This window comes from Tauraco erythrolophus, chromosome 4 (genome assembly GCF_009769465.1).
Source record: "Tauraco erythrolophus isolate bTauEry1 chromosome 4, bTauEry1.pri, whole genome shotgun sequence".
In the NCBI taxonomy this organism is placed as follows: domain Eukaryota; kingdom Metazoa; phylum Chordata; class Aves; order Musophagiformes; family Musophagidae; genus Tauraco; species Tauraco erythrolophus.
The window spans coordinates 74047374-74191552 of record NC_141468.1 but is presented as its reverse complement, the minus strand read 5'-3'; the positions used below and the strand labels follow the sequence as shown (position 1 = coordinate 74191552).

General features: G+C 41.1%; 2 protein-coding genes across 7 annotated transcripts; one reads left to right on the top strand and one right to left on the bottom strand.

Moving 5' to 3' along the window:
• Window positions 1-3074: 3074 nt before the first annotated feature.
• On the top strand, window positions 3075-9309 carry BCL2L14 (BCL2 like 14). Its single transcript, XM_086611079.1, has 5 exons — window positions 3075-3513; window positions 6075-6236; window positions 7181-7248; window positions 8259-8531; window positions 9268-9309. The coding sequence occupies exons 1-5, from the start codon at window positions 3075-3077 to the stop codon at window positions 9307-9309; spliced, it is 984 nt and encodes a 327-aa protein (XP_086467205.1).
• A 20115-nt stretch (window positions 9310-29424) lies between these two features.
• On the bottom strand, window positions 29425-141652 carry LRP6 (LDL receptor related protein 6). Of its 6 annotated transcripts, XM_086610483.1 has the most exons (23): window positions 141264-141652; window positions 100488-100685; window positions 87877-88073; window positions 87018-87149; window positions 76735-77131; window positions 76042-76213; window positions 61199-61415; window positions 59571-59860; window positions 57659-57885; window positions 53955-54139; window positions 51866-52192; window positions 48108-48310; window positions 46071-46282; window positions 45690-45880; window positions 41175-41384; window positions 39719-39844; window positions 38130-38366; window positions 36279-36393; window positions 34822-34837; window positions 34218-34437; window positions 32824-32960; window positions 31540-31637; window positions 29425-29710 (listed from the first exon to the last, which is right to left on the bottom strand). In XM_086610483.1, exons 2-23 carry the CDS (start codon window positions 100679-100681, stop codon window positions 29425-29427), a joined length of 4389 nt encoding a protein of 1462 aa, XP_086466609.1. In that variant the 5' UTR covers window positions 100682-100685; window positions 141264-141652. The 6 variants fall into 6 exon arrangements, with proteins under 6 accessions (XP_086466609.1, XP_086466608.1, XP_086466607.1 ...); XM_086610482.1 differs by lacking the exon at window positions 34822-34837 and having other exon boundaries at window positions 34218-34448; window positions 36277-36393; window positions 141264-141649; XM_086610481.1 differs by lacking the exon at window positions 34822-34837 and having other exon boundaries at window positions 29425-29716; window positions 34218-34448; window positions 36283-36393; window positions 141264-141649.
• Window positions 141653-144179: the final 2527 nt, after the last annotated feature.

Genomic DNA, 144179 nt, shown 5'->3' with positions numbered 1-144179 from the left:
GAGAAGGGAACTTGTGTCCTTTTCCCTGGCCTCCAAACTGCCTCAGACATGTCTGGAAAACAGGGACTCACCTTGGCATGACCTTGTGAGCAAGAGGTCTCGGTGCAGTGCTGGGCCCTTGATAGGACAGGGCTTCTGCTGTAGCCCAGGAGGCCATTGGAAGACAACAAAGTCGCTTGTACCTTGGATGCTATTGGGAAAAATTCTCATCCAAGCCTAGTGAGATGTTTTGCCGCATGAAGTATAGATTTCTAAACATTCAACTGCAGCACACTGCTAGCAGAAAACTGAGCAAGCTTCCCTGGCATGCACTGGGAAGAAAATGTCAGAGAGGCTGTTGCCATGTGTTTAAGACAGGCTGTTGGAGGCTTGGCATGGTGGTGTGTCAATAGCTTAACTTGAGCACTAGCGGGAAATGACATTTTGGCTCACTCATGGAGTGACTTAACGGAGCAGCTGCCTGAGAGAGAAACAAGTAATCTTTCCTTTCTCTACCAATGGATGTGCTGGGTTTTTTTCCCCCATTTTTCCCCCTTCTCCCTATCACACTATTCCCATTCTCATTTCTTTAGTAACTATCCTAAAGTGAAAATGGAAGCCAGTGATATCCCAGAGCCGCACAGATGCATTTAGCAGTGTGAGGTTAGAGGAACTGTTGTGTTGGACCTATGATAAGACACTCACAGGTTCCTTCCTCCTCATTCCTTTCCGTTCCTCCTCTCCTTCAGCTTCTCCTTTTCTTTCTTCACCCCCTTCCCAATACTGAACTAAGAGTACTTGTAAGGTATGGGTTTGGAGTCAGACTAATTTCTGATGCTCATACATTTGGTAAGGAGAATTTTGGGGTTTTAGAAGTTCCTTTTTTTCCTTCTGTTGTCTCAAGAACACCACCAAAAACCAATTTAGTGTGGTGGAAAATAGGTGGCTTATCTAAGTTCTGTTATATTGGTTGCTTTCTGCAGCTAATGGCAAAACAACACAGTGCCATACTCCCCCCCCTTTTTTTTTAATTTAAAAGGTTACAAATGTGAAACTTAACCAAAATGAAGTTAAAATCTTCCAATAAAATTAGTATTAAAAACAAGGTGACAAATCAACTGAGCTTTATTTCTTTCCATAACTTCCTGGGACAGGGAAATCTATTTTGACTAATTAGTCACTTCCAACTCTTTTATTAACCCCCTTTAAGTGTGTCAGTTTTAACACTGCCTATATCCAGAATAGAAGTGGTATCTTGTGTACCTGAGTAGTGAAATGAGATGCGTGTGAGGTCAGGTGTCTGTTCCAAATAGAGGTGTTCAGAAGTTTAAAGCCAGACTTTTGCTAAAGGCAAGCCAGTATCCTCCTCCCAGATGATGATGTGGTGCTACACACATACATACATACATAACCTATTTCACCGTCATACTGAGGTAAAATAAAAGTTTTAGGGTGGTGAAAGAAAGTAAAGTAAAAGAAAGTTTTAGGGTGGTGAGTAACAGATGGATCATAACACAACAACTTGTAGTTTTCTGAAGTTTGGAGGAAGCAGCTCATACCTCCAGTCCCCTGCGCAGTAAAGACAGATGATCTGCAATTAAGCTGCAGCCTGGCAATCTCCTTGCTCCTGAGCCTTGACTCCCAGCACCTGTGAAGAAACAGGATGCCCATGTCACTTCATACACCGTTGCTATGCCTGGAGACCCTTGTAGAATAAGGCTGCGCTAGAAAGCTGCCTCCTACAGAACATCTGCTCCATTGTGAATTAGGAGGGACGGCTTGCTCTGGTCTCAAGGGCAAAAGTTAAAAATATATGAGGGGAGCAACGCACTCTGTTCCCACTGACTTTTCTTTGGACTCAGGGGGTGTGTGGTGTGTGTTTAACTCCCAAATGTGAGTCTCCATGCTGTTGGATATGTATCAGCAATAAATAGCATTACATTCAAAGCAGCACATAGCTGAATGGTATTCCAGGCAGGAAGAAATCAGCTTAAATTTGCTTCTCTTGATCTGAGGGCATAGTGTGTGTGAATTTGGTACTTGTTTAAGAGTGGGCAGTGGGGACAGAAGCCTCCTATTTTAGCTTCTCAGCAACAGAGACCCCGGCAACATGTTCTGGGTATGTGCATAGTTTTGTTTGACTTTGCGTGGGTCATGGAACAGCGGCATTGCAGAGAGACCACTGCCAGTGGTCAGGGCTGCCTGCTCAGACATCTAAATACTCACCAGCTCTGCAGAAGAGACCTTTTTGGGTCACTGTGTCACAGCTGATCACTCCCGTTTCTTCCTCTTCTTGCTCTGGCTTCAGGGAGGCTGGGTGGCAAGCTTCCACGCTGTGGCTTGATGAGCTACAATGCATAGGGAAACAGGAAGATGGCAAAATGCATGTGCGTGTGGTAGGACTGGTATGTTTAGTGGTTGGACAAGAACAAGTTACACTAAGTAAGTGCCACCACACCATCCATGGCACGCAGTCAAACACGTGAGATCCTCTCAGGCACCCTAAAGTGAAAAGACAGCTGAGAACATTATGATAGGTAAATATTGTATTTTTTCCTAATGTTTGGGCTAGTTCTTGTTTGCTTTCCTACCTAGAGCACTCAGGGCCTGAATTTGTCAAAGCTTCCTCTAAAAGCACAATTCTCATGTATTTGGATGCTTGGTCATTTGAGCCACAGTATAGGCTTTTCCCTTGCAGTGCTTTGATGAATCATTTTTCTTTCCATCCCAAGAATCAGATATTATTGTTATCCTCTTTTCCTGCACTGCACCCCGACCATTGAATACTCTTTGAATTTCCTCATCTTTCTTGTCTATGCCACCCAATGCAGCTAAGAGCAATGTATCAGATCTGCTGTTCCTGTTCTCCAATGGCCTTAATTGCCACCTGAGGTATTTCTCAGGAACCGAATTCTCTTTCTAGAAAACAGTGCTTCTCTGGCTCCTGGGTACTGCAATGTTCTCCCCATTGCTCAGGTTTATAAGGTGTTTGGTGAAAGGTTCTAAAGAAATGTCAAGTACAAAGTTGGTATTCATGAAAAATAGGCTGCTCTCTAAGCCATTAAAACTAAGAATATGTTCTTGCAGGAACCAAGATGCCTTCACCAAATGATGTCAGAATGGAAGAAATACCACTGGAAGATGATGAACAAGACAGCATAGAATACAAGATCCTAATGGCCTACGCCCAGCGGCGGTTATCTGTCAGTAAATATGAGAAACTTCTGAAAAATGAGGGTAACGTGCAGAAATTACCCTTAATCGTGCTTCAAGGACCAAGGAAGACTGACCATCAAAGGAGTACAGATGGACCAAACCGAAGAATTGTTCCTCAGGGTGGCACGATGCAACAGCAAAGCAAAAAACAATTGAAAGTAAAATACTTGCCAGGATATTGTCTACCTTTAGTCTGCAGCACAGCAAAGGAGGAACAGCCCCCACCACTGTTAGCACCCGGAGATTGCATGGCTCAATTCTTAGTTGCTGAGAATCAATCTGATAGCCTTCGAGAAGAGAGTTCTCAGCATCAGACAAGTATGTCTTAGTTCTTTCCTTTTGCTGTTCGTGTTTAAATCTCTCTGTAAATAGCTTAAATGACTGGTGGCCTGTGAAAAGGCAGGAGGAGGAAGGTGGTTTCTTTAAATTTTTGATCATCTCTTACTCTAGCTCTATTGATTTCCAATTAGGAAGGCAGGTTGCCAGATCTTCAGTAGTTCTTGCACACACAAGATTCATGCTTGTGACTGGCTTTTCTGTTTTCCATTGTCTGATGGTAAGTATTGTATAACTGTACAGACTGTTTTTTCTGAGCATTGGCTTTTACTTTTTCATACCTAGTTAGAAAGAAAACATACAATGCTGGTCAGACTGAAGACCTCCACACTAAAATCAAGGAAGGGAAGTTCTTTGAAGGCCTGTTCGAGGAGCTTTATCATGTGATATCTATTCCACACTAGACCAAAGTGCTAGCCTCTGCTTGAAAGTGTAGTGCCAAGCAGTTGGCAGTGACCGGCCTCAGGGACAGAGCAGACCGTGTCTCTGGGCCATCTCTTATAGCCCCACTGCGTCTCTTAAATGCAAACAGTCTTCCAGCGTTATCCACGTCTCTTTTACACGTTGCTGTTATATTAAATCTGAACCTGTCCTTGCATGTGTTGGAAGAAGAGGCAGTAGGTGGCTGTAATCGGTCTGACATCCAAGAATCCCATCCACGTAAACATGTCGTACCGCAGCCCCCAAAGCCAGCCCCACATCAGGTGCTGCACTGCAGGCAGTCAGGTTTTACCTTTTCTACTCCCGAAAACAACTAATCCTTTAACTTCCCATACAAGACACAGAGGAGGATGAGGTATCGCCATTAAGTTGCCATACACAGTATATGATAGGATGCCATATTTTTTTCATATACATAACGTTAGGGTTGTTTGTTTACTTTGTCCCAGCTTGGATACTGTTGGTGTCGCAGCAGTTGCTCTCCCCTTTCACCGCACTTAAAGATATTTCTAAACATTATCCATCACTGACTTCTTCAGCCTAATGCCCCATCACTGATCAGTTTGACTGTCCTGGGCCAGCTTCTATCCACCAAGCCCGTAATTCTCCCTCCTGCCAAATCTAGCTGCATCTCTCAAGGAAAGGTCCCTACCTCAGCCCAGTGCCTTTTGCTAGGGGGAAATAACTAAAGCTTTCTGTTGTTTGATTTCCAGGGACATAACGTCTGCATCCACATATCCATTTTTATATCCATTTGCCAAGTAAAGTGCTCAAGATTTTGGGTGCAATCACTTGATGGCCCTGCCAATACATTGCCATGTTTCCCACGGTGTGGGTGGCAGCATGGCCTCAAGGTACAACCTCCTGGTGCTGAATGTTAACCTCCCTGGGATCCTTCTTGGCTTCAAATCTGGGCTTTACCTGCCCTTCAGCAGATTGCTGGACCAATTCCTAAAACATTATTATTATCGCTGATTGTCATTTATGCTGCTAGCAGCTGCACTGCAAGCTTGCCCCGTTTTTGCAGCAAATTGGAGTGCTTTTGGGGATTACTCATCTAAATTGAAGGCCTGTCCACTTGCCTAATCTCAGGTTTCCAAAGTCATGAACAGCTCAATCCCCTTCCTAGAAGTTTAGGAGCTCCCTGACAAGCTCTGCAGGCAGACAAGGGGATGGAAATGTCTTGTGGTTGATTCACCAGCCTTGAAACACAGTTTTTGTTGGCTGCATTAACTCCTGCTGCCCTCACTATAAACTCTGCTTGTGAATTTGGGACGTGTTATGGGTCAGGTGGCTGCTGAGCTTGTCTCAATGTCTGCTGGTCACACAGGGGCTGCCACTTGATGGAGTTTTGCATCCCAAAGTCTGTGAGGTGAATTGTCAGGAAGAACACCTTTTAGATGAAATACGTCTTGCAATAGTTGCTCCTGCTGTCTTTGCTATAGCAGCATCCCCATTGGAGTTCCCTCACCAAGGGACACCTTCAGCCAGTGAGGGTCCTGAACAGGCTCATTACACAAGGTGGATAAAGCCAGTCTGGTTGCTGAGTTCTCCCAATTTTCACGTCTGCTTAACACAATGTCAAGGACACAAGGAACTTTCGTGCCAGAGGTGCCTCTGAAGTGAAGTCTGCTTCTCCTTTGCTCGGGATTAGCCTGTGAGAACAAGGAAAGAGCATTCAAATACACCACCTTTTCCAAATCTGGACCTACAGATAAACTAATCGTAGGTGATACCACTCTCACAGTAAGGTCTAAGATTCACAGTCCTATAGAGCAGTACTCTCACGTTTCTTAATACACAGCGTGCTTCTGGCTTGCGAGGATGTACGCTGGTGAGCAACACCCACACTTGCTTCTGCGTGGCTTCTGCATAGTCAGCTGCTGCTCAGATACTAAGGAGGGGTTGTACTGCGTTACTTGTCTCTCTAAATTATCACCAGCTGATCTCAGGCAATAGCAAAGCCCCAGTATGGGAAAACGTATCTCTTGGTATCCTCTGGGCGCTTTCCACCTCAGGGGGCATGTAAACTAGTAAATCGTTGAATTATTTCTTGGAAAGATTAATTGCCTTCTTTATTTCCCATCATCCTTCCCAATCAGGTGACACAGCAGATGTCAGCCACATTGCAGACAAACTTGCCAAGCTTGTTACTTCCAAATCCAAATCTCCTTCAGATGTGTCGTTCAAGATATTGTCTGAGGCTTCATCTCGGGAACAAGATGACAGCGATTCTACTCATGGAAGTGAGGGTGAGGAACATGGTAAGGGTGAAGAATTTTATGGTCATGGGCAGTATAACAGGTTGGGATTGCTCACTGAGGCATTTTCTCTAGACGTGGTGAAGCACTCAGGACTTCTGCAGTAAGACACTGTGAAGGAGGAAGCTTGCTCTGCTGGTTCTTGCTCAGTTGCTCATGTTTCAGGAGCTTCTCTTGCAGTCCTCTAACAAGTCCTGCCCACTTCTGCAATAAAAGGGAGCATCCTTAAAAATCCGAGGAGGTGTGACATGAGAAAAGGAGGATAAAGGTAAAGGGATGTAAGGTGATAGAGCAGTGGTAGGAGTGGCAGGGCTGGGAACAGAATAATGCACTGGGGCTCTAAGGCCAAACACCAGTCCTTGGGGCAACAATGTCTTGGTCAATCCCTCTTCGGTGATGGTACAACACTGATCTCTGTTAGAAGACTGAACTGCTTGTTTTCCATGATATCTGCAGAGTTTCAATGCAAACTTTCTAGGGATTTCTAGTTACAAGAGGGATCCTGCCATACTTGCATTTTCTTTAATCCAGCAAACCCAGAGTTTGTCCTAATGAGTTGCAGAAGGTGTAATCGGTAACTATGAGGGGATTTTTTTTCTTTTCCTAATTTTAAGTCCACTTTCTTGGGCTTCCACTAGCTGCTTTTGTTCTGGCTTGTTACCAGACACACCTCAAAGCCCAAAGTGCTGGCAGTGGGGTGTTAAAGCCCTTGCACTTCCCCAGATTCTTAACTGGAGCAAAACATTGACCAGATGGAGAAATAGCCTTGCTTACTCCATGCAGACTAGAACAATGAGCTTCTGCTTAAAGCCTGGATACACAACTCTGAATTTGCCACAAAATAGCAGCTCTTTTCGTGATTAAGTGACACAAAAGCTTTTGCCATAGTTTGCTATCTGGATCCTACTAGAAGGCTGCGATATTTATGTTACTCTTTTCTTTAACAGATGAAGAAAAGATAATACAAACAATAGTTTCACTGTTACGACAAGAAGGGGACCAACTAGAAGAAAAGGTAACTCCCTCTGTTTTCAGTAGCTACACAGGCTAGAGTGAGAGAGAAATTACACTTTTCTTGGGAGTGAAGGCTTTGTAACCTGTCTCTATCCTGAATTTCTCTTTCCACATCTAAGGCTTTCTGAAACCTTCTCCATTCATCCTGAAATCTTTCTTAAGACCAGAGGACTAGCAGAGATCTCTGCTGAGGTGGGGGAGGAAGGCAACAAAAATGTGCATTTCAAAGAGGAGTCACTTGCCTCATTGCCGTTGAGTTTCATGGTACCTTGAGCGCTTGACTGACTCTGAGAAACTCTTGTGTTCACGTTGAGTTTGGCACACAAGTTGTTACCAGTGGAGGGAGAGAAACCGCACAGCTTTGAGAGTTGCTGTAGGGAAATAAACCTTCTGAGTGCATTTTGAAAGCCCTGCCCAAAAGCTATCGAAGAACCCCCACGAGTCCATTAGTTGGAGTGAATGTTTTTCTCTATTAAAAATATAGGTACTTGTTCCCTTTACTCCCTTCTTTAGCTGCCCCCTGCTTATAAAGGTGTACTCCCACATGGAGGACATGCTCAGCTCCAGCAGCACAGAGGTACCTAGATACAGTAAGAAGCATCACAAAGACCGTGACTGAGCAAATGGAACTTAGCCTGGCAGCTGTTGCCAGCAATTCTCATAACTTTGCTTTTGCTGTCATCTTCCCACTGCTCCTGTATTCCCATGTTTCCTCACTTGCAGGTCTCAATATCAGCGTCACACTTGTTTTGCTTTCTCTTTCTCTGCTTCTCATTCAAATGCAAAAAACCTGAAGATATTTCAGGAAAAAACATAAAGCCGCCTCCAGAGCCTGAAGAAGAAGCAGCTTTGCAGTGAAGTGTGGGGTTTGTGTGTCATCTCTTGCATTCACTACCACGATTAGACTATATTGCATGTACTATCTAGAGATGTTCTCCTTTCCCAATGAGATGGGGAAAGCAATTCCAACAAAAGTGGCTCAATTTAACCAATCCTTACTTTTATTTTCAGATCAAAGAGGACAGGGTTTTCTATCAGCATTTTCGAGACATGCTGTCCTACCCCTTCTTCAAGAGGATCACTGATTTGTTCCTGGAGGATGTCTCAGCGGATTCAACAAGTGAGCCGGGAGGCCAAGTACAATGCACAAAAGTCGCCTTTTCAATGGAAGTTGCCACCAGACTTACTGCTGTGGACAACCATCCTATGAACCTAGTCTTGGGCTTTGGATTAAAGTACCTCAGAGATCACTTCAAGCCATGGATTCAGGAGCAGGGTGGCTGGGTATGTGCTTTGCCTCCCTTGACTCGTGCATAGCCTAAAGCACCTCGAAGCAGCACACTTTCACAGAACTAACATGGGCCAGATGCAAATCAAACCAAACTGTGTATTCTTTAACACAGCGTGTACTTCAGCTGTGGAATTAGTTGCTACAAGACATCTTCTATGCTGCAAGTTTTTTATTTACGTAGGTCCAAAATCAATAGGAGACATTCATGAAAGGTTGAAAACACAGTTCCTGGCACAGGCAGTCTCTTCACCGCAAATAGCTGAAGGCTGGGAGAAACACCAGGAAACGCTTGCCATAATCCTATGCTTGTCCCTAGAAGCCTGCTGTTGGCAGGTTCTGGGAACAGCATAGTAGTTCTGAAGTTCATGCAGTCTGCCCTTATGGTGTGGGATGTTCCCACTTCCCCTGTACAGAAAGGCATCTGTTCATGGTCATACCTCTCTTTCAAAGTCAGTTGTGCAAGGTGCCCTTTTGCCAGCGATGGTGCTGAGCTGCTTCACTTCGTAGCTCGTTGACCTGGATTTGCTGGGAGGCACTTGCAATGGAGATCCTAGTCCTTTTGTGCTTCACAAAATGAATGGAAACATTCAGCAGCTGTACAGCCTGTGTCCATCGGAACAGATAGCATGTGAAGTCAGGAAACCCTGTTGGCAAACCTACTGGCAGAGTTGAAATTAGGATGAGGGTCCACATTGCTTTTGTAATTGTAATTTCCTTTCTATGTTACAGGAGAAGGCTTTGGCTTCACTGTATCAGGAGGAAGTAGAATAATCATGACTGAATTAATTCTTCAGAGTGCAGGAGCCTTCAATTAAGGAATACGCAGAATCTTACCACAATCCAATGCCAGAATGATTAGTGGCTCTGTATTTTTATTTTTCCCATGGAAGGTTGGAGTGTTGCATGACTGACTCCAATGGGTCCAATTGTACTTTCTTAAAGTTGGCATCAATGTAGAAGCATTCTTCAGTGGATATGAAGGCACTTCCAACTGCCCTGGAGCATTCATACGCACAGATATGATTTCAAGTACCTTTCTGACTACAGATGCTTGCCACTCCTTTTATGGATGGATGCTAAAGTGTGAACAGGAGGAAGATATCAAACTATGCAATCACGACCCACTGGACTGTGATCAACCGTGTGAGACAAGTGCTGCCAGCTTTGTGTGGTTCATAGTGGTACCATCCATTATCGATTCCACAATCCTTTGTTAGAAGGTATACCTACGCACTGCTACCAGTTTCCTCTCTCTCCCCCTCTTTCTCTGATTGCATACTCCAAAGTACTGATGCCATTTTGTACCTCTGAAAAGGACTGAGTAAGGTTAATGAGGGCTTTTTACTCCAGTGCCTTCCCCATACCTCCAAGAAAATAGACTTGATCTGCCTACAGATGCTTTTAATTTGAACTCTTTTGTTTTAAACCCCTTCAAAGCATAGCGCAATAGATGTTGACTTTTACAGCACTATTTTGTCCATTAATGTGGAAGATACAAACATTGTGAGGGCTTTGTAGTCCAAGAAACTTAAAACTTATCCTACTGCGTCAGTTTTCCTCTTTATTCAAAAGGAGTTTGATGCTATGTGTAATCTCAAGGATTTCTCCGTAAACCGAACTGGCCCTTCAGCCATGGAAAACAAGGGATCTGATTAGAGTTCTTGACTCGGTATGTATGGCAGTGGAAGGAATAACAGTGCATCATTTAGAGTAGAGCCAGATGCCAGTGGAACTATTCATGATTTTGAGGCTTGGTTTGTGGCCCATTTACATGATTTGAGATTTCTGTCCCCTGCAAATCTGCAGCGGAGAAAGAGAAAACTCAGGACATGTGCTGAAGCTGTAAACCCATGGCATCACTCCTGTCATTTTCCAATACAAGCAGGTAATGTTTCTTGAACAGACTTCTCTGCCTCTCAGTAAGATGCCCTTTCGTTATGGGTGCTCGTTCTGTGTGTACAAGTATGTTAACTACAAAGATTGCATGAAGAAGACATTAACAAATGGTGAATTTGAATGAAAGTGATAAAAAGCATTTTAACTAGATGTGTAAAATATGCAATGCTATCAAAGATCAAGTATTTCTCTAATAAACCTTGAACTTTCAACTCACGCGTAGCAAACTCTGCCTCTGTTTGGACACGTATGTGTGAAACAAAAGACAGCGAAGTTCGAAGCAATTTACCTTTGCTTTCCTTCTTCAAAGGAGCTGGGAAATACTTGATATATCTCTAGACTGTAAATCTAAGATTCCCTTAGTTTTTGAGAACATCCAATCTTTCTGATCACTTCAGGTGTCCCCAAAGGGGGGACAATTTGTGGGGGAGAGGCAAGCACTTACCCAAAAGTTCAAAATGTTGTTCATCTCCTTCCGACTCTTTCTCCAACATCTTTTTTCCTGTGGAAAAAAGAAATTGTGAGGCGTTGTACCCTCCCACACATTGAAGACTGCTGCTTTATTATAAATCTGATTAGTTTCTAAAGCAGGCTTGTTAGCTAGATCTTGGCTCTGAAGAACTAGGCCTGATTCCATTTTAATTACACTAAGACTAGGCTCGGTCTGCGAGCATACAGCGGTTTGCCATTAGTTAGATTATTATTAGATAGCTTATGGCAGTCACTTTTTAATTTTTTCTGCTTGAATAACAGTCTGCTATTTAGAAAGGTGCAAATTCTGTGTTTGCCAGTGAGGTTTTCCAGCTGAAGGTTCTGCAGCCCTAAACCCACACTTGTCCCTCATCCCCAGTTCGGTACCTCAGGGCCAGTTTCATGCCAAGAGCGGAGCCAAGAGCAAAATAGACCGTCTTGAATGCGAATGTGAAAACTGGCCATCTATGAAAAAGTATTCAGCTGGTTTTTATTTTTCTCTGGGTTGTTAAGGGGGATTTTCTCCAGTAGCAGTAGGGGCCAGCACGGGAAATCAGCCAAGTGAGCTGTTTCTTATTTAGCCATTCTTACATTTGTCATCCACATCAGTTAGGTTTTAGAGCAATCTACTCCTTTTATGGCAGGGATCTGTGGCAACCTCCTTGCTGGAACGGTGGCTTTGGTTTATTCTAAGAGCAGTCAGCAAGGCTGAGCACCAAGCTGTTGCCACTGCTGCTGCCTGGCATGAATTAACAAAGCTCAACTACTGGCTCAACCAGTCTTTATCTGGCTGTCTTTTTTTAACCTGTGATGACTAAACTCATGGCAGACATATGCATGCGTTTTGGGGTATGTATGGAAGTGGAAGGGATGTTGTGAGGGGGGGCGACTGGCCATGCCTTCGTTTTATGCTACTCTCTCACAAGACATCTTTGTCTGTGTTTAGCTGTAGGACCCTCTGGTGCCTATTTGGGGTGTTACTGTGAAAGATACAGAAGTTTACTCTTCAAACAAGAAGTATCACTTGGGATTTTTTTATTGTATAGCTACTCAGGTCAGCATCGCGCTCTTTGTTACATCAGCAAGTTTAATTTTAAAATGAGCTGATTTCACTGTGTGTTAAGGTTGCAACAACAGCGTCTAGCCCTGTGCAAGCAGTGCTGGGATTGGTTGGAACTGGATGATCTTTGAGGTCCCTTCCAACTCTAACCACTCTATGATTCTACGATTCTATGTCCTGCAGCTGCCTTCTACCCTGCGTTAAAGGGATTCAGTCCACTGGGGCAACCTGTGTTAACACCCGGGAGCTGCCGTCCCGGCCTAACATCACCCTCCGAGAGCCGGGGCTCCAGCAGCGGGTGGGATGTGCCCCGGCTGCTGTTCCCTGGAGCAGCTAAAGAGTCAGATAAGAAGATCCCGCTGTCCATGTGCACACATGCTGCACAGGGGAGCTTTGCCCTGGCTCGTGGCTGCAGTGCCCTGTGCTCTGGTGAGTAAGCAGGAGGCAGAAATAGTAGAAAACAGTCCGGAGCCTTCACCCAAACGCAGACATTTCTCTTGCCCGTTACTTACCTTTGCTTGTTGTCAGAGGGTTGCGTTTCTTTCAGCTTTCAGGAAACACTGGCAAATCCAGTATTTCTCCAAAATAGGCATATGGAGGCATCCTTGGGTCTTCTCACCGTGCCACGTGGTCTCCCTCTTTTCAAGCTGCTTCTCCTTTCTCTCCTTCCCACAGGTGAGCAGCGTGCTACTACTACCGACACACACATTTGAGCAGACGGAAAAGCAGCAGGTGGACAGAAAGTGAATTGCAGCAAAGCACCGAGGGGAATAGCTCAACAGACACCATTGTCTGAAAAGTGGATTTACTGCCTATGACTTGTCTGCGGCGGAGGCTCGCAATCTGGAACAAGTTCAGGGTTAAAAGTTCAGAGCCGGGGCGTTGTAGTGTGAGCGGAGGGTGAGGACGAAGCAGAAAGCATGAAAGGCGATTGCCTTGCTTGTTCGTCTTCTGCACCTGCGATGCTCTTCCAGGGATGGTGTAAACCCCAGAAGGGAGACAGAGACTCTACCTCTGTTGCATGATACATATAGCACAGCAGGTCGTGGGGCGGGGTTAGGAGATGTTCTTGGATTGAAGCTACTGCAATCCATTCTAGTCAGCACGCAGAGACAGTTTCTCCTGTGTTCCATGACTTGCTCCACTCCGTATCTGCTGCAGCTGAAGCAGAAATCTTTTCGCTGTGCAGATGCAGAGATGGTGCATTTTCCTGCCTGGGGTGGTAGGAATGATGGGTTGCAAAAATATTTCTTCCTGGAGTCAGCATCTTTGCTGACTGATATGATCTCTGTGGTGACTTTCACAATAGTTATCCCCCTGTCTTCCTACCCCAGGGTCACTTTCGGCCGATCCGTGCCAAACGTAGCTCTTACCTCTTCTCTGAGGGGAAGCTCAGATGCTTTCTGGTCAAGACCAGTATGCTAAATGGCAAACTAACCGAGTTCATCACTGGGTGCTGGAGAGAGATGGGACTTAAGTTTTTGGAAGTTAAACACCTAAAGTGGAACTTTCTGTCTGCCGCTGCAGTGGTTCTGCTTTAAATATTCATTACACGTAGCACTGCAATGGAAAATTTGGGTTATGCTTATGTTATCTTCCCTAGAGATCTGAACCTGGATTTTCTTGCATGCCAGCTAGCTGTTCTAACCCCTGTCGATGTGGATAATACTACCACTTGGATAATACCACCAGTATTATCCTCTCTGCTCCCTCCAACCCGAAATTATATATCCAGGGGAGCATCTCCTAGATTGGCCCTGTTTGCTAAACAGGCAAGAGAACAGCCTGCATCAAGGAGCTCACCACTGCTCAGACTGAGGGCTCTGCTTGTTGTCTGCTGGCAGAAACGCAGGCAAGCATGGGACATTTTTGTGTTAAGCAAAGCCTGAAGGAAGTTTTTGGTGATGCCAGAAGTACCTAAATATTCAGCGTAGATGCCTGTAGTGAAGTTAAAAATCTTTTGGTAGGTCAAGGCTCTAGGACCAGCCAGAGGCAGGGGTATGAACTATACTAGGATACAGGAAAACTACACACGTGTAGTTTTATGTATTTAAAGTATATAGTTTATGTATTTAAAGTAGCTGAGCGTGCCTGGCTTCAGCTGGCTTGTTTTTTTTCCTTTCCTCGAACTCGTGTCTTTGCGTCTGGGGAAAGGTGCCTTCCTGTGAGCACCTGGGTTACAAAGATTTTCTGTGGGGCGGGGGATACAGGAATTGCTTCAGGCATTGTCGTCATGTGAAGCATCAGAGAAAAGGTGAGGGTGACCCTGTGACTGACCTTCTCTGGCAAAGCTGTGGAAAGCTGTTAATAGCAGCCAAGTCTTGTGCTCTGCCTTGCCAGCTCCAACATCAAAAAGGCCTGAGTGAGCTCCTCAGCCTTTCCCAGAAAAACCCTGAAAAATTAATCCCCTCCGGTGGTGTTCTGGGGTTTTCAGAATTGTTGTGGAGGCTGGGTGTTATATTTGCCTCCTGTATTTTATCCTTTCAGGTAAATGCAGATCACTTGGTTACTTTCTCTCCAGAATCAAGAGAGCAAAGGCTTTTAACAGAAAGCTAAGCTCTCCTATCCCACCCTCTCCAGGGGATGGAGATTAAGCAAGATGCTGAATATTATGTAAAAGCCACAGCACTTTGACTTGAAAAATACCGACATAATTTAGAGACGAGATGCCCATAGCAAAGATGTGTTCCATCACAATGATCTGTAACTTCTCTGTAGAAATAATTACAACAAAAACACACTGCACAAACAGGCTGTATGGACAGATGATCCCAAGCACAAGTACAGGCTGGGTGAAGAATGAATTGAGAGCCGCCCTGAGGAGGAGGACTTCAGGGGGTTGGTAGATAAAAAGCTTGATATGAGCCAGAAATGTGCGCTTGCAGCCCAGAAAGCAAATCGTATCCTGGGCTGCATCAAAAGAAGCCCCTCTGCTCTCGTGAGAGCCCACCTGCAGTACTGTGTTCAGCTCTGGGGCCCTCAGTATAAGAAGGACATGGAGCTGTTGGAGCAAGTCCAGAGGAGGGCCTCAAAGATGATCAGAGGGCTGAAGCATCTCTCCTATGAAGATAGGCTGAGAGAGTTGGGGTTGTACAGCCTGGAGAAGGCTCTGGGGAGACCTTCTGGCAGTCTTCCAGTACCTAAGGATGGCCTACAAGAAAGCTGGAGAGGGACTTTTTACAAGCGCAGGTAGTGATAGGACAAGGGGCAATGGCTTTAAACTGAAGAAGGGGATATTTAGATTAGAACTAAGGAAGAGATTCTTTACTCTGAGGGTGATGAGGCACTGGAACAGGTTGCCCAGAGGAGTTGTGGATGCCCCATCCCTGGAGGTGCTCAAGGCCAGGTTGGATGAGGTGTTGAGCAACGTGATCTAGTGGAAGGCGTCCCTGCTCATGGCAGGGGGTTGGAACTAGAAGATCTTTAAGGTCCCTTTCAGCCTAAACTATTTGATGATTCTACGATTTCTGTGTGTTTTTTCCCAGGCCAGTGCTCACAAAAGGAAAGCTCAGCAATTTCTGGAAGAGCAGGGAGCATTCACTACCACCCCTACGCAGCCTGTCCCACTTTTATCTGTTTTCCAAAGAGCGTCCCTTCAGCCAATTGCTGTCCTCTGGTTTGCATCCATCCCTATAAAGGCATCCATCTGTATCCCAGTTTGGGGTACTTGGGTGATTATTATCAAAGTATGGGATATAATTTTCTCCACTCTCAGTGTAGCCAGTCCAGGTAGCTACTGCTGTACCCTCCCCAGCTCACAAAGAAACCTTCGAAGGTTGCTCACTAAGAGAGGTCCTGTGCAGGTTCAAGTGATGAGGACCTACACACTCACATCCAAGTCCCAGATTTAGCCATAAAAGGACATAGGTTAAAAAACCCCAACAAAACCTTAAAAGTTTAAACACCTGACTCCGAACCTGAAGCCAGGCTGGATATCTAATAGACCTCACAATATCTATTAGATCCTGAGTCCTCCCTGAAAATAGATTTCTGCCCATCTGGAGGGCAGAGAACACGAGCCGGAGGAGGTGATGCAGGAGGTGGTGCGGCTACGAAATGCATGTGTCTGTGGAAACGTTCACTCAGCCCAAATCTGCTCCTGTTCCCAGCAGCTGTGCCCAGCGGTGTCTCCCCATGCACCTGCTTCATCCTCCCTCACCACATCCCCACAGATGAGAGCAGGGGGCAGTGGGCCAGCCCCACCCAGGCAAGGAGGAACCTCCCGCCCACGAAGTGAAACTCGCCCTGAAAACAAATAACGAGCAAACCAACGAGCGATGCTGGCGAGCCAGGAACTTGCGTGTGCTCCGCCGAGCCTTAGCGTGAAGCGATGTGTAAAAGAATTAGCAAGGAATAGGGCAGAGTTCAGTGCTGAGGTCAGCTCTCTGGTTTTAATTATGGCAAGCAGGAGTCGGGAAAGACAATATCCCATTATTGAGTGGGCAGTGCCTGTCACGTTAGATGGAGTGTCTGCATTTGATTAAAAGAGGCAAATGAGCCTTTAGTGCCAGCAGAAAAACCAAAACGAGAGCCAGTTTGATGGACCAAAATTAAATGTGAGACAGGAAGAATTTATCGTCCCCACAAAAACGTTTGGAATACGCACTGGAAAGAAACTTCAAGAAATCCATGGAAATGCTTTGAAGGGGAGTGACTCACAATCACTTTGAAGACTAACTTTCTGCTTTTGAGAAAGGTTTTAAGATTCACAAACTGTATTTTGCTGTAAGTAGGAGGGAGTCTGGGATAACTTTCTTCTCCCCACTCCCTCAAATGATACTGAGCAAAGTGCTCATCCTCTTCCCTTACCTCTGGGCCCTTGAAGGGGGATGCTCAGCATCCCATCCCGGGCAGTGTTTCGTCACCCCAGCAGTGTGAAAAGCAAGTGAGCAGTTTCGGGTTGAGACTGCGACCTCTTCTCCTGCTTGGCTGGACCACAGGACAAAGCACAGGCAAACAGGCAGCTCTATCTGTGAGGATCTGTACACCAGGGTGTCTCACACGGCGAAGAGGAGCAGGGAATCCTGCAAAACGTTGTGATTACCAGCATTAAATAGCCTGCTCGCTATGTGATAAAGTGTGATATTATTTTACCTACAGACAGTGAGTCAAACAAAGCAAGTTGAAAACCACCAAGGCAACAAATCTGCTGTTAATACTCTGTGTGTGAGTTTGCAGTTTGTTCATGAGGGCTCCATATAGACATTATCAAGCATCTTGGCTCAGAGTCAGCTAATTACCTTCTGGCCTCGAGGTCCCTCTTTCCAGCAGCTCAAGGACAGGTGAAGATTGGCTCTCTCACAGCTATTATAGCATTGAGTATTTTGCTGTAGTTGTTCCCAAGAAGGATGAGCTGTCGACTTCTTTGCGCACATACTGAAATAAAAATATTCATAAAACCAAAAATCCAGTATCTGTAGGTTTTGCTGAAAAAAAAATTGCAATGGAAACAGCGGAGGCAGGTGTAATTACAAATAAGGTATTGAGCTCTTCTATGTACATAAAAATACATATATAATATATATTATATAAAATACATTTTAAAAACCTACAAAGATGGAAAAGATACCTCAGATCACTGAACGTAATCTATCTGGAAGGAACCAATGTAGAAATCATTACATATAAAACTAACATCACAGCTGCAACACAACAGTAGCAGAGGGAGAGGAGCAGATTCTTCATCTCATGCTGCATGTGAAATGCAAATCCTTCCATTACAAATAGCAAAGCACCTTTGGGCAGAAGGGAGGGACCATCATATTTAATGCGATCCTTGCTTGTACTGCTTTTTAGTTTTGCCCCCCAACTCTTCCATGTCACAAAATAACACAGAAGTAGAACTGGCCAGGGATCATTTCAAATATGAAGCGGTCTCACGCAGCTATGCAGTAAAGACACGCATCTTGCCAAAAACAAAACAAAAAAACAACTCAAAGCCTTTTCCAAAACAATCTTTTCCATGACTTGGAGTTGGCTCCAAGCAGCATGCCGGAGTCAGGAGACCAAATCCCCCAAGTACCTGCTTACAGCAACAGCAGCTAATCATGCACAACGGCAAGACAAATGCCATGTAATTGGAAACAGATGATGAAGAAATCCTGCAGTAAACGATGAATCTGGATCACCAAGCCCTCTTAGCTCTACAGGTGCTTTCCCCCCTGTCTTTTACAGTCATAGAAAGAGCCAGGTTTTATTACTAAGGAAAAAGTAACTCAAGGAAGGCAACGATGGGAGCCTAAGCATTACGTCTCTTATGTGTCTTTGTTGTCCTTTCTTTCTGGAGCCATCTAAAACTGAAGGATGATTTGAACATCAGATGACAAGAGAGAAAAACACTCACATGGTAGAAGAAGCCAAGTATCCTAAAGCAGCAGTAAATCCAGCTCTTCCTTCTCCATCCATTCCCATGCCTCCTGCACTGACAGACCGACTGATGCTTTCTACAAAGACCTGGAAAAAACAAGAGCAACTCTTCCTTACCTGGTGACATTCATCAAGTAACCCTCCCTCAGTTTACAAGCAGCCCATACTTCCGTCTAACTTTAACTTCTGAGCATCTTTTGTCTCTTTTAAGGAGAAAGAGGGATGCCGGTGGAGAAGACAATTGGTGTCCCTTCCCCTCCTTCTTCAAAATGTGAAGGAATACATCTTTTCTACTCAATTACTCAAGTTTAACTGATGTCATCAATTTTCCCCAGCTGATCAGGAAACCCCAGGATGTGAGGATGTGGGAGTGTCAGCAGAGAAGCGGTCCTGAGCTTACTGCTCCATCAGGAAACTGCCGAACAGCCCATCACATGTGTGCTCCTCTTCCCACGTGCCTTGCCACCACCCCAGCTCCTCTCCCTGGGAGGGAGCATTTGCTGCCCTTGCCCATCACCACTGTGTCAACCTCTGTGCTCGTCTCCCCACTGACCACCTCCTTCCTGCCCTGCTCCTTGCATGTGCAAAATGCCAGAGCCCACCCACCCCGAGCCGAGGCAGGACAGGTGGACTTTGGTCCTCATCCACCATGTGAGGTTGACCGGGCTGCTGAGAAGCAGCACCAGCTGCCATCAGCCATCATGTGCAGCCCAGCACTGGATGTGCTGCCTTTTGGGTGGCCAAAACCAGAAGGCACAAGGCAGGAGGACGGCAGTTTTGGAGAGGTGGACGCAACGCAGAAACAGTGTGGAGACAACATACGGGCATTGCACTAGAAGGACAGCAGAGAGAAGTACATTTGAAAAATCAGCCGCCTTTATTAGCACTGCTGGTGGAACAACTTTTTATTAGAAGCATCTGAAAGTGGTTTTCTTCCATCAAGTCCGTCATCCCTAACAGCTGTGTTTCAGAACTACAGCCCACGTTAAGCCATCCGCACAGCAATGCTGCAGCCACAGGGCTTCTCAAAACATTTCCAGGACAGAAAGAAGAAAGCGGTGTTGAGGGAGGAATCACTCTGTCTCCAGCAAACAGAGCACGCCTGAAAAACATAAAGTTAAGAAAAATACACCAATGGATGTTTATTATTTTTTTTAAAAGCATCTATTGCCTCACGAGCCGCTTTAATCAAAAATTCATTTACGAACTCTCCTGCTGTCCACAGCAGGCGTCATTTTCTGCTCTGTTCTTCCTTGGCTTTTCGGCGCAGAGCATGTTCGTCTAAAATCAGGATCTTTATCTGCAGGATTCACCCGCTGCTTGCTTCCCACCTGCAGCCAAACGGACACGTCGGCAACACCACGCTCGTTTCCACAGCAGCCACGTGCGATCTCCCAGCGAGGACAGTGGCAGCCCCCGTGAAGGAACAAGCCCCAAAAGCACATTCTGTGCCCTTGGTGGCCGAGGTCTGCTTTTCATTAGGCACTCCCCGTAACGAGAGCCAGGGGAGGTGCAGGACAGGAAAGAGGCCGTAGACAGGCGCAGCTCGTAGGAGATTTTTATAATGCTTTCCGTGAACATCAGCGTCCACCTGCAGCTCACCTGCTGCCCTCTGGCCAGCCCCAAACCCTGGCAAATGGTGACTCTTTCCAGCACGATAGCACCTTGCTGCCAAAAAACACAGTCAGGGCAGTGCACGAGAGGGATTACCCCCACCAGGAAGCCCTCGTGGTCTCATCAAGCAGCCCAGAGCTGCCACGTTTTTCTGTCCCATCAAGCCACGATGCTGATTTCTGTACTGCGGCTCCACTCTTTGGAACGAGTGGCACGGCTGGCGTCTTGCCAGCCAAATTAAGGAAGGCATGAGCAGAAAACAGCTTATCTTACCACGTTATCGTCACCAGCTCCCCCGGGGGTGCGAAGCACGGCCCTTCCCTGCGCTCTGCCACCGGTACCTTTGCCAAGCGAGGCAGGGGAACCGGCAGCACCGGGGGTTTCTCTGGCTTTGCTTCAGAAGAGTGTCGTCGTTTAAGGAGTGTTTTCTCCTCCCACTTTAAAGACCAAACAGAGGCAGGGAGAAACTGAGCACATCTCCAAGGTCACAAACTCAGCAAACTGCTCACGTTGGCCACAGGTTCTGCAAGGCCTTATCCAGTGCTGGACCTGGTCAGCTCCGGCATCTTCCTCTCCCACCCTCTGCCACACAGCCGGTAACTCTCCTTTCCCCCCTTTATTCCTGTCTTCTATTTTCCCCTGTGCCCAGGGTATGAGCACATCATTCTGCCATCTCAGGCTCTATGCTCAGACTGAAGCCCAGCCTTGGCTCTTGCTGTACATCCCCTCATCAGATTATACAGTTTTAATGTGTATTTCCTGATCTGATCCCAAGTTGTGTGGTGTAAATACTCTTCCCCTGTTTTCCTCGTCCCAGTCTCACAGCTGCCATATCACCCAGAACGAAACAATTGCATACAATGAAAAGACATTCCCAACTGGAGCAATTTATTGATATGCCCTCTCTGCCATCTCTGGTGGGCAACATTTTCCTGTTACTCTTTCCCTATTCAGGGAACTGGCCCAGGAAACTGGGAGCAGCTCTTATAGTAGATGAGCTGCAAGTGAAGGCCTCCGGGCTTTCCTCCCAGGACAGCTGGGATGCTTCACCACAGGCTTCCGGCACCCGAGCGGCCATCAGAGCCACTTGTAGCCCTTTATTCAGCAAACCACCAGCAGGGATCATCGGTGGTTTGAGACATGTTGCTCTGTGCCACACAGGGAGACCTTGGTAGTGGAGCTTAGTCATTCCTCTCCAGCCAAGTGTTCTGTGGCTTAAGGTGGTTATTGGTTTCTTGGCAAGGAGACAGGGCTAAGAATTTTGGCAACACGGACAAACAGAAAACACTTACCATATGGAATTCTCCCCTCTCCTCAGACCCAAACGATATTCTTTACATGTCCTCAGAGAAGTAAACTTCGTAGTTTCTGCAGAGCATTCTCCTTAAACTCGTGAAAAAGGTATCTTGCTGTGAAAGCCAAGCTGTTGTAAGGTCACTGCTGTGCCACACCGAGCTAGGAAACCCAAGCAAGACACCTCCTACTGAGCAGTTTCTTTATGCAACACAGGATGCAAGCAGGAGATGGCTGGTGACTCCCAACCTTTCCTGTAAACAGGGAGTTTGCATTTAGCTGCCATCATAGATCTTGTGGTGAACAAGAGTATAGGCTGGGCAAGGTAAAGCTTATTTACCAAGACATGTAGTTTCTAGAGAAATTAGGGTTGCTTTGTTGTTTGTTTTTGGTGGTTTTTTTTGTTTGTTTGTTTGTTTGTTTTTTTACTTTTTTAAATACCACTAAGCCCAGCAACATGTATCTTATGTTCTCAACCTGATGCACCTCGTGCAGAAAAAGGGATGCAGGAATAACTGCTGCTCAGAGCAGGTTTGATACAAGGCAAAACTTCCCCATGCCAAGTGCCTGCTTTTCAGCAGGCGGTTCAACCCAACCTGCTGCGATTCCCACATGGAGCTTTCTCAGCTAGCTACAAAACCTCCTCCGTGAAAACAAGTTAAACACGTTCAGCATTTCCCCTCCAGGAACAAGCACATGACTTTGCATTCTCACCTTCTTAGGGAAGTGCTGCCAATACTGACAGATCCGAAAAAAATAATCCTGTCTTTATGCTCTTAAGGAAGGGTTCTTCCCCCTACCCAAACAAAGATGCAGTGCGTTACCCCTCCTCTAGCATAAAGCGAATGGCGGGATTCGAGCGCCTGCAGTCACCTCTTGTGCACACGTGCAAGGAAAGACGCAGAATCAGGCAACGGAAATCAATTCTCTTCAGACTTCCAAGTGGTCTTTTCTAAGACAGGCAGGGAATATTTTTTAAATGCTGAAAAATAAGCCAGGGTCCTTCACTATAACTGCTGTCCCTTCATGCCAGGTTAAACAAGATTCCAGCACTCTGCCATCTCTAGGCACCTTGGTAACTGGCACAGATAAGACACATGGTGGAGCTGCAGCGGAAACGCGACTTACTTCTGTTTCCCGAGCCACACTCTCCCTCTAAAGAATATTATTTTTTCAAGATTTAACTGAAGTGGCCCACTGATAGGGCTGATCCTGCTCTTCATGGTGTCTGTCCACACCGCCTCTCTGGTACACACTTTGAAGAACGACATTTGAGATGCACCCTGATGTTTAACAGCTGTATCTGGAAAAGACCAAGATTCAGGGACTCTGAAACGACATGAACACTACACACAAAATCCTACCATATAACGACTGCACAAACTCTGCAGAAAGGGAGCCGCCATTGTTTAAGGAAAAAAAGAGCTGGTGAGCCTTCTGTGAGCCAGTAGCAATTCACAAGTGGCATTTTTAGAGGGAGATGTAGCATCCAGCAGCTCCGGACTAATGACTCATTTTCCAAGGCAAAATAAATATAGGACCTTGAAATAAGATAAGCGTGGCACACTAGAGAGAATGAGTAGCATTTATTTGTACATTTTGTGAGACTGGTAAGCATAGGCCCTCTTTTACTGATACAGGCAGTGATGTGTGGCTTGTCCATTCCTCCATGCAGGAAAAACGGAACTAGAAAAGAATCTTAGTGTAGCCAGGTCCACACTAACACAAAGCCATATTTTATTCACAACTAGAATTCCCACTCCACTCACATCCGCTTGTGCTGAGTGTATAAATTCAGAACTGCTTCCCAACCAATTATTTGTTACAGTGATAGGATTGTGACTGGGGGGGCTTTTGTTTTACATTTTAAAATTAAGACTGGGAAAAAAACCCTATAAATCTACTTCTCTCCTTGCAAACATCGATACAGATTTGAAGATCAGCAGATTTCAAAATAATCCCCAGGCATCTCTAGTCTGATAAGGATTTATTTGGTGAAATTTTCTAGTTTGTATTATCCTGTAAACCAATCTAAGGGATCAATAATGGAGACTTTTAGCTTTTAAATGTATCCAGCTGCATTGCAGAATCACAGAAATCAACAGAACTGCTTGAAGTCAACTTTGTGTTTCAGGCAAATGCATCAGTGTTTGCAGAGTCTGCCTACAGCATCATAAAATTAAGCACATTCTGGCTTTTATGGAGAGCAAATCACACACGGACTTTTACCTTTGATTACCTTTCCTCCAGATGCTGAAATAAAATGAAGAGCACTTCTTTTCCACTCTTAGTTTTATTATAAAAATCAACATTTCATTTGTTACAACTCAGTTTATAGTAATAATTGGAAAGGATTTTTGTACAAGGTTTATATACACCTTACAAGTAAAGCACTTTATTTTACAAAAAAAAAAGTTAGTGAATGAGTGAATAGGGCTGACCAAATGTTGGTCATTATAATATAAATACATCCTTGCAAAGCACCATCGTACCAAAGTTGATGAACAAGAGACACCAGCTGGCTTTAAGACAATGACACACAGTGATTAAAGCTTACAAAAAAAAAAAGAACAAACAAACCAAAAACCAAAAACAAGATTAAAAATTTGAAAGCAGCACCAGATCCTTCACTTGCAAACAAGGCTAGTTCAGCTTAAGCCTGGTGGTATCCTCTTTACAAAGAGACACTTTTCATTTTCCCTCACTGACTCTTAACTGCCTGGCTTAAGGCTACAGCCATTTTAATCAGGACTTCAAAGCTTCTCCTTGTTCATTTAAAAGAGGGGAACAAGACCGCTCTCCAATAGTTTCATCACAACAATCACGCTGTGTGTGCTACTAAGACAATCCCTGTCCGGAATCGAATATGGGCAGTTTACTTACCCCGCCCCCCTGCACAGTTTTGGAGTGGGTCACACCATCCCCACAAATGCTACGCTGGCACCATTCATGGACCTGCCCTTTTAGAAGATGAAAAGGAAAGAAAACTGCCCGTTTTGGATCACTATGGTATTATACTTTACCACTTTTAGAAAAAAATGGAATGTTCTGTACCAATTTTCAAGCTATTAGGTCATCCCTAACTTACTTTTAAGGTGTATCTATCACCTGCCAATTAAGCTAAAGGTTAATTTTCCAGCAATAACCCCACCACGATGCAACTAAAAAAAAAAAATCACATGGCTAAGAAAGCAATTTATGAATAGCAAATGTTCAAATTATTTTTGCACCCTATGAACTACCTATTTCTTTGTTGTAGAAATAATAAGTAATCTGCTAGATGCACAGTACACATTCAAAAGCAGATTCTGTTCGTAACAATATTGTGTGACAAACATGCTCAAGACAAAAACGTCAAGGGAAAAAAGTGATTCATTACTTTTTAAGAGATACTTTGAAGAAGTCATTTGGTTCAACAGCATGCGTGACCAGGGACTTCTGCAGTTCAAGCACCCTCTAGAATGGTGGTAATCAATTAATTCAAGGAGATTTGGCCAAGCAATAAAGTATGGAAATACTCAGTACTCAAGACAGTGGCCTTTTCTTCATCTTAGGACAGGCTTAACTAGTTTAAAGTAAAACAAATGAATGTGTGTTTAGGACTCACAAATCGAGCCGTTTCTAGAGAGTGGGCAATAATAAATAGAGAAGCAATGCACAACCGGAGACCAGAATACCACTAAAGCCCATTAATGCAATAAATGGGTATTTTCTGCATGTACCTTCACTTGCAGTGGACTGTAGTACCCGCCATGTCAAGCAGTTTGGGTGCATTTTTCTTCATAATTACACTAGAACTACAACAGCTTAATTTTTACGTAGCTACAGAAAATCTGCAAAATGGGCTCTAAAAGTATGGGAACAGTACAAAAAAATGTCCTTCCTTTCCTGTCTGGAAAACTATTCAGGTTTAAAGTAGTAAGTATTCTGCTGCCTGTCCTACAACCAAGCCAAAAGGTGGCCAGCTTACATGAGACAGCAGGACAGCATCCAGCCTTAGCACTCTGACAGGCAGGGAGGCTGAATCCGCCAGTGGAGGGGTGTGAATGCGCATGCACAAGAGAAAATTACTAGCTTTTGGGTAAATTCACATTATCAAAGATACGCGTACCTGCGTACATACACTTGTGCTACACGTGGAGGGAAACGTTACGGCAGTAATCTGGAATTTACAATACTGAAAAGTTACAACTCAAAGCAAAATTAATCCTTTGATATCAACTGGCTCATTTGCATATTTTGCATTACTGTAAATATTTCATTTAATGTATAAGCACAGATTGCATGAATTTATATTCATGGAAACCATTCTTTATTTCAAATGCAAACGCTATGTGCACGTTCCATTTATCGTATCTAAGTTTTTTTTTAAATAAATGTCTTAGTATTTGAAAGCAGTGTAGAAACAAGCAGTGTTCCTTCGGAAGGTATGAAATGCACGCAGTATGACATGGCAGGTATAATTTTAAAAGGCAAGATTAGGTCTCATTAATGTTGCCATTTAAACATGCTAAGCTCCTGCTGAACATGCAAAGGTTAGTTTTCAACCAATTATGCTGTCATGTCCTTTTTTTAAAAAAAACCCAAAACAAAACCCCTCAAACCCCCACCAAACTACAAAGGACTGTTCCTTTCCTGATTGAGCATGCCAGCTATTTCCATCACCAGCCAGCCAGCTATAAACGCTCCCCAGATGTCTACATCGAGGAAAAAGTGCACAATGAGTACTCATGTTAATGCCTCACTGCGTACATACCTGATGATGCAAGAAAGGACATTTGTACTTAGCTTAAAAGACAAGGAACAGTTTCATTGACATCAAGGAGACCGCTTCCATGCTAATGGTACAAACCCACTTTAGCATCTCCTGAATTGACACGTGCGTGTTATCTACAGTCCTAACATCTCAGTCAATTTGAGAAGCAGGAGAAAGCATGATCCTCACTGAGGGAAGGAGAGAATATGAATCATGACTGGCTCAGTAGCAGAAAGGAAAAGAGAAAAATTGTTCAGTCCCAATGTTCAGTTAATCTATGGTTTATCCACTGGGAATGTGTCAGGTGCACATGCTAGTTGCATCAATGCTTTTGTAGTTTGGAGATCTGCCTAAGAGGAAATTCACAGATCATCAACTCTTTCAAAATTTTACTCTAGATTTACTGGGGAAAATACATGTACTTGCAAAGGCAGATCACAGCTTCCCACTAAATAAATTCTTTGGTTAGTCCAGACAAGAAACAGCCTTCTCCCTATGCTGGTCATATTCAGTAAAAAATACATAGTCTGCCCACTTTCCCCTTCTGGAACCTCCTAGAGGCAGATCACTCAAAATATCTGATGAACAAACTGAAATGTATGTATCAAAAAGACTTGATCAAATCCTACACTGAATTGTATGTCCACCCCACTGACTTCAATTGAGGTAGGCGTGGACATACACTACTGCAGAAGGCAGGCAGCACGGTCCAGATGCAAAGAACATTTTTCTTCTAAAGAACCCTCGCTGTAATTAACACGCTTACAAATTTACCTGCAGGAAGTCCCCTCCAAGAGGAAGCTTCAGTGACGCAGTCCAAACCGCACCAGAAAGAGGATACCACTCCTTAAGCTCAACCACCTTAGAGTTTTTCAAACAGAAATTGGCACACTGAAAAAAAGCATTTTGCAAGAAGAGACCATTGCCATTGCAGTACAAGCACTTGGACTGAGATACAACAATGCAATATTCTTCTGAGTTCATTAGTGCAAGTTTCCACATGTGAACCCCACACGGAATGCTGCACATGAAAAATGTAAACAACAGAGAAGTTTCTAATTCTTATTGTCGTGCCAGCCTCAACAGCCCTGCCCCGACACACCCGCCCTCCCCCCTTCATATAAATGGTTTTCGAGTTCCCTTGTAGTTCAACACCCTCCTCAACATCCATCCTGCTGGAGAACACAAACAAGCTTCTTCAGCAAGGAAGAGCCAGAAGAACAGCTACCACAATTCCTAAGATACCTAGAATAAAGCTGGGCAAAAAAACTCCGACCCTTAATATGTCAGATTCAGAGATCAACCGCAATAGCCTGGAGACCACCAAGGCTTTTCAAAGTTTCCTCAGCTATCTTGGGCTACTAGAAAAACCCTTTATTACAGCTGAAACCTCATATGCCATGGTCTTCCTTGGAGCTGAAACTGAGTGAGGCTCCAGAACTCCAGATGAGTGGCAGCACTAGCAAGAATTGCTTGTCACTGATTCTGTCAACAGCATGATTTGAAGTCATTGCCACATTTTCAGATTACTTTTTAGTTGAAATTGGCTGGGAAACAAGCAACAGAGAACAAAAAAACTGAAACGGCACCTCTGAGGAGTTGCTACACCCTTACCATGCCCAAGCTCCTCGGCACCTTCATTTTCAGACAGAAGACACAGAGGGCCACTCTTTGAAGGCATCGAGCACCTTCAACATAGATTTGATGTCAACAGAAGGTGCAAATGCATAATGCCATCTAAGATCAGGTACACTGTGAGCTGCACTACAGTCAAAACAAATTCAAAACACTGCACTGGAGTCAAAGAGGCGTTAATAATATCCCAGGTTGCCCCTCAACCTACACAAATAATGCTTTCACTTGATTATATACTCTCCCTGTCAAAATCACCATGGTGAGGCTGATGGGAGAAGGGGCTAAATAAGATAATATACAAAAATAGAGATGTGAATATAAAATGGTTTGGTTAAGAGTATCATAAAATTTGACATTCACAGTGGTTAATACTAAAGTATTAAACTCACACCATGCAAAAGAGGAGGTATGTCAAAATCATACTGAGAAAAACTGGCTTTACCTAACACAAAGAAATCATGAGCAGTTAATACAGCATGGGAACCCCTTCCAATGATCAAAACATCTATTTTTTTATGGACAGTTGCTCCGCTGAAAGTTAAATGCTTCCTTACTAGGAAAAAATAATATATATATTTTTATATATATATGATTTGTATACTGTGATATCAACATACACCGAAAGTACTGCAAGGATATATTATTCATTTACAGTAAAACTAACAATCCACGGTTAAATTTATAGTTTATAAATATGCTGTCTATATTATATGTGGTATAAAAATATTTGACATTTTGTGGGCACTAGGTCAAAATAAGGTTTTTGTTTTTAAGGGACTAAAAAAACCATTCAGGTATATGCATATTACCCTTGTCAATTACGTGAAAATCGTACTGACCTGGTACAAAATAGAATCCTACCATGTTGGCAAAACGAAGAAGGTAATGTATAGTATGATACTCACTGCATTACAAGGCTAATTAGGAGAGAAAAAGAATTTACAGCAGCCCAGTTCTAGCAGTACTTTAAATAAGGATATCATGATTTAAAGTGACACAGGCAGGAAGAAAGGATGCAGAAGAGATGGGAAAAGTTAAACAGGAGAGGAAAAAAAGGAAACTTTGAAATATACCCAACAAAAAGCATTGACATGCCAAAAGCAAGGAGAGAGCACTAAACACTCTAGTTTGGTAAATACATTAAGGAAAAACAGAGGTGTACTATTTTAAAAAAGTGTGTGATTATTATTTTTCTGTATTCACTGCTACGATTGCTGTATTCCTGTAGAAAACAAAGCCCTTTGTGTTCGGTTAATATCTGTCCTGACTGCGTTTTCAAGTTTAACTTTAGTTGCTGGCCCTCCGTAGTTAACATAGAGGTTATTTGGCTACTTCCAAGTATCTATGGTATGCTGCTCTGATGATGGACTTCTTTATTATTAATTACTTTAAACATTTTTGGTATTGACGAACCCCACATCTCACCTCGCTGGACAAGTAACACATCCCGGTCCTTCCATTTCCTTATGTGCTCAGTCACTTCACTGGATTAAGGCATGTTTTTGTGTTCCATTTGCAAAAATAAAAACTTTTTGTACAAATGTCTGGGTTCTTTTATACAAAAATTTTTCTTATGGCACAAGCAGCAGTTGCTGTTTAAGAAAATATATAAATATCCTTTTTTTTTTTCTTCTGTACAAATATCTTCAGTACTCCTCCACCCCATTTAATAATATTTAACTGTACACTGCCCTACCTCCTCCCTCACAGACAGCTCCCTCCCCCCTCCCCAGTAGAACACTTCGTATTTACACTTTCACGGCGGAGGCAGATAACGGGGCGGGGGGGCTACCACTCATGAGGAGTCCGTGCAGGGGGACGGTGGCGGCGGGTAGAGATGGTGCGAGTAGCTCCGCTCCGTGTAAGGCGAAGGCGGGCAGCTTTCGTAGTTCTCCTCCGCCGACAGGTACTGGCTGCGCGGAGTGGGCGGCGGGGGGACGGGCTCTGAATCATAGTTCAAGTCACTGGTGTAGCCCTTGGCCGTGGCCGCCGTGACCCTTCGGCTGGGGGCATAGTCACTGTCGCAGACATCGGTGCTGCAGGGCGTCGTGGGAGGTGCAAAATGCCGGTAGCTGTAAGGCCTGTAGCTGCGGTGGGGAGATTTACGCGAGAGGCGTCAGCGTATGGAACAACTGTGCGTTTGGGGCCACGTGCCCACGAACAAGCGAGCAGCAGATAAGCCAAGGTGGAAACGGAGAGCGGGTCCACCTCTCTGCAGCAGACACACAGCCTCGCGCCCTCCTCTATCTGACGCCGCCAACTCATTAACTCCCCTGCAGAAGGTTCACCTTGGCGCCACGGTGTCAAGTTACAGCAACTATAACTAACTAATTATTAATTATCTATTGACAAAAGGCTCCCTAAAGCCTTAGTTGAGGTAGAAAAAGCTACAGGGTGGATGTGGGGGTGTGGGTGAGGAAATCGCTCCATTTGCAATTGATAATAATTAATAGCGCAAGGTTGCAATTACATGGAGAAGATACTCTTGTTTCCATTATCCAATTTATGGATACTAACTTCCAAGCCCAGCCAACTTCAGACAGGAGGACTGAAAATCACTTGGCACATTAATAGCAGTCAGGAGAATCACTCACTGGAGCAGTAACTGGGATGGAATTCCCAAAGGCTGCTACCACAAAGTATCTTTTAAAATGAGCCCAAGATAGATTAAAGACAACCAAATAGAAAGGGAGGTGCTTGGTGGCTACACCTACCAGCATCAAAATCAGTTGTTGCAGGCAGGTGGGGATGCAGCTCCTCTATATTCAAGTCGGAATGTTAAGAAATATGGGAAGATCAGAAGCAGCAAGGCCAGGGTTTATTTTTGGGTGGGGGAGCATTCGGAAAACAACCAACCCTATGCTACATCTGTAATGCCATTTACAATACTAAAAGTCACATCAGCTAACCAGTGATCATCACGATTCATGCCAGTGTCAAAATCTGGATTTATTTCATTAGAAAATTACTCATCATTTTACAAGATTTTTCATATGGCTGCAAGGGACCATTATAAACATCTGGTCTGACCTTCTGCACAACAGAGGCCACATTTTCTGCTAATGGAGAAGAGATGTCTCTTCAGCCCCAGAGATCTCATTATCCAAAAGCCCCCAAAGGCTCTACGTTAGGGAGGCATTTCTTTCAACAGACAAATACAGCACACTCTTCTCATTGACCAGATCTACTAGTGATCCAAGAGGGGAACCTTCACACCCTCAGGTAGGAGGAGGCGTCTCTCTCTATTTTTGGTAACTAGTTATAAAATAATGAACTATAAATAGCATCTTACAGGGAAGGTGAGAAAGAAACATTCAAGTAAACAGAGATAAAGCTTGCATGCCCATAAATATTAGTTAGAGACAACAAGCAAAAGGTTAGCAACCTTTTACAGATACTAACCCTTAATATGTTAAACTAGAATTTCTGTGCTTTATCTGGACCATAATATTAACTTACTTTCGACCTACTAGCCTTTATACTGCCAACTTTCCTCTGCATGGTGTTTGCCTATCATTTCTGATAATTACATAACAAATTATTTATGACAGAAGCCTAAAACAAAGCAGGGTTCATTCCGGGGGAAGTGTTTTTGGCTCAAACTTATCATGGCACCAGGTTTCTTTTGACATTTAGCTAATTTTGTGATGAGTGCTGTCGTTCCCCCTAAAGCAACATACCCGAGAGATGTGCCACTAACCCACTTACTGTATGGTTTACCTCAAAGAATGCCATGCTTACACGCAAGCTTCAGTGACACGATACAGGCGAACCCATTTAAGCACCTGTTTTAGTGCTTGCAGAATTAGGGCCTTTGATTGCAATTCTTATGGAGCAGAGGCTGTCTTTATTCTGCATTTTCTACACTAACTGCTTTGATCCTGATAATTATTATTGTAATAATAATTACCTGTAGGATCTATGAGTGGATGGGCTGTTTGAAGAATAACCGAACTCCATGGTATAATGTGAACGTTCAGTAGCTGGTGATGGTGGTGGGTTCAAAATCTAAAGGAAAAAAAAGAAACAGCCACATTTGAAAAAAAAAAAAAAAAAGAGATGAAGGAGAATCAAGAAAACATCAGGTTACAGATTTCTTTTTAATACTGTTCAATAGGAACCTTAAGTTAAGAACTGCATGCGTAGCCCCTCCCAACAAACAGGATTTTACTTCTGTTTGTTCCCTACTTCTTTAACAGACACTGGAAATGCTGCTTGTTACCATTTCCATAGAAGCTATTACTAAGGTCTTCTCAAAAAACGCTGACTGCTGTTGCTATTTTGACATACCCAGTGCTGAAAAACAAAGTTGAAGCTAGCTGTTCAATACTAGGTTGTCACTAGGGATACCACTGCCCTAGGCAAACTGGCAGATGTCTGTTCCTGCCAGCTTGTAGTCCCCAAGTATTAAGCCGTTTAGAATATCTGCGGCGTGCTGTCCAACGCAAGGATTTCTTCCCTTTACAGGCATGCTCTTACTGCAAGCAGTATTCTGATTTGATTAAAGGTATAACATCATGGGTTGACTCTCGGAACTGAAAACACAGACAGTTGAAGATTTTAGCCTGCACTGACCGAGTGTGTAACTCTAACACTCAACAGGGGCTTGGTGAACTTCATATAAAAATCGCTAAAACAACCCCCACTGATGCCAGAAGTAAAGAGACAGGGAGCCTTCTAGGGCGAGTACCAACTTTTATATAGCATCTAGCATGGCACACTACTCATTTGTGACTAGAGGAACGCTGTGGAGTTGCAAGAAACTTGTTTGTTTATTTATCTGTCACTTGCAAGACACAAAACTTCATTTGAATTCCTTGAAAGGTCTATACAGAATCAACCATAGCCTTACCTCCAGAGGCACATGGCAGAGTATAATGAAAGGAGATCGCTCTGTCAGAGCTGCTCAACAGTTATAGAGATTTTTTCATCTCCCCTGACATTCAATCTAACGTCTTCTTCTGGCATTGAGCTCTCTCACAACTTTTTAAAACTAATAAAAAATTCCTATACTGTTTTCAAAGATGGCAATCTCCTCTTTTTTCCCTTTCAGAATCACTTACTCCATATTCAAACAAGTTTATTAGGCTAGAAATCTAAACCAAAACATTCATCTGTCAATTAATTATCCTCAGAAAGACACTGGCACTTCCCTGAAAGCTATTACAGATCTATGAATAATAGAACGACTTACTGGAGGAAAGTAAGTGCCTTTGGTACTTGAAGAACTACTGGAGGAGGCTCCAGTGACATGGGCCCTGTCATAGGGTGGCCCGCTGCTCCCTCCCATAATGCTGAGAGAGCTGATCACAGATTTACCTCGAGACATCCCTAAAGAAGGACAAACATGTACGTCAATATTACATTCTTTGAAGCAAACAGAGAAAGCTTAAAAAAAATGACCTAGAGGATAAGAGCAGTATAAGGACAACTCCTAAAACCAAAATTAATCTTCTCGGTATCATGAGCAAATTCAGTGCTCCTTGATGGACAACTGGAACGAAGACTGTCAGGGAACACACATGTTGGTTCTGTGTATCAGCTACTCAACTGCAGGACTTGGCACTGGGCTATACTAGAGCTGTGTGAAGAGAAACAGATTTATTTCACTTGAACAGCTGGAAAAGACTTGAGAGAACAGGCATTCAGGCACTATTTCTATGCCTCAGAATAAAACATGAAACTGACTCTGACCACCTCAACCCAGCAACTGAAATTTGTGCGACAGAAGAGAGGGTTTGTGTTCTTTCATTTCCACACCGTTAAGTGAGCTTTTGCTACTGGACTGAAGCACACTGGCAGAGAGTCCAAGCGAGAAACGGAGAGGTATGCCACTGTGCTCGAAATAATAGTGAGAATTCTGCTCAAAGACTCTCTTTATGAAAGCAAGTTACTATAGGAAGCAAAAGAAACTTGGTGCATTATTTTAACCCTGTAACAGCCTCACAGAACCTCTATTTTTTGATCGGAACATGCTGGATCCAAACCCACAAGTTACAGTACGTACTTAATCAGTATACACAGAAGTAATGCGTATAAACGAAGTGCAACGTTGTGGTTAAGTCTCACTTTTTAAACAGCAGTAGCATCATGCCTTCGGATTGGTGTTGGAAACTCCACCATCAAATGAAATAAGCTGAGACCACAGTTATTGCTGGTCGTTACAGACCTTACAAGAAGTTTCACAAGCACACAAATACAGTCTACAAATCTAACAAGAATAATTACATAAAGTCCTGTGAATTTAACTCTGCGTAACTTTACCCTGTACCGTCATGACACCTTGCTGATGCTCTAAGAGTCCAAAAAGAGGCTTCTTTAGTAGCAAAAGAAGGTAACTCCCACAGTATGTGTATCTATTTGAGCTTACGGTTCTGCTAAGTATCTAAATGCTCGTGAATAGTATAGGTAAAATAGCAGTTCATTATTATAAAGAAGGATGGCAACAAGCCTTAACAGTCCTGGCTTCCAACAGCTTCCAAGAATTCTGCATTTGGAACAGACACCTCCTGTGCATACATGCACAGTATCCTCAGTTACAACTATGTGGTGCCAAAGAGCAGCACAAGGATCACAGCATTTACTCACCAGGAAGAGACCCTGACAAAGAGCTTGGGTGAGGCACGTAACCAAGGGGTACAGAGGCTGGTCCGTGCACCACGTAATCATTGGTCATTGTTTCCCCATCTCCCTTCATGCGTGGGCACAGCACCCTCTGGCAGATGAAGTACATTGCTCCAACCACAAAAACTGTAAGGATCACACCAATGATGGAGCCTATTGTGTTGTTTGGCTGTGGTGCAGGCTCCTCCGTTGTGTCTAAAAGGGAAAGAGAAAATCAGACTGTGTAAGTTAATCCAACAGCTTCATGTATGAACACTAGTTTTCCTGACATCTTTACACACAAGAAGAATAAAAACCTCTTCTGTAAGCAGACAACAGCTTTCAAATTAATATATGGGAGGAACAAAGAGGCTCCGAGACAGCTCTGTTTAAAGACTCTGAGTGTCCATAAGGGCTACCTGTACACAAGATGATCTCCACACATGCAGAGAGGTTTCTGAATCACAAATGACAAGAAATGAACAGCACGTGCATGTGCAGGGGGTTGATGAACCAGGTCCCGATCTCGCTTCATGCTGACAGGCGAGGCTACCCTTTGAGCTGGATGAACAAGACCTGCAGACACGACTCCAGGTGGCACTGTGCTGGCGACTCCAGGTATGCTTTTTCTTGTCATTAAAGACGATGACAACTACTTTTCATGTTGCACCTCATCACATACGCATGTAGGTTATCACTCAGTGTAACAGACTGGCACGCCCTTTTCTCCACTGTGCTGAACAGTGGAGGTGATGCACCAATTATGAGTTTTGGGTTTGCTGCTATTTATTAAACGCCCTAACCTATTCCACATCTGACCCGCACTGACAGTTACAGCTGTAGCTGAGCATCAGCTCTGGAGGTGCCATCCTTATATGGAATCTGTATCTGAAATGATTATTTAACAGTCAAAATGAGTGGCTTTCCCTACAATACCAATCCTAAGCAATGACATTTCCAGGAATAACTGACAACCCCCTGCCTGTGCTTCATGAATTTGACAAGAAAAGCAGACTTTAAAGTATTTTCCTGTTCTAGTCAGTGTTTTACATCTTATCCATTACTGAAAGTCTTTTCCTCAACACATTTTCTTCTCCCTGAACACCAACCCCACACTTTAACCAGCTTGTCACAGTCTACAGAGATAAGTAAACAGACTTCTGATCATACTGGAAGAGGGACAGTGACAACTGCAGTCTTACTCTGGGTGGGCTAATTTTCCATCCTCTGTTACAAAACCAGAAAATATATGAACTATAATAAAGATAACTATACATGTCTGTGATAATGTCACTAATAACTTGGTAGCATGACAGAACATCTCGTATTACTCCTTCTTAAGATCAAGGGTCCAACTCTGGCTTTGCATTTTCAAGTTACATGTGTGTCAACTGTGATATACGGATCTCTAACACAAGAAGAGATGTCCCTATTTACAATTTCTTTTAAAGCACCAACAGTGAAAATGAACTTTCAAGTTGGAATTTTAAAGGCAGTGATTTTCTTGCAGAGCCCTGGAGGTTTCAAGGTAGGGGATATCACACGTTACAAATCATAAATCAAGCTCAGAATTACATCTTTTCAAGATACAAAGGACATTTTAGAAGGTTTATTCTGTAAACAGAGTGCTTCTCTGATTCTAAAAGCACCTGCTATTAATTCTCTGGATGAGAAAAGCACGAAGCGGAGCAGTTACATATAAAAGTCTCATGCTGCTAGGAAGATATTTTTTTACACTGCACCATCTCAGCATACTAACAGGTTATAGCAAAACAAACCTTTTCTTTCTTTTAAAAGTTTAAAAGGTAAGTGGAAAAATTACTAGCCTGCTCTGCCTCAGAGACTACTCATTCAGAATACCAGTTATTTTTGTTATTCCTATGCCACCATGTTGTGCATTAATTGCATGACAGCAGTTATGAGCAGGAGCGTCCATTTTAAGAACAATTATTTCAGTCTGGTTGGCAGAATAAAATCTAACTCATAGAGAAGGTAAGAAACAAATTTTGAATATTGCAATCAAGTCTCTAGTCTCTGGTTTTACACTTACAGCATCCTTGCTCATCTGAGCTGTCACTGCAGTCCAGGTTGTGATCACATTTCTTGCTTTTCCCAATGCACTGCCCGCTGGCACAGCGGAACTGATCGGTTAAACAAAGCACTGGAAAGAGAAACCACGCACACACACCAGGAGTCAGTATCAAAGACTTCCACTCTTTAAAATGAGTAAGAAAACAAGACACCAAAGCATACAATCGAGAGTATCTTGGGAGAGCTTAGCCTGCTGCTAGCTTCATTTTTTGAAGTAGCCAGTAGCACACAAAAGTCCTTCATGCTAACCATGCAGGAAAAGTGATTCAGTGTTCTATCAAGGATATTGCACAGTGAGCACCTGGTCCTTACTACCTATCTAAAATAGGAAAACTACAAAATAAAGTTACCTTGACTAAAATAACTCAGAAGCAGAAGGCCACTGAGAACACAGGGACTTATCTCAGAACATGGTTATTGCAAAATTACTACAAGAATCTCCAACACTAAGCATTTACTGTAATATAAGAGAGAAGAATCAAGTTATTAAAAATAAATCTGCCGAACCATGATGATGAAATTGTTTAAGAAAGATAAATGTGGTTTCTCAATGCCCTTGTGCTCTTCCTGTAAACCAGAAAACTCCTTGATCATGGGACAATATATTTCACTTGACATTATGTTTTTAAGCCGAAATGAAAGACAGAAGATAAAACTGGAGCTTTGCCAGTACACTCAAAACATAAACTACCACTTGGGGAAAAAAGGTGCTGCAGGCAAGGTGCTGACTGCTGTTGTTTACACATATTTTTGCCTCCTGTTTCTCATAAATCCAGAAATTCTTTCTGACTTCAGTTGAATTAAGAATTTAAACTAAAGGCTTTTCTGATCTGTAATCAACTTGAATACTCTGAATAAAAGGGCCGCTTTGAAGGTGATAAACAGCCCCTGGTCTGATATCTCCAGTTGCTAGATGGCAACTGGGAAGCCAACTTACACAACATATTTTCAGATGTCAGCATCTCATCTGGCTAACAATCATTTTTCATCACACAGGAATTTCTACATCAGTCTGTATGTTTTTGTTTCAGCTGGAGCACATCTTTTGGAAAGAAATGCAGCCTTGGTTCAAGGACCTTTAGACAGCCTCTTCAAAGAAGGAAAATGTACTGGAAGGATATAGAGAAGAGGCATCCTTTCAAGCTTACAAGTTGTCAATACAACTCCTCACTACTTGCTCAGAGGGGAAAGAGTGAATTTGCTCATGTTTCACGTTGTATAGTGGTGGGGTAGTTCAGATTCCGCCAGCATAACCTCTCTTTTCCAAAATTAAAAGAAGCTGAGTCTCATTGTGTTGGCAATAGCACTTCCCTCTGTAATGACAGCTTAAATACTCTCTTTTGCTGTGCTCTGTAAGAAGAGTTCTCCAGAAATCTCATCTGTGTCTCACTCCCACTTACTCACAAAAGCTTAAATTAATTTTGTTCAGGTATTATAAAATAAATAACCCCACGACCTTTACTCAGTACAATGTACGGAAAAAAACTATGACAAGGTTTGCTCCACTTTGTAATTCACTCCCAGTTAGTTAGCAGGTTTTTAGAGGTTAAAAACATATCATCTTTCTAACAGTACTTTTCACAAACGGAGATTAAATCACTGTGAAGGAGAACAGTGTTATTTCTATCTCATAGGTGGAGAAACAAAAGTATGGAGTTGTGAAATAATTTCCCATTCAAATAGATCAGTTAAAAAACTAGCAGAACCTTGGATCATTCCAAATCCTACTCAGTGATAACTTTGGTATCTACCATAGTGTCCCTATGACAGCTTTATTTTCATCACACTCCGAAAGATCCTCTGTACCTTCACAGTTCTTCTCATCTGAGTTGTCCTGGCAATTTGCTTCTCCATTGCACCGGAGAGCACTGTCTATGCACTGTCCACTTTCACACTGGAACTGGGTGTCTGAGCACACTGGGCAGTTCTTTTCATCACTGTGGTCTTCACATTCAGTGAAACCATCACAGCGCCAGGCCACCGGGATGCAGTCGATCTCACCTGTGAAACAGGTGAACTGCTGAGGGGAGCATGTTGGTGGTTCTTTAAAAATCAAGCAAACAAACAAAAATTAAAAATCCAGGTGAACAAACAGCAGACCAGGACAGATAAGGACAAGAAGAACTCGGCTGCTTTCATTTATCAAGCAGCTGATAAATGTGTCACATCATAAGGTAGCTTCCACCCCCCACTGCCTCTGCAGTTGTTTGTGCATATCTCGAGCCCCCTGTGACTGATGCAGGCTCATCATGCAAAGAACAAGAGGAACAGAGAAACACGCACATTCAAAACACAGTTATTTTCTTCCACTCCCCCTTCAGCCTCTTACACTCTTAATAGGTCTTCAAAAGTCTTCATTTAAAGTTAACACACTTTTCTACTCCCCCTTTCCTGCAACATCACTGTATACACAACCGATGGCTTACTTTCTTTTTAATGTTCGACAGTCATTGTACAGAAAACGTTAAAAGGATGTAATGTGCTGCAGATGGATGCACTGTGACTCAATGTCTAGTTATGTGCCCTCGACTGCTCTGTTCAGTCAGAACTCTTTCAGAACAATAAAAAACTGCTCCATCTAGTCAAGTCCCACTATCTCAACACAGCTGTTAGTTGTTATTTAACATTTACTACAGTAACTGTTAATCTCATGCAGTAAGCAAGCGTAGGGTTTTTTTTCCCCCTTTTTTTAATCCCCCCTTCCTCCTCTGCTTTTTGACCTGGTATTAAACTTGCTCTGAGAAAATATCTGGATTATGTTAGCTCTTGTTCCACTGTGAGACCACACGTCGCCTTGATGGCAAGAAGATTGCATAATAAATCCATTCAGTGGGGTGGCATAAAGAGACTCAAGCACCAAAGTGCCCCTCCTCTCCCTCCTTTCAACCTCACCCTTGGAGACACCAAGGGCGTAGGCTACAGCGGCAGTATCACCATGGAGGAGGCAACTCGCCCTTCTGGGACTGCAGTTCAGAAAGACACGCACAGGGCAAGTTTGAAGAGGACAGCAGAGAAGAATAAAATGGCACGAACATGGTGCAATATGCCAGAACATGAGAATCTATCACTATTTGAAAAAGGAGAACATACAGTGTCATAGAAAAAATTAATAAAAATCATACAATTAAAATAATCAAGTTGAAATAATTCAGTGGTCTTAAGTAGAAAGGGTGGACAGAAATCCTTACTCAACAGTCAACTAGTGAATTTTTCCTCTCCTATTACTCCTTCTCAATACTTAGCTGGGGGAGAAGGAAGAGGTAAGCGTGTAAAAGTGTCTAACAGCACCTGTTGCGCTGTCACATTCTTTCTGCTCAGAAGCCACCCCTAAAGATGGAGACCCCCCCATCTCAGAAGCTGAGCATTCAGGGACACAGAGCATGGGAAGGACTTACCTCCGCAGGACAGCTCATCCTGCAGCAGAACAAGGTGGACTGGGCAAGAGCAGCGCGTCGTGCCGTCGCCCTTCACGATGCAAATGTGCGAGCAGCCACCATTATCTTGAGAACAAGGATGTTGTCCTGTGATTTTAAAAATAAGACAGACAAGTACTGACAAGAAATCCCCACCTCTTTTCCAACCTTTCAGTGATTTCTTTGGACTCACAAGACTCCATGACTTTCTTCGCCCTGGGGAGAGTACTACTAAAAACAACTCTGAAAAAGTTGTATTTTGTTGTGTGCATTTTTTTGCTTTTACACACATCAATAATTATCGTGCACATCAATAATTGTTTGTGATCTGAAACATTGTGAGAGTTATGCCATGGGGTCTACCAAAACAGTAAACAATACTCAAAGCATTTTGCTTCTCGTGTGAGGTAGAATTAGTTCTGCAGCAAAAACAGTAGCATTCATAATACAAAAATATGCCTTGGATTCCATACTTCATTTTCTCTATCAAAGACCATTAAAAAAGTAAACCTTTCTAATTTATGAATTCTGAAGCTTCCACACTGTCTCTGAAACTCAAATTAACATGCTCTAGATAAATATGTCTCTTCATTTTAATGTTTAATAAGGACAACATACTTCTCTTGGAACTCCTGACAGATGTACTGAGATTAATAGCAAACAAAACTAGTAGTAGTCTGCAGTGATGCTTTAATTAAACATCCCCAGACGTTTTTCTACATATTTCTCCAAGGCATGCACCACAGCCTATTAACTAGGCCTATTTCCTCCAGGATGATGGCAGCTCCACTTTAACCATCCAGCTCTCATCATTTCAAGTGAGTGTGCGTGCGGGAAGGCTATATCCTGGTACACAGAAAACTTCTAGAAGTGTAGTCATGTTCAACACAAATTGTTAACACTTCCTTTGTGCAATGCAGTGTTGCTCTTCTGTCATTTACTTTCAATACAAATTGCCACCAACAAAAATTGTTCACTTTGCCTTCAAGGCAGGGAGTCCACTGGAATACTTACTGCTGGTAACAGGCCCCGAGAGCTGTGCTTGCCTAAACGGAGTAAAAATCTAATAGTAACTCACTAGTATCTCACAGCCATAATCCAGAAAATCGTCTACTAGGGGTAACAGGACATTTCCACTGTGCCTACAGAGACTCAAATGCCAGATGCCTGTAAGGGACTATCAATAGGCTTGTCATCAGCAACAAAACGTGATGCCGGGTTTGTGATAGCATTCCAGTTCATTGCCAACTGCCTGAAGGAAACAAACTTAATTGCAACCTGGCAATGAACAGACACAAACTGATACCAGCTTCTGGCCCCTTCGATCTGCACTGATGTCGATCAGTGACAAGGCAAAACAGGCTCATCTCTCTGCGGCCACTCCTTGCCTCGAGCCCCACAGGCACTGTTCGCACTTGCAAACAGGGATTGCACTTACTGTATTCCTGAATGTTGAGCTCTTTCACAGCATGGATGTCACTGAGTTGTGCAATACGAGCTTGGACCTTCGTACGTCCTTCTCGACCAGTCATATCAATCTTTTCAATCATCTGCTGTTGCCTGTCGATCCAATAGAGCCAGTTTTCAAACACTGTTAGTCCCACAGGCTGCAAGATGTTAGAGTCTTCCAAAACAATCCGGTTAGCACCTGCAGAAAGGAAGGAGTGGTTTAGTATTTCAGTTGATTACAGTTGAGCTATCGCAAACGTTTTCTACACCGCGCACACCACTATTTTCCACTACTTCTACACTACCAGGTAAAACCACAAGCAATCCTGGGTCCTCTGATACAAGACTGATGCATTTTGCAGACAGACGATCAATTTTTTTTTTCTATTTTCATTGAGATGACAGTTTTTGTGCTTCAAATACTTTTACTGTATTTAAGAAGCATCTGGAGTTGGGGGCTCTCGTAAGCCTATCCAGTCTTTCATCGATATGATGGGAATTGGTAATTCTTTCCATTCTTCTATCCTTTTTTGGAGAGATTAACTGCTTTGTCTTGGCATACAACAGGGAATAAGAAGATGGATTATTAGCTTGAGTTAACTAATTCAAGATAAAATCCAAGTGAAGACAAGGCAGTTAGTACTTTTCACATGAATTATGAGATTAAGGTAAACACTTGACTTCTGACTTCCTCATATTCTTTTGTTTCAACTACATTATCTTCACTAAGGTCTTCAAGCTAAATTGGGAACGCTCCTTTCTTCCTAGTGAAGACTTACTTTCCGCCAAGGGGCTTTAGCCTTACACCTCTGAAGAGTTATTTGTTGACTTCTATGCTAGATTACTTGGCATTAAATATAGTCAAGAGCAACTGTCACACTTGATGGTTAACACCACATAAACAGAAGACAGTCTGCAGCTGTTTTAAAGGTATCACTAAAGACTGTCCAAAGACAGTGAAGACTATATAACTCAGAAGGAAAATATGTTATGCAAAACCCGAGAGATCAAGAGTGAGGTTTAATCCATGCTTTGTTTATTTTACATGATATGACATGGTCGTTAACACTCAAATAATTCAGTGAGGTTTATCAGATTCTGAGCATAAAATTACTCACAAATATAAGGTACCTGCTTCAATTTTGAAATGCTGAAACAATACCACGCAGTCTAAAATTAGGCCACATCTTGAAAATTTACATATAAATCCTGGTATTTCAGATATCTGGGCTCACTGCTATGCTTATTTTTCACTTTTACTACAGCAGACAATAGCTTTGCATATGTTCATCCACAAAACAATTTCCAGTAAGTTTTCATATTTTGTCCTGTAAAAATATACTAGTACAACTGAACACCACAGAAAAATTCTACCATGTCTCTACCATAACAAGAGAATGTTACGTGACAAGAGACACATATATCTTATGATTTTATAATTTGTTCAATTTCAATTGCACCAACTTTTCAGGTATCAATACAGAGCTCAGAAGTTAAGTAAGCTTCCAAACATTTAGCAAGTGGTAACATCTAAAGCAGGACACGGAAATTCAAACATTAATCCTCAGCTAGACTGGGCTCTCGCCCACCACTTTGGAACAACACCAGCAACAATCTGATTAAGAAAGGACGTTGATGAATTCTGAAGGAGGCTATACCCAGACTGATGTAGAAATTAGAAGACTGAATGATGTAAGTCAAACTAAATAACTGTAACTGTCTATTAACCCCCATTATACATGACTCATTGTATAGGGAAAAGCTAAGAAACAGTAACCTGCATCTTAAGGAGAAGAAAGGCTAAGCTGGGAATAGGGGAAAATGCAAAGATGACAGGAAGGAATATAGTCAAAACTAAGATGTCGACCTACCCAAATGAAGTCTGTACATGCCCTGCTCTGCCATGCCCATGTCAATCAGCACAGCATTTTGCAGTATGCTCCTAACACTCTGAAGCTTAAAATTTTCACTCCCTTAATGTCTTAATCTTTCTTTTTACTATTTGTGACCAAGGGTAACTGACTATTTCTGACTAAACTGAGACACTGAAATCCCTCCTTCCATAAATCAACAATAAAATCCGAAGCTGGCTCATCAGGGTGCTAGTCCCCTTATTGCGAATGTCAGATGAAAGGGAGATGCGATTAAGAGGAGCTTTGTCTCCTGGCATCACCATTCTCTTTCCAGCAATACCTTTTACAAAAAGACTTAAAACCAACCAAATAAATACAAAAATCAGGACACACCCGTAGCTCACTATTTCCAAATAAAAATTACTTAATTCCAGAATCATTAGACATTTCCAAATCACACTAATTACTCTGGAATAGAAGAACTAATTTCCAAATAGTTTCCATGGTAGGGAGCTAATTCCAGACATCTTTTCATAAACAACCCCTTAATCATGTGAAGAATCTGGTTAGCTTCAACAGGATCTCCCATTTGGGCAGCATAACCGAGTCCTAACTGCATGCCTGAAGGACAGGGAGGAAGAGGACTGCATCACATAAAAGGCATTCTAGCTCTCCTTCTCTTTATGGGTACTGGCATCTACAGAGTCGACAGCACAAGAGACTGTGCATGTTTTTAAGAAGCTAACACGCAGAAAAATTACTCCGCCGGCCAAAAGAGCCTATTAATCAGCATTCCTAAGCACAGGAATGCATCTCAGCAGTTAGCAATTTATCGTGGCGATTATAAGCAATCTATTTGCGGTGCAAATGCCAAAAAGCAAGAGAGATTTTGGAATTATTTTTCTTCATGTTCTTCGAAAACATGGCGAGCTTTTACTACACAACATTGGTGATCCAACAGCTGCATCTTTTTTTTTTTTAAAAAAAGCAGAATCATTAAAACCAGACTGGATTAGAATTTTAGACTCATCTGCTCCTCTGGTGTCCTAATCTCTGGCAGATAACAGGCAGAGAGAAACAAAGCACATATGATGTTCTGCCGATTCCCATTACTTTACTCATGCAGACTCTGGATTGAGATAGCCTAGAACATACCAGGATACACCATACCACGTCTTTAAAAAAAAAAAACAAACAATTCACTAACTCAACTCAGCTCATCTTCTGTGTTTTAAAACAGTAAACAGTCAGGATATCACAGTACATTAGTCATCCTGAATCTTCCAGTGACACATAACGCTTATCACTGAAAAAAATTACTATCTTGGAACGCCTCAATTCTAATAATCTAGAAAAACTGAAATGTTTAGAATGTTTGCAGAATAAACAACAATTTATTCTAGCAGCTTAAGAAAAGGCTGAAAATCACACTGGTGCCAGTGGGATTACATGCTGCTACTTTGAACGAAGGTGTGATGTCATCCATGAAACACATTACTACAAACTCCCATACTCTTGCTAAGTTTTCAAACTAGCTCACAGATTGTAAAGAGTCCCCATTTCCTTAATGTGTGTACTTACACTAGTGAGAGTAGAATAGATAGTAGAATAACACTCAGCTGAAGTTCAGGGACTATTCAAACTGCGGATGGACTAACTGCAGAGGAAGGAGAAACTCTGCCACTGCCTTCTACTAGCAGCAGCACGAGAAGGCATATATCTCATCACCTAACAGAGATGGGTACATATGTGCTCAGAACATCCTGGCACTCCCATCAGCAACATCCAGCCTAGCTTGTATCACAACAAATTACTACCAAAGCCACATGAGACAGCTGAGCTGATCCAGCAGCTTGCTGGATCTGGCTAGCAAGGGACATCTCAGTCTGTCTCACCCAATCCGACAGCATGATTTTGCCTCTTTTCTTGCTCCAGTTCTGGTTGCTTGCTGGACTCTTGCTGAACCAATTCAGCTTCCCAAACCAACAGAACACTGTTCTCTATTTCTCTTTTACTGTATATTGTTCGTAGTTTATTGTTTTGCTTATGTGGTTAAGGGAGCTGAATCAACTCATAGAGGAGGTCAGACAAGCAGCATAACCAACCTTAGGGAGCAGGCAAAGAGAATTTCATAGCTGGAAGAGGGAGTTTTTTTGCCTTTTGAGAACAAAGAGATGTTAGATCTGCTCTATTCTTCTCACATCATTTCCACCCTAAATGACAGGTACATAAGTGACCTGCACATCTGCTGCTTTGACTCTGCAGGAAAGATTTTTCCACTAACGGGAAACTTTCCTCTGATTGACAGATTACTGCACCAAAACCAATGCCTTTAAAAACAACCCTATCTCTCCCCTTTCCAAAACTGCTGCAATTTATTTGTGAACTGACTTTGGGAAACCACACGAAGGTCTTGTAGTGAGAAACTGAAGTAAACAGCATGTGTAGCAATTAATAATGCAAATCATAGAGGCATGAGACTGTAAAGGCACACTGCATGAATCATGCACATTCCCTGGCTGGGAATTTAGAGAGCGATTAGAATCACAGTACAGACTGTTTATAGTAGGAAGGAAAAGAAGACACCTTTCTCTGCATTCCCCCACACCCACACCACAGAAATGAATCACTGAATTAAAGTGCTACTCTACCTGAAAGGTCACTGCTTTCAATTCTTCGCAGGTCTGAATCAGCCCAGAACAACTTGCCTAGCTGGCTGTCAATAGCTAAGGCTATGGGCTTGCTCAAACCACTGAAAAAAAGGACTTCTCGTTCAGTTCCATCCAATGCTGCTCTCTCAATTTTAGGAGACCTTTCCTGTAGGTTGGTGAAATACATGTATCTGGAATAGGAATGATTAGAGGAAAAAAGTTTATTTGATCTTTCCACATTTTCACTGTATGACCAAGACATCTTAACATGTCAAAGATGTTTTCATTCTGACAAATAGAAACCGACTAGTAGCAAGAAAACAATTCGATTCTCAAGACCTTCAGCTTCAATTTCCCCACATCATCATTTCAGCTACATACCCTTTCTCTGGATTCACCACAATGGCCCTGGGCCTATCTTGATCTCCTCTGAGCACCACTCCCATGGGTCTCCCATCCAGGCGCGTCACATTGATCACATTAGTAGCTTCACAGGTCCAGTAGATATAGCGACTGTAGATGTCAATGCTCAGGTCATAGGGCTGCATATCTAGGTTCTGATTGGGAACTGGACTTGTCACAACAGTAAGGCTCTACAAAGGAAGGAAAAACAACCCACAGAAAAGCATTTAATTTGATCCAATGTGAGTAATTTTATTTGCTATGGATATAACACATCAAACAATAAGGAGGTGGCCAAAATACTGTCATAAAGCAAAGAGACACTCACGTCCAGTTGCCCCACCAACACCTTTGATCAGATATAGACATTTAGTCCTGATGATTTGTTGTAATGGCAGTCATGTAAGTCAGCTGGAGCTCATAAGATTTAGCAAGTTTGACCAATAGATTCAAACTGTCCCTATGTTGAAGATTCAGGGTCAGCTTCCACGTTTCCTCTGCTTTCTGACAACTCTAAGTTCAGTTTGGATAGACCCGAACTGAGCACATTTAGCACTCTACAACAGAGATGCATCACCACTAATTCCCAAAGCTGCAGTTGAAAGGATAAAAAACACAGGCAAAGTGATGCCAGACAGCACTTGAAATTCTTGCCTTATTCTTCTCCACCTTTGCTGCCATCACGCTTGGAGGACATAACATACGGATGAATAATAAATGGGAAGGCAACTCTTCCAACAGACCAAAAGGACATCAGCTACAGCATTTCCAGCTAACACCTTTCTGCTTCAAAATTCTGGCTTTCTACTGGTCCAGACCTCTGGAGTTCATGTGCCTTTTTTTTTAAATTTATTATTTTTTCAGAAAGAAACCACATAGTCTCCCTATAGTGAAAGGTGAACCTAACCAACATCTTTCATGAACTTTTAAAAAAAATCCTAAGAGCATTGATATCTCACAAAACACATCCTTACATAATCTTTTTGGAAAACTTCATGCTTTTGAGGTGAGCGGCCTCCACCCTCTCATTCCCAAATTAAACTTCACCATAACATTTGCCTAACTTTATTCGGCTTGTCACCTCTACGAAAGGGTGTGCCTACAAGACTTAAATTTGTTTATTCTGCTGAAGCTGGCAAAAACCTGGTGCCTTTGACTAGTTTTGGGCGTTAAATTATTTAGATATTCCAAAATTAAAACCATTGTTAAATTAAGAGTGAAGTCTGAAGGGCGTTTCAGCAGGATCCCACTACCACCACACCCACCACCAGAAACCACACTCTCACGAATTAAACTGAATAGAGCACCTCCGTGTTCATCTTAGTGTCCTGCTCCTCCCCCATTCAAAAAATCAGGAAGGAAAAAATCTATTTTAAAATGTGAAAAGCAGTCATTGCTCACAATTAACCTCACTAAACCTGTATCACATTTTGCCTCCTACCCTACTGTACTTTTTCTGTATTCCCCAGTCAAACACATTTTCCCAAGCCTGCTATCTCTCTTACAGGTCACTAGTTTCAACCTCCTTGCTCAGTGCCTCAGTGGTTGACAACAACTCTCTTCCTATCCCCACCAGAACCTGAGAGGCTTCAGACACAGTTGTGTGTTCACAAGGTCCCACCCTCTTCATTCCAGTCAATGCCCCTCCACCCTGCTCATCAACTCTTCCTTCTCTCTGACACACTCCGTTTCTCTGAAGAACCTTCCCATCTGTGTTTCGCTTCTCTAAAAGATGGGTTTCCAACAGCCCTCATCCAAAAGACAGCATTGAGCAAATAATGCACTGTGAACAACAGTATCTTTAAGTTGGCCTTAGTTTTCCATGTTTTATTTCCTTCTGCACCTCCCAGATTACTACTGAGGACTCCAGAAACTCCAGATGTCACTTGTTTTGCAAGTGACAGATTGTAATCTACAGGAAGTCCATGTATCTAAATTATTCATATACAATCATTCATTGTTGGGTGTAGGGCATGCCTTCCTCATCTTTTAGTAATTCTATCACCCGTAGGATACCTGGCTGCCGTCTTCCTGTGCCTTCCGGATGACGTTCTGCCGAGAATCAATCCAGTACAGCTGCTTATCCAGAGGGTCATAATCAATGGCTCGTACATTCCTGAGACTATGGATAGGGAGTATGATATCTGGACTCTGCTGCTCATCTATCACCATGCGATTGATTGCATTCTTCTGACTGAACAACAGAAAGGTTGTAGGAGCTTGATGGGTTAAAAAAAAAGTAAAGTGAAAGGGTTACACATAGCAATATCATTGGGTATTTGTATGTTCAATAATGACAACTACTATGTGTAACCAGACAATATCTGTTATTTCATTCCTCTTCTCTCTCTTCCTTTGCCAAAAAAAAAAACCCAACTTGCACAACGAAACCAAACAAACAAAATTGCAACTTCTGATCGGTTTGGAAAGCCTCTCCAATGACCTCTTTTTACTATAAATATCTGAACATGGATGTGACAGGCAAAGATAATTTTGTAAGTTGTAGGACTAATGAATGTGAAGACAACTGTCGAAATCACCTCAAAGAAGAACAGTCGGCCAGGCCCCTCAAGGAACTATCCACTTTCTTTCTAAAGGGGTCCCAAGCAAATGCAGCTCCACTATTCCAAAGCTGAACCTTTTGCTAGGTTTGCTTTCCTCTACTTGCAGAGGAAGCTAAGCAAAATCTGGCACTGGTTACTTATTTAGAGGTTCCAGGGAACAGAGATTGCCATTAGAGTGGTTCAGTTCTGTTCCCACAAACCCTCTTTCTGCCTGCACCAGAATGGAACACCTAATTCACTGGAAAATCTCTTAGGTGGGTGCAGGCTGCATTTTTGGAGAAAAATCTATTCCCTTTTGTCAAATTTAAGCATCTTGCTTATTTCTACATGCTCATCTGGGCAATCTGTAATCAGAAAAAAAAATCTGACGCTCTGCTTCAGCTTTCCAGATGCCCAGCAAAGATGTCCTGGACAAATGATTTTTTTTTCCTATAAACAACATCAAACATCGGAAAATAAGAGACTTTCCCATCCCATATAGCTGTAGTTTACCTGCTGTAGCTTACAGTAAGTGCAAAAGGCATTTAATGTATCGTTAAAAAGAAATTATCCTTGTATTACATAACTGGGTCAGAAATCAGAGGAGGCAATTAAAACATTTTCCCTTTCACAGCATTCTTTTCAATAATGGTCTACCTGGAGCCACTGCTGTGCAAGATGGCACAAGAGTCAGCAGCCAGAAATGCAGTTTGCAGCCTCCCTGAAGTTTGTACAATCAATTCTCTACAGCACAAGTCTGGAGAGATTAGCAGTGGGACACTGCACTCATTCAATCCAGCCTGCAAAACAGGTAAGGCAGCATCTTGGAAAGGGGAGGTAGCAAAAGTCTTCCAGAGAATATCACCACCTTGCTTTGTTATTTTAGGCACACACTTTGAACATTTATTCTGGCTGCTAGGAAAAAAAAAAGGGGGAGGGGAGTTTCCTTGGTAACTAACACTCAATCCTAACATCCTACAACAATCAGTCCTAATTGCAAGGTGCTTTTGCTTTCTGGAAAACCTGTATTTCCTCTTCAAGCATTTCTCCAATAAGTTAAGCTGCCTTCTACTTAGCTCTTAACTGTAGAAGAAAGCACAAAAAAAAGGAAAGCAAAGTTTGTATGAATGTGTACAGTAAAATAATAGATTCAGAAAACATGAGTACTCTTACCAAGCAGTGAGGAATAATAGAAAGGGAAAAATGTTTAAGATGAAACAGTGCAGGTAAGCATACCATCATAAGCACCTAAAATCCTTTTCGCTTTTCCCCAAAGACCCCCCTCTCACTGTCCAAGATTGTCTGGCTTCCAATTTTGAATTGATGGCTCATTATAAAAAGCAACAGCAGAATTTTCCCCCTTGAGTCCCTGCATCTCTGAAACGGTACCAATTTCAAAAATCCCTTCCCAGTTTTCATCATTCTCCCTCCCAATAGTCACATATTTTAACTATGTTTTTGGCAGGCAAATGGAGTGCAACGAGCACGTCCCCTGTGTAACATTGCCTTCAGACTTCACGACACGTGGTAGGTCTGATGAGATACCAGATCTCATCAGAGCAGTGTGTCCTTCCCATAATTAAAAGAATCTATGCACTCATGACCAGGGTGAACCAGAAGGGAGGAACTGGCCTCTAGACAGGGCTTGGGTTAATAATAATGTTCAGGAGTACATAAGCAAGTAAAACAGGCAGGAGAAAGTTAAAATGATTCATGATCCAATAAGAGTGGCCAAGAAAAAAATTAAATTCTATGCAGAGAAGCCTAAGTCTCCAATTGCCTACAATGAGAAGTTGGAAAGTTCCCAGGTTTGAACATGGCAGAAGGAAAACTCCTAATACCTCACGAACAGCCCTGAACTGTACCGTGGGGAAACAGTTCTATTTGCTCACATTTCCTGTATTTTTCTCCTTGCTTTGTTTCCAAGAACATTTTCACAAGAAAACATGACCTTTGATCATTTTGCTACTTATTCTCTGCTGGAAGTGAAATTCCTCCACCTATGAAGTCACAGTTATCACCGGAGAGGTGCCAGCCGTGCCTCTAACTTGCAGGAAGGTGTGAGTGTTAGAATAGAAAAATCCAGTTGTCATGCAAGCTCCCCTTGTAATAAAAAACGAAAGGAGAAGCACAGGACACATGGGGAGGGTGGAAAAGCAGACTTTGAAAGAGCATGATTTTCAAAAAATGCCATGAGGCGGCATTCGTGGAACAAGCTGCCCTGCTTTTGGCTTTAAAACAAAAGTTGGATTTCTCTACTCATACATAATGCAGATGAGATACAATCTGTCTCTCTGTACCATGAATCTCTTCGCCCACTGACTAATCTGAACGACACCAGTGGAAATCAGCCATCCAGTGTGGCTGCCAAAATCATGAGCGCGTCACTGGCAGCCAGTTATTGAGAGATGGGTAAATTATTTGGTTAGAAACTAATTACACACAGCCTGAGGGGCCTTGCAGTTTGTACTCTGCACAACATTAAGAAAGACGAGGCTTAGCAGCACTGAGATCAGAAAACTGGATTGCTGGGGAGGCTGTGGAATCCAGCTTCTCCTCATTGAGGAGGAAATGCTTTTGGGAGTACAAGAGTGGCCCACCTCAGCATCTCATCGGCCAGCAAACACAGGTACTATAGAATTAAATCTTGACCACCTAAAGACTACACAAAGTCCAGAATACAGACTCAACTATCACATATCCTTCATGTCAGGCAAGATTAGAAATAAGGAAGCAGATAAATAAGCAAGTAAACAAGTACTTGAGGAGGGTCTGACAGACAGATACAAAACCAAAAGCATTTTGAGCCTTCCTGCTTACACAGATTTAGATGAGTCACTGAGAAGGCTCACTAACAGTCACTCTTCTTATTTTACAGTGATACCAGTATGTTGCAAGACTATTTTTTTTTTCCTTCTAATATCCTATCTTCTCTTAAAATCAGTAGGATTTTGGTATTAGAAAATTATATTGAAAACCACATATTTTCATTGCCATCTTTATCTAGTCATATCTTCTGCTTCCAATAGAGGAAGGGAGGCTAAGGAGCCAAAATTTTTTCAACTACATGCTTGGTATTAAAAACAGAAGCTAGCTTTAGCTCGGCCTATTGACAAACAAGCTTCACTATTTCATGTAAAAATAAAACTCTTCTTTCCTCCAAGTACAATGCTTGCGTCTGTTACTGAACTCATCTGTTCCTGGGTTTTATTTACATTCACTACAGCTTACCACTACAAGTCCTGTTGTCAGAGTTCAAGGAATAGTGAGCTGGGCAGCCGCAGACAAAACCACCGACAGGGACGGCTAAGCACAGGTGAGAGCAGTGACCGTTGCTAGAGGCACACTCGTTCCAGCCTGCCTGCCTGGAGGAATGGAAGACCAAGATGTCCATAACGTAATCCAAATGCCCTTGGATGATAGTTCGGTTCTGGCCACTGGTCTTGTTGGCTCGTTCGATGCTACGCCGGCTCCAGTCTGTCCAGTAAATGTAATCCTGATACTGAGTCAAACCAAATGGGTGAGGCAAGTCATCAGCTATAATCTCACGGTCAAGGCCTGTTTCCAAAAAAGAAGGGAGAGAAAAAGCAGACTTATAAGGGGACAAAACGATATGATGTTTAATACTGTTGGAGATGTTCTCTGCACAGAAAGGTTAACACAGAATTACTTTAAAGTTACTATTTCATTATTTTTAAAGTAAATTATAAAATAACGTGTAATATTCAAAAAATCATCCTGAAGTCTCAGAGCCTATCCCAGAAATGTGCTAATCCTGCTTGCGATTCACAAAAGAGAATGTACTTTACTAAAGCAAAGTGTTAGTTTTTAAAATGATCAGGGCTCTCGCGAAAGATTCTGTTCCTTCCCTCCTCACTGAAACAAACAGTATCCCTCTGAAGGACATACAGGATCCTGACACTGTATTCCCAGTCCAGCATCTCTCGCACCTCATTTGAGTATCTGCCTGCTGCTTACAGAGAGAGGATCGTTATGAGCTTAATGAAATTCTACATCGTATTATGAGAAAAATTAAATGCACATGGTTAAACTAATCTGTTTCTGGAATGTGGTAACAGGAAAGAGCAGTCACAAACTTAAGGTAGGAAACAGCTACTGTGGAATACAGTGTATACAGTGTATTTCCACTGTGTATACTGTGGAAATATTAAAAGATCTTAAGGAGCAGGGCAAGGCTGGGGCAGGGAATGATTTCCACAATGTTATTTCAATCACTTTGTTACCACAGGACATCCTACTGTCTAGTCTCAGAAAACAAACAGGAGATTATGAAGCGAGAAGTCATTCCCTCTTTGCATAGAGAAGAGGAGAACGCATAGCCCTGCACTCTGCCATCACGAGCCACAGGGAAGATGAAATTCTAATGCTGTGTCCAGTTCCACGGTACACAGGGGAGCACTGAGCCAGGCTCAACAGCACGCCAGAACACATGAGAAGCTGAAGAAAAGCTTTTGCATTACATATAATTCCTATAATGCATTTTCCTGTTTTGATCTTTTTCTAGCTTTGTTCCAGCACTGCAAATGTACTTTTTAAAGCACACTAACTCTTTCAGCCTTAAATATTGGCTAGCGATAACACTAATTTGAGTGATTTGGCACACAACAAGGCAGTCCGCTCCTGTGGGTGCCAAGAAGTTTTTAAAAAAAAAGATATTGTGCAAATCTGAGAGGGCTTGGGTTAGTGAAAGATTAAAAGAGTTCACCTCCATTTTGCTGTAACAACCAGTTTATGAAACAATCCCACAGATCCTAGTGTGAGAGCCCCTCTGGTGACCAGTACTAGCCAGGAAAGGCTCCTTAGTGTGCAGGATATTGGGGAAAAAAAAGCCTGAACCCTGAGGATATCAACAAAGATTAAAAACCAAACTGTATTAAAACTACACTGTGAAAACTGTCCAATAAGCTGTTGTTATTTTGGCTTTCTCTCTACCTTTCTACCGATGATGAAGTGTTTGTTATGTATTTGCTAGTGCTCTTAAGAGCAGCAAAACAAGACTCTCCAAAACACTGAAAGTTGACAGCTTTGTCCTACATATAACTGAAAACACATACAGCTTGTATAATATTAACTTTGTGAGCAACTCTGTCGCCTACAAGAAAAATCAAGGCCTCGTTAAATGCTATGTTGCATAAACATCAATTATAGAAGCAAATGTTAAAAGTGTGAGAGTTTAGAAAAAAAATCTATTTTTGTCTTAAGACGTGATTCTTTACATTATTTAAGCAGTAATTTTCCATGGGGAACTGTGAAAAAGCAGCAACATCCCCACAACGCTGCCCAGGGCTCTAGGGCTCACCTAGCATGTTGGAGGATTCTATGAGGTTGGTGTCAAGGTCAGTCCAGTACAGTCGTCTTTTGGCGTAATCAATAGTTAGGCCGTTAGCACGTCCCACATTCGGTACCAACGTAGTCCGCTCGCTGCCATCCATCGCAGCTCTATCAATCTTTGGCTTACCGCCCCATTCAGTCCAGTACATAAACCTGATCAAAAGGACGTAAGGGAAAAAAAGAAATCATCACATTCAATCCAAAAGAGAACTCAAGGGGAGAAACAAAACAAAACAAAAATCCTTAGAAAGAATAAGAGAAAAACAAGAGTTGTAATTCAAGATTTATTAATCCTCATCACACTAAATGTTTTTTCAAAATACAAGCAAGGAAGTGTGTCAAGTTTCCTCAAAACGCTTCCAACATTATTTTTTCCACTTGGAGTTGGATTTTCACCAGCAAGTTCCATATGAAAGCACTTCAATCTTAACTAAGTCATGCACACCAATTAGGAAGCAAAAGGTTGGCAGCTGGGCAGCTTCATTTGTATCTGGTTATTTAGCAAGGTATTTTCCATGGCACTTAGCTTCTGTTTCCATTCGGTTGTCCATCAATTGAAGGAATACCAGAAGGCAGATACGCAGGGTACTCTTGTTGATAGTTGTCACTGCTCATCTCCACACAACTAAGTCAATCAGCTACATGACGGTCTGTTACATGTCAGTCAAAGGCAGAGTGACACAAAACGGTATGCTGTTTCCACTGGAGCAAAAGTACAAACTATATTACGCACTCACGTGCCGTTTTATGCCTCATCTGGCAGAAGCACGGACTTGTACATGTTTACATTTTCTTCAGGCACTGTTCAGTAGGGAGGGCTGTATATTTGACATTCAGTGGCTAGTTAGTCACTTCTTCCAAAATGTAAAGCCAATACAATTTTCACAGAATCATAGAACAGTTTGGGTTGGAAAGGACTTAAAAATCATCCAGTTCCAAACCCCCTGCCATGGGCAGGGCCAGCTTCCACTAGATCAAGTTGCTCAAAGCCTCATCCAACCTGACCTTGAACACTTCCAGGGATGGGGCAGCTACAACTTCTCTGGGCAACCTGTTCCAGTACTTCACCACCCTCAGAGTGAAGAATTTCTTCCTTAGTTCTAATCTAAAACTCCCTTCTTTCAGTTTAAAGCCATTGCCCCTTGTCCTATCACTACACGCTCTTGTAAGAAGTCCCTCTCCAGCTTTCTTGTAGGCCCCACTGAAGTACTGAAAGGCTGTCATAAGGTCCCCTTAGAGCCTGCCTTCTCTTCTCCAGGCTGAACAACCCCAACTCTCTCAGCCTGTCTGCGTAAGAGAGGAGCTCCAGCCCTCTGATCACCTTCATGGCCCTCCTCTGGACCCACTCCAACAGCTCCATGTCCTCTTTACACTGGGGGCCCAAGAGCTGAACATAGTACTCCAGGTGGGGTCTCATGAGAGCAGAGTAGAGGGGCAGAATCACCTCCCTCGACCTGCTGGCCATGCTTCTTTGGATGCAGCCCAGAATACAGGTGGCTTTCTGGGCTGCGAACACACGTTACCGGCTCATGTTGAGCTTCTCATCCACCAACACCTCCAAGTCCTTCTCCTTAGGGCTGCTCTCAATCCATTCTCCATCCAGTGTGTATTTGTGCTTGGGATTGCCCCAACCCATGTGCAGGACCTTGCACTTGGCCTTGTTGAACTTCTTGAGGTTCGCACAGGCCCACCTCTCCAGCTTGTCAAGGTCCCTCTGGATGGCATCCTTTCCCTCCAGCGTTATCATCGCACCACTTGGTGTCATCTGCAAACTTGCTGAGGGTGCACTCTATCCCACTGTCCATGTCACCAACTAAGATGTTGAACAGCACCTGCCCCAATACTGACCCCTGAGGAATGCCACTTATCACTGGTCTCCACTTGGACATCAAGCTATTGACCACAGGTCTCTGAGTGTGATCATCCAGCCGATTCCTCATTCACTGAGTGGTCCATCCCATCAAATCCATGTCTCTTCATTTCAGAGACAAGGATGTCATCCAGGACAGTGTCAAATGCTTTGCACAAGTCCAGGTAGATGACATTGGTTGCTCTTCCTTCATCCACCAATACAGTAACTCTGTTGTAGAAGGCTACTATATTTGTCAGGCAGGATTTGCCCTTAGTGAAGCCATGTTGGCTGTCACCAATCACCTCCTTTTTTTCCCCACGTGCCTTAACACAGTTTCCAGGAGGATCTGCTCCACGACCTTGCTGGGCACAGAGGTGAGACTGACTGGCCTGTAGTTCCCCTGAGTCCTCCTTTTTTCTCTTTTTAAAAATAGGGAGATGTTCCCTATTATTATGTTTCCCCTTTTCCAGTCGGTGGGACTATATATAGTATGCATTATACTGCATATAATATATAACATATAATGTATGGTATATATAATTTATATATACTATATATAACATAGTATGTTTACATATAGTGTATTTATCATATATATTTATTTATATATATTTGTATAAAGTACAACAACAAGTTCAGCTATAAGACGAAAGGAAAAAACAGGCATTTGGGCTCAAAACTAAAGAAAATTTTTTTCTGGTCTGTGGTGAAAAGACAAAGCATTGAAGTATAAAAATCCTTGGAAAAAAACTATTCCCAGCACAAAACTAGAATCATCTGTAGCAATCTTTTGTTACAACTGAGTAACTGGATCTAAAAATCTGGTCTTGGACTCTCTCCGATGGACTCGTCCAGGCTACCTCTGGCACATCAGGGCTGAACTCCATCTACACGTCCCACTGGGGGCAATGCAGAACGCCTTTCGACTGAGCACTTCGACAGTTGCCATCACCTTGTTGAAATGAAGCAGGAGTAACGTGTTGAGTTCTCTGCGTTGCTGTAACTCTTGCAGTGTCACTGGAAACTGTGATAATTTCATAACACTTGAAAATGAAGTTCCCCCATTTGCAAAATAACAATAGTACAATGCTGGTATAACCTCAAAAAGGTTTTGCAATAATTAATGTCAAATGACCATTTCATCGTAGAAAAGCTATTTCAGAAGGTAAATAATTTTGCCTTGCCCCACTCCTTCCTCCCTCCCCTGCTCATTGCCCTACTTCTGCTATTACATTTCAATCCATCTGAGAAGTTTCTTCTCAGGAAACCTTTTGTTTTGGGGATAGGTGAGGATAATTGTTTCCACTGTTTCTCTGTCCTTGCTTCCCTTGTCCATACCAATTAAAAAGGCCTCCTTATCTGAAGAAACAAACACCTTCCTTATTCTCGAACAATAAGCTTCACTCCCCTACTCTAAAATTAAATCATTTAATACCTTTATTGGACCCTAACTTGTGATAAAAAGGATCCTAATTTATAAAAGGACAAATATTTTCTTTTCAATGCTATAGTCCTTTTCTAATTAATGAATTCCATAAACCTAAAACTACTTTGATTCTATGGTTAATTAAAAAACTAAATATAAATCCCTTTTTAATGAGCTGCTCTGATTTTTTTTTTTTTTTTTTGTATTCTTAATGATTATTCGGGACATTAAGAGCGTATTCCTCCAGCCCTCATACTATAAATACAACCAGGTTGTATTCCCCAGCTCAGTTCTCTCAGGATTTACATGTGGTGCCTAACTAACATGCCCTAGAGGAAGCATGACAATGTTGTTTTTCACCGTTCATAAACATAAAATTAAATCAGCAAGTTACCCCTCAGCAGGGTCCAATGCCAATGCCCTGGGACTGTCGAGATCTTTCCACACCAGCACTTGGCGATGCTGTCCATCCAGCTTTGACACTTCTATACGATTTGTTCCAGTATCAGCCCAATACAAGTTCTTCCCCAGCCAATCTACAGCCATGCCTTCTGGGTAATCCAAGCCAAACTCCACTACGTGTTCCAGTGCGCTGCCATTCATAAATGCTCTGCTGATGGTCTGCAGGGATACAAAGATACACAGGCAAATTAGAAATTTTACCAGTCTGTCATTGGGCTGGTTGTTTTCTTTGTTGCATTTTAAACACTTTCAGATTTTAGGCATCTCACAGGAAAGAGGATCTTACAATATGCTACTTATTTGCAAGGCGAACAATGCTGCTATTCAGAAGTAATGATTTACTGTACTCTAGGAATGTATTCTGTGTCAATTACAATAGCGTTTCACTGGGGAAATAAATGGGATAACTAGTCTGGTTCAATTAAGTAGTCTACATGCCAAAGTGACCTTAATAACTCACTGCCAGCTTCGAAGGGGGAAATATTTTGGCCCTCCCAGGACTATACAAAAGCATCAATGTTATACCACAGAACAATATTTAAAGCAGCCTAATGAAAAAGTTCAGGACAGAATGGCAAATAGAAAACAACCTAACGGCTGATAAGCTCAGCAGTGCAAGTGCTTCAGTACTGATGGCAATTTAATTTCACTAGGCATGATTTCTTCTTGGTCTTTTATTCAAAAAGACGTCTTAACTCTTGCCATCATGGATCAGCCTGTGATAGCAGATACAGAGAGGATTATATTTTAGTACTATATCAGAGTTCAGGCATTCCCTGATTTACTACGACCACTTCCAAGTCTGAAATTAAAGGAAGAATATTAGGATGGTACAAAATTCATTTGGCAAACATGGGCTTCCTTTCAGTGCCCTTAATATTGCCCTCCACACATGCTCCTCATACTCGTAACCCATCAGAAGTTAACACAAAAGTTGATTATTCTTTTTTTGTTTATTTCCCAGTTTGGATGCTATCTGCTAATTATGCCAGTTTGTGACAGTACACAGCAGGGAAGCTTGTATCTCAGTCTTCATTGGTACCACCCTTAAAAATTCATCAGATCATTGCTTTATTTTTATTTCAAACACAGCTCAAATGAATACCATACTCAGAGAGTTCAGCCAAGTCACCTCTCTCAAACTCATTAAACTCTGTATTTTTAACTTTTATGATTTTTCAGTTGCAAAGGTCCATGAGTTATTGTTGGCATAGGTCTCAACCCAATTGCAGAAACTTTCTTTTATTAAAAACTAATTTTTGGTGCTCACAATTCTCACTACATCTACAGCCCACGAAAAACAAAGGGAACAACTAGACTCACTGCTAACAGAGACAACAAACAGACAATACACCGATTTCTGTCACTCCATTAACCATCACATTTAAACACCCACCCTCAACCTTTTCCAATTTATCACTCTAGAACCTACACCTGCTTTACAAAAGCTGTGATTCATAATATGTCTCACGTGCAGTAGCTATGTAAGTTAATGAATAGGTAAGACCCATTTTTACTTCCTGACCCAAGACAAGCTTCCCCCCATTAAACGTATCTGGCAAAACATCTGTGATCCCCCAAACTTCCTGCCATATGGCATTCTTCTCAGCTTTCTGCAAAAAAAACCTTTATTTTTGCAAACTTAGCCTTTATGTGAAAATGTATACATTAGCTTTAAATGATTTATAGGAGAGAATGTTGCTAGTATAACGAAAACGTATGCCATTCTTAGTTAGAACAAGCTCTTTTACCTATCCCTTGAATTTGTAAATTGCATTTGTCAATCCATTCTTAAGCATCTCAAGAACCTCGTAACAAATAGCCAATACGGAATAAATCTCTACCTTCAGCGAAATGTCAGTCCAGTAAATCCGATTGTCTGTCACATCAAAATCGAGAGCAGAAGCTTCCTTGACTCCAGTGAGCGGAATAGCAACGTTGTTGTTATTCGTTTCTAAAGAGATTCGTCTGATATCTGCTCTCCGAGAAAACAGCAGGAAAGCTTCTGGGACAATGCAGGTCTTCATATCATTGATAAGCTCTAAGCCTATGGGGCAAGCGCAGCGAGGGCCTTGTGGTCTGTACAGGCAAAGGTGGCTGCAGCCGCCGTTCTCCTCCGCACAAGGGTTTGTACCTAAGCGTGCAACAAAAGCAAAAGCCATCATTGCAAAATGACTTCAGCTGGAAGATGAAGACAGCCCTCACATGCATCAATGACGTTGTGAGTCCTTTAAGAAACATGTACAGTTTTTCACCTTTTATTCTCTGAATTAATTAGATTTTCTTCATTTCCCTTCATCCTTTAGACAACTGTTATTCTCTACGTGGCTTGAAAGTCAGCACTTGTTTTCCTGACCCCATGAAACAAACCCAGCAGCAGGGGAAGGGTTCTGGACTCCAACAGCTACTGATGTTCCTGATTCACAACATAAGCACTTAACAAACAGTACGTATGTAAATAAACAAGCATATGTTCTGCTGCCTTTTACAGTGCACTGGTTCAATTACATACCCCAATTGTGTTCCTAGAGATGGAAAATTTGCAGATCTATTTTCATATCCATTCAACAGCCTCTTCTCTCCGGGATGCTAGTAAAGTAGCTCTTTGCAATACTAACTCGCGTACCTTAAGAGCGGCCAAGCATTACCAAGCTCAAGTAGCCAAACAGTTGGAAAGAGCTGCATTTAAAACATGCACCTTAGGGCATCTTGTTAACATGGTAGCAGCAATGCAAAGATACACCTCAACTACGTTTCGATAATTTGCTGGGGTACAACCTGGACATGGTAGCAAGAAGCTGCAAAGTCCTGGCCATACAGCAGGATATTCAGGGAATGTGATGAGTTCTGTGCCACAGTTGCATGGCTACCCATGTCTGGATAGTCAACGATAGCCAATGTAAAACTAAATCCTGCCTTTTTACACCACAGACACTACAGGGCAGAAAGTACTTCTAGTTATTTTTAAAGATGATTTTGCAGTATTAACGTGAATGGCACTGAACAGGCTAAAACTGGTTCATTCTTAGATTTCACATACTGGGAGCACATGTTCAGACTGCAAGATGAAAAGCTGCTACAGTTGTAGTTTCATAAACAGCTGGGCTAAGCTAATAGCTGGCTGTTACAAAGAGAACTTCTCATTTTCCATGATCCTCCTTCTCCCCCTTACTGGATCCAGGGTTGTTCATCAGAACTATAAGCTGCTCCAGTTCCTTAAGAAGCAGAAAATTACTGATTTTGGAGAGGTGCCTGGTTGTTTTCCAGCTTGATGTTCTTCCAAGTTAGAGAACCGAAGCACCTCACAAAAGACCTACCCCATCCCACTAAACTGCAGCTTGCAGTTATCATGCAATAAAACTGGATTCTGCCCATTTCTAAAAATCTAACCTGGTATAAAGTCATACCTTCAGAAGAGCACTGCTGAAATTTTCTACTTTGTTTTACTTGCCTGATTAGCAGTCTCACTCACCAATTATCTGGTGGACGTTTGTAGCTTTCAGGCCCATTAGATCAGGCAGTTGATCTATGATGATCTCTCTCTCTGCTGTGCGCTTATGCACACGTTCGATACTGCGTCTTTGCCAGTCTGTCCAGTAAACGTAGTCTCCCAACAATGTGAATCCAAAGATATGAGGCAGCTTGTCCTCCACCAGAACTCTTCTCCCAGTTCCATCAGCATTCATGACCTATGGATACACACAAACATAAACTTATTATGTATACAGAATAATTCTGCCACTATTTATCAGAGATTAATTAATTAGCTGCTCCGTGCTTAGACTTCGAATTAAAAAATAATCTCCTAGCCATTAAAATGCTATCAGTGTTACACAGCAGCCTAATAAAAAAAGACTGCATTTCAACAGGTACTTAACCTAAAAGGATCCTTTATGTATAAGGCTAGTCTCATAAGCAGTGAAATTACGACTCAACATTCCCTGTATTTGCCTTAGGTTCAGTTTTAAATGGGAGGCACTGTGTTTTACACGAATGAAGACAAGCTTACAATGTCAAGGAGTCCTGGCTCAGCATCTTGTAGTCCACAGTCCCTCCCAAGTGAGCTTTGCCCAGGTTATAGATCGCAGTAAGAGGAGGCCCCACAAATTCCATGAGGCAAACAGTCAAGAAGATCTACAGAATACGTTTATATTCCCAAGTCTGAACTAAGAATCAGTTTTACATTCTTCAAAATTAAGTTCAGTATTTTTTGTACTAGAAGGAACACTAATAGTCTGTAAATAATTGCATGCCTTTGATCAAGACACTTGGATTTACTGTGTCATTTTTCTTTACTGGTAAAAAGAAGTAATACCTAACTTCCTCAAAGAGGCACTGAAAGGATTAATTAAAACATACGTAAGCATGTTCAAGTGATCAAGTATTATTATAAAAGTTCTGTAGTGACTGGAGTGAAGAGAGTCCTGTGTTTTAAGAGACACTTAAAAATGATTCAGCACTGCAATTTCATAGAAAAGTTCCTTCTGAAATATTTCTGCTTATTTCAGGTTTACAGTTTAAGTTTACAGCATGTATACTACCCTTCCAAAAAAAGAAAAAAAAACCCTCTACCAACCTTTATTTAAAACCTTCCCAGAACTACGTGGTTCACAAATTCAAGGTAGCATACTAATCCCAGAAACATTAAAACATCCTTCCCACTACTCAAAGGTGTTCCAAGTTAAGAACTGAGGAAAAAGGATGACTTTCTACATCACTGTTTTCAAAGCTCTCTCACTTGCTTTGGTGGAATTAAGATAGCCATAGACAAGTCTGCATGATTTCCCGTTCTTCCCATAGCTCAAACCCAAAGACTTGTACAACAACAACCTCCAGGATCAATTGGTTGAATAGCTAGATGGATGATGTTTCGTGGTCAGAAGAACTTCCTAGTGCATAAGAAATGAGAAGGCTAGTTTGGAGCAACTCTTACCTTCTGCCTACCCAAGTACAGTTTCCCTGTCATAACTTCCTGACATTACTGCACTTACTCTCAGTACGTTAGAATGGAAATTGAATCTTTATGTGCACATTTCCTATAGAAAAATGAAAGGGTTCTGCACACTTGCTGGTTTGTAAGAATAAGCTCCATATCTACTCTGTGGAATTGGCTTACCAAAAATTCTTCAGTCTAGTAGCGTATAAGTCATGTTTCTACAAATACACTAATGCACGTGTATCACAAAAATAAAATGCACAGTACTTGATGAAATGTTTTTATCCCCTGAATTCTCACTAAGATCCTTCAGAAAGCCAAGTGCAGTACTTGCAGCATTACTTCGCATTATGCTGCATTTATCATCCTAAAGCTGTAACTTATGTCCTTTACCTGATAACCAAGACCAAACATAGCTTTTCCTATCACAGATTGTTTAGCTGGGCTCAGAGCCCAGCATAATTGCCTAATTTCTGGACTTCCTTTTGAAAACAAGCTGCGATATTCCATTTATTCTACTTCAGAAAATTTCAGCATCTGCCAGCTCTCTCAATTCCTAGCAGCATGCCTCCCACGCTCTGTTTTGATAAACTGGGTTGCTAAACAACAGACTAATGGTTAACTTTAGAATCAGGGACACAGACCTAACATCTGTAAGAGAAACTGTGAGTTATAGTCCTTCAGCTCACCATCCCTTCAAGAAAAGATCGCCACCACCAAGCAAAACTGGTCATCCCCTTTTGCCTCCCATCCCTATTCTAACCATAACACAGTCATCTCACATTTCTGCGATGACTTGTTTCTCCCTCCCCCTTAAACTACAGCTATGAGCCATTTGCTTGCAACTAATTAATATGTGGCAATTAGAGCTTGCTAAGCAGACCAAACAGATATACAGAATGGATGTACGTTGTAAAGCGAATGGACTAAAACCACACAGTAATAACCATTAAAACATCACTATCACACAGCAGCATCTTTAGATTACTATGCTTTGTCCTTATAAAAGGAAGAAACTTCTATATTTAAGGGAGTGCTTAACTACTGGTAAAGAGAATTAGTTGGAAGGTGTATGGTGAGAGATGAACTTACTTTGGCAAACTTTAAAAGGAGAACTGTTCAAATAAGCTTCCTTTTATACTAAAGAAGTCAGGAAAAAAGAAGGGAGGAATTAAGGATTAAGTATGTGCTTTTAATTAATTTTTGGTTTGCCACATGCAGGTTATTTTGAAAGAGTTTTATGTCAACTAGACAAAATAGGCACCTATGTGAAAGTACTTAAACATACCTGCCACCCTACCACTGCAATCTTAGCTGAGCACATCTGTCCAATATTACTTAAAATAAACATCTGCCCATTAGCACCACATGATCAGCTCTGTGGCATCACATTGTCTGCATTTATTTTGGCTGCGTTTTAGGAGATTTGAATAGAATTTCATCAATAGGCTACAGAATCAAATAGTCTGGTGTATGGCAGAAGGAAAGTGGCAAGGGATACAGGGATGATACACACTATGAGCACCAGGAAAAAGAAACAATCACTAATCAACCAATTTCAAAGGATTTCAGCATCATCTTTTCACATACTGAAATTCAGGTGACAACCGAGTCCCAGCTGACACTGCTTTATGCATTCATTCCTCTTCTCTAGCCCCAGATGGATCCACTCCTTGCTGTGAAGTGTATCCCCACAGAATCCCCCACACGAGAAACCCACCTTCTGCTGCTATGAAGCAGTGTCTCCAGCGGTTTCTGCTGTTTTAACCACAATGTGGTGTGGGTTTCACATTCTGAGGCCATTCTGCATACTGCAAACCACAGTGAGAATACAGACTACAACAGGAAACAGATGTGGTGCAACCACAAACACTACCTCTACTGAAAGAGCGAGTAGTTCCATGAAAAAAAAGAACAACCTAAGTGCAAAAAATTAAATGGTCTCAGAAAAAACACCAGATATCCTGCCTGTAGGATAAGGGCTTTTCTTATATTAGAACAGTAACGAATGCAAACCTATGGCCTCAGGAAAATACAGCTTATTCAAAATAATTTAATTAAAGCTGAAAATGCGGTCGTATTTTTTAAGATGCTGTACTTAATGGTCAGCAAGAACAGTAAAAAAAACCAAAACAAACATAAACCAAAAAACTTTGAAGTATCACTTCTACTTTAAAATTACAGACTGGATTGCACAGTAATGTATTCTAAGGATCTTTCTTGCTGTCAGATACCCTGGATTCAATTCACTCTTGAATACCAGTAATAACTGTGATAAATAGGCTAATGCAGTGAATTTACCTTTCTGATACTCTCGGATTTGAAGGTAGGGTAGTTTACACTTGTAATTTGATTAATTTAAGTCTAGAGATCAATCATTATACCTACCCGATCTGTGAAAATAATGTTCGGCTTTGGTCAGAGCTCATGCAGGAGCCCGAGCAAAGCTACGCAGGGCTTCAAACAGGACTAGCAGCCTGCTCAGGTCTAGCAGACGAAGGCCAGGGGCAGTAGAGCCTAGGCAGATGCACACTAGCTCATATCCACAGAAGCGAGGAGATGCTAGTAATAGAAACTGTTTGTCTCTATCAGGCCATTCTTAGATTAATATCAAACATAAGAGCCTTGTAGAAACAAGGTGCTAGACAGTCTCAGTACCGACAACTCACAGAGCAGAAGACAGCATGGAGACATTGGAAAGAATGTCCTTTCCCATGCAAATCTGGGAGTCTGTCAGCCAAAGCTGATATGATTTACTCATAATTAACCCAGTGCCATAAGCAGAGTGATAGTGTGCAAAACACTACCTTTCATCTTAACTCATGCGCACGGCTTAATTTTGGAGGTAGAACCACAGAATCATAGACCAGTCCAGGTTGGAAGGGACCTCGAAAGATCATCCGGTCCAACCTTTTGTGCAAAAGGAAGCCTAGGTGAGTTTATCTAGCACCCTATTCAGTCACATCTTGAAAACTTGCACTGATGAGGACTCCATCATGTCCCTCGGGAAGTTATTCCAGTGAAAGATTGCTCTCACTGTAAAAAATTTATTTCTTATATTGAGATGAAACCTCTCTCTGTGCAACTTGTACCCGTCATCCCCATCCTCGCCATGCAGCTCCTTCTGAAGAAAGACCCTCCACCCTTCTTCAAGTACTGGGAAACTGTGATGAGGTCCCCCCTGAGCCTCCTCTTCTCCAGGAAGAAAAGACCTAAATCTTTACGTCTTTCCTCACAGCGCAGGTTCTCCAGCCCTTTGATCCTCTTCACGGCCCTCCTTTGGACCCTTTCCAGCCTATCTGCATCTTTTTTGAACTGTGAGGACCAGAGCTGGACACAGCGCTCTAAGTGTGGCTTGACAAGCATCGAGTAGAGTGGGATGATCACATTTCTATCTCTGCTAGCAACGTCCCTGTGGATGCAGCCCAGGATCCAATTTGTCTTTGTTACTGTAGCAGTGCACTAGACTCACGTTCAGCTTCTCCACCAGGACCTGCAGGTCCCTTTCAGCAAGGCAGCTCCCCAGCCACACAGATCCTAGCCTGTGCTGGGCTTCTGGGTTGCGTCATCCCATGTGCAGGACCTTGCACTTGACTTTGCAAAACTTCACATAGTTCTTGCTAGACTACTGCCTGTCCAGGTCTCTCTGTAATATGGCTCTCGCTTCTGACATGTCCATCTCACCACCTAGTTTAGTGTCATCGGCAAACTTGTTGAAGGTGCTTTCAATTCCATCATTCAGATCATTTATGAAGATGCTGAACAGCATGGGGCCCAGTATAGATCCTTGTCGCACTACACTTGTGGCAGGCTGCCAGCCTGTGAGCCAATTCCCTACCCATCTCACAGACCATTCATCCAGTCTGTATCTTGTCAGTTTGTCTAGGAAGCGGCTGTGGGAAACAGCGTCAAACACTAAGTCCAGGTAAACAACATCCACTGTCATCCCCATGTCGACAGAAAATGTTATGTTGCAGAAGGCAATCAGGTTGGTCAGGCGTGATTTGCCCTTGGTAAACCTGTGTTTGCTTTTCCCAATCACCTACTTTGTTTAGCTTGTGACAGTTTCTAGGAAGACTCATTCCATTATTTTGCCAGGAACTGAAGTAAGATTAACAGGCCTGGAGCTTCCTGAGTCTTCTTTTGTGCCTCCTCTTTTGGACGTAGTTCTAAATAATCAGGGAGCATGTAAGTATCGTCCATGTTAAGCTCTCTCTCAGGATGATTGGAACAGAGGAAGTCCGCAATTGAAAACTTACAAACAGCTACTAACTCTGTCTCTTCAAAAAATTCAAGATTACTTACAAGAATGGAATAGGCCTCTGTGATGGACTGAAAGTCCCCAGCTACACTATAAAACATTGCCGGAACTTTATTTCACAAATACACACGTATCAATAGAACAAAAATCAAAAAATCAAAACAACTTTATCTGATAAAATCCATAAACTGCTCTAATTTCAGACATAAACACCTCGTAACAAAATATTATGAATAACTTGAACATAAGCCCTGATTTTAAAAACTGACAGCCAGTTTTTGGACAAACAACGGAGACCATAGCTGCCTACTGATTCCTGAACTTCAGCACCTTCACCAGTACCAGTTTCCAGATCCACAGAGAGGCCAGGAAACTCCACTTAATATACAGGACCTCAATTGCCCTGTTCACGTACTACTGCCATCACTGCACCAGCTCTACAAAATTTCTAGCAGAGACCACAGCTGGAAACCATCTCTCCCCACTGACTCAAAGGAAGAACACAACTGTAGCATTTATCTTCTTTCTGAAAGGATAAGGAATAAGAGTGTTCTGACTCACTGGCAATGCTTTGTGTGTTGCGTGTCCCACAAATACAGAACACACTAGCTTGTTGTTTCCTTGGTACCTGCCGAAATATACTCTCAGACATATAGTTATGGTTTACCTTACAGCATGAGAAAAACCCCGGCCATGTGGCACAGAAACGTCACAGGAAAACTCTTCCTGAGCAGACCTTAAACTCTTGAGTTATTCTAATGACAAGTTTGGTTTCTTGCAACAGTTTGAAAGACAGCAGGAAAAGGTCAGAAAGCCTCACCACCTGGGTCATGATAGGAATGATACTCCTAGGAATTCCTAGAAAAACGCTCTAGGAATAGATACAACTGAAAAACGACGAGGTGAAAAAGTGAATTTCTCATGAGTTTGATTATTAATACTGATCTGCATAAGATAATTGCAAGGAAGTATTACTGTAAGACAGTGGTGAAATACTTAATTCAATACATACATAGAATCATAGAATGGTTAGGGCTGGAAGGGACCTTCAAAGGTCAAACATCCCAGATATTTCAACATAATGATGGAAAAAGATCTTAAACAAGCCCTATGTTATACCTGGAACAGTTTAGTAATATTCAAGGTTTAGGCTTATCTGCTTCAGCCCTGATTATCCTATGATAAATACTTACATGTGCTGTTTGCTTGATGCAACACATATTGACACAGTTCATGACACCGCAAATCAAGGACATGACTGTTCATCTTCCACCTAAATGTACATGAATCTTACTGTATCAGAGAAGTGGAAAAACAACACTAACTCATTAAATTTATTTGGTTAAGGAAAAAAAAGAAAACTGGGACAGTGACTCTCTTAAAAATAACTCTAAAAGATATCTAGAATGTCTTCAGAACATCACATTAGCATTTTTCAGACTTAGTTTGAGAACCATGTATTTGCAACTTGCTTCTTTAAGCAACATAAAGAGAACAGACCAGAATGATTTTACTGTTATGGCTGCAGTAGTATCACACAATTAACACATGTATCTACTATAAAACAGCAGCACTAAGAGAGTAAAAAAGGGACATCTTGTCTACATTTCCAGTTTTATTAGTCTTCTCCTCTAAAAAAAAAAAACCAAACCCCTAAGTCCTGATCAACTATACCCTCTTTGACTAAGCAAACAAAACTTTAAACTCAATTTGAGGCAATTATTCTGTCAGTGTTATTAACTTACTGTTAACAGTATTCTCCCTCAATTCCAAAATGTTAAAGAATGTTTTAGATACGAAATACGAAGTCAACTCTTCACTGCATTGAAATCCTGAGAAATCAGCAGAAGGGATACCTGGAACTCTTTATATTTGCTTCAGAAACCAAATGCCTCCAGCCAACTCCACAATTTCCTACTGTTAATTGTTTTATAATAGCCATTACCAATTTCTAATTTAACAGTTCCCCAGCACCCTCAATCTCCTTTTGAGCTCTAATAATTTTTCCGAAGAATTCAAAATACATTTTTCCTGAGCATGGATAATATTCCCAATAGGACTGCAGTGAAATAAGTATGTAAAAACAGAATAGAGATTAACTTCATAAATAGCCCTTTCTATCATGCTACAGACACTGTTATAAGCTCATTTCTTCCACAATAGGACAACTTTCCTTGCTTGCAGATCAATCAATGCCAACAACAGAACTGTTTTCTCAGTGATGGAATCTAATTTTAGAAACAATTGGTTGGGTTTTCAATGAAACGGCTCAAGTCAGGTGAAGTGACAAGCAGGCAGGGAAAGGAGTTTATAACCACTGTGACAATCAAATATGACATCTCCTAGGCAATCTCATGGAATACAAAAAAAACCCTGCATTTGTAAAGAACAGACTAAGACAAAAAATTGAGCTGAAATGATGAACAGGGTGAGAAGAAAGGTTTTTCACAGGAAAAAAAAAAAAGGCTCCTCTGAGAAGAGTCAGTGGTAAAACAGGTGAATAAACATGCCTGGCTATAAAAAATAATTTTGGTACATTAATACATAAGGTGGAATGGAACCAGTCAGAAGGTGTTCTGTTACGTGGGCATAGGTTACAGGGTACAAAGGAAGCTAATTATTTTGCAACCTACCACTTGTGAATCAAGTCCTATGAGCAACCATGCACACAGTTCACAGGAAACAAAGGAGACTAGCCAAGACCAACCTGAATCCCCACAGAGATTTGGGGGACAGTTTTACAAGATTAAGTTAATCAAGACAACTTCTAATGCTCTTGCACATGGGCAAAAGTATCTGTTCTTATTTTTAATTTGCTCTCTACCTCACTTGTTGCTTTCCAGACTCCTCCATAAGCACCTATAATTGATTTTTTTGTAGAGGGAAAAAACGTGGAAAGTTTTCCACTGTTTTGGCAAGTCTAAGTGGTTCAGGGAACAGTCCAATGAGTGACTCAGCCAGTGCAAAGCTGGGAGAGGGCTCTGGGATACTTTCCACTTTTGGTGGCAGTAAGCTATTAAGTTGATTCAACTGCGCCCTTTGCTAGATCACTTCAATTCCAAGGGTCTCTACATGTCCAAAAGCTTGTTTTTCCATCGTATGTATTTATCTGCCTAATAAGAGGTATTAGAGGCCACTCAAATTCTTGTATCAGGCTCTTCAACACTTTCTTACAATCCTTTTCATACAGACCTTTGCAAAATTACATCATCGCGAATAGTATCAGAAAAAAATTTTAGGTCAGGACTACAAAATCTGAGAGCAAAATAAAAAGCCTGTGTGAAGAAAGCTGAATAATTATTGAGAGGGATCATAAGGTCATATGAATGCTTCTGAAGAAGCCCAGGTCCAAGATCAGTACAATCTTTTTTGTACAGTAATGCAACTAAGCTTGGGAAAAGAAAAAAAAAAAAGCCAGAACATTGGAGAGTAAGGGATAATAGCAGACTGACAAAGAGCACTCACCCCAATCAGAAATGTAGCAGATAGCTCAATATCTCTTCACATCACTCCCCAGCTTGCCTTCAAATATTATTTTAAGTATGTCTGACTCAGTGAGATCAGATGATGGGTCTAGTTGTTTTAGTTTGAGGGATTTTTGTGTTTTCCCTTAGGTAACCGATACTGACTGCCAGCAGAGGCTGTTACTTTCTGTTGCAAGGTGCTGGGAACCTCTCCCTGCTCCATTAAGTCTGACAGCCTGTTGATAGCAGATCCCTCAGGACTTCTCTGAGAACTCGTCAGCACAAGCGGTTTGTAATGGGTGTCTCAATTATCAAACTTTTCACGTTTCAGTTTTCTTTAGATATTCTCAATTTATCAGAAGCAATAAAAAGTTGACTTTTAATGTTCCTGAACTGAAATCGGCACGGATGTTTTAAACATGTTTCTTCTTCTTCACTTTTACATTAAAACACTTTGAACAGCTGCAAAAGGTACGTGCCTAAGTGACAATTCTGTAGCACCATGCTCAAAAGCCAAAGCAAAAAAAGGAATTTTTTTCTTTTTTTTTTTGTAAATAATAACAAGCTTACAATGTCAGGAGATCCAGGCTCAGTATTTGGGGTCCACAGATAAGAGGTCACTCAAATTCTTGTATCCAGCTCTTCCAACAGTCAGGAGACCTTACTAATACGTGGTCTGTGGCTGGCATTGGTTTCTCTTTGTAATATAGTTTTCCTACCTCAGTCTGCATCATGAAATTTAATTATTTCCTAAGTTCATTCAGAAGTTCAAAACAGACCTCTCAAAGGAAATTGTATAAATTATTTTTTTATTTTAAATAAACCCTTACTCTACTACTAATTTCAAAAATCTATAATTTTTCTTCATGCAGGCCTAGCAGGTGTTAAGAAGTTGCTAGAAATTCCCTGACAAAATAAGCTTTACATTTGTGAAACTGGGACGGAGTAGAGGGATCTGCCCCTACCCTCTGCAGCACATACTCGCTGTTCTTTGCTGAATGAAGTTCCCAAGTGCCATAACTATTCAAACCAGGCGGACAAAGAACTGTGGCCGAAATTAAACAGCAAAGGAACTTCAAGTATTTGTTTCAACTACCTTACTTCTCATACCTGCAAAACCTTAACGCAAGTACACAAAAGCAGCTGTGTTCAACAGCTAGGAATTCAACAGTTTCTGCTTCTCAATTTTCAAACCTCTGCTTCAAAGTAGGGTGGATGGGGTAGGATCAGTAATCAGGCTTACGAGCCATTAGCATTTCACAATACAAAGACTAATGCTACGAGACAGAATTTCTCAGTCAGAAAATAAATGGTGAATGCTTAGAAAACAAAATTTCCTTATTAGGGTGGTGGTAAAATTGAGGGAGTTGTCATCGGAGGAAAATGTAGCCCTGCAATTTCAGGATTAGAATATGAATTAGAGCATTCTCTAGATGCCAAGCTATTAGCTCCTAGGTCAAAGACAAAAAGGTCCTCTCTGTTCAAGATTTTTGTGCTCAAAAAAGTCTTAGCAGCATCCGCTTTCTGTTGTCCGACAAAGCTGGGTTCCGAAGACTTGTGCGTACTTATGCTGAAAACCAGCAAGATATAAGACTTTCCATATTAATCATGAGGATTAGAGACAGTAACGCCAGGCACGGCTAATAGATTTGGGAATGCAGAAACACTTCAAGTTAGAGCTGCACTCAAAAATCACTGGATAATGGTTGATCTGAACTGGATGCAGAGAGTCCTTTCTTTAAACTCACCACTAGTAGGTGTAAGTGGGTGTCATCTCTGGCTCTGAGAATGGAGAATAGGAAAAGATGAATAAAGAAAAATGAAGCAAAGACTGAAAAATTGTGAGAAATCAGCCACATCATCATTATTTCCGCTTAATGCATACAGCCACACATGCATGCAGCCGTTTGTAATTGCTTTATCAATACGAGCTTTGCTGACCATTTCAAATCCAACCTATGCCTTAAAACAGGTAGTGTACGTGCTCAGAAGACAAATACTCACTTGAGCAGAAAAACATAAGACCAATTCAACAGAGCAGATCATACATTTTTAACCTCATAGCACGGCAGGAAAATGCTTTAAACCTGTAGCAAGTCAATGAGAAATCTTCCCTACTGGTAAGCACAATAGCAGCCATCCATTTCAATAGAAGTTTATCAGCAGTGAAACCTGACCGAGATAAATGACGAAGCTGTTGAGCCACAGCCTGCTTCTGCCTGCTGCAGGCTGCCAGATAAAATGGGAACAAAAGCTCCCTGCTGTACCCCCTACCAGTCTCCATTAACCCCTGCTGATGCTTTATTATCGTCTGGGGGCTCCAGAACAGCATAGCATGAATCAATGTGTAAAAAAATAAATAATAAAAGCTCATATGTAGCACAAACAAACCGGAAACATAGCTTGCGAGAAACATTCATTTTGGTAGCGCTGCAATTAAATAATGGTTCTGAGGAATTCCACATACTACAAAACAAAAAAGAAAAAGCACAATGCATGTAAAATCACATATGAAAAACTACTTAAAGGCAATAGAGTGCAAGTACACAAATGTGTTTCTCCTGCTTTTAGCCCCCCTCCCAAATATATACAAACGCATACAAGCAATGAATCAGAGACCAGGCACATATCCTGATGTCTTCGTGTCCAATTCCAAGTTTGATCTTTTGATCCTATCACAAATATCCTCTTTGTTGCACCTCCTCCAGTGTAATTTCTCCAAACGTAAGTTTAAAATGTTTACTGAAGGTCAAAGCATCTTCTACTAAACTGATATAAACAACGGCTGGGAAGGGCAGGGAAAGTGTTACAAATCTCCTCAGGATTCAGGGTTGCCATAGGAGAGAAAGGCAGTGGGAGGAAAAGGGAAGACTTAAAATGTTGGTAATGTTTTAGCTATCATAGGTCTAGACAGCCTCATTGCAGCCTGAGATTTCTGTAGTCTACCACAACAAAGTCAGTCTCTCGTAGAAGATTACCGAGAGGCCACACAACATCCTCAAGAAAATTAAGTAAGATTCATCAGTAAAGAAACTCACCAATACATTTGCATTGGTTAGCACATTGCAGGGGGGAGGAATAAATCTACTTTAGTCTGAACCATTCCCTTGGATGAACACCCCGTCTTCATCGTGTAGAGCCTTTCCATGTTTGTTAATTACAGAAGTTGTACTGAACTCACACTCTGACATACCACTATTGGAAGTCATACATTTTCAACCCATTTTTGCCCCTCTGACGTGCAGTTAGCAAGCAGCAATATTACATCTTAGGAAGAACGTGAAGTTTTTCTAAAGCTAACGCGACAAGCTAACATAATAAAGACTCCCTAAACCTTCAAGGAATAGAACGGCCTCAAAACAGGAAAAGAGAGAGGCTGTATGGGTTCAATCCAAAGGTCCACCCACCCCAGTATCCTGTCTCAGAGAATAATTAAGACTTACACTTCCAGAACAGCACAGTAGAGCAAATACACACTGAAACTTTTCAAGACAACTCTTTCATTCTACAGCAACTAACAGTTCAGTGATTTGTGGTTCAGAAGGCAATTCTATTTTCTAGTAAACTGCAGTGGAATTCCCATCCACAGACTTAGCCAGTCTTCCCAGTAACACATGTAATCTCTTAACATCCATAACCATTTCCACAACTTACCACACACTGTTTGAAGAAACATCTGTTTTCGTTTGTTCTGCACCCATCACCTGCCAGTACTATTTATGAATGTCAATTCCTTACATCAAAAAAGGGGGAGGGAATACTGGTCATCTTATACATAATTTTATTGATTTTATAGATCTGTCTCATACCCCTAAATTAACACCTTCAGCAATTAAAAAAAAAACCAAACCCGAATCCTCAAACAAAACTAAAATCCAAAAACATGAAAAGAAAAACTGTGGGAGAATTTCTTCTCTGTCGCTTTAAAGGTTTTAGCCAGACTTTTTCAGTATTTTCTGCGCACTGGTAAGAGTTAACAAACGTTAACTTTTTATAAAAAGCAGCAGCAGTAAAATCATAACTCTAACACTTGGAGCCTCACAGGAAAAAAATAACCAGTAATTCTGAAACCTTAAGATGATAAATCTTCTCTGATGCTGTGCATAGATGTTGCATGACAACCTGGAACAAACTCATTCTGCTGGCTCACATTGGTTTAAAAAACAATGAAATGGAAATTGTCCCAGCAGACTTTGTGCCAGATCAGATATCTTCTGTCCTGCCACAGACATTGTAATGTTGGCATAAACATTATATCATGTGTTCTAGCCAGTTTGACAGAATTGCAGCTGTGAGCTCATGCCTGATCTAGATGAAAATTTCTACCACAAACTGATCCAGGACCGAACAATCATTATTAATGAATATGGAACCGTGGTCTGAGTAAGACTGAAGCGCATGAAAAAAATCTCCATGTTTTGGCAAGCATGAGAGTGGAGAATGCCTAACTTTCCTTTTGCAAAATACATTCAAGTCCAAGACAGTATCAGGGCTGAAGCGCTCAATGTGTTATAAATAAATCTCTAAGCATAGCTAAGACTCTTTCCCCCCTCTTTTCTCAGAGCTGGTAAAATGTTAGGGGAATTATAGTCTATAAATCTTGTTTTCAGGACAAAGAAAACCATACTCCCTGAGGCTCCCCGAAGGAGTGCTTCAAAGCAACTCACCTTGCAGGACCAGAGTTACTTTCACTCTGAAGGAGAACAAACAGTTATGTGACCTTCCAGCACAAGACTACGACTTCATGTTGACTTATTTGAAGTTATAAATAAATAAAACAATTTCATAAGGCTAGAGCAGATATTGTGCCTAATATGATGAGTGCTGAAAATTATTTGCAATGGTAAGGAATCACTAAGGAAAGCTATAATTCATCAAAAGAAAGGTAGATCTACCAGGGTATAGCAAAGGTAGACAGTGCTACTATGCACCGAGTAGTAGCCAAGTCTCCTCCTTCCAGAAAAACTTCTGCCTTTTGATAGTAAACTGAACAAATACTAAACAATACTATTTTCTCAAAGACTGACAAAGAGACAATAAATGTCAAATTTGTTCCATAAATGTTATATAACAAAATGAACACAACATTTTCAATGTGAGAGAGAAGAAAAACAGTTTGGGTTTTTTTCCAGTTATAAGTTTCAGCAGAACATACCAGAAAGGAAGGAAAATCTAATCGCCTCCCTGGAATCCTAATAAAACAAGGGAGATGCAAAGTATAGAGGATTTGTGAGAGTACAAATAATTACACGTGAAATGACATTTATTTCTTTAAAATACGTTCTACTAGCATGTAAGCTGAGTAGCACAAAGAATGAAAGATAATTTTTTTTAACCTACAAACATTACTCTCAGTAAAAAGTTTTTTTCCCCAATGAGCTAAGAAATGACTTATTTAACAAACGCTTATTGCATATTCTTAAAAAAAGGGATTACCAGACGGATATGATTTCCATTTTACACACAGAGAAATGAGGGAAGAATAGTGAGTAACCTGTCCAAAAAACAGAGAAGACTTGAATTGTTTCTTAAAGCTCAAACCAACCACTATCCCATTGACCTTTTGAGCTGTATCAGAATTTGAACACCTAGAGACGCAAAGTAACTACATTCTATAGCTCCACAGAATCAAAAATGCAGGTGCAAGTACAAACCTCTATTTTGTCCGTTTTGGCATCTCCCCAGTATATTTTGCTTTCTGCATAATCCAATGCCAGTCCATTTGGCCAGCCAAGCGAGGTATTCACCAGCACAATTCGGTCTGAGCCATCTAATGCTGCCCTCTCAATCTTTGGGATTTCTCCCCAGTCAGTCCAGTACATGTACCTGCAAAGGAAATAAAATCTTAAGAACTCTTATTAATCCAAACTTGCAATATTCACACAGCTTCTTCTAGACTACTGTTCCCCAAAACCACATTCCACACAGAAAAGTGTATTTCTAAGCCCAGTATATTTCCTTACCTAACTAAGGATTAGCCCAAACCATTCAAAAAGCATTGACATGTAAACACACTGTCCCTTTGCACAAAACTCCTGTACCAGTCTGCTCAGCAAGACAACATAACCAGTGCTATTAGCTAGAATAAACAAACAGATCCACACAATCCCCCAAAATATTTTTAAACATGAGAATAAAACATAAAGACATATAAGATGACTACCCAGGTGGTCAAAACAGAGCAGTAGTCCCTGTGCCTCAGAACCTTAACTTTCAAAGAATCCCAGTATTTTCATTTTGAAGGCTTAGAAGTTTATCGTTGCATCATATTAACTGCATACGGGTAGACAGAGGCATCTTCTTTACACGACTAATATTTAAAAAAACGCTCACAAACAGCTCCTCACCCAACCATGGGATCCAGCACAATAGCTCTGGGTTCTTCCAGGTCTTCTGATATCAAGATTTTTCTCATGGTTCCATTAAGCCTCGTAACTTCAATACGGTCTGTGCCAGTGTCAGTCCAATACAGATTTCGGGCAACCCAGTCCACAGCAATGCCGTCAGGATGTGCGATCTGTGCTGTGACAACAAACTGACTACCTGACCCATCGATGAATGAGCGGCGGATGGCCCTAACTTCATCGTCTGTCCAATAGATGTATCCTTCCAGAGGATCAAAGTCAATGGCGATGGCATGACGGATGTCCTCCAGTGGCAAAACAATGTCTGTAAAATCTGGGGTGTCTAAGGAAATTCGCCTCAAATCTGTCCGGCGGGCTAGAAGCAGCAGTTCAGTGGCACCTACACGAACAAGGCAAAAACACAACCATCTTACAAACACTGGGCAGTAAGCCTGTAAATAGTGAACCTGATTCTGTACCAACTGGTACAAGCTAGTCTAGCTACCTTGATTTCACAGGACCTAACTAAATTGATGGGCACCAGCAGAGAATTCCACTCAAAGGCTTCAAATGTGAGGTTATTCTTCTGCAGAAAAAGTCAGATGTGTTTATAGAGAAAATTCATTGGTCATTTCCTTGTCCAAAATGTATCATGTTGAACATGTTTCCTATTCATACCATTCTCTCCAAAGGTACTGAAATAGATATGCACTGACTATGCTGCTATTTTACACGAATCAACAGATGGCCTGCAGCCTCTTAGATGAAAAATTAATTATATAAATAATTTACTGACTGTTTCCTGTTGTCAGTATAGGGGACAATCATGCCAAACAAGCTGCATGTTTCAGCAACATCCTTAGAAGGGGAAAAAATGCAACACAGAACACCACACGTAAATCTCCTTTGAGAAACTCCTACCAGAGGAATCAGATTTGGGAACTGACAACTGTCCAGCAACCACATGAAGCAGGAGGACTGACAGCTTCTCCCGTATTTGTTGAGAACAATCTTATTGAAGACAGGAAGATAAATAACAGTGTGTCTTATAAAGTCATTTTGAGCTGAAGCATACAAAAGACTTGCTGGCTTTTAGGTCAAAAGTCAGAATCACAATAAATCACTAAGATGAGCTTACACTGCAGAAGATATTTTCACATAGGGCAACACAAGCTGTTTAATGGTACACGTGCTGGGCATCTGATCAATGACAGATGTACTTATTGTCTATTCTAATTCATTCTCATGTCATTTTCTATTCTATGTCACTAGATTTCAACGTAATGAAGGATAAACAGCCACCACACCCCATTCCAATTAAACTGGCTTATCAGTTTGGAGTCTCAGGGAGATAAGAGTCCCTCAGGCCTCAGGGAAGCCTGAGCTAAGGTGAAAAAATGTGTGTGTCCTGAATGCAGGGAAAGTGTGTTGCAACGGCTCTCCTCAAATAGTGAGGGGAAAGGGTTTGTCAGGGACTGATGTAGATGTGAGGACACAAAGCAGGGGGAAGGGAAGGTTTAGGAGACTAAACTCATCTCAGTGAGAAAGAGCCATCGCCAAACCACATTCTGTCCATGTCTTGCTCTTGATCTTACAGAAGTATAAATAAGGGCTAGAAGACTGAAAGAGCAAAAAGTAAAGCAAGCAGGTTGCTGATGAAAAAATAATTTTGGTGTCTGATGCCAAATTTCTTTTTTAAAAAGTCAGTAATTGTTGCTGGTGCTAGATGAAACCTCGCTGCATGCCAAACTTTGGAGAAATGCCAAAACAGCCATTGCTTCATTTACAGCAAGTTTAACACATTAAAAACATCTAAGACACTTACACAAACCTGCAAGAAACAGCACCTTTCAACAAATGAAGTCAAGAATATTATTACGAGTGTTGCTGATTGGTAGTTCAGAATGGGTTAAGACCAGCTTTGGGATCCTCTGTCTAAAACACCTTGTGTTCAAAAACACTACTGTAGACATTACTCAGTTGTTCTTCTAGTGAACAACTTTTACGCATTAATTAGTATCAGGAAGGGGAACCTGTAATTGCATGTCTATGCATCCCTCAAAATAACGTAAAGCATGTGACATAGTAAATGGAAAACAGGCATGTTAGTAAGATTTTTTCACAATTACAGAAGCAGAAGCAACTTATCTTGTCACAGTAGTCTACATGTACATCTTTAATTGTTGCTACTAAGTATTTCAAACAATTCAGCATCAAGATCCAAGCATTCAGCTGCATTATGGTCTCATAAAGTATTAACATATAACTAATCTCAACTATTTAGCTTCAAGCAAGCAAGAAATTGGTAGTACTTTCTTACCTTCACAGTCATTTATCCAATCTACCTTTTAAACAAAACTATGAAAATGATATTAAAAAACCCAAACAGTAATACCTTTTTTACATTATCTAGTAAAACTAAGGTTGAGCAAATGCACTAACCTCAGATTTCTAAACAGTTAGAAAGCTGTATCTAGTCTACCATATACAGAAAAAGTGTAAGGCATAATTTAAAAACAAGTTGTGTGCTCTAGCTGAAGTTGACAGTCATTTTGAAGAACCAATGCCAGATTCCCAGAAAGACTCGGTTGAATACAACCATGCCTTTGCTGAAACTCACCCTTAAAATTGACCAATTGACCTTCCAATTCTTCTCCAGGACAAACCATTTCAACAGCTTCAGTATCCTGCTTTCGGGTTGCAACATTGTTGTTCAGTCAAATAACCTACTGTGTCTAAGCTTTAATTCAGCATCAGGAAATGACTGGCTTTCAGCTAACCCATGTTGCACTCTGGATCCTTGAGCTAAGAATTTCATGGTCTTTATCTGGAGGCTTGGCTAACATTCCAGTCCCCAAACACTACCCCCCCACACCCATCCAATCAAGCAATAAAAAGTTTAAAGCTTACTTTAGATCTATTACCGACCCATTTACAAACTGACACCTCAGCTGCTTAGTTGGTTCACCAGTCATTCTGTTCAGGAAAAAGGAGTAGCAGAGAAGCATCTCACCTCAAGGCAGGTTGAGGGAAAGATCACTCTGAATGCCTTCAGGCTTGTCCTGACAATAGCAAAAATCACAAAGGCAGGAGCTGGGCACGTTTATGGACTGACCCATTAACCACCTTCATAGCAGTCAAGGAAAAAAAGCAGTCTCAAAACTAAAACAAACAATTTGCTCTTGAGGCAAACGCCAGCTGTACAAATTTTACCTGGCGAGGTACTGATCACCACTCAGTCAGAAGAGTGCTCAAGGTACTCAAGGTTGCCAGGACATAACAGAATCCACCAATTTTGTTCACTTCTATTCCAAAGACCAGTTACGATGCAAAAGCTAAAATGTCACAGCAGGATGTCCAGACTCCTTCACTCTGACTCTCCAAGAAAAACTCTGCCTCTGATGATAAGCACGATGGAGAACATCATAGGTATGGCGTCATATGTCAAAAAAAGAATGAAAAGGCAGGAAAAGACAATGCAGGTTGCATGTCACCATAACTCCTTTTCTTTTCAATTTATCAGCACTTAGTGGGGGACTGGAAGGAGCCACAAACATGTGAAACACCTCAAACCTCGACTGGCTCAAACACTCTCAAAAGGTGCATCGAGGCTGCAACCAGAGCTCTGGCCTCAGCATGCATATGCAGACCTGAGGCATGTTTTCCTCTAGACACCTCAGACTGCATATTCAAGGATGAAGTGGCCTAGACAAACAAGCAGGGCACTAGGAGCAGAGTTTACTGCCCACATTGCTGTCTTCTAGCTACTGGCGATCTCTACTGCGCCCAACACAAGCATGCCTGTAGACACAAGTGTGTCTCAAACGTAGGGCTGGGTTTGAGGGCACAGACCACCAGGTAGGCTGGGGTGTGTGCTCATAGCCTTCAAACCACAGTGCACAAAGTTCCCATGCAAACACTTGCAGACAGAGTAAGCACATGACTGTCCCATATCACACATCCTCACAGCTAAACTGAGGAAGCGTGGTCTGGATGATGGGATACTGAGGTGGATTGTGAGCTGGCTGAAGGATCGAAGCCAGAGAGTAGCGGTCAATGGGACAGAGTCCAGTTGGAGCCCTATATCCAGTGGAGTCCCTCAAGGGTCGGTACTGGGACCTGTATTGTTTAACATATTCATTGATGACTTGGATGAGGGGATAGAGTGCATGGTCGGCAAGTTTGCTGATGACACTAAACTGGGAGGAGGGGCTGAAACACCTGAAGGCTGTGCTGCCATTCAGAGAGACCTGGACAGGCTGGAGAGTTGGGAAGGGAGAAATTGAATGAAATACAACAACGGCAAGTGTAGAGTCTTGCATTTGGGTAAGAACAACCCCATGTACCAGTACAAGTTGGGGACTGAACTGTTGGGGAGCAGCACAGGGGAAAGGGACCTGGGGGTCCTGGTGGACAGCAGGATGACCATGAGACAGCAATGTGCCCTTGTGACCAAGAAGGCCAATGGCATCCTGGGGTGTATAAGAAGGGGTGTGGTTAGTAGGTCGAGAGAGGTTCTCCTCCCCCTCTACTCTGCCCTGGTGAGGCCGCATCTGAAATATTGTGTCCGGTTCTGGGCCCCTCAGTTCAAGAAGGACAAGGAACTGCTTGAGAGAGTCCAGTGCAGGGCCACAAGATGATTAAGGGAGTGGAGCATCTCCCTTATGAGGAAAGGCTGAGGGAGCTGGGTCTCTCTAGCTTGGAGAAGAGGAGACTAAGCGGGGACCTCATTAATGTTTATAAATATGTAAAGGGTGACTGTCACAAGGATGGAGCCAGGCTCTTCTCACTGGCATCCAATGATAGGACAAGGTGAAATGGATATAAGCTGGAACATAGGAGGTTCCGCTTAAACATGAGGAAGAACTTCTTCCCAATAAGGGTAACAGAACACTGGAACAGGCTGCCCAGAGAGGCTGTGGAGTCTCCTTCTCTGGAGATGTTCAAAACCCGCCTGGACACGTTCTTGTGTGATCTAATCTAGGTGGTCCTGCTCAGGCAGGGGGATTGGACTAGATGATCCTTTGAGGTCCCTTCCAATCCCTAACATTCTGTGACTCTGTGATATCTAAAGCCAGGTCCTTCTGCCTACCCTCTGTGCTAGTCTCCCATACACTCCTAAGCGGTCTCAGCAACTTGTAATTTATATTTTAAAAAAACATCCCAAACTATTCAAATTGGGGACCAAAATTCTTTTTAGTAATGCCTCGAGTCATGGGGTATTCAGGATAGTTAGCAATTTTTCTAAAATGAAGTCCCTTACTTAAGATGTCTAAATATGGACATAAAAGCTTTACTTCAGACGCTTATTTTTTAGAGCTTTAGCCTACTTTTATTAAGCACTTCGAAAGCTGGGATTACAAGCTCATGGATGGTCACGTTAGTCCTGGAACTAATACTTTCCTCAAAAATGTCACTATTAAAAACCAAAATAATCTAAATCTATGTGCTAGCTGAAGTCAAGGGAAGAGTGAGAAAAAGGGAAACAAAACAAGCATGCAGATACATGCAACGGCATAGTTTCAAAGTCCAATATCTAATGCCCTGCTAGCCTTTACAATTAATTACATCTTCTCAATGATATACAGGCCTCTGTCATTTGTAAGTTATTGAACTTTAAACCCATCAGTGGTTGCTGAGGCTAGTACAGCTACTCAGATACACACTCAGGAAATTCATACATAAGAAGTGCTAGACCTGGGAGATGTATAATGCATTCTCTGTATCAGAGAAATCAAGATTATTAATACATACTTAAAAGAATTACCACACATTTGACTAAAATATTTCTTTCCTAAATGTCTTTCCTCAGTTGTGAAGTCACTATTGTCAAAGAGCCCCTGATGCTACAATATAAACAAGGCTTTTTTCATTTGGACAAGTTCAACCTTAAAACTACAAAGGCAAAAGGACATGCATCTGAAATTAATCATATATTTTTTTCTTTCCTTTAAAGGAAATGAAAGAATTAGGGTGTTAAACCAATATCTTGATCTGTGCAGTCAAATCAGGATTCTGGCTATTCCTGACAAAGCAAATTACCCATTGGGCAGCCCTAAATTGCAAAAGGAAGTGCAAATTTCTGATTATTGCCTCCAGGCCTACAAGGGAAATAAGATGTGAGCACCCATGGGCAAAACAAAGACTTCTCCTGGAAGAGAACAAAATGGCCAAAGCAAGGCTGAAATGAAAGTCTGAAGTGCTGCTTCTTCATGAGGAAACTCACATCTCCTTGCTCAGCTGAAGTCACCACTGGCTTTCTCACACATCCATATTGGTAGCAGCAAGAGCAGGAGATAAATAAAATTCACGATAAGCAAAGACAGAAGTTGAGCACGTGGACAGAGGGATCTTTGAGCACTAATAAGAATGTAACTCCAATGACAAACTCGTAAGACAAACCTAGATTTTCTTACAAAAGCAACTATCAAAGAAGTCATTTGAGCATAGCACTGCCAAACTCACAACAGCAGTGCCTATACTACTGAAAAAGAGAAATCCCAGTACATCCTGCAGAAGATGACAATAAATTACCATTAATATGTCAACAGTAGGTAAAAGCTCTCCGGTAGAAGTGCCTGGCTGCTCAGACAGGACTCTTCGCTTCACACATTACTGACTAAGGAATAGGTGGCCATGAAAACCGCTTTTTCTTAGAATCATAGAATGGTTTGGGTTGGAAGGGACCTTAAAGATCATCTAGTTCCAACCACCCTGCCATGGGCAGGGACAGAGATTTACGGACTTTCACCTAGGCAACGAGAGAGCGAAAGCTTACTACAAGCAAGCTTAATTGTTTTCTTTAGTAAGAGAAACAGAAATTAAGACTTGAGCAACCAGCCAGTACTATCAGGTATTAAAAAAACCAGCTAATTTTATTCCAAGTTATCATCCACTCCTCCATAGAAACACTACAGAGAAGTGTTTCTAAATGAGGAGTGGGGGTATTATATTCATAGATCTCACAAGAAACAGTGAAACTCCTCTAGGGTGTGATGAAAACAAAAAACCGAGAAACTAACACTGGGAGAAAGGGGAGGGAGAAAAAGATTTCCTATAAACCAAGATTATTCAAAAATGCTAGGTTGTCATGGAAACTGCTCAGGGAGGGTCAGCCAGCCTCACCTTTGGCTGCAAGGATCATCTGTCAATGCCAAAGCACTGCAAACACCACAAACATGCATTCAAAATTCACCCGTCAAAATCTTTCCAAATCAGGCCAGTGCTCTCAACAGTGCAGGGTGAAATGAAGTTCTCTCCTCAGAGTCTCCTTTCAGCAGGAAAACAATTCAGTTTAGGAACCAGTCTGATTTTAGTCTACTGCTAAAAGACAAAACCATCTTAAATAAGAGGAAACTCTTACCCTCATTTTTCACCTTTCTTCACCTGTAAGTCATCCTTCCCATCCCTTTTCCTCCCCCCAGTCATGTACATGTTCTAATTGCAAATGGAGATTTAATCACTCAGCGTTTCGGTGTTTCAATGTTTCAGCGTAATAGATATATACTGAAACGATCCAAGGTAAAAACGTCCAGTTCTCAGGGTTCAGCTCTACCTTCACAGCAGATATAGTAAACAGGCAAGTACAAAGGGAAAAACAAAACACCAAAGAAATCAGAGCCAACCCCCCACCCCACACATCTGAAAAAAAGAAAATAAATTTACTTCCCCAGGGTCATCCAGCAGCCTATGAAAGAAGTCAACACACAAACACGTACAGATTTACATCTCAAAATCTAGTCTGGGGCTAGTCCGGCTCCGTTTGACTGCCATGCTCTCCTCTCTTCCCCGAATCAGTAATTGCAGGCTTTGCAACTACGAGAAGAAATTCCAGTGACTCTCTTGCCTTGAAGAGCTCTGGGAAGTTTTAGGTCACTCACAAAAGCCCTAAGCCTTCCACCTGCACCTCTCTTTAGTGAGACGAGTGAAAAATCAGTCAAAAATATTTCATTATTTTGGGGTAAGCTCAGCTCTAAATGCCGAACGTGAAGCTCCCTCGTGCTCCTCCCAGAAGTAAGCTCTGCAGAGGATCATTGAAGTTAAGTGAAACCAACAGATCTGAATGCACAGTTGAAGCAGGTTGTTTCAGTTGGGTCACCTGCTAACTTGTTTCTCAGTCCAAGAAGTAGTGGTATGCAACACCCACTGAGCCAAAGAAACACAATCTTAATATTCTCCTTCCCCTCTCCACCCATTTTTCTTCTGGAAAAGGCAGAGGCAGAGTGTTTGGAAAGATGTAATAGCAGAATGGTGGTTAAAAATGCAACATTATATTGACAGGCATAAGATAAATAAACATTCTTGTATAAAGTTTTTTTGCGTACAGACGGACAACATGCTGTAGTAAATTGGTTAATAAAATTTCTGATAAAATGTGAGTTATATTTTGTGAGTCAAATATACTTTACGGCTGACTGGGAACATGCAATTTGTCTTCTCGTGTTCAGGGAACAGGAGAAAAGAGCAACAGTTCAGTTATAAATTCTGAGACATAACGAACGGCTGAGACATAAGGAACGGCTGAAAAAGTGAACTGATGATTTTGAGTACCTCTGCATGAGAAGTTAAGCTCTTTTAATAAGGTGGTTTTTGTTTGTTTGTTTGTTAATACTATTTCTCTACTTGTCTTCGGTAATTTACTTTGATACGCTAGAAAAGTGCCATTCAGCACTCCATCACAGGGCAGTTCGCCTGTGTGGCAGGTTGCCTCCATGAGGACATGGGGCTGAACAAGGCAGGGAAGCAGGTGCTTCTGTGATACAACGACCTGTTCCTCAGAACACAGCATACAGGGAGTAAAAACGTATAGCCCCTCTTGCCTTAAGTCCCTGGCCCTTTTCCTATCAGCAGTAAGTCAAAGGGAAGCAATGTCTCTTTCTTGATCTCTCCAGGGCTGCTTTCAACTGTTGTCCTTAGTCCTTCAGCCTCTGCTACCTTACCTTTCTACCTCTACTTGGAAAGCAACCAAATCTTCACCACTCCCTGTCGCCCACAAGGACTTTTTGTGCAGCTGTGCTTTTGGAAACATGCCTGTATTGGGTAACAACTGCTTTAGCTATCCATTGCCACAAAGGAGTTTATTCGTGCGTATCAAGAATTTTTTAAAAAGCACATGAATTTGTGTCACATTCTGACTGAACATGACCAACCCAGAGCAGTTATTATTAAAGCTTGTTCCTTGTACTAGCAGAAATGGAAGAAAAACATCTTGTGCATGTATTGGTAAGTTCTTACAAACAACCCTGCAAGGCTAATTTAGGAGCTGCTTTTGAGTTTTTCACATAAAAAGCTGCAATTTATTTTAACAAGGTTCACACAGACACAAACAGACACACAAAAATAATCAGCAGAGAGCACGAAATAGCATGAAATTAAAGAAAACACTGAACAGTAGCTGACAAGTCTAGAAGAATTTTTAAAATATAAAATGACAATTTAACAAAAATATTTCCGTATACATTTTACTTAGCCTAATCACAGTAAATTCTACTGTATCTTTCTGTTTCTTCCTCCCTTTACCTTTGTCATAGAGAGATGATCTGCATAAAAGATGGTTATTTATGAGCAAGCTAATTATCTCCCAGTGTTTATTTTGATCCTGTTAATGTTCTACAGCAACCACAGCATAACATCACAAGACCTATACTTACAAAATATAACAACTTAAAATCATATACATTAGCCCATAACGAGACACCTTCTAAATAATTTGGGGTGAGTGCTAGCAGCCCTAAGTCTTGATCTCGTCTTGGGTTTTAAGGCTGAACACTTTCAACACCTCTAAAAACCATGCCATTCTTTCCAGTTCCTACATACAGATGCAGGCGCCTAACTTCATGCATGTGAACTGAAAGGGATTCCAGGTGCGTGTGTGTAATAAATGGACACCAGATCTTTAAAAAAAAAAAATTATTTTAATTGTACAATCCTATTAGTCAAATAGTAATTAATGAAAAACAATGTTAGAAACATTTTAGAGACAATAGAGGAGGTAGGTATCATCTTCTCTAAGAAAAGGGAACAGCAGAGACCCCCAAAATCTTGCAGGGACAGAAGTGCAACCTAAATTTTGTAACTGGAGGTAACCTGCTCTTCAGCCATGAGCCTCTTTCTTTTTTGAAAAGCAGAGGGCATTTTCCAATCACTCTTATCTGTACCACAAAAGCATGCATGATTTCACAATTTGCCACCCCTAATATGCATTAATAGTGAAGCTCGAAGAACCCCTTTCCCTCCAAAAGCTATTTTGTGCTTAAGCTAAAACGATTTTTAAAAATAAAGCCTACCATCTTTGCAGGTCTTTCCATTCTCAAGAAGTTTCACACCAGTGGGACATGCACACTGATAAGAGGGCTTGGTAGGAGACATCAAACACAAGTGGGAGCAGCCACCATTATTAATTCCACATGGGTTTGTAGCTGTTAAACATAAATCACATAGATTAATGCTGCTGATAATGAATGATCTCATCTCATGTGTTAAGACACATAAGGCATTTGAGTGGTAGAATCGGTGGCAGCAACACAGATTAAAGGAGGAAATGATAAATACAGAACAAGGAAAAATTAATTCCAAGTGTTGAGTAGCAGGGTTATTCATGGTACCAAAACACACGGATGTTGACTGTTTCCTTCCTTGGGGAAGCAGCATTTAGCTCTAAACAAGAGCCTTGTTTCAGCTCTGCTCTTCTCGTTTTCACAGACTATTCAGCATGTCAGTGCCGAATGTATAGTAGGTTGTATACATAAAACCAAAATGCAAACACAGTAAATTAACACAATGGTTAAGACAGTGGTTATTACACAGAGCGAGTCTTGCTTAATATCATCTACTTTCCATTCAGGAACTACTACTTGGAAAAAATAAAAATACCATGTTGCCTAAAGTTATGGCACATGAAACAGAAAAAGGAATATGACAACGGGATGAATGTGGCAGGCAGAAAAAAGATTTTTTTTTTTTTTTCACTTCATAAAACAATGTAGAGAATATTTGGTTTCTCTTTGGGTCTTTTCCCAATCTCTGCATTGGAAAAATTGCATCATGACGTGAGTGAAGCCACCCACCGCCATACAGAAAGACTAATTAAGATTTTTGCAAATCGGTTCCAACTTGCAGTTGAAAAAAGAAATCAAGACAGCTTACCATTTGGCTGCCTCTTTTGGCTGAAAGCGTGGATATCCATGGGAGAGAAGATATTGGAATGTATTTCACGCAGGTCCTCCCCAGAGTACTTGCTGCAGGCCAAGATCGAATGCGTGTTCCAGTCAGTCCAGTACAACGTGTCCCCAAAGAGCGTCAAAGCAAAAGGATGTGGAAGGGAGCCTTTAACCACCGCTTGCCTAATAGAGTACAGGGATGAAAATGAATGCTCAAACACAACTCATGCTACAGTTTTGATTGAACACAGTCTTTGTGAAAAGAAGTTTTACAGTGCAATTACTGTTGACCAAAACTTCGTATTTGTTTATGGTGAACAAATACAGTGCACCCTGTTTGGGGAATGATACAGGGGAGCAACACAGGAGTCTATTTCCAGACTGCCTACTGATGCCGAGATGGCCAAGAGATGCTGGCTGAAATCCTTACTTAAGTCTGCAGCTATGTCTTCGCACCCTTTGAATGCTCAACACCTGTGGGGCTCTGAGTCACGATGCACAAGTGGGGAGAATGCCAGATGATTCTATGCCAGTCTGACTGCTATCTGCTGATTTATCATCGCCATCATTTTCAGCCTCTGCAGCTTTCAAACCAAGACAACATTTGGTCAATTAGCAGTCCATCCATCTCTTCCAGTTTTGCTCTTTTGAACCATCAGAAAAATACTCTGATGGCAAATAGTTTCACAGTAAAGAAATCCTTCAAGTTACTTTTCATCATTCATTATTATGATAATTATTAAGCTATTGTTTTTATTATAAGAAGTGTCATTAAACAGAGTTCTACTGATCTTCTGCTATGGTAATGGTATCATTTCTGAGCAAACTGGGTCACCGTCTGTCTCCAGGTTCATAAACAAAATTAAAGAGTATATCCATATATTTTATGTATATATACAAACACATGCTCATTAGCCATCACAAAAATGCAGCACAAACATTACTGGAGACAGTTTTTGTGATGTAGAAACTAATTATCTGTACCCAGGTTCCTCAGAACTGGAATTAAATAGCTCAATTCTTACAGATGATTTTATTCAGAATCATAGAAAAACTTAGGGTGGAGAGGACCATGGAGGTCACCTGGACCAACATCCTGCTCAAAGCAGGGCCACACAAGTACCATTTAGACAAGCGCTTCTTCCCACCTCCATTCTTCTTAACTGCATGAGTGCACACGCATTCCCATGCGCACAAGCTCCCACTGAACAGTGGAGACGGCCATCTCTTTCCCAGATTGAAAGCCTAAGGAATTGACACGCAGCTCTACTACTCCTTCACGTACAGGGTACACTGGGAACACCAGCCTCTGAATTTTCTTCTTGCAGGGAAGAGTCATTATCTGTATATTTACTGAGAAAACATCCCCACACTGTATGCATCACTTTTGCAAAGAAGTCGGTAACAGAACTGCTTTAGTAGAGGACAAAGATACTCTTATTTTTCAAATATTTTCTGTTAAAATATAATAGAAGAGTATATTAAAGCAAGAAACTTGAAGGTGTCTTCTGCCAACGATTCTGAGTACAAAGAGACTGCAGTCATTACCGCTCTTTCACCTTAGCTTCTGGAAAAAGATGCATTATCTTTAAAGCTTCTATTTTTTTCTGCTCCCGAGAAAAACACTTGCATTCCCTTACTTGTCACTCTGGTGTTCCAATTCTACACTAAACAAAATTTTCTATTTCTTGATATTTTGCACTCAAAAGTAGGACATACTGTCTTTTATTTCTTATCTCTGTCTGGAGTCAGGTATATATTTGCTTCTAATTAAATGCACCAACTAAGCATCTTACAAAAGATCATTGTAATATAATTTACAGCTGAAACCTACCAGGCAAACAGTGAAGCCAGAATGACACAACACACTCCAGTACCAAGAATAAAGGCATTCTAATTCTGTAAACATTTTTACCAACCCCACCCCCAAACCTTCAAATGCCTTCAGATTTGAATAATTTTAGTTTATAGCAGGCTTGGAGACTAAGTCTTTATGACAAATTTATGACATTTGTCATATGAGACAGAAGCAATAAAAGTCCAAAGCTCTCACTACGACCAAACCTGCACCAAAGACAGCATTCTCATGCACAAGAGAAGCCTATCTTGCAATTCACTTTAAAATGCAATCCACTTCTTGGCAGGTGGGAAGTCCCAGCTTCTGCCTTGATCGATTATTTATTAAATACACCTGGCTGAATGAAGGGGACCAGAATGTCACCTGCAGTACTCAAGTGCTGCGCATGGTTGACAGGAGCAGGCACTTCCCACCCACCGTGTGTTTCACAAGCACCCACGCAAGGTCAGGGAGCAGCCGGGTAACCACGTTTCTGACCTCGCTAATAAAGCCACCAACTCAGGTACGGCGCTGCAGGTGTAATTGGACTGACACGACCTGACAGCTCTTTGGTGGCAACTACCTTCAGCCTCTACGTTATCAGCCCAGGCTTGATTGGAACAAGGGATACGGCAGCAAAAAACACTACATCCTATTATCCTTCACTAAGCTCTTCAGTTCCTTCAAACTGCTGCACTCGTATCATTAGTCTCGTTAAAAAGAGACACCAGAGATGATGAGAAAGTGAGAGATGAGGATAAGGAGTAATGTTATTCGTTCAGGAGACATCTCTAGGGCTTCAGCAACATGCAAATTGGCTACATATTAGACAGCACTAAGCACACACTAACTTTAATAACCTTCCCTGCGCCAGGCATATAATCACACAAATTTGCCTTAAAAATCTTGATAGCGATTGATATTTAAAACTTCACCATCTCTACTCTGTTTAGTTGGCTGGGAAGGAAATACAGAAAGGGACGGCAGAGAAGGAAGGCAGGAAGAGAAAAAGAGAGAAAACAAGCAGTTTCCACAGAAATTAGATTCCATCTGTGCTGTGTATCACGATTTCCTTAAGACAACTATTTATAGTATCATCATAGTAATCAGAGACGCAAATACAATAAAAGCTTACTATAGTAAAGAGTTTTCTATTGCCTGAAGAAAACATAGATCCAATTTAAATACATTCACCTCTGTTCTATTTTTATTCTGTCAGAGGCCTGTGAAATACTTTGTAAAGATAAACATCAAGGAAAAATAATAAACAAGTTAAAGGAGGCATTGCAAAAGGGGCTACTGAACTCTGAAATTCAGACTACCCATCCAGTTTTATACTAACAATGACAAAAAAGCTCCTGCTTCAGCTAATATGCATTTCAGACAAAGACTAAACTTGCTTGAAATAAAAATTAACAGGAAAATTACCAAAAAAGATCAACTTTACATTCATACCCTTTATCACAACAAGGATTTCCTCAGCCTGCCTCTCTCTTTCAACTAGTACTAGCATTCAAATCCGAAACTAGATTATAGCTATGAAATTGAATTATTCTTCATGTCAAAAGAAAGCCACCAAAAATTAAGATAATATAAATATAAAATATCACCAGAATTATGATTTTTCCCTAGAATTTTAACAGATAGTGTTTTATATTCAAGCATAATAGCCTTTCTCCTTACAAATAAACAAGTAAACACTTTCCGTTAATCAAATTCCTTCTATTCTGACTGCATTACAGTTCTCTAATTTCACAAACTAACCAGAACACCTGCAGAAAACCTGGGGTACTTTACACAGTCTGGCCTGTACATCTCTAAACCACTAACATTCCAGCTTCACTGTAGCAAAACACCTTTCAGGTGACCTCTGAGGCTGCCTGCACTCCATCTCTAGGGCAGGGTGCAAGAATTTTCACATCTATGCTTCAATCCATTTCTCCAGTGTCCCTCTGGAGGATCCCATACCTATTACCATTTCCTATGCAATCAGACAGTGAAAAAGAAAATAAAAATCTACTGTTGTATCAGTCTTTGCAATCCCATTTCAAATACAACTGTGAACACTGGGGAAAAAAAAATGAAAGTAATTCATATTAATACGCAATGCTAAAGAGTGAACATAAGAGGGAAAACTGTATTAAAGTGCTCTCTTATGCCTCTAAACTCCACTCACCCAAAATAAGGGTAAGCAATGACATATGAAAATGAAGGATTAAACCAACCAGCCAGTGAGACACTGTGCACATGGGCAATTCAGTTATCCAGCCTGAGGATACAGCAGCACCTGGATGAGAGACCATGCTGAGCAGCTATGGGCAGGCTCTTGGCAGTGACCTTTTCCACCAGTGGGACAAGTTCTGTAGTGGGACAAGTTCTGTAGTGGGACATGCACCCACAGCCTGAGCCAGGGAGGATCAACCACCATCCCAAACGGATGATATTCAGAAAGCACAGAGATGCCTGATGTTTGCTTGACCGTTTCCACTGATCTGAGATGCCTTAATTTCATAAAGCTAATCCAATTCTCCTACAGTAAGGTACAGTGACACAATTACACACAAAATGTAAATGATCTTACATAAGCACACATACATTTACCACTTCATTTATTACCCAGGGATTTCTATTTCCATAACCTGAAGAATGAATGCAAGTACCTGCTTTTTAGGATATCATAGATCATTGATCTGGGGAAATAAAAAAAGAATCAAATATTTTTAGTGTAGGTATATTTCCATCTTGCATGCTAAATAATTTGGAACAGATTGATTCTGCCTGCAAAATGAAGAAATTCATTAATGAGATACACTACGTAATCCCATAATTAGCAGCTGAGAAAATTGGAGTTTTAGGCAGCAAAAAACTGGGACAGAAGCATAAAATAGAGCGGACATTTAAGTTTTCATTTGAAGCTCATACCCAATATGATGTGGTAATGACACTAAAATAAGCAGGTGCAGTGTTTGTACTGCTTGAGTGTACAACACTACCCTTTTCTGCTGCATTTTCTTATATCAGCTTCATTCAGGGGGGATACACATCCTTGCTAGCATCTGGATATGTGTTAGAAATTAGATTTCTAATAAGGAAAAATGGTATGTAACATTTCTCTCCCAGGGAATACTTCCATGTGACCAGACTTGCACCTTTACTTGGGATCTCTCCTTGGTCTTTTTATTCCTATCATGAGAAAAATCCTATTCTGATGTGACCAAAGCAATACTGACATTATAGTCATCACCAAACATAAGAAGCAGGAACTCGCTGTTTGTTTTCATACTCCCGAATTCCAGCCATTACAAGGACAGCAAGGCACTGTAGTGAAGCACGATACTACGCCTTAGTGGGCAACTTCACATACACTGCCAAAATTTATCATATAGGCATTCAATGGCAGTACAATATTAAAAGATGGAAATTCATACCATCTAGAGGTAAAAGCTTTCTGATTAGTCTACACATTGTTGAAAAGTCTTTACAGGATGCTCATACTTGCATTTACTGACTGTTATTTTCCTCCTTATGCTATACCAGATCCATTTTCAGTTAAAAACACCCAGGGGCTATACTTTTATCAGGCTTTCCCCACTGCCCGGGTACAAGAAAAACAAAACAAAGTTGTTATGCTGCAATTACCATCACATCTTCCTTCATGAAATATTAAAAATGTAAAGACCCGTCTTCTGAAGTTTGCTTTTAGTGCTCATCGTGTTAAAGAAAGCATGTAACAGACAGGTTTGCATGAAGCAAATGATAATATTTTACGCAAAATGTTTATCTCCATCTACAGATTACTTAATGCCTCAGCATTCAGGAAACCACAAGAATTACAGAGCTTTGACTTGCGACAATTGGAAACATTAGCAAGTGGCCGAAGCACTCACAGCCCAAACCCTGCACACCATCAGATGAAGCAGGATGAAAGACCAATAGACAACTGGATAACACCGTACTGAGGATGCCACTAGGAGTGCAGGCAGCGCTGGTTCTCTCAGAAGCTTACAAGGTTTTCCTCTCCTGCCAACCTAACAAAAATGTTTCCAAAGCAAAGTTGGAAAATTAAGCTGGATTTTTACCATGAAAATGCTTGTTCAAGTATTCCTATCAGAGTACATGCCTGGTTCTAATTACCTGAGAAAGTAAACAGGAAACATGACTTGAGAGATACAATATTGTCTTTTAAAACCAAAATATTTTCTCTTTTGCCACTTCTTTAAGCCACAGTTGCCCTGTGTTTCTAGAAAGCGTATGTAACAACAGGTCTAACAAGGACATTTCAAATCCCACCTTCAACGACAGCTTGAAAAAGTCAATCAGAAGTAAAACCATGGTTGAGGAATGAAGTCATTCTGCAGGTCATTTTTCAGGCAAACACCATCATGACCAGCAGTGTAGAGGAAAGGCCTCTGGCAAGACAGGAGGAGACTGGGAAGCTAGCAGGAGGAGAAGAGGGAGTTAGGAAGGAAGGTGCACCAGCAGATCCAATGCCTGCGGAGTGGTCTATGTGCTTCCTAACTGAAGCTGCTCTTCCTTTGCTTTCAGCAGGGCTACGATCCTGAACTGATTCAGCATTTGCCATCTCAGGTCTTGGAAGCTATACCCATGAGCTGCTCCACGGATCCACCTGGGCTAATCACCCTGTACTACATATTTTCATTTAAAGTCTAGAAACACGCAGAGACCTGTGACCTAGTGACTCCAGCTATACACACAGTGTATGTGTATCCTGCGCAGTCAACTACAGATGTTTTGAAGTTCCACCTTTCCAGCATTTTATTTCAGAAGCACTTTGGGCAAGAACCAAGAAATTCACCCTAGCTCTGTGTCCAAATAATCTAAATAATTCTGCTTATGCAGGCTTCTCCAACACTTTTAATTAGGGCACTATTCGTCTTCTGCACTGGCCTGTAACATGTTGGTGAGGTATTGGAACAAGATTTTCACCATAGACTGGTACCTCTTCACTGCTTGAGGGTATTAAGCATTTTTATCTCACAGAAATACACAGAACGCAATATTTTATACCTTGCACGTAAGGTCATATTATTGTTCACATTATACGCAAATAATGAAAACCAAATTCTTCTAAATGCAGGGACACAGTATTTTTAGTGTTTTATCAAATCTGCAACTAATCATCTGGCAGACAGACATGAGCTGATGCTTGAAAACAGAAACTAGAAAAATCAATGCTCGAGTGCAAACTTAAGACATTCACCTCCTCACAAGAGCTTCCCAGCTTTCTGACAGTTGCTGAAAGTATGTTTTCTTACAGTGGCCTCAAAACCCATCTCATTAGCACAAACACTTCCTGGGGGACCTTGTAAGTGCATTTCCCTTCAGCCAGTAACGTGTTAACTTATTAATTAGAACTGCTGCTGCAGGGTAAAGGAAGAGAAAATTAATTCAAGAGCTGCCTTAGCAGGCCAACCTATCTCGGGTACTCTACTCACAGGAGAGCTGTCTGCAATTCAGTTTTGTTTAATTAGTCCCACAAAAAGCAACTGTTCGCTCTGATAAGAGCAGGGCGAGAGCTGCAAAAAACAAAACCATCTCTTCTATGCATCGATTTAATTTTTTAATTACTACATTCTGACATGAAAAACTGTTCATTCCTTTCTCTCACTAGCAAACCAAGGGCATTAGTCATCAACTTCTGCACTCTTCCTCTTTATTCTAACAAGCCCATCACTTGGAGCAGCTAGGGCTAATAAATCCCAGGGCTAGCAGGTAACAAATGGTACATCATCCCTGTAAAATTTGCTGTAGAGGTTTTCTCATGAATTTATGACTCTGCCACATATTTACTGTGCTACTGCCAGTGCTGTCATGCTGCTTACCAGTTCTGATGCAGAGACTCACCGACTCCAAAGGGATCCTATAACTAGGTACTGTCCGAAGAGGTGACAGAAAAAGAAAATAAAATCAAGGCTTCCTTTGTTTCTCCCCTGCATATTCCCTCCATCTGCCTACTGTACTCTTCCACTATCCAGACCCCTGCAAGCAAGAAGCAAAGCATCCATGCATATCAATGCCCTTCTCTGACACATAAATCTTTAAATTTTAATTCTTGTGTAGTGCCAGGTGTAGAGACGTGATAGACTACAGGAATAAAAAGACAAAAAAGTTACGGATTTCTTACAGATTCAGAAATATTCCAAGAACGTTTCCCTTTCACTCATTCCAAATTTTAGACCATTGAGGTCTGAACTTCAATACTTTAATACTGCCAGTGACACTAATTAAAATCTTTTCCTTTTTACACTCTATTCTCTCTTACCATCCAAACCACAAAAGCAGTTTTCTCGGAACTGTTTGAAATTTTTTTTTGATATAAAGATGTTAGTTCCTGCTAACTATTTCTCACTTCCCCCAAAGCAATTAAAACTCATGTCATCCTGCCTTACACGAAGCTTTTACAATCGCATTTATCTGCTATAGACTCTTTTCCACCTCACATTATGCAACACTAAAAAACTCGAAACGGATAAAATCTCCACTCATCTGCTTTCTTCGCTAAAAGTTATCAAAACTATTCATATCTAGAACATTGCATTTTTATGAAGCTATATGTCTTTCAATAACTTAATTGCCTTTTTCATTTCTTCAATGCTCCAGCTTCCAGAAGCACGTTTTCCTGGACATGTTGACAGTGGGTAAAGCATCAGAAAAACTAGTAACACTTCGCAACGATAAAACAAAAAAATTTGGTTTAATCAAGAGAAATCTAGATAGGAACAAAAAAATTAAACTTACTTTCTAAATATAAAACCACAGTTAGAAGAATGGTCTAAATACCAAGAACAAATCACTTACACTAGCAGTTTCTAAATAAGCCCAAAAAACTGTATTAAGTTAGATTATGCACTCATTAATGTCTTGTCCTCCGCTTTTCTTAACTCTTCAGAAAAATTACTCTAAAAGGTAGCCCTCTTAAAAGGGGATTTTGAAAGGTGGTGGTGGAAAAGAGAGGCCTAATCACTCAATGTCGTCTTTTCCCACCGAAGCAAGGCCATTTGATCATTCCAGTGTGTCTGTTCAGCATTCATCTCCTTCAAGTCCAAACCCAGTGCATCTTGTATCTCTTGGCTAACCGTTCAGGAAAGCAGGGATCACATAAAAGATTTTTATTATCATTTTTTACAAGTTTTCCTTAACAAATAGATGGCTGTGAAGACGTGAGCAACCCTAAACGCCCTGTATTTGACCCATCTGACAAGAGGAGCAGCTGAAATAATAAACTGCCCAGGAACACTTTGTCGAGCTGCCAGACCCAGCAAGAGTGCACAGGGGACATGGACAGGAGCAAGAGGTAACACTGGGTGAAGGAACGTAAGGAGCCATGGGTGCATTTGAGGGATGGCAAGGAGGAGGGAGAAAAAAAAGCGGGGTGGGGATGTTCACAGGGCATAGGAACATACAGAGAGAAGCCAGAGGGACTGCTGCTGGGGAGGAGGGATAAACAGAAATCCTTCTAAACCCAGATGTTATTAGTTTGACTGTTCACAGAAGAATCTGGTTAGTTTTTCTCTTTTTTTGGGGGTGGGGATGAGTAGGAGAAAAAACTGAAAGCTTTGTGGGTTTTGGGTTTGGGTTTGGATTTTTTCACTTAAAAGAAAGATCTCAGGGGTTTTGTTTTGTCTGCAGAATTAGAAGTTGTCTTTTCTTTTTTAGTATCATAAAATCAGTTATTGAAGAAGATTAATAAAACAATTAAGAGCCAAAATACAGCATTACAGCTGTAAAACATCATACTGAGAAAGGTGAATTTTCTGAATAACTGAAAGGCAGTATTTAACAAAAAAGAATCGCTTTAGACAACCCCAGATCTTTTTTCTTAAAACAGGCAGAGGCTAAGAGGTCATAATAAAGAAAAAAAAAATGCATAAAACTCCATTGTAGAACAGCTTAACTTCTGCAATTCTTTCCTTTTTTTCCTCCCCCTCCTGATGATGCAATTGCAAAGAATAAAAAGCAAAACAAAAATGCCTGGATACAGATGTTGACTATTTTCTGAATCTTCAGAACTTTCTCACATGCCTAGGGAAAAACAGGTGTTGTTAGAAGTGGTGTACGCTTCTGAGCGCTTAAGGGAAGTCATATGTGCTTTCCTCTCTAAAGATGATTTCCCTTTTCCCCCCCAAATGGTAACATATTAGCATACTGCCATGAAATATTTCTGATACATTTCAGTATCAGTTTAAAAACCAAAACCAACAACTTTAAAGTATTAGACTAATTGTTTTGGTTTTAATGAACATGTAAGAATGAATCAGTAGATCTAAAAATCTAAATTACTTGTCTATACAGGTCTTTACTACAGGTTTCACTAATCCCAGAGAATCTACTCTGGAATGAGGTAACTGCTGGGACCCAGGTGACTTCACTTCTGTGTCATGAGACACAGCTGTTAGATGCAGCTGTCTGCAGACAAGGTGGGTCAGCCCCTCACACCACGAAAGATCGGCACCTTCACAGCCTCATCTCTAGAATGAACACTTCCACATTAGCCAAAGACGGACCAGGGAATAAATACCATTAAAATAAATACAAAAATACCAAAACCAAGTATATTTACAACACTGTCCAACAGACCACCAGTAAGGGAAAAACTGCAAAGAAGTCTGTAGTAAAAGAAGATTGAAAACACAGCAGGGACAGCAGGAAATACCAAAGTAGCTGTGGAGCCAGAAAGGCTGGAGACTCTAGATAAGAGAGGGAGGTTTGTGCTCCGTGGGAAAAACCTAAGTATAGATTTGGATGGTGGAGGTGGTGATTTTTCATCGGTGGACACTCTTCAAGCAATTAACATTTTAAAAATCATCTCTGCGTCCTGCATCATTTTCCAGGAGGTGCTATCAAAAGCAGTACCATTTAATGTGGTACCTGATATGCACTTTTTTCCTAGAAGGGCACTGGCCAGACTGCAGTAGTGCATTGTTATACTAAGGCAGACTTTTCCCTCTCATATAAATAGAGGAATACAAAAAGGGGTGACTCAAGAATAAAACGAGCCACCAAATTATCCTGTTGGACAAAGCCACTGCAGAGCATTTCTGGTGTGATCCTATCGGTAGCCATTTTGGAGTGGTACTTTCTTCTCACTGGCTTCTTCTTTTACTGTTTGGAGGGTGGGGTTTTGTGAGGTTTTGTTGTTGCTTTTTTTTGTTTTGTTTGTTTCTGTTACTCCTACAGCAACTGTGAGCATTTCATATTTGTGTGAGAAATCCGTATTTGGACTGCAATTTTTCACAGTCACATGTCACATTGAGCCCCACATGTGATTGCTTTCGGTTGAGATGACTCTGAAGCTCTGTTACATGCCTGGTTTCACGAACTCTCTCTTCTTATCACAGGAGATAAATGATATAAACCATTTTTAACAGAGAAGGAGATTTTAGGGTATTCCAGTTAACCAGGACCAATTAAAAAAACTCAAATAAACAAACAATTGATAAGTTACATTGTACATGACAATTTCTACCCCTTTCTCTCCATTATTTGAAAATTTATGTGACTGTCTTCCTTTTTTAAATGAAGTACCACTAGGAAATATTTCTCTCTTTTTTGGTACTATTAAGTTTTCTTTCTTGTGAAATAAATAGCAAATGAAGGACTACTTCAAAAATAGATATCCATATCTCCATGTTTTGAATTAACAAAGGTAGTTATAATACTTATATACAAAAGACACAAATTTAAAACTGCATCCAACTCCTGTTACCGTCTATAAACAAACAGCATTACAAAAATACTGCATGAACTTGTAGTCTCTTAGCAGGCAGAATTTAAGAAGAAAATTACATAATCTTTCAAACCAGCACTACAAGAAACTATGAAGTTCAAAATAAATACCATAGGAAGACAGTGGTTACGTTTCATGTGTGCTGCCTGTTTTCCTACTCACAAGTCCACACAAAACACCTATATTGTCAATATGATTGATTTCTTTACGCTAGATTAGCATTTGTGGTGAAAGAAGGCACAGGTCCCTAAAAGGTCAGAACAAAGATCATAAGAAAGGATACTTCATGCCTAGATAAACCAGCTGAAGCATCATAAAAATTTGCAAAAGATAACCTCAAAAAATCAGATCTCTACGATACCTTGGGCACAAGGTAACTGTGATTCATTTGTGTGTGCAAACAGTACTTATTCAAGTCATCTCATTTAACAAAGAGGGTCATCACCCAAATTAGGGATAAATGCATACATACAAAGTACTAGTTATACCCTTAATTAAGAGGTGGCCATGACTGGATCAAAAATAATTACATCATCACTGTAAAACTGTTAAACAGTCATTTTAGCATAGTTCTCTGTAAAGACTGCTTTCCACTAATTTCCCAACCCCCAGGATCAATGAAACTGAAATACTAGTATATGATGATACATTTTTTCAGATTATTTCCTGCATTTCTGAATATCACAGCAACAGAGCACAGAAGACCTATTGAAAAGGGACAATTTTGCTACAGTCTTAAACAATTAAGAACAGGATTCAATGATTTCTTTATAGGATTGGTTCTGAGAAAAGTCGTAGTGAGAGTTACAGGATACCCCAGAGGACCACATATTCAGCTTCACAGTGTTAGAAAACAGAAGGATGGGGAAGGATAAAAGTTTGACAGCACTAGTTTGCTTAAAGTTTCATGAGTGCTAACATGACGATTCCCTGCAACAGAGCTCAGACGGTCCTTAAGTAATATCTTATAAGAAAAGCACTGTATTATACAGATCAAATAAAAATTTCTTACCTATGACTTCCATCCAGATTTGATTTGTGAATGAAATTCAGTTTAGCATCTGCCCAATAAAGTTTCTGGTCCTCATAATCCAATGTCAGTCCATTTGGCCAATATATGTCTGTGTTGACTATAATGGAGCGGCTTGAACCATCCATCCCAGCACGTTCTATCTTTGGCACTTCTCCCCAGTCTGTCCAATACATGAACCTGTAATTATATTAAAAAGAGAAAAGTAAAAAAAAAAAAAAAGAAAAAAAGAAAGCAGTCATGTATAAATCTACAACTGGAACATTGGATATAACTTTCAGTAAAGGTGCTCTCTATTCTGCAAAGACACTGTCTGTGGAGCTCTGTTCTACTGAGTAAGGTACACGTGTCACGTAAAACAGAAAAAAGTTACTTTACAAAAAGCTGAAGAAAAACAACTTAAGACAAACCCACAGTACTATGTTATACTTCTGTATGTTTCCTTCTTTCCTTGGGTTAAGTGGGTAAATTGGGGATATCCAATAGATCTTGACAATAAGCTCAGAATTCAACATTAAACAGCAAAGAGAGATATTACAGACTATCATAAAAATACAACAGCCTCTTTAACATGGGCCAGAGCATTGGGGAGAAACGGAAAAAGGTGTGTGGAATTACAGTCGACATAGCAGTTGCATGCGAGGCAGTGAAGTGGATTTGATGGAAGACCAATTCAGGTCCTTTTTTGCCCAGAGAAATTCAGAGACAGGCAGCTAAGTGAACGTGTTCAGAAGCACAGTTTGCGCCCAGTGACTGGGCAAAACGTCTGTAAAAACTTTTACAACTGGGGAAGCAAGTAAGTTTTAAAACACACTAGCATACACTGGCATATAATTAAACATTATTTAGCAAGTAGTGGGGGGAGGGAAAGTTATCTACTTGCATTTAAGACTGAGGTGAAGCAAGGAAACCACTTTATCAGGGCTGGAAACTAGTGGGGGGTAAGAATATTTGTCCTTTTTCTGCAGGTGGTAGAAAATGGATTTACTTTTGTGGGTTGTTAACAGAACGCATAACTAAACAGTAGTAATGTATAATATAAACAGATCAGACAAAGTGTGTCCACGGCACTTGCTCTGTTTTGTTGGTGCAGCTGGGACAGACAAGATGACTACTGTCCTAAATTGCTTCTCATAACATCTGTCAGCATACCTGCTTGTATCTGTGCTTCCTAACCTGGCTCAGTCAAAACAATCCAGATAGGAAAGATCTGAAGCCTTTAAACTAGAGCAGATCATGACACAACCACAATATGTCACTGTATGGTGCCCACATGGGAAGAGGTCTGGCCACCCATTCTCTAAAGAAAAACAAATGTGCAACACATTTAAGAAACATTTGCAGATGAAGTTATTCTTGGCAAAGAATTATTTTTTTTATTTTAAAAAGTCAGGAAATTCCATGTCATATTTTCCCCCTTAATTCATGTCTACAGCGTGTTTGTTTTAATGCACAGCTATATCCGCAGACAGAAATGCAAGTGATTAACACAAACATTGCCCTATTTGATCCCAAGTGAGTCATTCTTTATGGAGCAACGTGCCTATCTTAAACACAGAGCACAAATATCCGAGAACAACAAGTGAGATTTCTGTAGGCACGAACGAGTGCTACAGAAAAACTGGTTTTCCATCAGTAGAGAAGGAAAAAAAAAAATAACACCACCAAATAATTTTCAGATAGGTAGCACAGTAGCAAGTCACTTGGTCAAGCTATGCAGTATGAGAACTATATACTCGAAAAAAAGAAAAGTTCAAAAAAGTCAGGCAGCATTTCACCAGCAAGCACATGTGAGAAAGAGAGAAAAACACAGATTTAAACTTCTTTAAAAAGACCCTTCTTTGCCCCAGCTGTCAAGTCCTAGTCTTCCAAATACTTCATCAAGGTTAATAGGTTCAAAGGCTCTGGCCACCCTGCTAGACTGATTTTTCAGGCTGAAGCAGCTCATTAGTCTCTGTACAGCCTCATCTTCCCTGTTTCCCTCTCACCTCTCATGCACGCTGCAATTACTCAAGCAAAAACAGGCAAGAGAAGTTTGGTAACAAAGAAAAGTCTTCCTGGACTTCACAAAACCAGCCCTATTTCATTTGTCAGAGGAGCACACATGCAGTGACCTCTGCTCAGTTTCTCCAACAGCTTTTTTTCCCCACTATCACCTGTTTATTTTCCTCCACCTTGCTTGAAAGCCTATAGGTTTTAATGTCTCCATCTTTGTAACCAGCCATGCTCCAGCCGATTGCACCAAGGGCTGCTCTTCACTTGGGAAGCGGGGCTTTTCATCGCTGCAAAAGCAGTGCAGGTTATAGCTTGATGAGCATTTCTTTCAGTAACAGTTGCATTTAAGCAACTTCTTGCAGATCATCTTTGTTTCCAGTACAGGGTTTATATGGCCATGGAGGAAACTGGATTCAAGGAACAGGTCTGGGCTAAAAGTCAGTCAGTCTGAATGCATTCCAGCGCACAACACCATGAATGCTTCCACTTGCAAGCAGGGTGTGGGTTTCTGTAGCTGCCTCAACCAGCACGGGTGCCAACAGTCAATTTCTTACTCAGAAAGTGCACTTAGGCCCTTTTCTGCAACAGCTTAGCAAGTACAGGGTATAAGCACCAGTTACTGGAGCAGGAGGGGACGGGAATAACTGTGTAAAACAGCTGGAGGAAATGCCCCTGCCACAACCACGCTTTAAGTCAACTACAGCTGCTACAAGACCTGGCTAGCAACTAATGGAAGGTGGGGGGACCGATGGACACGACTATAAATTCCCATTACTGCAGAGGGCACTCCACAGATCTTCCCACAGATTTCAGATCTCTCTTCCAGGTAATATTGAACTGTTCACATATGTGTGCTGGTTCCTCCTTTCTGGAAGGCTTACAGATTCTTGTTTCATTATATAATGGCTGGTAAGTAATCTATATGGAGACCATACAGAAAGGAAGATGTTACGACGTCCATACTTCTTGAATGATGGTAAGCCAGCCATACAGAGAAGGTAAGGGTCAGTCTCCCTCCTCTCCATCCTCTTCAAACATGTTTATTTGCATTTTAAACAAACAAATTCACAAAACAAACAAACAAAAACACACACACAGAAAAACAACCATCGCCAAAGCCCACAGGATAGAGCAAAATATTAACTGAAAAGTAATGTGCTAAATTATGGTATTCAGATACCACCAGAAGACTACTGTTCTGTTTGCCCCTCTTCTCACCTAGTTATATCTTGCTATAAAATTTAAATCCAGGAATCAAGATTTTAATTCTAGCCCAGAAGAGGAGAAAATAAAGATTTTAAATTAAAATCTATACTACCCTTTGAATTTTAAGGAAAAAAAAACATATGTATGTAGCATGTTTACTTTACAGTGGTACAGGCACAGAATTGAGCTCCATGCTGGGCAATCCCAAATCCCTAAAATCCAGAGGACAATATACATACATGCTGTAACTGACTTCAGCAAGCCTGCTTCGGTCCAGAAACAGGAATGCTTTCTCATGCTTCGTAACTCTGGATTATAGTACTGTTATTATTTTCAGCAGTTACAACCAGGACAGGGTGGTACCAAAGCTCTGGACATGTCCAGGTGCTTGTCACTGCCTCCTTGCTGAAGGTCACACCCCACCAGCATCAGGAACAGGAGCTGCGAGCCCAGACCTTCCTGCTGTACTTTACATACCAGCTACTTCATCCAGACTCATCTTTGCAAGGAGTTTAAAATGAGTACGGAGAAGCTGTAATATAGCAACATAATCGAATGTAAAAACTGTGTAATAAATGTACCTTATGCCTAGGGATTTTTAAACATACACGGCATACTTTCTTACCTAACAGAAGTACCAGGCTTAGCAGGAAGAGTATCAAGCTCGAGTATCAAAGAATATTTAGTATCAAATCAACCCATATAGAGCCAAATCTCTCTTCAGCCTAATAAGAAATAATACCACAACTGATTAAAACTGCTCCCATTAATCTAGTTTTTTTTTTCCTACTGAAATAACTAACCGCTGTATTTTAAAAACCTTTGGTTTTAATCAAATAATCTTAATATTTTGAACTGCTTCATTATTTTTATTTTTCACCTGTTGTATTTTCTCCATACTGTTAAATGCCATGCTTGTCAGACTTTACTAGCAGACTTGGGAATATGGTTGTGAGCTGTTATAAAAATCTAACAAAAAAAAAACCAACAACAAAGTATATTTCTATTTATGTACGCTTGTAATTTTAATATTAGGTCCTCATGTCAGGAAATGATACAGCCACATCCCCCCTCCCCCCTTTAAGGAATTAAGGCACATTATGTATTTGAAATATAGAAAAGAGGAAGGTTCTTGGACATCAGTACTTCGCTGGTATTTTGTTTGACTGTGGCCCAGAATGTTGGTTATCTTATCAGCTTATACCATCTACAAAAATTACAAAAAAATAGAGGAAGAGCTTTGATGGTTTTTCCCTACAAACTTTTTTCTATGGATTTTTAGATTCAGTATTTTTGAATTTTTGTATCTTGGGCAGGTAAGGCGAACTCAGCCAATAAAACATCCTCTTAGAAGGCATCAGAAATCACTACGCATGGTACAGCTGTAACTTCACAGTTTTGATTTGCCCCAAATTAAAAAGTTTTGCCATGGCAAAAAAAAAAAGAGGAAACAGCATTTCTCAGTTCCATTCTGTGCAATGAACAAATATAATAAATAACAGAGCTTCTTTGCAAAAAAAGCTCAAAAAGTCTAGGCACACTGGCAGCAGAATATCCCACATACGTAGAAAAAAGCTTGCAGAGTACAAATGCCAAGATTAAATGCTATAATTTAGCAGTGATTTCCAACAGTACGCACAGAGGGAGAGAAATTCATCGCCAGCACCCATCAGCTTTGCAGCTTTCCTATCCGCACCGCTCCCCAACACGGATGCGGATCCTTTCAGCCCTACTATCCCGCATGAAACTAGGCTCCTGCTAGGAGTGTCATTAAAACACCAGCCCCCATCGGGATGCATGCAACTGTTCACTCATTGAACAGAGATACCCCACGCAACACTTAGCTGATTTTAAGGCGGTTAATTGGGACACCTGACAGGGCAGGCAAACGTTTACCTTCCTGAACGTTATTCAGTGGGAAGAGCAGCTGCTTAATTGGGACAGCCAATTATTTGGTGAGGCTCTTCACAGTGAATGCTCTAACTTTGCAATTATGCTCGTTTCAGCCCCTAAGAACCTCTGAGCTCTACAGGGACCCAAACAGCCGCCAAACTTCAGAGCCTGCAAAGGTTTCAGAAGCGCAGCAACCCCTGTGGAGCTCATCAGCTCTGCAGTGGTCCTTGTGAAACGCAGCCTGCTCCGGCTCCAGCACTAGCAGGACTGGCACTCACCTAACAAAGACAGACGAAGTTAAATGATAGACACTGGACTAGTTGAGGAAAATTAGGCACAATAAATAAGTGTTTGGCTATCAAAAATAGCTCGACTTAAGAAGAAGAAATGTTCACGGCCCTTCAGGAGTTTAAGACAAGACATTTGAATCGAGTGACCCTTCAGGTATCCTTAAGAGAAACTTCTTGAGGTAGGTTCACAGAGGGATGGAAACTGCAATCCAGAAGGACATAATAAGTATCGAATGAAACAGAAAATGGATTTTCAAATAAGGGAACTAAAAGTATCACGGGAAGGTTTTAGTACAAAGTCTCTCACTTGATTGCAAAATTCAGGAAATATTTTCAGTCATCCAAGAGAAGCAAAAAATGCACATAGCAAATCAAATATGGAGATAATACTTCAAAAAATTGAGGAAGAAATATCCCTTCGGGATACCGTCAAGATAAATAGGAGAGAAAAGACCTTCTTAGCTAGCTGAGAACTGTACTCTTTTACAATAGCTTGTCTCTGAATAAGTAAGTGTGGACATAAGCTGAATGTCAGAGTTGCTCTACAATAATGTCTTATGTTAACATTTAATGCAGTCAAGAGCATTTTTTGTGCAAGTTAACTTAAGCTATGCAGCTTTTCAGCTGCCTCTACAACATCACTCTTGCATATACTAAGAGCAGCTATGTGAGGAATGAGCTGTAAGCATCCAACACACCGAATTTCCTTGCCTTAAACTCACTGGTTTTAGGACGCCACAGGCTCTCAACAAAGCTGCAGTTTCTTATTTCAGCTAGGCACAGCTGGCTCAGAACCACGTCTTAAGCATTGCTACATACACCAGTCAAAAATAAAACAAGATTTATTTCACTGGAAATCAAGACTTTTTTATTTTACTCTCCTCAAAAGCATCAGTGTGCCTAACACACGACTGAACAACCTAGATGAGCTCAAAATGCTTGACAAGCAAGCACCAGCAGACCAAGCTACATCTTTTTAACTCCCCCCACCCTGTCCTCCCATCCCCATCCCCTGCATCCCAGGGAAGGCTGCAGAACTGGCAGAATTCCACAGGTGCTTGCACCTCAGCTACTCCATTTTGCAGTCCAGATTATTAGCCCAGACCATCAAAACTAAGTATGAGTCTGTCCAGTGACCTTAACACAATGACCTGTAACAGAGACATCTCATTCTGCCACCACTGCTAACAAAGCAGTAACCTTGTGCAGAAACAGAGGTCAGTAACGATGAACTACTGCAGCCTCCGTGGCCTGTCTGTCAGAGATGCTAAAAGTCTTGACTGACAAGAGGGAGAAATCAAAGCACAAAATTCCACATCTATGTATGTCTACCCTACGCTAGAAAAAGGTCTACTGGAACAATATTTTAAAAGGCACACAAATATTTTTCCCAGTATATCTATACTGGTTCCCTCAAGAGGAAGAAGCTATCCTGGTGGTAGTACTTTTCATGCAAATGACTGCATTTATCCTAGGACATCAGGCAGTATACTAATTAGGCAAAGACCCACCTGTAACCAGTTTGGCAATATGAGGATTTCCACTTTAGGGCCAGCTTTAGTCTCCTATTCAGACCTCATCTAGCAGGAGAAATAAAATTATCACCAGATCTTCCATTTTCTTGGAATTCATTTCTAAAGTAAAGGATAAATGCAAACACTCCAGTTTTGGAAAGAAGAAAACCTGGGATGACATGATCAGGAGCTGACGCTTTGTTTCCAGTTCAGTATCAACAACACAGTATAGAACTAGAATGAGATTTTGGAGATAGTTTTCACAAGCTCTGAAAAGAATACCTTAGCAAAAACATTGAAAGTCATTAATAAGCAATCAACATGAAACATAAACGTACATGATATTCTCATTTCATAAATGGAAAGAAACAACTGAGTATGCAAAAGTATCTCTCAGCCATCATGCTGTCTGTTTTCAGGTATTTTAGTTTAAAGAATATGCCAAGCAATCTGACACGAAAAACAGAGATGAGAGATTGTTTTTCATTTTCACCCAGACATTTCTCAGAGTCCATGGGAAGTAAGATTTGACTTAATTGTCAAACATATGCTGACGCTTTGCAGAGTCACATGCATATGGTTGTCCTTTCGGTCACAGATCCCAAGGAAAAAGAGAAAGAGGTTCATTAAAAAACAAGAAGCAGCTATTTTTGCTGAATGCTCACAAAGGCAGAATTTCAATTGTTTGAGCAGGTGGAAAGGTCTCTTGCTCCTTGAACTCGTAAATTAACCTTTCCTGTCTTCAGACACAAAAGGTGTAACAACATGCCTTCCACAGTTATGAAAAAGAAGCCATTTTCTGGTTTCTCCTAGAGCAAGCAGGAAATAAAAATCATCAGAACTCAACAGCATTTACAATATTTGAAACAATTTGCCCAGTTTAAGCCAAATAAATATTGAAAGAAACAATTTCCCTTCTCTGTTACCTATTTAACACCATCCCTAGACCCCAGCTGACTGCAAGATGGAAGCAAGATGCAGATGTGCTTTGGATGGCCTCAGCCAGACCTTGGCACAGGAATCACACCAGATGTAACACATCAGACCCTGCGAATTCCAGACAGCCTTTTAGCGGCAGGTAAGCCAACAGACAACTAAACCAGAAGTTCATGTAACAGAAGATGGACAAATGAACAAAATGAAAGCTCTTGCCTTCCAACCTCCCTCAGTTCTTCAACTATAACAAGAAAATAGCAGAGGAAAGCAAACTAGCTAGCAGTTTTGAGAGAATTTAAAAAAAACAAACACGCAAACAAACAAAACCCCGCCAACTATGCCACAATCTCTCAAGAGGCCAGGAAAGAAGCAGAGCTAGGACTGTGTGCTGCCACTGAGTAGCTCTTCAGGGCTGAGGAGTCTCACAGAGCTCTGCCCTGGCAATGCCTCCAGCTGTAGTTGCTCAGCTTTGCGCCAGAGGAGTCCTCATACGCAGAACTACCTGTTTCAAATGGCTCTGAGATCCTGTTAAAAGGTGCAGATCTACACACCTGGGAACTGAAAAAAAAAAAAATGCTGAAAGCAGGTATAAAAGAATATTTAGTTATATTAAAACTACAAGTGGCGTTGAGCAGGGAGAAAATGGTGCGATCGCTGTTCATCATCTTTCCCAGATAAGGTGTAAGTTCTTGGTACAAAGAACAATAATCTGTTTCTTTACAGGGACTTGCACTAAAACACCAAACATTTGTACTGTAAATATTTAGTTTATAAATGAGATTTAGAATTCAGTAAATTCAAAGAGCCTTGGGCTGAAACTAGACAAGTCAGCTGCTACCACGAATTTTTCAATTCCTGCTTTGACACACAAGGATGTTTTCAGTATAGTCATAATCAAATTCGCTTATCTTTGAAAAAAACAAAAGAAAAACAAAACAGGAGAATTCTTCTGCTTTTCATAGAACGGTCTGGGTTGGAGGGACCTTAAAGATCATCTAGCTCCAAAAAAGCTCCATCTAGCTTCCCCTAGATCAGGTTGCTCAAAGCGTCATCCAACCAGGCCTTGAACACTTCCAGGGATGGGGCAGCTACAACTTCTCCGGGCAACCTGTTCCAGTACTTCACCATCCTCACAGTGAAGAATTTCTTCCTTAGATCTAATCTAAATCTACCCTCTTTCAGTTTGAAGCCATTACCCCTTGTCCTATCACTACACACCTTTGTAAAAAGCCCCTCTCCAGCTTTCCTGTAGGCCCCTTTAGGTACTGGAAGGCTATTAGAAGGTCTCCTCAGAGCCTTGTCTTCTCCAGGCTGTACAACCCCAACTCTCTCAGCCTGTCTTCATAGGAGAGGTATTCCAGCCCTCGGATCACCTTCGTGGCCCTCCTCTGGACCCGCTCCAACAGCTCCATGTCCTCCTTATGTTTGGGGCCCCAGAGCTGAACGCAGTATTCCAGGTGGGGTCTCACGAGAGCAGAGTGGAAACGCAGAGTCACCTCCCTCGACCTGCTGGCCACGCTTCTTTTGATGCAGCCCAGGATACGGTTGGCTTTCTGGGTTGCAAGTGCACATTGCCAGTTCATGTTCAGTTTTTCATCCATCAGTACCCACCAAGTCCTTCTCCTCAGGGCTGCTCTCAATCCATTCTCCACCCAGCCTGTATTTGTGCTTGGAATTACCCCAACCCATGTACAGGACCTTGCACTTGGCCTTGCTGAACTTCATAAGGTTCACACAGGCCCACCTCTCCAGCCTGTCAAGGTCCCTCTGGATGGCATCCCTTCCCTTCCCTCTCTTGTCTCCCTATACATCCTGAATACAGGAAGCAGAGAAAGATTTTCCCTATACTTCTGTCTTAAACTGAAGACCTAGGAACACACCCACTTCTCCACAGCGGGAGGGCACAGTCATACATCCCAATCACGTCACCCAGTGCATGAGAGTAAGACAGAAGTCTACCATTTGGCATTCTGGGATGTTTTTTTTCCAGGAAAATTGATAGTCATCCCACTGTACATCGCTGTGCAAAATTCTGAGTTGTGAACAGCGTGCACGGTACTACACAGATACATCAACTACGCTCACACTAAACAGAACGTGCTGTTATAACTATCCTAGCAATCCTTAATGCAGACGTAGCTTACAACAGTGGAAGTTTTTATTCAATACCGACTCACTTAAATTTATTCTGTGTTTTACTGGACCAAGTTGGGCCCAATCAATTCCCTGAAGCAGCTCACCACACTATCAAGTGGGTACCTGTGCTAAAACATGAGAAGGCAGGATGGCCCTGCCAGGAACAAGAGGAGAAAAGGGATTAAATTAGCTGAAAAACCTGTCAGGGAGATTCTCCGTCTTCCATCAACTGAAACTGGGGAACAGCATGTTCAGTATCATGAGATCCTTCTGCAATATTTCCTCAGTGAGTTGCTGGGTTCTTTTTAAATCATTCCAAGCAAGTCTTTCATCAGCAAAACATCCCCTTGTTATTCAGTCCCTCTCTCAGTACACTATCACCAACTGGATCATTGTTATGCTCTTGATTCCTGACTCCTCCAATGAACTCTGATGAACTTTAATGCTCTATCAAACCAAGCTGGCTCTTACCCTTTCCAGCACTCTGCTAGTTCTTTTTTCATAGTTTCCATCCTATTGTTTGGTATGTAAATCAGGCTTACTTAGATGTAACCATCACTCCTTAGGTGCCTTTTTTTTTATTGAATGAATTCATAATGGCATTTATGACTTCGGTACATTGTCAGCGCAGTTTCTGTCCTTGTGATTTGCTTGTCAGTTTGTTGATATGGAAACCAACCTGATGCCCTCAGTAAGGAAGACGCAGGCAAGCAATTCATTCATTTCAGCTTTTCTGAAATGGCTTTATTTGCCTTGATTGTTGTTTTTTTTTCTTCTATACTTTGATCATCCACTAGACTCACTAAATCGCTTGCTCTCCTGTAAGAAAGCAGCATGGACCAATTAGTCTTTCATACTACAAAATTACTAAAAATAAGGCCTTGTTTTTAACCCATCAAAAGCTACATGACATTCAATACGAAATAAACAAAAGAAAAGAGGGAAAGAGGAGAGATTGCTCTGTGGAGGTTAAAGAGTAGAAATAAAGGGACACGTGTAATTAATGCATAACAAGACAGGCTACGTGACACCAGAGATTTAGTTAGAGTCCTAATTCTGGAGATGCAAACCTAGGTGGGTTTGGTTTTTATTGAGAAGGAGGAATGTTTTCACAGAGCATTTAGAAAGGCCCACTAAATGCAATCTGAATACCCAGCCAAAGGCTTCACACTCAGATGAAACAAATACCCCTTCACTTTCATAGCGAAAACATTATCGTCAAATAACTGAGATAGACGTCTGAGACTTTACTCATTTTTTTTCTAGGTGAGAATTTGCAGTAAAGGAAGTAAGACCGCTTTTACTTTTCCATTCCTAGTTTAAACAGTTCAATGTCAAGTACTCGGATTCAGTTTTCATGGAAAAAGTGGCTATGCATTCTACAGCAATGATGCTTCTAGTATTTATGCACCTGGAATCCTTAAGTTAAATATCAATTAAAACAGCTTTAAATCCAAACCATTAGCATTTCTCCCTACAAGGTTCTTTTCCAGGTCATTCACCTGCTCTTCTGGTAAGAGCCAACATTAACCACGCACACTGCATACAAATCACTTCTGGCACAGAGATGCATCGAAAGGGATGTAAAATAAATTCAAAATCCACTTTCAAGCAAAGGCCTCACTCACAAGACATTTTCTAACAAGGCATAAAAAAAATGCCCACCAAACACTAAGGGGGAAAAACCCACGTATGCTTCCAAATGCTCAAAAGTGTCAATTTAAATCTTTCAGCTCAACCCTAAATTGCTCTTAAGAGAAAAAAAAACAACATAATAATTAAAAAAAAAAAGTGATGATCATTTGCCATCAGCTCATAGAATTTAAAAAAATTGATACTGAATGCCATTAAAAATGTTTAAAAATACAGGTTGTTTACAAACAGCAGAGAAGTGCTTTTCCCTGTTTTCATGACAGCATCTGGAAAAAGAAAAAAAAAAGGATCACATTTTGAACAACTTAACTAGATAAAACTGTTTTGAAATTCAGCTGGTGCTTGGGAGGAGGAGTAGGAAATGGGTACTACAGAAATGGTTCACAGATATACTGATAAACATTTTTGGGAAAGGGAAAGCTTCATTTACTTAGCAACAATGAGGGGAACTATTTTGTACAGAAGCAGCCTCCAGAAATCACACATCTTATCTCAAAAAAAAGAGAGATTTTCAAAATCAGCAAAAACCAGTTTTCTTAGCGTGAAATTCTGATGTTCACAAAAGCAGAAAATAAGATTCCAGCAAGATTTTCCTTATTTAAATAATATTGCATTCCTGACCAATAAATACTATATTGATAAAGCTGATACGCCTGTTTCCAGTTGCTTTTGCCAGAGGCACAACCCCTCAGGGCTGTGTCACTTTCCACCATTAGTCGAGTCACTAATGAAGAAGGGACCAACAACTCCTCTCCTTCCACCTACTGGCTGGTGACCTTCCCTCTGCACTAATACACGTACTTCAGGTCCTCTCTGAAGAACACGTCTCTTTTTCTTCCCTAGTATCTCACATACACAGAGTCTCCAAGCATCTCAAGCAAGCTACCTATTGCCAGTCCAGGCAGGAAAGATTAGCACCCCTCAGTCCAGAAGACATCATCTGGCCCAAGTTTTGTAAAGCACAGAGGACCTTCTTGTGCTGCACCAAACCAAGAGGGTGAAGGCAGTGCGAGCAGGGCCTGTTTGCTCTTCTTCCACTCAGAAACTCTCCGGAGAGGTGAAAAAGAGGTGTCGGCGACAAGCCAACAGGAGAAAAATGTAGATACATGCAGAAGTTCCAAGCGTAGTACTGATACTGAAGGAGCCCACCTAGGCAAATCCTATTAGCTTCAGTTTTCAAAACAAGAGGTTTTACTTAGGGTTAACCTCTGATTGCAAAAATCCAGCCAAACCCAACACTATGTGGCACAATTCAGAAGAATGCAACACTAGAGGATCTTAACCGGTGAGAAACCACTCAAACATAACAAAACCTGTCTGATTCAAAGCTCTTCCTGCAGAAGATAATAATTTCAGTGGTTTTACAGAAAAACTCATACAACTATTTTGGAGTATTTTAACAAAACAACAAAATCGCTCTTTACATTTAACTTGCAAAACCAGCTGTCACGGTAAACGAAACACTAACCACATATAAAGGAAATTATATGCTAATACATGTAAAACAAGCATAAGAAAAACTTCAAAAACAAACAGACCTCTTTTCTATATCTAAATATATTGTGAATTTACAGTCCAGTACTTTAAAGACTCACTGCTAGGTATGAGAGATCCTTCTCGTATACAACTGCATTATATTAGAAAGCTGGCAGTCTCTTTTATCTAGCTATAAAACGTTCCCCAATTTTCCACGTAGGAACAGAGAATGGCAACTTTAAACATGTGATTTAATCTAACAATATTCGTTGCTGTGTTTTCACTCACTGCATTTCATCTGTTAAAAATCTGCAGGAAAAACGGCATGGAGAAAATAAAAAGTTGAGAACATTAAACCTGAGCACAGCAAAAGCCAACACGCACGGGCAGGGAAAATTTTTACCACTCTGAACGAGTGGGAGAAATCTGATTATTGAATCCAGGAGCACAGAAGGAGCTCAGGCACTAACTCTGAATAGGTTGCAAGAGGGGAAGACAGAAGTTCTAGAAGTGCCTCTTTTACTGCACTCCTTTCCTTCCCTTCCCTATCCTGTACTTTAAAACTTTTAAAGAAAAACAAAAACAAAACAAAACAAAAACCCAACCAAAAATGCAAAACACCACAACCTACTAAGTTACAGCTTGTTCAAAAAATATTAGCACCTGCTTTATTTGTGATTTTATTAATTTTGCAGATACTCAGCACAACAATGGTTAATTCATTTTACAAGCATAATACACATAGGTCATAATCTACCCTTCAGATCAGCCAGCTGGAGACACCACCGCTATCGGCCATTATCGAAGGGGAACGGTCACTCTCCCACATGCATCAGCACAACATATGAAAAGGCATTTCTGCCCATATATAGATACTTATTGCTGCAAACTGATTTTTAGTTTTGATTTTGCTCTAAGGCCACACTTACTGTTTCATTTAGCAGGAATCAAACACATCCAGCTAACTCTAGAACAAATATTCAGAAGAATAATTTAAAACGTTAAGAACATCCAGAGGGAAAACTGAGAAGTTCAGGTCTGGAATGCTTAAAACCCACAACACACAATGCCACAAAAGAGCAAGTGATGCACGTGTCAATACACAGCCTGGAACCCCGCTTCTATCTCATCTCGAAGCTGCTGGTGGCTTTCTGTCTTTTAAACTTGGTGTTGTGATGTTCCCTTACCGTTGTATTTCTTTCCTGCTACTTTGTTACCAGAGTAGTTTTAATAGGGAGAAGCCCCTGTGTCATTCTGCAGCTGCCTTTTGAGCTGCCCCTGAAAACACAGGTCAGGGCAACTGAATTTGCGAGAACCTAACAGACTGGACGCTGAGCAAGTTAAGTGAAGAGTGCGCTCTGCTCTGAATTATAGATGTGCCACTGAAAAGTTGACACACAGATTTTAAACATTATAAATCAAAATTGGACAGCAGACTGTACCTGAGTTTTTACGTGAATTACTGCATACGAGTACATTTACTTTGCAAGTGGAAACCATTGTACTGGAGGACATATAAATAACATGGTATGGATAAAGGGTGTGTCCTCCCATCAGGTAATCTTCTAAATTCTTGTCCACAGCCAACAAGTGAGTGAGAGCTAAAGTTGAGGCCACAGGAAAAATAATACAGAGTAACAACGGAAGAGAACAATCCCAGAGACAGGCACCCAAAAAGTTCAGATCATTCCTTACGGCGGTGCAAGTGTTAGGCAAGCTTCATCTAGAACTAAATACAACCGAGACAGCAGTTACTGACACTTCAGAAGTTTGCCCTAGATATGAAAGCTCCAAGCGAGCAAAAGCACAGAGGAGCTCATATGGGAATATGGAAACACTACATGTAGCAAAGTCCACATGAAGAAAGGCTCATGGCTGATGACGATCTTGTCTTAGACCTAAGCCCAACATGCTGAATAAACATTACCAGCTGGGAATCTAGATATTGAAGAAGTTAAGTCTTGAAGATAAGTGCAGAATAACACTGAAATCTTGCCAGAATTACTTAAATAGTTGATATGAAAGAAGTCAGGAACTATGAAAAGAAATCTGCAGATTGGGTAGCAAATTCAAGAAGTTAAAAGTGTCTTGATACAACTCCCCAGCACAACTGCACTTCAACAGCAAGCTACAGTTAAGCAGAAGCAGCCCCAGCTTAATGCTCAGCAACTCTAAATCAGCAACTAAATTCACACAAAAACTGCATTTATACTAATTTACTGACTAAAAGGTAAATTCAGGTCACATTCTGACCTGCAGTCTTTGATTAACTATTCTCCAATGTACAACTGTTAACGTCCAGGGTGCTAATGCAACAGATGAGAGCGAGCCGTGTTTTCAGCTGACACGCTACTCTGTTCTTTCTGACCACTGCCATACAACACAGTGGGTTTCAGCCCTTTCTCTACTACAGGAATTGCTCTAGCAGGAAGACAGAAAAGATACAAATTGCCTGTCAAATTTCTTGCCACTCAAAGTACACTTTAATCATTAGTGCTCTCCCACTGTTCTCACTATATTCTGTGACACCCAAAAGCACAGGCTTTAGTTCTCAGTAAACACTGTTCCTCTTCAACTTAACTGTAACTTCACTGAGAGTTTCTCAAGTTGACCGAACACTGCATCCATTCCATCCATTGGTGGACGAGAAGCTCAATATGAGCCGGCAATGTGCTCTTGCGGCCCAGAAGGCCAACCGCGTCCTGGGCTGCATCAAGAGGAGCGTGGCCAGCAGGTCGAGGGAGGTGATTCTCCCCCTCTACTCTGCCCTCATGAGACCTCACTTGGAGTATTGCGTCCAGTTCTGGAGTCCCCAACATAAGAAGGACATGGACCAGTTGGAGAGGGTCCAGAGGAGGGCCACGAAGATGATAAGAGGGCTGGAGCACCTTTCCTATGAGGACAGGCTGAAAGAGTTGGGGCTGTTCAGCCTGGAGAAGAGGAGGCTCCGGGGTGACCTTATAGCGGTCTTCCAGTACCTCAAGGGGGCCTACAAGAAAGATGGGGAGAGGCTGTTCAGGAGGGCCAGCTGTGATAGGACAAGGGGTAATGGTTTTAAAATAGAGGAGGTAGATTCAGATTGGATATTAGGAAAAAATTTTTTACCATGAGAGTTGTAGAACACTGGAACAGGTTGCCCAGAGAGGTGGTGGATGCTCCATCCCTGGAGACGTTCAAGGCCCGGTTGGATGAGGCCCTGAACAACCTGATCTAGTTGGAGATATCCCTGTTCCTTGCAGGGGGCTTGGACTAGATGGCCTTTGAAGGTCCCTTCCAGCCCTAACGATTCTATGATTCTATGATTCACCATCAACAGAAGCCTGCCAAGCAACTGTGTCTAATAAACCCTGAAGCCGGACAGCATTAGTATCCTTTTCTTGAAGGGGACAATGCATTCCTACTCCAAAACTCTTATTCCAAGAGTCACAGGTACAATCTCAAGGGTGAAAAGACTGGGGCCGAAAGATAGCTTCATTAACAGTGGCAGCACTGAGCATGACTATGACTACTGACAGCTTGAGACTTGTGTCCAAGCCATGCATAATTTACAGGTTTCGCTGTATATGATTTCTGTCCCAAGGCAAAGTACGATTAATTCATCTAGGTTCTGAGTTTTCCTTTAAGCTTACATTTTCCACGGAAATGCAGTAACATGCTCGTACAACCCCACCCCTCAAAGTTTTGCATCAGCCAGCACTCGTAACAAAATACAAGAAAGTAAAATCCCAGATTATATATGCCTACATACGGGATATTCTTTTCCCCGAGAGTTGAGTTTATGTACATCAGGGATGCACTGAAGTCTCAAGTGCAACGATTTCTGAAAGCTATCTGACTGTCTACACTTTCGAAAAAAATGTATTTTGCTCTAAATTTAATTTATTCCTTTCATATCAGGTCCAATTTAGCCTGTCCATTCCACGGTCTCCTTCAGATAACAATACTTTCTTTTGTTATAAGTCACGAACAGTAATCCCTTCACACTTGTTATCCAATTTTACCAAAGGCTTTTATCTGCTTTATTGACAATTACTGTTTAACTACTCTTCTCTGAACTGAATTTAATTGTAACAAAATGGATCTCCAGTTCTGTAAATGACCACAAAAAAAAAAAGTTTGGGCTTACCACTGAGGACAAAAATACATGTGAAAATAACTATATGAAGAAATTCAAATAAGAGGACAGTCATTCTAACAATACAAAGAAGTGGTGGCAACAGTAAGACTTTGCCCCAAGCGTGTAATAAAAACAGATGGTGAATTTATTCAAGGGAGTCTTAACTCTCCATCATCCTTTTCGTGGACTGCACTTTGAGCTGCCAGAATAGTTGGTTTTGCACACCGATAACAGCGAGGAGGCAGAGGACACAGCCAGGCTGGGGAAGACTGTGATTCACTGGCACCTGACACTGACAGCTTGACAGAACCAGGGCAATTGCGCAAAAAGAACAGCTAGACCAGAAGGTTATATATACTCTGTTACTTGAGAATGGAAACAAATACGTATTTGCCTTAACTTGACTAATTAAACATCCAAGAAAATAGGTGCTGCAGCTTTTTCCACAGCATGAGGAAAGAAAACGGACTTAGCAACAATAGCAGGGCCAGCCCTAGCTGCTAAAAGGTTTTTCTAACCAACTCCCTTCCTAAATTAATAACGATGCCAATCCCTAAGTCACAACTCCTAAGTTTGAAGAAAGGAGGTGAGGGCCTTGAGATATTTTTCCCACCTCAGGTCTAATCGTCTAACGTCTTCAGGGTCAACTGAATGAGCTGACATAGCTTCTTAAGAAAGTGCTTTTCCAGGCCAGCACGAATTCATTCTGTAAATAAGTCTTTTTCTAGGATAGGAACTTGAGCCATATTTAATACCATGCTCTGTGCTCAGGGAAGCAAAGAAGCTGAAGTTCCAAGTAATACATAAAATTACAGGGTTGTACATATTGATGGCTTTATTATAGCCTAACCAGAACCCTTCAGTGCTCCTCTATGTTGGGCTGCAATGCCTAATAGCAGATTTTCTGAATTTGCTTTGGAAATGAATGCTATAACAACCATGAGGACTTCTATTAAAAGGGAAAAAAAAAAGGAGGAAAAAAAAGACGACTATGAGGCTTCAATTTGTTTCACAGATAAAACAACTATTTTAATGGAGATGAAATACAAAGACATTTGCCTTCGTCACAGTTTTATCAGGAACAGTGCTTTAATGACCACCAGAGTCTAAAATATATGCAAGTCAGTCTCATCTTACTGAATCAAGGTCGATGTCCACTCTGGAGCCTCTGGAGCAGGAATTTCTATGAAGCTCTAGTTTCTTGAACTGGAATAGGAGAGCGAGATGACCGTTTTGCTCAGTCTTTTACACCACATTAATAAATTATTCAATAAATTCACATTTATGGTGTTTGTTTTATTTTAGGAGGGTATTTTTGGTTTTAGTTTTCAAACTTGATTGCTAAACTATAGTCATTTTTCAAACCAAGAATGTACATTTTTGCCTCCTTCCTTTTCACAGTCCATAGAAGCAATTGTGCTCACCAAGTTTGGCACTGAAAGAAATAATTGTTATTTCTAAATAGAGAGTCCTCTGAGAGGAAGAGGCATTAATCACAAGGTCTAATTTTAGAACACAATTCCAAAGAGTGAGCTTGCCAGCTAGGCTCCTCAACCAAGAGGTGGAGAGAAGAAGCGGCTTCCTGCAGAGGTTACAGCACTGCTCTGATGCAGCCCAAAGAGAAAGCCACCCTTCTACAGTGACTGTAAAGGGAGCTAGCTCAACTCAGGCAAGCGGGTACCTACGTGTGGCATGGGAATATCTCCCCTCAAAGATTGTTTTCTGGCTCACTTTCAAACAGAAAGGCATAAACTCTTTTTTTTGGGGGGTCCAAGATAACAGTGAAAGTAATAAGGCTTGCTCAGCTTGGCAAGAACTCAGCTTTCACTTAAATCCTAAAAAGAAAAGTTACTATGTGGTTTTTGTCTCTTTACAGAGGCAAAGAGTCACCGATCCAAACTGATGTCAATGAGGCAGTTACATCTGGGACTAAACGAAGACATCAACTTCTGCTATTTAAGCAGGGACATCACCTCTTCCTCTTTAGGTAGCTCCTCCTAAAGAGATATGGAATTCTGTCAAAGCAGAGACTGGTTTTTTTTTTTTTTCAGCTCAAAGAACAAGCAAGCTTCTTCTAGATCATTTAAATAAACTTTACACACCTTGACTATCTGTTATATAAAAAAAAAAATACTACCAGAGATCTATGTGCTGCTCTTTCTGTCATGCATCTCCTGCAATGAACTGGCATCTGCCTGGGCCCTCTCCATGAGCCATGCTTCCAGGACAAGACACAACCACTCTAATGTTGACTAATGGGCAAAACCTCTGAAAAAAAACCAAACAAACAAACACCACACACACAAAAAAACCCAAACCTAAAATGATACAAGTTTCTCTGTGAACACTGGAATTAAGAAAAACTGGTCTTCTAGAGAGAGGCATGCCATGGTTGGATTCCTTGAAGTCTAACAAAAAAAGCGGGGCTGAATGAAGCACATCCAGCAGCTACAGAACTTGGACAGGGTCTGTCCCACGCAGGTGTGCTGTTACAGACCTGCATGATGCCACTGGACTCCCACCAGGATGTGAACCTGGCACCTGACTTGACTGAAATTAAGCAACAAATCACACAGATAAACTGAGACTTATTTTCTGACTTAGGCTCAGATACCTACAGTATTCACACATGCACCTTGCATATTAGCTACAAGTGGTGCTTGTCCCTATTTTTAGGCTACTGTCAGCTCCTATATCCATATTTTTGTGTGTGTGTGCTCGTTGCTGGCTTAACATAACCCAATCTCATACGCTCAGTGTAAAGAGCTGTGAACACTGCTGTTCTCAGCTACACAAACCTCAGATGCATAAACCTGTAACCTCAGTGGAGTTAATTAAGAATACAGCAAAATTCTGCAGCAAACCTTTTGCTTAGCACTTTTACATATGACCCAAGGTCAGGAGTGGAAATTGCTACCCATCACCAACTCTCCCACACTTGTAACACGTTTTGACTTTTAATCGCATTGGCAGAGGTAGCAAGAGACACCAAACATCCATGGCATGAAATATGTGGAAAGCTAGACAGCTAACACAGAGCTGTCGGTAAAGCTTCTCGTATTAGCTCTTGTAGTACCACTGAAGGGAATGGTTTACGCTCGTTTGGTTAAACCCTTCGCTGGAAGCATTAATCTGTGCCAGGACTGCTTTTGAGCTGTGCATATTTAAGCCAAAATTATCAGAGAAAACAAGTATTAGCTTGCAGCACAACTTGTCACTACTTATGCTGCCCCACCAAAATAGTACCCCATCACCACACCATTAAGCAGGGCAAACATTTGGTTAACAGCTGTCTCAACAAGACTGGAGTGGCAGATGAGGCCCGCGAACTATTTATTTTGGCAGTATGATGCTGATACTCCTTTTCTATCCTCCAATCTCACCTGCAGAAGCAAGAATGCATCCTATGCTGGAAGGTGATGGTGCAAGAATATCTACCAAATGATAACAAAGGTCTGTTAAGCCACTGTGTATATCTCCTCTTTTCCATCTGCTCACATATTTAAAGACAATACGACTTTCACAAAGTAAGCTGCTTAGTATTCAGACAAAAGATGAACAAATCACAGGGTGAATTAGAAGGCTGCTGGTTGCAATTTAACAACATCATTTTTGACAAGTAATAAAGAAAAATGCTTCTGCATTTTGTAGTGTGGATTTCATATGTCACCATGAAAATCAGATCTTTAACAGGAGTGACATAGAATTTGAAGTGTGTCTTAAAATTTGTAATAATCTTGGAGAACAAACATCAGTGAACAAAAATTAGAAAACTGATAGAGAGCTTAGTTACTCTTAAAAAGAGATTGCCTTTGAAAACAATTAATAGATAATTAGCATTCCTATATGATAACCAGAATGTACAACCAAGGCTATACAGGTCAACCAGCACAGGAAGCTAAAACTTCTGACAAGGAGGATTCCATCTCTCCTCAGCTGCTCTGTTCCTGTCTGCTGAAAAAAAAAGAAAAAAAATTAATCTATTTTTTTTCCTCCTCTATATTCTTATTACCCTCCTGTCTCCTAGGGCCTGCAAGATAGGTATTAAAATTCTAGTGATCCAGACAAGCATTAGTTCTACCACCCATGTAGGCAATACCCAGCATAGCACAAACCATAGTGCCAGGATGAAGAAGAGATGACAAAGGAATGAGAACCAGGGATGTGGAAAGGACAGTACTGTTTCTTTTAGCAGGAAGTTTTCACTCTCGTCTAAGTCTTGCTGTAATCAACGAAACAAAACCAAAGTTTACAAGTTGTCACTGAAGTGGAGTAACACATGACAGTGACATTTGAAACTGAAAGTTTTACCTGGATAGAAACACCTAAGAACAGTGGTAAGATCACAACACCACCACAGCTGAAAATCCTCAACCATTTTACCATCTAGCTACTGTGGGATGACTGCGACAGAGCTGGAAGCTCAAGGCTCCAACCATGCAAACCAGATGACAATCTGATGAAAAGTTGTCAAAATAAAGGTTTCCATAAAACATTTCCATTCTGATGAATAAGCATTTTCCACAGAAATAAACTTGTCGGATAATTCCACACCAGCTTCAACTAACTGAAAATCCTTTAACAAAAGCTTTAGCTCTTGCTTCACCATTTAACGCAGTTTATATAATTCAGCTCCTCAAATTAAGAAGGTGGGTCAGCACCTCTTTTTGTTTATAAACAGTTCAGCAGGGCATTAGCACCACGTTTTTGCATTTGGGGATGCAGCAATGGAAAGGAGTGCTTTTATCACAAACATTCCTTGAGTCTGTTTCAGCACCCCCCAGAGTGTTCCAAAAGTGTTTATACTTATTCTAGGTTTTGAAACACATTTTTGCCTTTCCCCTTCTCATTTATCTAGACCATTTGACAAGTAGTGCCGCTACAATGAAAGTGCAACAGCACAGCTGCTACTTCGTATGTTTTATAACACAGTCACAAAAGGCTGACACAGCATTGGCACAGGCCTACACCACTTGGGTTAAAAGAATTTCGGTACCTCTTCCAGGAGGCATCTGCAGGAGTGGGAGGAGGGAAAAGGAAAAGCAGAGAACTACGCTGTGCTCACAATCCAGCTAAATAACATCAAGTGTCTTGAAAAAGAAAGTTAAGGCAAGAATAGTGACTTGCCCAAGATTTCTCATCAAAACAAACAAACAAGACCCAAAACAACAACACATCACCAAAGAAGAATCAAAACAAAATCCTCAGTCATCCATCCCTTGAAAAACGTTGCAGTAAGCAGCAAGTTTGCTCGGTGATACACAAATCCAACTATAGCAATAAAGCGGACTGCACCGCTATCAAAACTCTTGTCTTTTTGGACACACTACACCACTGAATGTGTGATGTTTTTGTAAAGTTACACACTTCTAACTATTGCCAACTCATGGCATAAAGTCTTCAACTAAATCTGTACATGAACATTCCTTACCTAAAGAAGTAAGCTCTGCGAGCTCAGATGATGCAACCCAACCATATCATTATTATTTTCTACACATCGATTTTTACTTTTTCTTAAAATGGACATTTTAAGATGAACAATCATGCTCTCTGAACATCTGTTACTTTATATCAAGGCCTGATTTGCCTCTAAACACAGGAGTTAAATTTTCATTTTCACAGAAGCCTTCCCTTTGAGAGATTGCCTATTTATCTATGCAAGTGGTTTGACAGCTTTCGACTTTAAATTAAATAGCATCTGACCCTCAGCTAAAATCTCCAGTTGCTAGGCTTCCTGACTCCATACTACCACCATCCCCTAGGCTATGTTTAGACCTTTACTACATTGAAAACTCACAGCTCATGCCCTTACAGATGACAAACCGTCAATTAAACACTCCCCTAAGTGACTGCCTATTTTAGGCTTTGTGCAGTATTGTGATTTTTAAACTATCTTCTGTACACTTAAAGACAGAGGAGAAATATTTCCCTTATAAACAAGGCCACACATACTCCACAACAACCACCTTTACGTTCTGCAACATCAATAGCCTTCTGCAGAGTAAATATCTTCTCACCACACAGCTCTCACTACAGTCCAGTTCAGAAAACATCCACAGCTACGTAACACAACCCAGCCACCATATTACTTGCAGCACTGCCACACCACCACAAGGGCCCATGCAACCTGCCACCGCTCACTCAACTGCTGTGCCTGAGGAGTTTTCTTAGCACTACAAGGTGACAAGACCAAAACACCAGCCACTCTGCTGCAATAGTTCTTGCCATCTCCAAGACCCAGATGAAAGAGGAGACGCTCTGCATTTCTAAAAGTCACCATCTTTAAACCACACTGGCTTTGACCTGAGCCTGCGGACATCGGCATTCTGAACAGGCTCCCTATAGCCTAGGCAGATCAGATCTGGCCATCTCATATGTGAACCTGTTCAGCCATTTCTGTGTAGCTAGAAAGAGTCAATCAAGCAGTTCTGTGCCATGGACACACCACCAAGTGACCAACTAAGTGCACAAGACAACAGAGGCCTCCAGGTCGACTTGGGTTCCAACCTGGCAGTTACCATTTCCATGTGTCGGTGTACATGTTATTCACACTATCACTCCACAAATCACACAGTATTCTACTTAACTGTTTCTATGCAAAAAGAAGCTAATAAAAAAAAAAAAAGAAGCACCTACCTAAATCTCTCTATGTATGAACAAATATTGCAGTACAGTACATTGATCCTGCTCACAGTCACTTTGGAAATGGTCACAGACTGGGGAAGACAATTTTATAATGGAATACACACAGTGTGACCATTAAAATGCCAATTCAATTGAATGGTGTTTTTCTTCTGGCAATGACAACAGTTTGTCTGTGGGATCATTCAGCTTACTTCTGCTGACACATTTTGACGATTCTTGTGCTTCTGAAGAGACACAAAAGAAAATAAAAGAATTGCTTCTCTAAACAAATTCATCCAATGTGCTCTGAAACATGTCAAGAGTGACACAGACATAACACTCCAATGCAGATTAAAGGCTGAAAAAGTAGAGGAACTCTTAAAGTGATTGGCAAAACAAAAAAAGTTTGCTTCCTTTTATGATACATGAAACCAACTCTGTTTCTGATAGGAGGAATCGTAGTAAAACATTGTGGTTGCACGAAAGTGGCAGAAAGGTGAAAAACTGAGCCTAGTGTTCTCATATTTTTGTAGAAGACATTATCAAACCACACTGTCCTCCCTACCAGTTATTTTTATTAAGTTAGAACTTCCTGTCTTTCCATTCCACTGTCATACTTTCCCACTTCAACAGTTAGCATAGTGCTAGACACAGATTTAAAATTCAGCCAAACCTGTGGAAAAGAGACAAAGACTCCAATAAAATTGAATTCTGAAGGAACTCATAGAACTCTTACTGAAGGGCAACTCTATGCCCCAAACTAGAATGCTGCCCATGCCCACTACTGTCTCTGAATTCACTGGCTGACCACAGAATTCAGTTTTTTAAGACAAACTTCAGGCACCTTGAATTCTAAACAGGGTAACAAATCTATCCATGAAAAAAAGTCTTGGATAAATAAGACACTTAAGCTCTGAAATAAAACTGGGCATGGCCATTCTTGTCAGTTCCTATTGCTGAAACACAGAAAAAGGTGTTGTAATCAAATTAACTATATAACAGGGCATATGAATTGCATAACTCAGCCTACAAATGTCTAGATGGAGACTGCGCCAGGCCATAAATTACCACTTTATTAACTCACATGATTGCTTGTCATGCACAGAAACACAACTACCTTAAAACAGTGTTGTCTTCAGTTACACAAAACCGGGTAATTCTAGGTGAAATAAAACAATCTAAGGTCAAAAGGTTTGTTCTGTACACAGTTTGCCTACAACCTTTTTATTGACTCCTTGGATACAGCAATTGTTTGTATCACTTTATGATTTTGGAGCTTTTTTTTTTTTTTTTTTTAAAGCCTGACAACACTACAGTTAGCCACACGAGGAAAACACCAAACCATCTCTGTGAAGATTAAAACACAGCTCTTGACAGCATTGAGAAAATAGATGCCAGAACTTAGTGACTTCATAATTCCAGAGGGACAGGCTGAAATGAAGAAACAAGTCATGTAACATCTTCAAAGTCAGTCATAAAAAGGCTAACTGTTCCCATAGATTTTTCTTATTGTTTCTAAAAAAGGAGCCAGAACTTTTCCATCAGAAAAACATTAGTCAAGCACTCACTGAACATATGTTTGACAAGTCGTGTCTTATGTTCATGTGAACTTCTTGACCACAGTCTCACCAAAGGAAACTTACCTAGAAGCAACAGAGTATGATGAAAATGGAAGTTTCATGGTTCACCAGAACAATATATTTGCCAAGAAGATGCATGTTCAAGCAAAAAAGGTAGTCATTCTTTTCACTAAAACCAACAAAAATTATCAAGCATAGAATCAATCTGATACTTGTTCTCCCTACTGCACTTGTGCCTTTTTTAAAGTCAGCAAAACTCCATTTTATTAACCAGATCTGGCATACGCTTACAAAGGGGAGAGCAGTCATCCATTACACCGTTTTAAGCGTGATTTTGGTTTTTCCTTATTTAACAGAAAAAATACATAGATTAAGCTTATTCATATCCTTTGCCATCTCAAGGGAAAACATTTGAAGTTAATTTTCAGCAGTCCCTAAAAAGAAGTTTTATATGACATCTAGGTCCTTCACTAAGAAAACAATCACTTCAGTCTGGACACTGGAATGTCACAAAACTCTCCTTGTGCAAAACCACCGTTCTCTACCTAAGCACCGTACTCCACACTGCTATGGCAAAATAACTATTAATGCTTTCATTTTATCTGTCCGAGCTTTATGGTCTACCACAAGTCAGTCTGAAAAAACAGGCAGTTCACAAGACAGATTCTAAGAACCATCTTCAAGATACTTTGGAAAATAGAACTTCAGAAAGAAAAACACTTAAAAGCCAAAGCCCCAGAGGATATCCTTAATGTTTACATTATATACATTCCCTCAAAAAGTTGAATGTAAAGCATAGTTGGAAAATATAAAGTCAGGAAAGTGGATGATATACGTGGGTGGGGGCAAATATTGTGGAGAGGGGGGGGGAGAGAGAGAGAGAGAGAACGCAGACACAACTATATAATCTTGACAAATATAGGTGTTTTTAAAACTATCATCTTCCTTCACTTCGAAATGCAGGTATTTGCTTCTAAGTACCCTTTTTAATGCAGAAACTTCACTGAGAACAACTACTTTCAGAATATTACTGACTCTTGCATTAATACAAAATCTTTTTTTTTTTAATATATTCACTTCATAAATTCACTTTATAGCTAACTGGCTCTGCAGATTCTTTCATGGCACAAAAGTTTTTTTTTCTTACTTGAGTAGGCAATTGTGAATTCAGAAATGACAATCCCAAACAAACTCAGCCTTGGAAATCAACAATAGAAGAGTCTTATGCCAAATCAATCATAAGCAGGAGCCTAAGATTAGACTTCTTAATCTGTAACACGACAGGCAGCACTCAAGTCAAGGTTTAAGTATCAAGTAACTATCGTAGATGACCTTCTACTTGATTTCAGGAGTGTTCTCTTTAAGCCTACTTAATTTTTCAGGGTCACTTTCTTTCCTTTCGCCTAGTTTTAAGTGTAGGACTTCTGCTAGTCTATAAGCTGTCAGGCAGCTTTCTCCAATATGACAAATTTTACTTCTCATTTTCATAAAGATACTTTTAGAGTACCTTAAGAAGTTTCTCTCTCCTCCATCTTTTCATCCTTCCAAAAATATCGATAGCTACTTCAATCTCTTAGCTCCAGGACCACAAACTGCTAAGTAAGTTCAGCCTGGGTCCTGCAAGAATTTTCAATGAGCAGTCCTGTCAAGATCAACAGAGCAGTCAGAAACAACGCATGCTTAAGAGTGTCACCAAATAAGTCTGAAGGCTTTGACTTTTGAAAGACGCACACCAAAACTGAGGTTTTGTGTAACTCCATTCAGTTTTTAATAGGTCGACTTCTGTAACAGACTTCAGGCACTTCTTATTTGTAGATCGTTTGGTGTATGTACTATTAATATTTACACTGGTAAGCTCTACAGATAAAATATGCATAAGCGCTTAGGTATGTCAACAGTCACATGCACACATATGTGGGTGAACATAATATAGTCCATCTGTACAAAGTCACATCTCCTTATTCTAAGTTTTGTATGAGGTTATGTATTTCTAGGGTGCCACATCTCAAATTCTCTAAGGGAGCTTTTAATATGTCGTTTCTAAGGAGGATGAAGGGAACAGGCAAGATCATAGAATAGTTTGGGCTGGAAGGGACCTTATAGATCATCCAGTTCCAAAACCTCTGCCGTAAGCAGAGACACCTTGCACTAGATCAAGCTGCTCAAAGCCTCATCCACCTGGCCTTGAACACCTCCAGGGATGGGGCAGCCACAACTTCTCCGAGTAACCTGTTCCACTGCCTCACCACTCTCAATGTAAAAAATTTCTTCCTTATATCTAATCGGAAATATATTGCCCCTTGTCCTATCACTACATGCCCTCGTAAAAAGTCCCTCTTCAGCTTTCTTGTAGGCCCCACTGAAGTACTGAAAGGCTGCCATAAGGTCTCATTAGAGCCTTCTCTTCTCCAGGCTGAACAACCCCAACTCTCTCAGTCTGTCTTCATAGGAGAGGTGTTCCAGCCCTCTGATCACCTTCGTGGCCCTCCTCTGGACCCACTCCAACAGCTCCATTTTCTTCTTATGTTGGGGGCCCTGGAGCTGAATGCAGTACTCCAGGGTGGGGTCTCACGAGAGCAGATGCGCAGAATCACCTCCCTCGACCTGCTAGACACCCTCTGGATGCAGCCCAGGATACAGCTGTCTTTCTTGGCTGCAATTGCACACTGTCGGCTCATGTTGAGCTTCTCATCCACCAAAACCATCAAGTCCTTCTCCTCAGGGCTTCTCTCAATCCATTCTCCACCCAGCCTGTACTTGTGCTTGAGATTGTCCCAACCCATGTGCAGGACCTTGCACTTGGCCTTGTTGAACTTCATGAGGTTTGCACAGGCCCACCTCTCCAGCCTGTCAAGGTCCCTCTGGATGGCATCCCTTCCCTCCAGTGTGTCGACCACATCACACAGCTTGGTGTCATCTGCAAACTCGTTGAGGGTACACTCGATCCCACTGTCTGTCATCAACAAAAAATGTGAAAACAGTGCTGCTCCCAATAACGACTCACGAAGAATGTCACTAGTCAGTGGTCTCCACTGGGACATCGAGTCGTTGACCGCAGCTCTTTTGAGTGCGACCATCCAGACAGTTCCCTCAGGACTCACGGTTGCATCTCACCAGGTCCCATGGACTTGTGCACCTTCAGGTTCCCCAGATGGTCTTGAACCCGATCATTTCCTACAGTGCTCCCACTCCCTGCTTTTGCCTTCTGCGACTTGGGCGGTGTGGCTAAAGTGCTTGCCAGTGAAGACTTAAGCAAAAAAGTCATCTAGTACCTCAGCCTTCTCCATATTCCAGGTAACCAGGTCTGCTGTTTCCTTCCGGAAAGGGCCCACATTCTCCCTAGTCGTTCTTGTATCACCAACATACCTATAGAAGCTTTTATTGTTGCCCTTGACATCTCTGGCCAGATTTAATTCTATCAGGGCTTTAGCTTTCCTAACTTGATCCCTGGTTGCTCAGACAATTTATCTGTCTTCCTCGCAGGCTACCTGTCCTTACTTCTAACTCTCTGTAGGCTTCCTTTTTGTGCTTTGGGAGATTTTACAAACCACACAGATGGGTGGGATAAGAGTCCCAAACTATGCAAATCCACAGTCTGTCTCATGTTGTGTGCTTTGGAGAATCACAGAAGACAACTAATACTTTCACAGCCACACATGAGAAATTCAGCTCGTAAGATTTCAACTTTAGATTACTAGCAGTTGTTTGCAGAGGGCCAGGCTTCAAAAGGAGAAGAGTGACAAAGAATTTAAATAGGAACCAGAGCTCAAAAATCTTAATCTTCCCACCCAGTTGCACGGGTGGCCCTTTGGCATCTGTAATCCTATTCTCATTGAAGAAAATGGGAAGACTGCTGGTACAGCCCCCAGTTGACCATAAAGCCTATCAAAACTCAAAAATCACTGAGCCTTTCTCCCAGTCATTGCTTGGCTCCATTTCAGGTATGTCCTGCTGGACATTGAAAAGATGATGCTTAGAAATCCTCTGCATTCTGACCTGGATTTTCTTTTTTTAACATTCGTTAGCTACGTGTGAGATCAGCTGATAGCATCCATCTTATATGAAGGGGGTACAGAGAAGACAGAATATGCAATAATAGAGCCACGGGCCACAGTTTATAGGGAATCTGCTCCAGACAGGGAAGCTTGGGACTGGGAGCAAAGAGCCCCTCTGTGTTTCATAGTTATCGACAAGACTGCCCTTTGGCTACTTACTAAACAATGGGCAAAATGCTCTGGTTACATAAGCTGATGAGATTTCACTGATTTTAATGAGGCTAAAGGAAATGTATTAATATAAAGACCTCGGTTTAGGAACTCAGTTTTCTGAGTCTCACTTCTGCCTTTGAAATACAAGAACATTTTTATACAAGTAGACAATTCTCTAGTTAAGTAACAAATTTCTGTCAAACCTCAAGAACACATTGTACTTTCATGCTTTCACAGTACCCATCTCTTTAAATCCAAATTTGGTTTGTAGCTATAAAACGTTGATTAGGACTATATAATTTATTTAACGCTAAAGCTTTTAGTGGTTATGAGCCACTATCAGACCTTTACTAAAACAAATCTCTGGTTTTGCTATGACTACTTAGCCAAGCCATTCCACGCCTGCCAGCTCAACGACGAGTGCTGGCCCAAACATCGCATCCAGCAATCCTTCTCCTCAGTCAAACGACTACTTTTATCCATGTCTAGGGGCCAAAAGAAATTCTCAGTCAGAATCTCCAGCCATCACTTCCGGCCACAATAGGCATGTTATTAAATGCTGTTTAAGATAGTGTGTCAGGCTACCACAATAAAACGACAAACTGTTTAATCAGGAAAGCACAGTAAATTCAACACACAACCCATACTTTATACAGTTAAAAGAATATTTGTGTGAGATCTCATGATCAGGTGAAGCACCAGTTTACCAACATACACATGACAATAAACCCAGACAACTCTGGGTTGTTACCAACTGCTCAAGCTCCGTCATAGTTCAGTAAGAAATAGGCAAGTTTTGTTTTACACATTTGAAAGCGTTCTTCCAGGATCTTCTTACAATTTGAGATCTTCCGGAGCCCACTACTTTTTAAACTGCATGTACCTCTTGACCAATTTCTCCCTCTCTCTCCTTAATTTTTACCTCAGATTAACCATGCTTATATCTAGATCTAAACATGTACTTCACAGAAAGATTATTTTTTTTAATGAACACAAGAAAATGCATGCTGAAAATAAAAAAGAAATATCAAAATAGCATCTTTTATTTCAGCTTACTCAGAAGTTTGCCAGTTTAAACTAGAAGTTAGGCAATGATCTAAGATACAGTTTTATTCTACAACAAATAAATGCATTTTTAGTAAAAGAATCTTCTACTCGAGAATTGAAGATATTTCTGTGCATCACTACAATACAAAGCAAAAGAATCAAGCAAGTCTAATTTTCAAGACAGCTTTCTTTAATTTTAGGATAATTTCTGACAACCTGCTACAGCAGAGATAATACTTATCCTTTAAATAAGAAAAATAAATTTCACACTTACATAGATTTATTTAGAAAAAAGCTCCATGACTTAACAGTGCTCTTAGTTGCATAATCTCCTATCTACCACTTCTTGCTTGAAGTGACAGAGAAAACTTAATGCAAGTAATACTTTATGCTGAAACATGGAATTAAGATGTAAAAGTGAGAAACTACAAGGTTCCCATGAGAAATGAAAATGTAAAGTATGTGTTAAAGAACCTTGGGGAAAGAAAGGAGGGGGTGGGGGGAAGAGAGACTCAGAATGGATGCAGACTTTTTTTTTTTTAAGAGAGTAGAGTTAGAAGGATTGTAATTAGAGCATTAAGGTCCCGAAAATGTGTTACTACTCTTTACATTTCTACTCATCAGTCCAAGAAAAAAAAGATTTCGACATCTGCGGAGGTTCAGGTTGCTGGGGCTTTTTTGGTGTTCTTTTTTTTGGGGGGGAAGGGGGGGGGAAGGGGGGGAGATGTTTTGGGGGTTGGTTTGTTTGGGTTTTAGATTTTAAGGTACAACACAACCAGCATGTTTCAAGTATAAGATACAACTAGACACAGACACCACAAATACATATTACATACACATTCTTACCCACACATAGGCATTTAAAGCACACAATTTAAAATCTAGATTATTACTGTGGAACAGCATCACTGGCCCATGTGAAGTGACTCTGCTCCCACAGACAAGGCCCAGATTTTTCTGTTGCTTTATTTTATTACGAAACATCCACAACTGGGCCAGATGTTCTAAAAACAGCCTGGAAGGGGGCATACCATATCCAAGAAACAGACGGACCAGAAACTCGACAGAGAGGCTACAGTCCTACAACAAAGAGTTAAAAGGAGTAATTCTCCAAGCATTAAGCAGAAACCTAAAGCACTAACTTTTGTTTTGCTCAGCTCATTTTCAGGTCTTTTATACACAGATCCTGAAAGGTAGAACTGTATGGCTTCAGATACAGGACTGGCTAACAACCCTGGTGTGCTGACTGTTATGTGAACCACCTTCTCCTGTCCTGGGGTCACTGCACAAGTTTTAGAAACACTTATTTAGGTATTTTATTACACCACCTCACAAATTTTTATGTCCCTGGTATGTCCTCCTTTCTTACTAGCTGCACTGTACAAGCTGCATTTGCTCAACATCCTCTGTGCTATGTATTATCCCGTGACATTTTATCTGACTGCTCTACAGAGAAGACAATTCTGAAAGACACTCATTCTCCACAGGGATGGTTTTATTTTTTCCAAGAATGCAGTCAAATAAAGATAGTTCTTCTATATACATTTTTATTTGTTTATCATGCTGAACTTTCACACAGTCAAGTGCTACAATTTTCATTTTTTAAACAAAGTTAATCCATAGTTTACTTAAAAAATATTATCAGTCTGTTTCAAATCATGCTAGCAAGTGGATTTATCAGCTTTCTTGAAGAAATCGTGCAGATCTGCTTTATCACATTGTCTATGAGGCTCATCATTTCCAAAAAAAATCCCTTCTAAAATATCCTGCCTTGAAATAGTAGATTACAAACAAAACTTTTCCCATAAAAATAATTTCTTGCAGCAATTTGTAATTATTAAGCTGAGTCAGATGCAATGGTTTTAGTAAGCAATCGAAAGCTCTCTCCTACAAGTCTTATTAGATTCCATGGATTCTGAAGTAATGATTTCCTGACAAACACTGCCAAGTTATCCAAGTTATATCTAGGGGGAGAGAAGGATTATTTGGTTTTTATTTTTCTACTCTGGCCCCTTCCCCAGAAATAGCACAGACGTTCCTTTAAAGCCACTCTGATTCCTTAACAGAAATGCTACTTTGAACTTCTCAAGCAAGAACACAGAACTAACAATATACCAGATTGTAACTCTCTACTGTAATAGTTATTAAAAGGTGTTTAAGGATTATTTTAATTTTTAAAAGTGTCTGAACAAACATTTTTAATTAACATCTAGCTAGTAATGCTTACCAGAAGTCTAAAATCATTATTTTGAAAATCATTTTCCCCACGTTCACTCAGCATAAAGCTTCATTCAAAACGTTGTTAGTGAAAACTTGTTTGTTCACAATTTATTTTTTTAAATACAACAGGTCTTCATAGTCTAGACTTAGATGCCAAGTTATAATCGTCAGGATTGAAAATGCAGATAAACAGAAGCATGCCCAAAGACTCATCACCAAAGGTTATTCATGCAGACCAGAAATTACTACCTCAGTTTAAATACTTAGTTCTAACTTATTAAACAAACACTGAATGCAAATACCTGAGGTACACATTGATATATATTTTTGCAACTTACTGCATTTTGCATTTGCAATATTGCATTTATACAGCTTTACAGCAAGTTGCATAAAGTTTACTAATTCTTATCACCCTTGTCACTGCAGCACGGAGGTACGCGTTAAGGAACGGGCCAAATCATCCTCTTGAACGTTACCTGGAATTGTCAACAGACTGTCATTCAACATACCACATTCACAAGCTGCACTAGAACAAGTCCGAAACTGAAGACATGAAGTGAAAAAAAGCCAATGAACTTAGTGTTTTGACAAAGTCTACAGTGTTTCAAGATGCTACTGGATTATTCACAGGAAAGTTGGCAGAAGGGAAAGCACAGCCCTCAAATGATCCAGTCCACAGACTTGTTTTCTAGACCAAGCACTGAACAAAGGAGGTAGAGATGAAAGGCTGTTTTCAAACTTGCCTACAGCTAAAGGCATCTACAATGCTAAGATATCTGAGTCTGTAAGAAAAATGTTTGTCCTGCACTAATCAATTCTGTGCACTCTAGTTTGATTTCTAACAAGTCAAATCTCTCCCATCTTCTTCCACAAAGAGAAATTAGGTAAAACACCTGAAAATTAAATAAAATATATTAGTGAATGTGTTCCGCCGAGTTCCTAGGAACCTCTGGCAGTGGGGTGAGGATAGGCAGTCAATGCCAGTAACATCTAAAACCAGCACAGCAAGATTTACAAGAGAGGTCACATCTCCAAGTCTTCACTCTGTTTTAAATACGTGGCTTTCTCACTACTTTTTGATTACCTTCCTTCACCACCTCCTTCAGATGAGGCAAAAAGAGAAGAGAAAAATTAACATTTTGAGCTGTGCAATAAAATGACACCTTCACAATTTTAGCATCCAGCCACATGGAAACATTCTACCATTGGACTCCAAATGAGCATCACATGAACTATATATGACAAATCTCAAACAAACCTTGCAAAGTTCTGTGAAAGAACTTTTCAAAACGAACAGTCAATGAGATTAAAAGAAAACAAACTAAAAAAAACTAGAGTTAATATTCCACGCTATAACTGTAAGTGAATAGTGTCTGGTCTTGTTCTCAGAAGCCTCAAAGGTCTTCATAGGACCAAAAGCCAAACCCCAAACACCTTATACTTCAGAAGCAGAGGGAGTTACAGTAGTTCTGAGGCAGAAGATGGCAAAGACAATTCAGATGCCAGCCTCTTGCAGGATGAAGTGCTGCTTTGCATGCTGTTGGGTTTTGAATCATGCAGTATAATCCTGGCCTAGGCAATCGTCTCAGATTTCTAGTCTCCCATGCCTAGAGATTCAAGTCACCCAACAGTCCCTGTGCTGGGATCACCCAGCTACTAGTGACATTGGTGTTGCATTTTAGATCTTCCAAGAGTTACATGCAGCTTGAGGGCCAAGGCAGGCCACTCCTGATGCTGTGTCATCAGGACAACCTGTGCAATACTACTGCAATCTTTTCTGTTAGCTTTATTAAGGCACCAAAACATTCCTTTTGGGTTGTTTAATAACCTAGCTGTTACCAGAATTTAGTGATGTATTTGCAACCAACACCACCTTCTAATCAACAGGGCCTCCTTAAGTGAAGAAAGAATGAATACACCTTACGTATCTATGTGCCAACACCACAGCAGTCTGAAGATTTCCTATCAGCTTAATACTTGCATATAAATCACCTATAAAACCTCAAAATTAACTCCTTACTGCACAGGCTAGGCTATACAGCAAATGATTAGCTGAGTGCACTAAGCTGCTGCCTGTGAAATATGTTAGTATCACTGGAGGAGCCAGTGATAGACTTTCAGCCAGAAGCAATCTCCTCAAGGGAGAGGTGGCATCAAGCAAGAGAGGCTATGAAGCAAAGCCTTCAGTTATTTGCATTATTTTGGGAATTTACATCTAAGGTGCCATTTAATATAAACTAACTTGCATGCAAACAAAAAAAAAATCCTTCACTGAACAGGTATTTACAAAGAAATTCTGAATTTTTTAATTTTAAAAATGTTTTCCCCCCCCAAATCAAAGATACTGTAACTGTAATTAGAACTGTCCTTTTTCCATTCCTTATATTGTTGTATAACATCTACCACTCAGCAACAAATACTACTAGTTCCCATGAATCTTTTGTTACGATGTGCAGATGCTTTTGTGCTCCACACGCTCTGACGTAAGTTTCCAACTTTCAAAGAAATGAATTAGGTCCATAAAGAAAGAAAGCATATGTATTCTCTGCAAAGGTTTTGCATAAAAAAAACCCCAAAAGTCTCCTGGGGGAGGGGCTTGCATTAAATCTGAAGATCTTCCCCAACATGCAAAGTACTTCATCCAGAAATCAACTTCAGCTGTCATAAAGTGCGGTAGCTCTTTGTACTCTAATTCCATTCATTAACTGAAAACCTTTACAACCCAAAAGCTTTACAAGATTTTAACAACTAAGGTAACTCTATAGAGTCACTTGATTTAAAACATGTCCTGAAAAGTAAGCAATTAGTCAGCACTTCTAGGAGGCACTTAAATTTCCCTTTGTGGTGAACAATACACCTCTAAGTGAGAAAAGCCAGTTCATTTTGATAATGCTTCTTAGGAAGAAAGCTGATCAAGTTGTCTAAAGAGCCATTTTTGAGGAACTGTAACAATGGTAATGAAGTCTTTCCCCTGAGGACAAAAGGGCTGTATAAATTTAAAAAATAACAAGAAATAGCAGTATAGATATACAATATTGTATTTTCAAGCAGTACTTGCTCAAGAATCTGAATAGATGTGTCTTTTTTTTTTTTTTTTATCTGGAGTGCTGAGGCAGAAAAAGCTCTTTTCCACTTGCTCAACTTTCATGTGAACAGTTTCTAAATCTGGTATTCTCCTGCACTTGGTCTAACACCTGGCCTTCCCCTGGCAAAAAGTCAACATTAAAGTGTCACAGTATGTGTTATTCCCAGCTGCAGATCTTATTAAGAGGGTCTCATGTTTAACACAGGTCAGGAATAAACAGTTTCAGAAAGGATGACAAGGACCAAGAAGCCTTCCTGAAACCCTCGGCTCACTTCAAAAGAAGGCTGAACAAGTACCCCATTCCCTTCCTCTTCACCTGAGGTCCCTTCTCCCTTCTCTCTCCTGGCACACGCACAATATTTTACTGAGTATCAAGACAACTAAAGTAGAAAAAAGTAAAGTAAGCTGTAGTGTATGAACATGAGAAATGAGAAGCTGTCGCGGTTTTTGGACTGAGGGTCGAGACAAGAACCGAAAGGGAGCACCCACCAACCATGGTCTCGGGCAAAACATGACTCAGGCTTACTTCTTAAAACGAAATAATTTATTAACAATTACAAGAGACACAAGGGAACAAGAAAACCGGTTACTTGAGAGGAAGAAGAGAAAACGAGGCCCGATCTTAAAACAACACCTCCCCACCCCCTATTTTCCTTTCGTTCCTGGCTCTGCCTTCCCCCCAGCGGCGCAGGGGGACAGGGAATAAGGGAGTACAGGTCAGTTCATCCATGTTGTTCACTGCCGCCTCTTTCTTAAAGGAGGAGGAGTCTTTACACCATTTTTCCCTTGCTTCGGTGGATCCCCTACTCACAAAGTCCCCAAACTTTTCCAAAGTAAGTCCTGCCCGCAGGATTGCAATCCTCCCCATGGATCGCACCAGTTCGGGCTTTACCAGTCTCGGCCTCTTAGGGAGCTGCTGCCACTCGCGTCGGCGTGGGTCGTCCCACGGTCTCCAGATGCCTCCACGACCTCGTCGTGCATTCCATGCCCCATTATCAACAGTACCTGGTCGCGCATCCCCTGCTCCACGACCTCTCCTGGGCTCAGGCATCTCCTTCCCGACGTGGGTTTCTCCACAGGCCACGAGTGGGCCGCTGCTCCGCCGAGTACACCCTGGCTGCAGGGGGGCCGCCTGCCATCTCACACCGATTGCAAGGGAAGCCTCAGCTCCAGTACACCTCCTCCTGCTCCATCTTTGCTGACCCGGTCGTTGTGGTTGTCTTCTCTTAGATATTAATCCTCTCTGGGGAAGCTCGGCCCGGCGGGCACCCCGGTAGTGGGGCGCTTACCGAGTCCCCCATGCGGCTCCCCCGGCGCCATCTTGAGCACATGGCGCCGGCCCGGGCCCGAGCGGCCGCTCGGCCGGGAGCCGGGAGAGAGGGCAGCGCCCTCCTGCTCTCTCCTCGCTCCTGAGCAAAAAGCCCTTTTCCCGCCCCTTTGTCCCAACTTAAATAGGGCAATTCGCAGAGGCGCCGCCTTGGCTCAACCTCCCCCGGGGGGGATGGGACTCAGATCTGGTGGCACAGGGAGCAAATCCCCTCCCCTGCCACCAGAACACCCCCCCACACAAACTATCACAGAAGCTCAAACCTCAAAACGTACATAGGAGATGGCCAGTAAGAGGAGTCTAGACATTTTAGATTCTGATGGCTTCCTAGACAAAAACACCAGAGCAAAAATTAGACTTGACTGCTGTGTCTCAGTTACCAACCGAGAAACATTTTCCAGTATTAAATGTATTGCATTTCTCATTATTGATAACAGACACGAGAAGCAAGTCTAACTTCCACTCCAGTATTTCAGTTATACATATAACCTCACACACAATTAACAAATGGTTTAGCAGTGGCAGCAAAGGTTACCCAAACCAGTTATTCTTTAATCACCACTACTGCTGCTGTAATATGCTCTGAAAGCGTCCAATCATATTCCTCCCAACTATCAAACCAGCACTGATCAGTGACCTTCAGAGAATGCCCGTTCAGTATCCTACTCGGGTAGGATAAGCTGCTAAAGGTAAGGATGGGTTGCTAAAAAGACCAGGGTGTTGGTGAAACATTTAATTTTTTCCACATGGGACACTCTCAAGAACATGTATTATTCATGACTACGTACTTGTGCTAGCTTATACTGGTTTTAGTATTTCATTTCAAAGTAGGCATTCTCATGCTTTCAGTAAGACAGACACATGTAATAAACACACACGCACACAACGGACACATGTAATAAACACACACGCACACAACGGACACATGTAATAAACACACACGCACACAACGGACACATGTAATAAACACACACGCACACAACGGACAAGTAGTTTGGTACTTAAATCAACCTGATCGTGAAATACCTGATGTATCGCACTTTAGATCAACTACACTCGACAAATAAACTTTAGTGAAGAATCAAACTTGTGGGTAGCGATGACTTTAGTGTAAATTTTGCTGCTAAATCATTTCTTTTCATGAATTGCAAGAGTTTGTAAACTATCTGGAATAACCATCAACTGAGCATAACAGGAGATGGATTAGACTGCAGGAAAATGAGAGGGGTTTTGCTTTTCCAAGTTTCAGATTTTATTAACTGTTCTTAGATCCTTTCATGGCGTATTCCTACCACTGTCGGCAAGGCAGCACTGCGAAACCAAAAGACATTTACAGGGCTAAAAAAATGTAAATATTAGTGAAAGCAGCATGCATGCAAGAACAGTTCGAGGATTTTTTTTTTTTTTTATTTATATGCCTGTGCTGATGCCACTCTTCCACCTATGTTTCAAGCTTTGGAGGAAGTTCTGAAATGTAACCAGATTTATTACAAGCTGAGAGGTATTCTGACATAAAACTGCATAAGACAAATGCAGTTTTTGCAACTGCAATATGTCAAGACAGAAAGTGGATATATTACTGTATCACCATTCTAAAACATACTCTTCATATAAACACTTTCTGACCTCTACAAAGATTCAGAAAAAAATATTTTATCCTTCAATTACAGTTGTTGAAGAGTGGTTTTTTTTGTTTTGGTTGGGTTTTTTCATTTGTTTGGGGGAAGGAGGGGCTGGTGTTTGAGGTTTTTGAGTTGTTTTGGTTTTTTTTAAATCTAGGCATATTGAAGTGTTTACTCCTACTGCTTTAACAGATCATCAGTATGGAAGAAGTTATGAGTTCACTTTACCTTTGATCTATTTCATTTTTCTTCTTGTCGTTTCCTCTTTGTGTAAAGTATTATGAAAGAGTGCAAGAATACACAATCATCTAGTTTTGATCACTGAGCATACTACTGTACATATTCAGAAAATACAAATACTCTAAAATACCAAAAAAGACCAACTGGCTTGACAATAGTGCATTATTCCTAACTAACGAGAATCTCTGTCTCTCTGGCTACAAGCCAAATCAAAACCACTTTGATTGTGTTTTGGTTTTCCTCCCTTTTCTCTCTCAGTTTTGGCATGGTGGGTGGAAAGGGCATGAGCATTACATCTTCTCTTGCCTTCTTAAATAGTTTTAGAATCTAATAAAATAAAACTAATGCTATCATTGGCTACAATTTATAAGTTGTAAAAAGATAGGAAAAGCATAAATCTATCCTTTTGTTATTTCCAAAGCTGGAAATATAGGTAACGAAAAAGAAACATCTTTCCTGTTTATATATTGTCAAAGGCCTGTTGGAATCATGGAAGAAAATATTCAAGATATGGTACTTCTGTGAAGTTCAAGAAATAAGCCATGTTTTACAAAGAGACTTCCTTCTTTTGGAGGAAAAGACCCAAACACAATTTCGACAAATTATTATGTAAATAAGCTTCAAGCAGCTAAAAGACCCCTCATCTTCCCAAAGAAACAATGCATTGATTTCTCCCCCCGAAAAGCTGACTGAAAAAAAACGTATGTGAAACAGCAGTACAAGAGATTCATTTTCTTGCTTGTTCAGGAAAAAAGATAGTATAAATAACATCTACACTACAGATAAAAAAAGATATCAAAAGATTATCCAGCATCAAGGATATTCCATTAGTCTTTCGCTTCAGGAGACCAGTCACTTTATCACAGTAGACTACCTTCAGGGTAACCTCAAGCTAGCCATTTATGTGACAACACCAAAACCACCACTGAATCTAGCATTTCTGGCAACCACAGCTTTGTCTCAAGAACTGAACAAAAAGATTATACTTTAAGTCACATCCACGGACTGAAAGGAGAGCTGACAAGAATTAGACCTGTTCTAGAATGAGCTAAGTCAAAACACAGGACTTTGAAAAACAAAGGCTCCCTGAAAGGTGGGGAGATGAATTTTTATGTAAATTTTCTGGTTAAGTGCTAAAACATGTCTCAAATTGTTTTTAATGCACTGTATTGATTTCTCTCATTTCTTCTGCTGTTTCAGTAAAGCATAAATATCAACAATGAAAAATCTCAAAAAAATACTGCTACTTGACACTGCAGAGAGGCATAATCCTGTCCACAGGCAGCTGATGGCTTTTCAGATTTTGCATTTGAACTTCTCCGTTTCTATTCATCTTCTGCACTACTGCCAAAATAAGTTCCCAGTACTTTTTTAAATGTCTGACGATTCCTAGTTCTGCACAAATCAGTATGAATGCAATTTCAGAAGTGCAAAGTGTTTTCAAATTACACTCACAAAGAGGCGCAAATAATGCAAAATCGCTTAGGATAACTTCAATAACAGTACCACCACTTATTTAAAATCATTCAACAACCAAGAAGCAGTAGAAATTTTAAATTTGTAATTATTTTATCTTAACAAAGACTTACCCTCTTGCAGGATCTAAGGCAATTGCTCTGGGTTGATCCAATTCTTGCCAAAACAAAACTTTTCTCAGTGATCCGTCTAAATTAGAAACTTCAATCCGATTTGTTTCAGAATCTGTCCAGTATAATTTCTCTCCCAGCCAGTCACACGCCAGCCCATCAGGTGACAGAAGTCCAGAAATGACCACATTTTGTACACTCCCGGATTTATTGAATTCTGTTCGTTTAATGGCTTCTTCACTTACATCACTCCAGTATATCAACCCCTTTACAAACACGAAGTCCACTGCTGCTGCATCCTCTAAGCCACCCACAATCACCGTGGCGTTCTCCTTCCCGTTGGCAGCATCCACCAGTCGCAGATCGCGTCGGTTCGCGTACAGCAACAGTGGGGCAGCTTTAAATGGGAGAAACAAAGGGTGGGGGAGGGACAGACAGATGCATTAACACCACTCATATTAAGCACAACTTGCACTATGATGGTGCATTAGGCCATAACTACTAATTTAAAGAAATTTTTTAAAAAATAAATAAAAAAAAAGGTGAGGGGGACATTTTGAAGTTTGACTAAAAAGCACTGACTAGAAGCCTTTCAACAGAGCTACAACTCAAGATGGTAACTTCATAATGGGCAGCTCATTATTCTGGGCTGTGCATTATTAAAATAAGATTAAAGAAGGGAGAGAACAAAGAAACTGGAGGTTTGAAGTGCCCAAATAACACTGTTCTGTAGAGAAGGATGCTTAAATAAGAATCTGAAAGACAAGGATAAAGCAATTTTCTAAGCACTCAGTGCTGGCCCACCTGAGCAAAGATTTTTTTTTTTTTTTTTTTTTGCTAGAATTTAGTAATATATACCCCACCTCTATAAAAGCATAATTCATGTCAAGCTATCGAAGCCACCTGTGTGTTGATATTCTCCAAAATTACGTATCTCAGATATTTTACAAATAATACATACAGATATAAAATTCATTGCACAGCATGAGATGAATGTTTATTTAGAGTGTTGACATTGGTATGAGGAGGTAGGGAGAAAAAGAAATCTACAGGAATGGACAACGCTGAATTCTTTCAAACTCAGCTCCACCACTCCTGTTTAGTTGTCTAACCCAAAACCTTTATATGCTTTATTTGCTTACCCTATCCGTTTGCACGGTCTGTGTATTTTTCATACACAACAGCCAGGATGACTAATGAAAAGTAGTAACCATGAAAACAGAGAGTTTGTTAAACATAATATGGCTGTTTAATTGTCCTTAACCACGAGCTATATATAACAATATGAAAATTCCAGCCTGATTCCTACTTCAAGAAAAGGCAAAAAATACTACAATTGTATAAAGCAGACAATCACATCCTTTTAAACTCACTATCAGAAAACATTTCTACCTTTCCCTGTGTTTACTCAGATACTGTAGCAACAGAGGTGCACAGCAGCATTTAGATACATACCGTGATTGGCATACTAAATGCTCCTCTACCTGTCACTACACAAATTTAACAAAAATCTTGCAGGCTTAGTCATCAGCATAGGTGGGCACTTTAAACTGCCAGCAGGATATACATCCTAACCCAAAGGCTTGCATTTATAGAACCAAAGATGTTCATGGTTGAATAATGTCAAGGGCTACACTGCCAGAAAAGATACAGTTCCTTCTATGAGAAACTCATACCAAAATTAGAAATACTAACACATGCTTCAGAAAATTCCAAAGCTTGTTTCTGAGATCGGACTACTCCCCACATTAACATAAAACTGCTTATCAAAGACACTGCCACATGCATATTGGGAGAAGCTGAAGAAGCTAAATTCCTTAATCTACCTCCAAACAAACAATTTCTCCTATGTATGTTTGGAAGCTTTTAACTTTTTCTCTTTTTTTTTTTTTGAAAAAAAAAAAAAAGAAAAAAACCACCTCACAACAACAACTAAAAAGCTCTACTAAATTGTTTAGGCTGTCATCCTAATTTTAGAAACGCTGAACATAAATTGATTTATGACAATCTTTAGATAGAAAGTTACTGAAATGGGAGGAGGGAAGAAGCTTTGTTGGTTTTAATAATGCGAAATTTGTATTCCCCCCTCCAGAAAGCAAGTTTTTATTGTGCAGCAAAACATTCAGTTTAGAGATCATATTTCTGTGGAGAAGGGGTAGACTTCTTTAAATTAGAAAACAAAATCCTTATATTAAGTAAGTTTATTACCTTACTTTGCTACCTCTTTCCCTTCCTTGCATAATTTCCCACTCCCTAAAGATTTAAAATTAATTACAGTAGAGTTTCTGAAAGTGCAGGTTGCTTATGATGACAGCGTTTTTCAGAAAGAAGCATTCAATAAACTGAAAGTGGTAAAAAAATAGACATGCAAAAAAACCCTCTACTTTTTAAAGCCTGCATACAATTGTCACCTGAAAAATCTAGTTAATAGCAAGCTCAATGTCATCTAGTGCACCATGGGAAAGCGTGCAGCCAACTGGCAGAGCTCTAGCTAATAAGACAGCATGCCCAGCATTTGAAAAAAAGGTAAATCCACGTACAAAAGAGTACAGGTTCCATTATTATGTGCAACACGGAGCAAGAGTACCCATGCACACAGCATGCACTGAATTGGAACACCAGGCATGTCAAGTGTAATCACCGAGGCCTGAAGGCACTGCTGAGCTTAACACAACCACACTGCACAGGTTATTCACTCCTTGCTGGAGCTCCGATTTGGCTGAGGGAGGACTGGAGAAAACATCCTTTTCGTAAATGACACAAGTTATTTGAATGACAGCTCAGAAGAAACACAGCTACACTGAGGATGTGTAGTAGTTTCACGCAGATTGATTCAAAGCCACAACTTGTAACACATTCCGCAGGGCTGGCAGATGAGGATATTAAGCTTTCCAATTTGTTGCGACATTCAGGAATGAA

Coding starts and splice junctions, on each gene's coding strand:
- LRP6 (XM_086610483.1), bottom strand. CDS start 100,681: ATGTATTGGACAGACTGGGGAGAAGTGCCAAAGATAGAACGTGCTGGG. Junction 87,150..87,876: donor CCAAAAGAGGCAGCCAAATG/GTAAGCTGTCTT, acceptor TATGTTTAACAG/CTACAAACCCATGTGGAATT. Junction 57,886..59,570: donor GGACTGACATTTCGCTGAAG/GTAGAGATTTAT, acceptor GTATCCCTGCAG/ACCATCAGCAGAGCATTTAT.
- BCL2L14 (XM_086611079.1), top strand. CDS start 3,075: ATGCCTTCACCAAATGATGTCAGAATGGAAGAAATACCACTGGAAGAT. Junction 6,237..7,180: donor AAGTGAGGGTGAGGAACATG/GTAAGGGTGAAG, acceptor TTTCTTTAACAG/ATGAAGAAAAGATAATACAA. Junction 8,532..9,267: donor TTCAGGAGCAGGGTGGCTGG/GTATGTGCTTTG, acceptor TCTATGTTACAG/GAGAAGGCTTTGGCTTCACT.